Source organism: Chelon labrosus, assembly GCF_963514085.1.
Source record: "Chelon labrosus genome assembly, chromosome: 22".
Taxonomy (NCBI): Eukaryota; Metazoa; Chordata; class Actinopteri; order Mugiliformes; family Mugilidae; genus Chelon; species Chelon labrosus.
Genome location: NC_140355.1, coordinates 133,461 through 277,639, shown reverse-complemented (window position 1 = coordinate 277,639; position 144,179 = coordinate 133,461). Strand labels below are relative to the sequence as shown.

Here is a 144,179-nt window from a genome sequence, read left to right as displayed (position 1 = left end):
TGTAGGCGTGGGTACACTCTCTGTGTTAGCCCTGCGATAGACTGGCGACCTGTCCAGGGTGTACCCCGCCTCTTGCCCGATGACAGCTGGGATAGGTCCAGCAGACGCTGCGACCCTTAACAGGAATAAGCGGTTATAGAAGATGAATGAATGAATGAATATTCAGACTCGCATATGCGTCTCGGTAAGAAAAGCTATGTCAGTTTTTAGAAACTTAAGATGAGAAAGAACCTTGGTACATTAAATAGGATGGTTAAGTCCTACCCGCTCTACTTTTAAGGTCAGACTTAAGACTTTCCTTTTTGATTAAGTTTATAGTTAGGGCTGGCTCAGGTGACACTGAACCATCCCTTAATTTTGCTGCTAGGGAATGATGCACCATACTCCTACCCTCTAATTTCTTCTCTATTACTACTCATGCATTTGTGTGCTATAAAAGATAAATAATGAAATAAAATAGGATACAAAATTGCACAGATGAATTAAACCTTTCTACAACTAACATCCATTGTTAATAATTCATTATTCCTCTCTCATGTAACATGCGCATAACATGCTTCACCTATACCCTTGTTTGTATCCTGTTTAGATGCTGAATGTATGATTTATTCAAATGTATAATCTGAATTGTTATTGAATCAAACATTTTTATCAATTATTATCATATCTCATGATATATTTGTGAGCCAGGCAGCCAGCCTTTTATCTTGACCCAATACAGTCCTTTGCAGTCTTACCACTCTTTCCATCATCTCAGTCCTTCTCCTCATCCTGTGTGAGTTTTGCACATTTTGCAACGTCTGCTGAAGGACCTAAATCTATCTGTCACTTTCTCGGCATTTCACTTGTATTTGTCCATTATAGCATTATCCATTTTAGCGCTGAATTTAGTTGCTGACACACTGCTTAAGGAAGGCACTGAAGGGGGAGGGGTTTAATGGTGTGATCGAACCCAGTTTTTGTGCCTGTCTGGTCTGTACAACAGGGCTGGATACAAGAAAAGGTGGGTCAATCCAAAAAGCATGTGGGCTCAACAGGAAGGGAAAGTGCTTCACAATGAGGAAACAATATGTCACTATCAAGGCTGGTCTGGCCATCTGGCAGACCAAGAAAGGAAAGCGCCCGGCCTGCCAGAAGAGCCTTGATATTGACACATTGCTTCCTCCTTATAACACTAGTATGTATTTAACTTAAATGATGAAAACATGTGGTTATAACTCCCTTTCTTCTCTTTCTAGCCTCTCTGGGTGATGTGTCTCGCTACACTAAAAGCTTCACTAACTTGGCTGAGGTGAACTCTTACTTGTCTCTGAACGTCAGCTCCTCCCTGTGTCTCACTGCCAAGGTGTTGCAGGCTTTTCCACAGCAGCCAGGTGTGCGGCGCACCATTGTTAACATCACCTCCCTGTGTGCCTTGCAGCCTTTTTGCTCTTGGGTGCTGTACTGCACTGGCAAAGCTGCCCGAGAGATGATGTTCAGGGTGCTGGCCAAAGAGGAGCCAGACCTCCGGGTGCTCAACTACTCTCCAGGTGAGGAAGGGATTGTCAGTGCTTCATACATTCAAGCCCATCCATGCAGGCAAAGACGGAATCTGAGTTGGATGAATTTAAAGTCTTATACACAAAGGAGTTGTGATATTGGAGCAGAGCAGTAATGCCACCTTTTTCATTAGCAGCATAACATTAAGAAAGTATGAAGGACCTAAAGATGGATGAAAAAAAATAAATAAATACATACAAAATAATAAAAAGCAACTACTTAATTGGCATGGAACAGAAAATGGAAATATGAATTAAAGATTTCCATATTAAAAAGGGTATCAATGTTGTGATTAAAAATTAATATAATTAATATTTTTAATATGTAACCACATATTGTGTCTGTATCATTTCTTTAACTGAATGTGTGATTCCTTGTTAATTTTGACCTCCATATTTGGAATATTTTAATTTGAAAAAATTGGAAGATGAAATTATTACAAAAATAATCTGTCCTCTCTGTAAAACCCTTTCTTTTATACTAAACCAGGACCTCTGGACACAGCTATGCAGATGGAGGCCAGAACCAGAACTGCTGATTCCAGCATCAGGAAGTCTTTTTCAGACATGTACGCCCAGGGCCAGCTGCTCACCTGTGAGGCATCCTGTGCCAAACTGATGAAGCTGCTGCTGGAAGATAACTACACATCAGGAGCTCATATTGATGTCTATGACGTGTAGAGGCTGCAGGAGAACTTCCAGCCATTTATAGTATATTGTCCCTTGCTTTTAATTGAACCCACCCTCATTTATATATTTTAAGAATTTTAGTAGCTGACTCAAATTGAACTGTTGATTTTGTACAATTTGTGTTTGTATTAAATTGAGAAATACAATTCCTCTTGTTCATTTGTGTCAGTGTTCTCACTACAACATTTTAGAACAATTTGGCTATTTGGACATCATGTCATAAGGAATTACTACAGTCTAGTAACAAATGCTCGGTAGAAGTAATAAAGGCATGGACTCTAGCTTGACTTTAAGGCAGGATGTCCAAGGAATGTGTTTATATGCGAGTTAAAGAATATATTCAATTCAATTCAATTCAATTTTATTTATATAGCGTCAATAACAATACAAATCGTCTCAAGACGCTTTACAAAAACCCGGCCTGAAACCCCCAGAGCAAGCCCAAAGGCAACGGCGGCAAGGAAAAACTCCCTTTTAACAGGAAGAAACCTCGAGCAGAACCCAGCTCACATGGAGGGACCCATCTGCCTAAGGCCAGCCGGGTACAGACAGAAGAAAGAGAGAAGAGAACAGCAAAGAGAGAAGAGAACAGCAAGATAAACATACATCTGTCATAGATACACATATCTGACTAAAGTGTACATGTGGAATCTTATGATACAAACTGATGATGTTACATGACAGTTTGAAAATGTAAGAGGAATCATAGGCAGGTTGGAGAATTGTTCATTCAGGTAGGAGTGGATAACTTCAGGATTCCATGAAGACTGGGCAGGCTGATGAGACCACGACAACAGATGTAGTATGGAGCTCCACAGGAAACACACCACTCCAGGCCAGAGATACTCACAAGAAGAGGGGGGAAAAGGGGGGAAGGGGGTGGGACACACACAGCAGTAAACATTCTACACAGTAATAGCACAGAATTGTATGACTAGTAGTATATAGGAAATTAGAGGGGAAGAGCTCTGTGCCAGAGAAAAGAAAGTGGAGGATGCGAGAGAGGAGAGAGAAGAAAGAAGGAGGACATGTGTTTGGTGCATCGTCCCCCAGCAGCCTAGGCCTATAGCAGCATAACTAAGGGATGGTTTAGTCCAGCCCTAACTATAAGCCTGATCAAAAAGGAAAGTCTTAAGCCTGACCTTAAAAATAGAGAGAGTGTCTGCCTCCCGAACCCAAACTGGGAGCTGGTTCCACAGGAGAGGAGCCTGATAGCTGAAAGCTCTACCTCCCATTCTACTTTTTGAAATTCTAGGAACCACAAGTAGGCCTGCACTTTCAGACCGAAGTGATCTGCTGGGATGATATGGTACAATAAGGTCTTTAAGATACGATGGAGCTAGGCCTTTAAGGGCCTTGTATGTAAGGAGGAGGATTTTAAATTCTATTCTAGACTTTAAAGGGAGCCAGTGAAGAGAAGCTAAAACTGGAGTAATATGATCTCTCTTGCTAATTCCTGTCAATGCTCTTGCTGCGGCATTTTGAATCAACTGGAGGCTTTTTAAAGAGCTATTTGGACAGCCAGACAGTAATGAATTACAATAATCCAGTCTGGACGACACAAATGCATGAACTAGTTTTTCAGCATCACTCTGAGACAGGATGTTCCTAATTTTGACGATATTATGCCGGTGAAAGAAGGCAGTCCTGGTCACTTGCTTTATGTGACATTTAAAGGACATATCCTCATCAAATATAACACCAAGGTTTTTTACAGTAGTACTGGAGGCCAAGGTAATGCCATCCAAAGACACCATGTGATTAGATAATGAATCTCTGAGATGCTTAGGACCGAATATAATAACTTCTGTTTTGTCTGAGTTTAAGAGTAGGAAATTACAGGTCATCCAAGCCTTTATGTCTTTAAGGCATGCTTGGAGTTTAACCAACTGATTAGTTTCATCTGGTTTCATAGATAAATATAGCTGGGTGTCGTCTGCATAGCAATGAAAGTTTATGCCATGTTTTCTAATAATCTTGCCTAATGGCAACATGTATAACGTGAAGAGTATTGGTCCTAGCACAGAACCCTGAGGAACTCCATAACTTACTTTTGTATAAGTAGAGGAATCATTATTGACATGAACAAACTGGAATCTGTCAGATAGATAGGATTCAAACCAGTCTAATGCAGTTCCTTTAATCTTGACCTCACTTTCAAGTCTCTGTAGTAAAATATTATGATCAATAGTGTCAAATGCAGCACTAAGATCTAGCAGAACAAGTATAGAGACAAGTCCACTGTCTGAAGCCATGAGGAGATCATTGGTAACTTTAACCAAAGCTGTTTCTGTACTATGATGAACTCTAAAACCTGACTGAAACTCTTCAAATAGACCATTCTTGTTTAAGTGGTCACACAACTGATTAGCAACAACTTTTTCTAGAATTTTGGAAATAAAAGGAAGGTTGGAGATTGGTCTATAGTTGGCTAAAACATCTGGATCTAGAGTGGCTTTCTTGAGTAAGGGCTTAATTACAGCAATCTTAAAAGACTGAGGCACATATCCTGTTAATAAAGATAAATTTATCTGGTTCAATATGGAGGTGTTAATTAATGGAAAAACTTCTTTGAGCAATTTAGTTGGGATTGGATCTAGAAGACAGGTTGATGGTTTAGATGCTGTAATTGTTGAAGAGAGCTCAAGAAGATCTACTGGGGAGAAGGATTCCAGATATTGATAAGGTCTTACAAAAGTTTCTAATGTCGCTGTACTTGCATCTTTAACAGCTGTTGGAAGGATGCCTTGAATATTTTCTCTAATGCCGACAATTTTATTAGTAAAGAAGCTCATGAAGTCATTAGTACTGAGGGCTAAAGGAATAGATGGCTCAACAGAGCTGTGGCTCTTTGTCAGCCTGGCTACAGTGCTGAAAAGAAATCTGGGGTTGTTCTTGTTTTCTTCTATTAATGATGAATAATATGCTGTTCTAATACTACTGAGAGCTTTTTTATAAGTTGTTAAACTATCTTTCCAGGCTATGCGAGCTTCTTCAGAATTAGTGGAATGCCAAATTCTTTCTAGCTTTCGGACTGCCTGTTTTAAACAGCGCAACTGTGAATTATACCATGGAGCTAGCCTCCTCCTATTTATGACCTTCTTTTTCAGAGGAGCAACTAAGTTTAAAGTTGAACTAAGCGATGCTGCAGTGCCATCGACAAAATAATCTATTAGTGCAGGGGTTAAATTGTGGTTGCTGTCGTCCACAACATTGGTACATGGCACTGAGGTAAATAAAGAAGGAATTAATTCTTTATATCTAGTTACAGCATTGTCAGACAAACATCTACTGTAATGAAATGTCTTTTCAGTTCCTGTGTAATTCATTATTGTAAATTCAAAAGTTATGAGGAAATGATCAGACAAAAGAGGGTTATGAGTAAATACTGTTAAACCTTCAGTTTCTATGCCATATGTTAGGACAAGATCTAAGGTGTGATTAAAACTGTGAGTTGATCCGTTTACATTCTGAGAAAAGCCAATTGAATCTAATAATGATGTAAATGAGGAGCTAAGGCTGTCACTGACAACATCAACATGGATGTTAAAGTCACCTACTATAATGACTTGATCTGTTCTAAGAACTAAATCACATAAAAACTCAGAGAATTCAGCTAAAAACTCAGAATAAGGAGCAGGTGGGCGATACACCACAACAAAAAGAATTGGTTTTTGTATTTTCTGGTCTGGATGGGGAAGACTAAGAGTAAGACTTTCAAATGAATTAAAGCTCTCCTTAGGTCTAGGATTAATAGATAAATCAGAGTGGAAGATTGCTGCCACTCCTCCTCCTCTACCTGTGCTTCTAGGAATATGATAATTACTATGACTGGGTGGAGTAGACTCATTTAAACTAACATATTCATCATCCTGTAGCCATGTTTCAGTCAAACTAAATAGATCAATCTGATGATCAGTTATCAGATCATTCACTAAAAGAGATTTGGATGAGAGAGATCTGACATTGAAAAGACCACATTTAATTTTCTTATTCTTCTGTTCTACCAATGAACTTGTACTGATTTGTATCAGGTTCCTATGAGAAACTCCTCTGTTGTTATTTTTTGGTTTAAATAATCTGGGAGCAGACAGAACATCTATAGAGTTTATAGAGTTTAGGGTGTGAGACAGTCCTTGAGAAGCGGCAGAGAAGTGTGTAAGACTACAACTCCGCCTCCTGGTCTGAACTCTGGGTTGTCATGGTTTCGGGGGGTTAATAAAATCGGCCATATTCCTAGAGATGAGAGCAGCACCCGCTAAAGTTGGGTGGATGCCATCTCGCCTAATCAGACCAGGCTTTCCCCAGAAAGTGTGCCAATTGTCAATGAAGGCCACGTTGTTTGCTGGACACCACCTAGATAACCAGCGATGGAATGACGACGTGCGACTAAACATGTCATCATTGGTCAGGTTGGGCAGGGGACCAGAGAAAACTACGGAGTCCGACATAGTTTTAGCAAACTTACACACCGATTCCACATTAAGTTTTGTGACCTCCGATTGACGTAACCGGGTGTCGTTACTGCCGACGTGAATAACAATTTTACTGTATTTAACCTTTTAATTTAATATTCTGGTCAAAATCCTGGAAGGTGGACTTCCTCAGTAGGTGTTCTCATTATAAGGTCACTGAACGAGCTTCTCTGCCTGACTATGGAGTTGTGTAGAGGGTGGTGGACATTGTTCATAATGGTTCGGATTTTGTTAAGTGTTCTTGCATCTGACACCGATGTCAAGGACTCTGCCCCTACTACAGAGCCCGCATTCTGTATCAGTTTGTCCAACCGCAAGTTGCCTTTCTTCTTAGTCCTGCCTCCCCAGCACATCACACCGTAGAAGAGGGCACTAGCAACAATAGTGTGTGAAACATGTCCAGCATATTCCTGCAGATATTAAGCAACCTTAGCCTCCTGAGGAAATAGAGACGGCGCTGACCTTTTTTGTATGTTGGGTTTATGTTAACCGACCAGTCCAGTTTGTGATCCAGGTGTAGATCCAGGTTCATGTGAACAGTGTTGGGCAAGTTACTTCAAAAACGTAATACATTATGTATTACTTGTTACTGTCATTTCAAAGTAATTTGTTACATTATAATATTACTGTCTCTGAATTGTAAGGCATTACACTACTACTGCATTACTTTTAAGTTACTTTCACCAAAATAACTGGAAATATATATACTTCTTCTAAATGTATCTTATTATGCTCCTAGGCTTAAGGCTAACAACAGAAGAATGTAAAAGGCGCAGTAAGGGGCGATTCGAGGGTCAGAGCTTTAGGGGTGCTGAGCACCCCCCCACCAAAGACTTGAAAGACAACAATAACACATCTTCCTTTAATGTCACACTACTGTGTCACAAAGCTATCACTTGGTTTAAAAAAATAAAGAAAAGAAATTGCATTTAAATGAGAAGATGAGGTAGGAACAATAAGTGCAAAACAATTATTTAAGGTCAATAAACATCAAAAAAGCAACCCCGCCTAACCTCCTGACTACCAGGAAAAAAAATAAATTATCCAATCACAATTTAATTCCCCAATCTTTATAAGGTAATTAGAATGCTGAGACATTTTATTTTTTTTTTAAATAAGTTTTTATTTTTAAGATTTCATATAATTGATGGATGACATTTTCCTTAATGAGAAAGAGAAAGGTATCAAAGCCCCACCCCTTTACATTTGTTATCATTGCAAAAGCTATAACTGTCCTCTGTAGATAGGCAGTATTAGTCTTACACCTTGGCTTTAACATCAACACATATGAACAAACCAAAAACTTAGTATAAACTGTGGACAGTGGTTGATTGATAACCTGCACTATTTGCTTACCAGAGAGAGAAAAAAAACATCAGCTAGTAAACTCCTGCTGAACAATAACAACAACAGTAAAAGCTAGGGCTGTTGCTAATGACTAGGGTTAGGGTTAGGGTTGGTGTATTTCGCTGTGTAATGAAATACGAAATACACCAAACAGTCATACCATTATGACCACTTGCCTAATATTGTGATGGTTCCCTTTTTACCATCAGACACATTGACATTGAGGCAAGGACTGAGCTCAACCTTTGAACCAATGTTCCCTCTAATTTTCCATGCGTCTGGGCATACACAAAAACTGTGAGTACACTGTGGACACTGTGAGCAACATCACACGTGCACGCTGGGTCCACACACCAGTATCACACCTGTCCAAAACCCAAGATCATAGCAAGTTACATGGTTTATTAAAATAATCAAAGTCCAGAAGTAATTTCTGTTAGTTTACTTTTAATATAAGTGATTTGGCCCACTTCCTGTGGACTGGGTGAGGGAGAGTCCTGCTCTGGAAGAATTGAGACATGTACACCTTTCAGAGATAAAATAAAACATTGACATTTTTCACAATGACATGTGTGCTATAGCACAAGCATATGATATTCCTGTAAGTATTTGTCTGTAAAATATATAATTACACAGTTTTTTTATTAGCATTTCTACTACCCATAAATTACCTAGTAGTAGGGTTGCCAACTCCCTGAAAAATAAATAAGAAACACCTCATTGGCAGGGCCAGTCGACCCGGTTGCCTTCCCCCTTCTCCCTTCCTGGTGTGGTAAATTTTTTTAGCCCTTTTTTGTGTGAAACGATTTTTTAACTATTTGACTCAAACCTGAATTGAATTAGATGCATAATTTTGAGTGATATGAACACATGGAAAACAAATTATTATTCAACAATTTATTTTTAATACAAAATATTAAAATTAACAGAATAAAATAAATATCTTTCTTGAACAGAAACATGTCCTGATTAACTTAAAACTATATAAATTAATATAAAACAATAGAAAGCAGAACATTCCTCCTCGTAATAGTTCAGTAAGAAAAGTGCAAACAGAAAGGCTGAGGAAAAGTTGTTGCTTTGCTGTCTCCCATTATCTTTTTCGCAAGCAAGTACCTCGACCAATGAGATGAGCGGGATTCCCGCTTTGTGTACGGCCGGGGAATAAGTTTACCGTATATTTTTATATAAAGCGCCCTGTTATTCATTGATTCTCATGGTAATACGGGTAATACTCCAACCACATGGTCCAGCCTTCTCTCTCCATGTGCATCAGTGAGCTTAGCCATCCATGGCCAAGTTCACTGCGGCATTTTTGACAAGAAGTTAAGAACTTATCACTATGGAGTGGGAATATCACTAAAAGCTGCAGTTCAAGAGATGTTCTGACCTGGTTTTGGTCCTTTTCAAAAGTCACTCAAATCCTTCCACTTGCCCATTTTCCTGCTTCTAAAACATCAACTTTGAGAATAAAAAGTTAATCAGATTCGTGTCTTGGCGCCGTTGTAAGCGGACGCCTGCTGCAGTTTTGTGTTTTCTTCGTCACTTTTTTGTGTTTTTATTTTGGATTTTTTATTTTTTTGCCTGGAAATAGTTCGGCAAGGGTTCTTGTATTTGCCTCGACAATAAAAAAAAAAAAAAAAAAAACTTTTACTTTTCTGCTACTTCGTTATTTTTTTGTAACGGAGGGTTATGCACAGGGGGCATGACCATTGTTTACACTCACGACCAGCTGTTAGCGCTGTGTAAACCTGTATTGCCACCTGGAGCCAGGCCTGAAATCCCTGAGGAGATACAGAGGAGACGCCGGGGTTGCAGGGCTGGAAAGAATGTAAGGAAGAGGAAGAGTCTGCCATTCCTGCGATCATCATGGGGAACGTTCGCTCCCTCGCAAACAAGACGGACGAAATGGCGGCGCTGATCAACACCCAGAGGGAATTCCGTGCAGCTTATTGAGTTTAACGGAGACATGGCTGCACTCGCACATCCCGGACCACAGCAACACTCGGCTTTGTGACTGTGCGGGCGGACAGAGACGTGACTACTAGCGGTAAGAAGAGGGGAGGCGGCCCGGGATTTCGCTGTATGTGAATGAGTGGTGGTGTAATCCCGTGGAACTGCTGGCTGTAGGGTTGCGTCCCTATTAGGCGCGTTCGACTTCATGCAGATCTGTGCAGATCTGACTTGACGTGATGCATGCTGGGTTGTTCATGCTCGTAAACCTCGAATATGATTGGTTAAAATGAACTTGTTCAACCCAGCATGCATAACGTCAAGTCAGATCTGCACAGATCTGCATGAAGTCGAACGAGCCTATTATTTGAGTTCACGTCCGCCATAGTGATCACCACCTACATCCCCCCCATCAGCTGAGGCCGAAGTGGCTGCTGACATCATCACCGCACCATCATCTCCCGTCTGCAGACGCAGCAGCCAAACGCCTTTATGGTGATAAATGGGGACTTCAGTCATGTCACCTTGGACAGAACCCTCACAGACTTCACACAGTATGTGGATTGCCACACCCGTGACAACAAAACCCTGGACCTGCTGTAAGCAAATGCCCTCAATGCATACAGTACCACTCCAGTGGCGGCTGCTGGTCTTTCAAATAGGGGAAGCCCAGTTTTGTAAAATTGGCCAAATATTACATCATTAAATTTAACAGGGTTACTAATTAATTCTCCTTATATTGTATAGGCCTATGTTTATAGTTATTATTAGTTAATTACAGTGCAAGAAAATGCACTCTACTGTTATCAGAAGTGTTCTTCGTATTATTATTATCATTCTTCTAACCAAAATTAATTTAATTAATTCAGCTTGAATCGTTTAACGTAGAAACTTCATTCAACTTTTAAGCTATCAACTTTTAAACTACAGTGGGTGCAGCTAGCTAGCTGGCTGGGTAGTTTACCCCCTACAATTGCAAATAAACGAACTTTTTAAAACTAAAATGAAAACAAGTAGCAAACTCAATAACGCTATATATTCACGATTTTATTTTGACAGATGGAAATAGTGCGATATATCGCAACAGATAATTAGCAGTAGCTTAGTATTAACCCTGTATTACTGTAACTTCTCTCGCCAAATATCCGCATGGGACTGACCTAGAATCCTTCGATGCAGAAGTATTCTGGTATAGGCTTAAAGCGCTGTCAATCACGACGAGTTCCAGCCACGTTAACAGTTCATCCAATCATCATACAGAAGCTCGGCGTCCTGGTACATCCCACTGCCCATTCACTCCCTGAGACGCCCGGCTTCCCTGGAAGTGACGATTTTGGAGCGTTTGTCCAATAAATGTCAAGCTTTTTTGCCCTGAGATCGGCCCATTCTGAAGCCCCATTGAAAGTCCATTGAAGCCGAGCCTCAATGGGTTTTAAACGGACCGTGATATGAGAAAAAAAATCACGATAGACGAACGGCTAAAACTTATTAACGATTGTGTTATTATAAGAAGTAGCCATGAAGTCGATCATGTTCTAGCACATTTTAGTTTGAGTAGTAACGTAAATTCGTAGTATTTGACGAAATTGCCAGTGATATTTTAGGGGAGGCTGAGCTTCCCCTGTAGTCTTAGAGCAATCGCCTCTGACCACTCCCCTTCCCCCCCTTGGCAGGTCAGATCACAACCTTGTCCTGTTAACTCCTAAGTATGTCCCGCTTGTGCAACGGCAGCCTGTGTCCAAAAAGATTGTAAGGAGGTGGACACTAGAGGCTGAGGAGGCCCTGCAGGACTGCTTTGAGTACACTGACTGGGAGGCACTCTGCCAGCCTCATGGGGAAGACATCAGCAACATGGCGGCACCAGCATTGCCTTAAAACACACTTTTCTGAAACCTGGTCCCAGGGTGAAAAAATTCGCAAACGCAGCTCTTGAGTTTTCGTTTGGACGGCGAAAACGCATACGTGCGTTTCGATGATGTCATCGCCATAACCTTCCACCTCCCGCGAGACGTCTCATAACAACATCCAGTATGGTTAAAGCACATTCTAAATTCGTAAAATGAACTATTTCACCAAAGGTCAAAGAGACACTTTAAAATAATCAATAGGGTTTACCCTGTTGCAGAATTTCTTAAACTAAGATTTAAGTTTGAGGTAGACCCTTGCTCCTTTTGTAGTGTTAATGATGAAACATTCATTCATTCATTCATTCATTTTCTATACCCGGTTATGCCTGTTAAGGGTCGCGGGGGTCTGCTGGAGCCTATCCCAGCTGCCATCGGGCGAGAGGCAGGGGTACACCCTAGACAGGTCTGATGAAACATTGGAACATTTTTTTTTTCATGCCCTATAGTGAAAAAATTTTGGTTGGACATTAGAAATTGGATAACACTGAAGGTTGACATTCCGACCTTTGATATGTCCCATATTCTTTTCTATTTGGATGGTCTGAACCCAGCAGTTAGGTAAATATCATATTCATTGTTGTAAATGGAGCGATACAAAGCCCTCCTTTATGTGTTTTATTAATTACTTTAAATTGATTGATTTTACTTAACTGTTATACATGTTAAATGAGGAAGGACCTGACCTTATGTACTCCCCTTTTTTCTATTTTATTTATTTTATTATTATTTTGGTTTGGTTTGGTATCTGACAACATTATTTTTGTTTCTTGTTGTATGAATATTTCCTCTGTGTTTTGTAAAAAAAATAATAATAAAAAAAAATTTAAAATTTTTTTTTTTAAAAAAAGTCTCATAACATCAACAACAATGGCGGACTACATGCTCGTGTTCCTGCTGGAGAAGATATTGAGCCTATTAGGGTTACTAGCCCAATATCATGCTCCCGTGCCCCCACGCTGAGCAAAAAAGGCTGACGGACAGCCACATAAGAAACATTTTGTAAACAGCGCTCAAGCTTTATGCGCATGCTCTGCCTCTTCCTCTCCGTTTTTGGTGAATTTCTGAAACTGAAACAGTGCCACCTATAGGCCTGGAATATGAAGTAGCGTTTTGAGTCGTGTTGAGACGGATCCGTGTGTACGCAAATATTCTTGAAACGATGCCAGGGAAAACGGAGGGGGAAAAGATCGTTTTGGTATGTGTGGACGGGGCCTAAGGCCCCGTTTACACGAAGGGAAAACGCAGATATTTCCCCGCGGTTTGGCCTCTCATTTACACGAAAACCCCGTTTTTGTCACAGAAAACGATTATTTCTAAGGGGCACTTTACACGGAAACGATTGGAGGTGAAAAGCGCATAACATTTTATCGGATGTCCTATATCGTTTAGATGGTGACGGCGTTTTGGGGGGTTGAAAACGCAAAAAAGTGAAACCACCCTCCAGAGTGGAAATCTTAAAAACGCTCCACCCTCGCGTCACCGTGCAAAGGGTGAATAACGCAAAACTGCGTTTTTCGTCGAATAGAAATGACGTGACAAGCATGCGACAGGACCGGAAAAACAAGTAAACAACATGTCGAGCTCCGCGATGGAGGTTCAACAGGCCCTAGCCGCAATAATTTGTATCCAAGTGGTTGTTTTGGTTAATGTATTTCGCGCGCTAAGCGTGGAAAAGTAGAAGAAAAGTAAATACCTCTACGCAGGCACTATTGGGAGTGTTGCCACCTAGCCATCTGGCGGTATACTGCATCTATGTGTATGAAATTTCACACACTTTTGCGTTTCCGTTTGAACACAGATTTGTTTCAGAAACGCTCGTCTAAATGCGGAGTTAAAAGTGAAAACGAAACGCCACTTTTGCGCTTTTGGTTCAGATAGTTTCCGTGTAAAGGTAGCCTAAAAACTCCGGCCAAAGTGGAGATTTCTGATAACGCCGGTTATGTGTTGCCGTGTCAACTGGGAGAAACGGGGTTCGGAGAAAACGATGATGTCATCGCCACACCCCTCGAGCAGCCTTCCACCTCTTATATCCCGCGAGACGTCTCATAACAACATCAACAACAATGGCGGACTACATGCTCGTGTTCCTGCTGGAGAAGATATTGATCCTATTAGGGTTACCAGGGCAAAATATCATTTCTCCTTGAGTTTGTTTTCTTCTAAAGCCGATTTGTAAACAGCGCTCAAGCTTTGTGCGCATGCTCCGCCTCTTCCTCTCCGTTTTTGGTGAATTTCTGAAACCGAAACAGCGCCACCTATAGGCCTGGAATATGAAGTAGCAAGTAAGAAACGGATCTGTGTGGACGCGGATATTTCTTGAAACGATGCCATCGAAAACGGAGAGGGAAAAGATCGTTTTCGTACGTGTAAACGTGGCCTAAGACTCCTGTCTCCTCTCCCCACTGCCTCCAACGCTCCCAAATCTCATGTCCCCTACTCCTCCCCCTGCGGTGAGCCTTCAGGATCAGACCATGGGAACTCACTACACTCCCCCCCCACAGACACTCCCCCCACCCCCACCCCCTGCTTGACTGTGACGACCGGCAAGGGGCCTCATGTACGAAGACTTGCGTGGATTTCCTTCTAAAACGTGGCGCACGCTCAGATTTAGAAGCATTTTTCCTTTGTACATTCCAATCGAGCGTATCCGACCCCTCCTTATACACGCCCCTTTTAACACTAGAAGTCCCAGCATTTTTTGCTCTACCTATAAAACCCAGAGGGCAGCCGATCGGCTGGAAGGCTTTTAGCTAATATCCTAATCACCTGTGAACCCTCCTTTTGCTATGTAAACCAGGCAATCACTGGGGCACCACAGGAGGGGACATGCTGAGCCACTTCAAGGAAACTTGTGGGGAGGGGAGGGGGAGTGGGCCCAGAGAGTTTATGGGGGAGAGGGTGGCTGTTCACTTCTAACCTGGCAACACCTTGAGACAGAAACTGGTTCATCCCAAAGACAAAACACCTTGACATAAAATGGGGGAGGGGAGAATCGGAGAGGAGCAGGATTGCTGGGGGTTTGGAGGCCAGAGTGTGTGGGGGAGGGAGGTACACCTGAGGGCTGTGAACTCATTTGCTCTGTCCAGGCTGCTAACTGACTGTCTGTCTTTCACCAGTTTCACCAGGTGGCAGCCTGGGCAGAACAAATGAGCTGAATCAAAATGTAATATATGTAGAAGGATGTAGAAGTTATCAGGACCCTACAACACTGGGCTTCCAACATCCCCACCAGACACATAGGAAAAGTAAAAGAACAGAACCACATCAAAAAAGCACTCAAAATCTGTGGTTATCCCAACTGGGCCTTCATGATATTTACACATATTAACAAATAATAATAAAAAAAAATGCATTATCAGGATACAGTGTTAGAGAGTGGAAGTGAGTGAGACTTAGAACTTAGACTTAAAACTTTATTGATCCCTTTGGGGTGACTCCCTCAGGGAAATTTGAGTTTTCCGCAGCAGCAAGCACACAGAGCAGTTTGCAGACAAACAACAGCAGTGGTTTGCAAATAGTTATAGAAAAAGTGATTGAATAATAAAATGGTGAACATTAAATAATGAACGGTGAACTTCCTTTGAGTTGGATTAAAATAAGCTGTAGTAAAACTGTAGTAGGGAAAAATAAACAGTAAGTAACAGTGAGTGAGGTGAGTACATTTCAATAATCACGCACAATGCTAGCACTGCCAAGCCATCTCCTTTCTGCATTTGCCACATGTGTATTTGTAGCAGTCAATACATCGCACAGTGGCATGGTTGTTGCCGAAGCAATTGTTCCTTTTGTGCCTGCTTTGCACCCACATGAGAGTGAGCCAACTCTCTAGCAAGCTCCACCAGCGATGTAAAGAAATTGTCCGTGGTAACATTTCTGCCCTTGTCCAGGAATGGTTCCATCAGCCTCATAACTAAGTCTCTAAGTCTAAGTCTCACTCACTTCCACTCTCTAACACTGTATCCTGATAATGCATTTTTTTTATTATTATTTGTAAATATGTGTAAATATCACGAAGGCCCAGTTGGGATAACCACAGATTTTGAGTGCTTTTTTGATGTGGTTCTGTTCTTTTACTTTTCCTATGTGTCTGGTGGGGATGTTGGAAGCCCAGTGTTGTAGGGTCCTGATAACTTCTACATCCTTCTACATATATTACATTTTGATTCAGCTCATTTGTTCTGCCCAGGCTGCCACCTGGTGAAACTGGTGAAAGACAGACAGTTAGGCTGCGTTCAGACTGCCAGCCAAAATCCGATTTTTAGCCCATTCAGATTTGAATCGGATCTCGATTTTGAAGTCTGAACAGTGACAGATCACATGAAATCCGATTTTTGCCAAACGGTTGCAAACCACATCCAGAGGTAGTTTCATATCGCATTCGTATCGGATATGGACAGATGCGTCTCAGTCTGAACAGCTCCCAACACTCAGATGGGTTTTGACTGTCCGTGACGTCACTTACGCAACGCCAGGCCAGAACCAATGTGCCAGACCGCGTGCCTATTTCCGTTGTGGAGGAGCCACGTTACGGCCACGGACAGTGATATTACAGCTATCACAATGGAGGAGGATTTTGAAAACAATTCGCCTTGGACAGAGGAAGAAACTGCATGCCTTATAAATCTTTACACTGACGTGACGTACATCCATCGTGTTGTTTGTTGTTGTTTTGCTTGTCGCTGTCGCAATTATATGACGTCTGACAAATACACGTGCTGAATGACGCTTCCGCTCGTTGCTACAGCAACCTATCAGACCGGTGAAGAATGTGGCCCAGTCTGAACAGAACCATATCCGATTTGGACACTTGCTAAAGGCAGTGTGAACAGTCAGCCCTAAAAATCGGATATGAGAAGGAATCAGATTTGAATCAGATCCGTCTGCAGTCTGAACGCAGCCATAGTTAGCAGCCCGGACAGAGCAAATGAGTTCACAGCCCTCAGGTGTACCTCCCTCCCCCACACACTCTGGCCTCCAAACCCCCAGCAATCCTGCTCCTCTCCGATTCTCCCCTCCCCCATTTTATGTCAAGGTGTTTTGTCTTTGGGATGAACCAGTTTCTGTCTCAAGGTGTTGCCAGGTTAGAAGTGAACACTGCTCTGTGTGCTTACCCCGTCCCCCATAAGCTCTCTGGGCCCACTCCCCCTCCCCTCCCCACAAGTTTCCTTGAAGTGGCTCAGCATGTCCCCTCCTGTGGTGCCCCAGTGATTGCCTCGTTTTCATAACAAAAGGAGGGTTTACAGGTGATTTAGGATATTAGCTAAAAGCCTTCCAGCCGATCGGCTGCCCTCTGGGTTTTATAGGTAGAAAAGCCAAATGGCTGCTCTCTGGGACTTCTAGTGTTAAATATGCAAATTATATTTAAATTAACCCTGCACCTGAGATTCCCCTCTCAGCACGATCAGAAAATGAAAACATAAGAATGAGTAAGACGGGAAAAAAGAAGAATTTCACAGAAAGAGAATAGGAGATGCTACTCACTGGTGTGGAGATGCGCAAAAATGTGCTCTTTGGCACGCTGTCCTCCACGCGTCAATGTTGGTTAACTGCATTTGCGCATCACATATGGTCTGTATACTGATCGAATGAAAATGTTTCCTGTTGACATTTACAAATTCATCATGTGATGGCGCTTTAATATGAATGTGTGTGCAGTCGATAGCTCCGACTGTATTCAGAAAACCGGTTCTTGCTGCAAATTGTGCTTTAATGTTGACCTGTCCAGATGCATTGTATGGGAATTTGATAACTGGCTGACGTGCGGATAATTCCGTCCCACAAGGCTTGCATGGCTCTGCTCAGGGTCAACCGGCACAGTCACGATCGGTCGGACTAATAGTTTTCACATTTATGACAGTTTCCTGGCATCACTTCTAAGTGTCGCCAAAGGATCAATATCTGTAGAAGCCAGCGTACGCCAGCCATGGCGTTGGTGTTGGCACGTACGAGTTCCCGGACATTTCACTCTTGATACATCTGAACTTTTCCGTGAGCGAGTATGTAGCTACGGAACGTTTTTGTACGCACGCAACCTTTGTATATGAGGCCCCTGGAAAGACTGAACCAACGCAAGGCAGCAGGCCCTGATGGCATCAGCCCCAGGATATTGAGGACCTGTGCCAGCCAGATGTCTGCTGTTCTCCAATGTCTCTTCAATCTGAGCCTCAGCCTGGCCAGCCTCTCCTCTGATGAAGGTGCTGGAGAGGTTGTTGTTCTTCTTTAGACCCCCTTCAGTTTGCCTATCAGCCGTGTCTGGGGGTGGATGATGCTGTCATCTGTCTTCTGCAGCGAGCTCACTCACACCTGGATGGTGGTGGAGGCTCAGTGAGAATCACATTCTTTGATTTCTCCAGTGCTTTCTGTCAGGATCTATGTTTCTCTTTTAGATTGCTTCTGTCTGTTTCTCTCTGGAGCTGGGCGGAACTGGAGCCACCTGCAAACACACCTGCAAGCAATGGAGCCTCATCAGCCACCTACTCTCCTTGTCAATAAAATCCTGGTTCAGTCCTCCACTCGTCGCCAGATTGTCTGCTTACCTCAGTGGTACAGTGCCTTGGCTTTTGTGCTAACGATTCCTTCAAGTGTAGCGAACTCATTTTTGTCTCTTTGTCTTTAGCTCCCGGATCGACCCACTCACCAGTTTTTTCGCCTTCTTGAGATCCTCACCAGCTCCACCAGTTCGCCTGCCATCTTCCCTGCACCTCTTCCCCGGTTCTCCCTGGAAACCTCACAACCTGCTTCAGACCTGCCAGCATCTTGTTTCCTACAATAAACTGGTTTTATAACCACAACTACTGCTTCGGGTTTGTGTTTGAGATTTGTGTCCAAATGAAATCGGCAAACGTGACACTTTCAACATCATCCAGACTTTGTTGCTGGGTGAGAAGCTGCGGTCGATGGGTGTTGGTGCGTCCACTGTCTCCTGGATCACTGACAGGCCACAGTTTGTGTGTTTGGGTCATGTCCTGTCTGATGTGGTGTCAACTCAGTCATGTCATATACAGAAATTTTCTGATGACTCTGCAGTTGTAGGGTGGACGGGATGAGGAGGAGTATAAAAGGCTGGTGGATGGATTTGTGGGGTGGGCTGGTACAAGAAGGGCATCTGCAGATTCTATTTTCTAAGGAAACTGCGGTCCTTCAATGTGTGCAGCAAGATGCTGGAAATTTTCTACCAGTCTGTTGTGACCAGCACATTTTTCTCTGCTGTGGTCTGCTGGGGGAACAGCATTACAGCCAGTGACACCAACAGACTGAACAAACTGATCAGGAAGGCTGGCTCTATCATTGGCTGCAGACAGGAAAATCGGTGGTGGAGAAGAGGACTCTGAACAAACTTATCAATCATGGATAACCCTGACCACCCTCTCCACCACACAATAGACAGACAACGGAGCACCTTCTCCAGAAGGCTCAGACAACATCGTTGTCTCAAAGAACGCTACAGGAAATCTTTCCTGCCTCAAGCAATCAGTCTGTACAATTCCTCATCTGTGTGTGACGGATGACTCTCTGGACTTTTGTTTTTCTTGCACATTTGCACATGCTTGTGCAACGGTTACCACAGGTAAGTATATTGATGATAATTTAATATTGAACCAGTATCAGTAGGATCTAGGAACGACTGTAGAGCCTGAAAGCATGTATCAGCAGAGATACCACACACAAACACAACTGGATGGTTTGAATGTAGTTGTACTGTACACAAAATCATAAACATTAAATCACAGACCCTGCCTACCTAAGCCGGCTTTCTAGTGTGCACATCTGCACAATAAATGGGCCCAAAATAAAATAAAATAAATAAACTTTAAATAATAGTGTCCTCTCTGGAGGTTTCTTCCCAAAAAAAAGAGTAAAGTTCAATGTCCAACGTGCACTGCTCCTTTACGGAAAGAAGCAAAGGTCTCTTGTGTATGAGTGTGTGTGTTCTTGTAATGTCTGTGTTCGAACTACCCGGGTAGACTTTTTTGAGTGTCAATCATATCTGTGAGTGAAGAGGAAAATCGACGATGCTTTGTTCTGCAGATGGATCCTGCTGTTGGCCACACCGCGTTGCTGGTTCCTCCACAGTCAAACCTTCACTTTAAACTGGCTCGCCACTGAACACCACGTTCAGGTCCCTATCGACGCGATCTGGGTAAAAAAACAATCGCTAACAGAGGCGTCTCATTCCACTGGAATCTTCACACAATGTTTCACTCGGGAGTTCTCAGTGGGTGAGCTGTGTGCTCTTGGGCAACGTCTTCACCCGAAAAGAGAGTGAACACAGGCTGAGAATTTTCCTCATAGCGCACGCGCCACTCTCTGGTTGGGCATGGGAACTGCACTAGAAACCCATGTGGGTTACACTTGTTTGGTTATTGGTTGTAAATTCATTACATTTCATTGCAATTGAATTTTTTTTTTTTAATATTCACGTATCTTATAATTTTATGTAAATATTAGATTTGTATAGATTTTTGTTTTTTTAGGTCTCTATTTTTTACTGTTGATTTTTAGCTTTTTGTTATATTTCGTGTATGATTTTGAGTGCCTGTACATTGCTGCTGCAACAGTGAAATTTCCCAGTTTGGGATTAATAAAGAAACTATCTATCTATCTATCTATCTATCTATCTATCTATCTATCTAATCTGCTGCGTAATATCCCTCTCACTGCCAGATGCCATGATAAAAAGATAGCAGTGATGTTCACTTCACCTGGCACTGGTCATAACGCTATGTGATTGGTGTCTGATCTTCAGTCAGATAAAAAGTTTTAAGTTTAAAAACTTAAAACTTAAAAATTAAATCGTCCACATGTACATAAAATACCTCTGCTATTTTCTACATCAGGGATAAATAAAGTATTATCTTACAAACTAATTACAATTATCTTATATCAAGTAATTGTACATGATGTTGAGATAATATGTTTAATGTTGCAGTGTGCATTTAAACAATATTATCATGCACTGTAATATATGTTTATATAATACATAATCATTAACTGCATTTATATCCATTCAGTATTTATTTACTTTGCATTATTTGTTATAACAACACTTGACTTCTGCATATTTGCTCATTTATGTTGTTGGTCCCTGGAGATTCTATATATTCACTATTCCTTACCTCCAAGCTTTGCCTTACTCACATTTGTGATGTTCATTCCTGTGTACATTAAAAAACAATCTAACCTATCATTGTTGGATGACAAAACATTGCTCCTGTTTGTATGCCATTGGTCTGGAATACTACAATTACAGAGCACATTCTCCGATCCTCATAAGCGTAATCAGAATTGGATTAACTCAAGGGCTTGACTTAAACAAGTTTAATTATATCTGAAAGTTCCACACATGAAATATATTTGAGATACTTCTGGCCTTGTAGCAATGCTAAAGAAAAGTTTAAAAATTATTAGGATCCCCCCTCTTGGTTCGATTAATATGTGCTTCAAATGAATGCCAGTCTGATCAGCAGGTTGTTTGACCTATCTTGTGCAAAACAACTGATGATCCATCATGATGATATTTGACCAAACTAGTATACGTTAATGGTTTCTGGTGTCATATGAGTCCTCTAATATGAAAAAAAAACAAAAAATGACAGAGCAGTGATGTTGCCACTAGATCTGATTGAGCAGCTCTGTTTCCTGTCATGTGCCTCTGACAGACAGTCACAGCTGCCCTGGACCAAAATACCACAGGTCGAACCAACCCAAACAAGGGGATGACATCTACGTATTACCTCTTCCCCAGCCACATCTCCCACTGCTCACCCTTTTCCTCTATAGGGAGGTGGTACAACCCCTAGAGGGGGAACATTTATTTTTGGCTGTAGGAGGGGACAGGCGGAGAAGAGAGGGGCAAGTACTTGCAAATACTGTTGAGAATTTCATAAGAACTCTCCACTCCCTCTGCCCGTCCCACCTTCAGCCACCTTCTCCTTCCTTTCTGTGTCCTCTGTGTTTTGTTTAGCCACTGCAATGACTCTTGGGAACATGGAAAGTGCTGAGCTATTTGATGCCGGGGAGAAAGGTAGAGGCCTGAGGGCCACCAAAGAGCTTAACACCGGAGAAGTGATCTTTGCCGAACCCAGTTTCTCCGCTGTGGTCTTCGACAGGTGAGGCTCCTGGTTGTTTTAGATTTTAGATAATAGATAGGTAGGAGAATATTGCAGATCTGAGTGACACAGTGCATGTAAGTATTCACTATCAACCTTATCTGGGCTGTGACCTAATTTCTAGATCCCCAAAATCTCACATCAGCATTGAGAATTTGTCATGGTGTCATCTGAACTAGGCACGCCATTTTTTGGATTTAGTTTACAAGAGTAAGACGTGCTGCCAAAAGGAGCTCTGTTATGTTAGTGCAAGCTTTCAAATAAATGTATTATTAATAAAATCCAACTCTTAGAACCTCCTGTGACCTCATATGACATGATAGTATGTTACAGTTGCTTAAAGTTTATGAGTACTGAGTAGAACATTCATATGCACATGAAAAACTTTGTTGCAGTTTGTTTCAGTTAGGAATAAAATCTAAACATTGATTTTCCATGTTTATACTGAGTCTAAGGACAGAAAGCAGTCCTGTCCCAGATGGCTGAATTGTTCATAAGACAGCTAAAGTCAAGTTCTGGCTGCATTGTGGTCTTTAATATTATGAATTTAAAAGGGACATTAATAATCAGTAGTTTTTTCTGATTAAGGGCTTTCTTGTCAGAAGTTAAGTGAGATTATTACATCTGCCATGCCTGGGTGAGTCATCGGGATACTGCTGAGCATACAGATTGCAAGAGAGGAACAGTTAGCCTGGGTTCATAAGTCCAAAATCTGAAAGTACACAAGAGTAAGCATACAAAGAAAAATCTGTGGTTATGGAGAGTTACATGGAAACAGATGTTGCTTCTTTGTTTTCTGTCTTTACAATATACTAAGCTTTGCTTGTAAATCATGAGTAGTATTCAGAATGTTTAACCATCCCTTTAACAGAGAAAAAATGATTACACTTACTCGGTAATTGGGACCTAGTCATCTTGTGATATTGTTATGTAATTGTACATGATGTTGATACTCAGAGATACTTTGTGGGTGTTGGTTTTGAGCTGCATAAGGTGCTGCCGCCTTCCAGCAATCGCTACAAGTATTAACATGTCTGTTCATTGTCCATTTAGACAGGCAGACCACACTGAATAAACAGTTTACTTGAAGATGTTCCCTTACATATGTTTGTTGTCCTCATCCAAGCAGCATGTGGGCAAAAAAAAAGTAGCGCGTGATCCTGTTAGAAAATAAGGATTAACTGTAAGGACGTTATGCTGAATTTTAAAGAATACTAAAGAACTTAAAAATTAAAGGTGACCATGAGGGAAACAAAGAATGGAAATTTCACACACACAATGGCTAATGGATTTTGTGTGTGTAAAAAATGTAAAGAAATATACGAGGAAGATTTTTTTAAACTTTCTAATTTATTGTTACTCACATAAGCAATGAATTAGCTTCAGTAAAGTTAAATGTTACTCAGTATACGTTCAAGTTCACAACACTGAGTTTGTTGTTTTATTGTAAATTCTTCGGCTAGGCTTCGTGTAGTTTTTTCCCATTGCATTTCATATATTTCTGCGAAACCAAGCCACACCAGGCAAAAGAAGAGTAGCTTCCACATCAGACATTATCCCATGAAACCTTCTTCAGTAGTTTTGATGTGACCATGTTTGTCTCTCAGTTTGGCCAACCAGGTGTGCCACAGCTGTTTCCGGCGTCAGGTCAATCTCCACCGCTGTGCTCAGTGTAAGTTTGCCCACTACTGTGACCGCACCTGCCAGACTGCATGCTGGGATGAACACAAGCAAGAGTGTGGAGCCATCAAGAAGATTGGAAAGGCACCAAGTGAGAGTATCCGGTAAGTAAGACTTCATCAGTGGATACTGCAAGAGACTAATGAATGTACTGTATATCGAAAACTAGTATCCATTCTGTAACATTTTGTCATAATTCATGCTCCACAGGATATGAATCTTAATTATACTCCTAAAATGGGGCAAAATGTCAATTTTCCAAACTGAACACATCTTGTAGTCTAAGTTTGGCCACCACTAGTGGTAATTAGCCTTACTAGGGGAAACAGTGGCCTATCCTGACAAGTTGATATACTGGATAACTACATATATGGATATCGCTGAGGACCTACACTGATCGGCCACAATAGCATGACCACTGACAGGAGAAGTAAATAACATTGACCATCTTGTGACAATACAATGTTCTGCTGGGAAACTTTTGGACCTGGGATTTGTGTAGATGTCACTTAGACATGTACCACTTCTTGAATGTGATTTATTATAAGAAAATACACATAAATGCTGATGGGCTACAAACAATGCAGTCTGTGTGTTCAAAGCGTAGGATGATGCAGGACTGAATCAGTGGTAGCCTTGCTTACTGGCTCATATGTCCCCTGCTCAGCCTGGCAGCTCGCGTGTTGTGGCGTATACACAAGGACACAGGATTCGCATCAGATAACCAGCTGGTCTCCGTGGACCAGCTGCAGGACCATGTGGCCGACCTGCCTGAAGAAGACCTCAAGGAGCTCAAGAGTAACGTGCACAGCTTCATGGAATATTGGTCTTACGGAAGGAAGCAGCACTCTACCGACTACATCTTACACATCTTTGGCACTGTTAGTGTGGTTTGTTGGTTTAACTTTGGTTTTTATTCATCAGTGCCTTCTGGCTTAAATTCTACATTACATATCAGCAAGGCAAGATACTAGATGCAAACCTTCACATTGACTTTCCATGTCCACTGCTTCTCTCCCTTCATTCTCGCTTCCCTCTATACCTGTCTCTGCAGATCAAGTGTAATGGATTTACGCTGAGTGACCAGAGAGGTCTGCAGGCTGTTGGTGTGGGACTTTTCCCCAACCTGTGTCTGGTCAACCATGACTGCTGGCCCAACTGCACTGCCATCCTTAACCATGGAAAGTATGTATCTAAGCTACTGCTCGTGTAAGCTGGAAATAACTGTGCTAGTCTATTACGATTTAATCTAACACAATTTTATGCAGGAACATAAACTTTTTGATGCACTATTGTTTCTTTAACTAAATACCATTGTGACATATAAAATGTTGTCACTTTATTCTGCAGCCAGTCAGCTGTGAGCTCTGCTCTTCACTCTCAAAGGAGGTATGTATTACACATATTCACCCCTTGTCCTGTTATGTTTCATGGCAGCTTTAATGAGAAATAGTTGATCTAGACACACACAACACTGCCCATGTTGAAATATGTGTGATACTTCCATTTAAAACAAGACAGTATTACAGCAGACTATGACCTACAGTATAATTTCTGTCATGACCTCTCAAATAAACTACCAGTCAAAACTTTAAGATTCAGATTCAGATTCAGAAAAGTTTATTTGTCCCCGGGGGGCAATTTAAGGCACAAGTGAGCAGCTTAACGTGCAAGTTTTATGGAAAAAAAACAAAAATAGAAATAGAACAGGACACAAAATACAAAGTACAAATTACCATGCCATAAATGTTATGACTATCCAAAATGTCCATGAAGAATGTAAACAGAAAGTTCTGACCTAGTAGAACACCCCAATATTTCATTTTTTTTTATTATTGAAATGTATGCAGTTTAATGCCTCATTTTACTCTGAAATAAAAGCACAGGACAAATAAACAAATGAAAAAAAAAATCATGGAATCAGTTTTTAAACCAAAATACATTCTAAACCTTTGATTAATCAATGTAAACAAATTTGGCAGATGTAATAAGTGACCACACTGTTGCATTTTTTTCTAAAATGGAAATCAAATATTATCAGAACATTCTTCGAAACGCTGTTGCAGAAGTTCCCATAAATGTGTGGCAGTTGTAGAGTGCTTTGCTATCGTTCTTCTGTCCATTTTATCCCAAACCATCTTGATGCGACACACCTGGCTGTGGCCTGATCTTGTTCTTTTTTCCTAAGGTAGTTCTGACATAGCTTGAACTTAAGTTTTGTGTCATTATCTTGCTGACCAGCTAGGCACACCCCAGGGGGTACTGCGATGTAGTGTGTTGGGGAGGCAGGGTAGTAGAGACAGCAGCTTATCACTGAACAAGCTTCTCTGCTTGATTATGGTGTCGTGCAGAGGGTGGTGGACATTGTTTATAACGGCCCGGAGTTTGTTTAAGGTCCTTGCAGCTGCCACCGATGTCAGGGACTCCAGTTCTTCCCCTACCACAGAGTCCGCCCTCTGTATCACTCCAGCAGTTTTCAGAATATGTTAAACGACCTTAGCGTACTGAGGAAATGGAGACGGCTCTGACCTTTTCTGTATACTGAGTCTATGTTAGCCAACCAGTCCAGTTTGTGGTCCAGCTGTAGACCCAGGTGCTTATAGGTCTGAACCACCTCTACCATCTGCTGATGGTTACAGGCTGGAGGTGGGCCTGGACCTCTGGAAATCCACTACCGTTGCCTTGGTTATAGCTGTATTGATCAGAAGGTGGTTCGCTCCGCACCATGAGACAAAGTTGTTCACCAGATTCTTGTACTCCTGCTCTTGTCTATCCCTGACACACCCCTGTGGAGGGGGTGTGGTGGATTAGCTGCAGCAGAGAGGTGTGGAGAGGGCTCAGGGGAGCAGCACCAGGTGAGAGTGACTGGCACATCCTATTGGACTAATCACTCTCCCCTTTTAACACAGTAGCGTGTTGGACCTGGGAGAGACCAGACATGACATGCAGAGACACACACACGGCTGTTGGCGGAGTGGAACAGAGAGTTGCCTGCGAATGACACCAAAGGATGTGTGTGCATGTGTTGTGAACTAAAATAAAACTTAACTAAACTTAAACGTCATCGCTATCTGAGTGATTGTCTGCTGAAGTACCCACGGTGGCATCAGAGAACGCCACAACCCCATAATTGCAGTGTCATCTAAGAACTTCTGCAGGTGACATGACTCTGTGTCGTTCTTGAAGTCCGAGGTGCATAGGGTGAATAGGACAGGGGAGAGCACAGTCCCCTGTGGTGCTCCACTGCTGCTGACATTAGGATGTGCAGTTCCCCAACCTGACATACTGAGGTCTCTAAGTCCACTATCCAGGAAGTGAGGTGCAAGTCCTCTCCCATCTCTATTAGCTTGTTTCCCAGCAGCAGGGAGTAGATGGTGTTGAATGCGCTGGAGAAGTCAAAAAACATTATCCTCGCGGCAGGATTTCCCCTGTCCAAGTGTGAGTGAATCCGATGGAGCAGGTAGAGGGTGGCATCCTCCACCCCCACCTTCTCCTGGTACACAAACTGCAGTGGGTTGAGAGTGTGGCAGACCTGGGGCCTGATGTGATGGATCAGCAGCCGCTCCATGGTCTTCGTGATGCTGGATGTCAGGGCGACCAGGCAGTAGTCATTCATCTACCTCCCCACCTGGTGGTGGTGGTGTGATGGGTGACTACAAGCCACTTGTCTACAGGGGGTGAGTGAGTGACTATGAAAGGTGGGGGTGATGGTAGGGCTGCCACGATTAGTCGACTAGTCCCGATTATGTCGACTATTAAAATCGTCGACAACTAATTTAATAGTCGACGCGTGTTTCTTTTTTTAATCTTTGTTTTTCTCTCAAAACTGCTGCGGCACCTTCCAATGCCGCGTCTGCCTTTCTGTCCTTGACACACAAGCGCAGTAGTGATAATCGAACATACACAGCTGCTGAATGATTGGCTGTTTGCCTGTTACTGGTGATGTCAGGGGATATGATAGGTTGTTTCTGCACGTTGGGTCCGCCCGTCTATTAGCTGATTGGCTGTTCGTGTGTTTCTGCCAGCAAGAACGAACTCCATGAAGACAGTTCTGCTTCGATAGAAATTCGCTTCAAAACAAACAACAAGCTAAAGTTCTGTCTCGCCCAGACGTGCACGCGGCTTACAGTCACAAACACGAGACAACACAATCACCAAGGCAGAAGCACCGGGCCGAGGGGCAAGTCTGCCGCGTCGTCGTCAGTGGCACCACTAATTTTGCTCAACATTATAAGTAGTTAATAAGTATTTATAACTTGTACAAATACACTGCAGTTCATAAAAATAATAATAATAAAAAAAGGCCGCAGTATCGTGATAATACCCGGAACCGTGATACTTTGTCTGGTATAGTATCGTGGTTACGCATTTTGGTATCGTGACAACGATCGTGAGAATGATGAAGAGGGACCGTCGTCTTGGTAAGCTAACTGGGTAGTTAGCTGCTAATATTAGCGTAAACAGAGAGCTAACTTACTACTTTCTCATATAGCCAGTGGCGCTTCTACATTGAATTACGCCCTGGGCGAGACCCCCCCCCCCCCCCCGTGCGCGCGCGCGAAAAGAACATCCATGAATTGCAAATTTAAATAAACATGTCCTTACACGCTAAGTGTCTGTCATACACACTATACTAGGAGGTACAATTAGCTCCTTGGTTACTGTCTCCAATTCTACGCTTGGCACATTTTTAGTTATGACTGATTAGACTATGTTTTGACACAAAATAGAGTTGTAGCAAATGGCAAATGTTCGTCTTTGAAACTACCTACAGATATGAAAATTCCGTTGGCTAATTACAGGACCCAACGTGATGGAAATAAATAATAACTGAACATGTAACAGTTTTGTTGCAAAGCACAATCTTACGGTGAAATTAGATCTGGTGTTTGTTAAGACGAATTACTGTTGTATAAGCATTGCAAGCATCATAGCAAAAAGGCTAACAAACGTATACCACCAATTAACATTAGCCCTTCATTCATGACATGGATACTGTAACCATACAGAGAGAACATAGCATACCTTTATCTTTTCTTTTTTTCCTAAATTGGTCACCTGATGGCTTTGACCTTTTTCTGTCCATCTCTGCGTTTATTTGACACTCGACAATCAACAGATTTCCCATCCCCCAGCGCTGTCACTCACGACCAGAAGTCAAGACTAAACCAATTCACCTTGGTGACCACATAATCGTTTTGTATTACCTATTTTTATTTGGCCATTTCACACAATTCATGAATAAAAAAATGTGCAGAACTTATAGGCCTGTATTTATTATATTAGGAATGAAATGTGCTTTATATGGAAGAAAGTCAAGGTGTGACTGACTTTAGTCCTTTTATACAGTGGATTCCCCCCCGTCCGTTCAATTTGGGAGAGACCTTGAGGTGAACTGTCCCCCGCGCCCCTCCCCCTCCCCTTTCCCCATTCTCTTTCTCACACACACCTGTGATTATGGGGCGTGTTTCAACCGAACCAGGAAAGAAAATGCCTCTGCACTCAATTGGATAGACCTATAACCAATCAGAGCAACGGAGTGTGTGACGTATGTTAATTGTGTCCCATCTTCTTAGCGACCATCGTAGCCAGCTGATAAATTAAACTTTTGCCGAATCCCGTAGGAAGGATGGCAAAAACATCTTTCCGATTAACAAATGCCTTGATCGCATTTATCTGTTCCTCTTTTAAAATTAATGCGCTGTCGATATCTTCTAGAACAGACTCGATGGCAGAATCTACACATCTCAGTTCTCCAGCGGCAGCCATCTTTGTTGTAAACAAATGCAACCCAAGCGCTCTTTGGTGACGTGATTACGTTACTGTTGATCATCTGTCCATCATTGTATAAAGCCTGCTCTAAGAATCTGATTGGTACGAACAGCTCCTGTTCGAGCATAATTGCGCCTCAACGGAGCAACGCCAGACCGAACTTCCAGACCTCAAATGTTGTGGGCGGGACTAAGTTCGGCTGGCACCCAGGCTAGCCTGAAGCTGCAGTGGGCGCCAATTTGCCAATTCCCCACACAGATATGACATAATAGAAAACCATGTAGCGGCGCAGATTTATTTGTTTATTTTTTTCCAAGTGCTCGTGCCGCCCCCCTTGTGTCATGAAAAAATGCCGGCCCGAGCGGCTGCCCGGTTCACCCGTGCCTAAAACCGCTACTGCATATAGCTGTGAACGCTAAAGTTTTAATGAACTATCATCTTAATTGTCTTTATTTTTAGTTAGCATATACCTTAAACACTTCAAGCTGAAAACTAATGATGGTTATATAAGAGCAGCTTCATGCTGGTGCGATAAGCTGTATGTTTTACATTCAATTTACGTATGATCCGATTAGTCAACTAATCGAAATAATAATCGGTGATTAATCGACTATCAAAATAATCGTTTGTGGCAGCCCTAGGTGATGGTGAGGGTGAGGCACTATTAAGTCTGGTGTTGCTGGGGGGAGGCATGGGGAAAGCAGCTAGCTGAACCGAGTTGAACTGGTTGGCCTTCTTCTCATTCCCCTCCACAGTGCTCTTCTTCTTGGAGCAATAGACGGTGATGGTCTTCATGTTATCCCACACCCCCGTAGGGCAGCATCCTTCAACTTCTGCTCCACCTTAGTTCTGTATTTCTTCTTCGCCTCTTTCAGCCAGACCCTGAATTGCAGTTCAGGGTGCCGGTCACTCTGTACAAGTCACCGATCCTAGATCCAGCAGAACATCCCAAGGCCATCACGCTTCCTTCTCCACATTTGACAGTTGATGTCACACATTGTGAAATCATCCTTTCACTTATTCGACAGTGTACAAACTGAAGAGTTCCAATTTTGATTCATCAGTCCATAACGCCTTCTTCCCACCTTGGAATGGCTTTCTTGCTGCAAGTTGACCTGCCAACCCTGCAACTCAAAGTCTTTTCTTCACAGCTGGGCTTGAAGCTGTTGTCCTGTGAGCTGCCTATCAAACCTGTCCTTTGTTGTGGCTTTGGGTCTACCGGGCCGCTTCCTATAAGAGTTTCCCCCAGGTTCTGAGGGTCTTTTGGTGGTGAAGGAAACTGTACTCACTGATACTTTCTTTGCAATTTCTCTGTAGGGAAGATATACATTATTAAGTGTTATGATGGTCTGTCTCTGTTCTTAAATCACCCTTTTCTCCTTTTCACCATTTTTAAAGCAAGACACTACTTTGTACAATGTAATACTGTACAAATAATGGTCATCATGGTATGGTACCTCTGTTCAAACTAGGGATGCAAGCAATTAATCGATTATGTCGATAAGAAATTACTCGATTAAAATTAATTAATTGCAATTAATTGCATTTTGATCCCGTAATTACCCGCCAGTCCTTGTGGGGGTGCGCTTGACGCCAGACGTACTTGATGGACATGCGGGAACACAAGCGAAGCAGGGCTCTGACGACAACAACAGACAAACGAGAAGCGGTACACTGACAGGATGAAGAGGGCAAAATGGAGTGCAGTATGGAGCCACTTTAAGTTGGTCAATGACGACAACGACGAAATGTACAATATGTGGAAGTATTTTAAAGTACAACAACTCCACAACTTCGTTAAATTACCACCTTACCAAATATGTCACATTCAGCCGTGCTACAAACAGCGAGTGGTTCTCAGTCTTCAATCGCCACAGCATTGGGACGCATTTCCCAGTTTAAGGGGGATTATAAATACTGCTAATAGTCCACATGTGACACCTTATTTACTTTTCAGAATTTATTAGGGCCCGAGCAACGAAGTGCAGGGGTCCAACGGGGCCATGCAACGGAGTTGCAAGGATCCTATTGTTTTCGTTCTGTTTCTTTAAGGCCTGAGCAAAGAAACAGTGCAGGGGCCCAACGGGGCCATGCAACGGAATTGCAAGGACCCTATTGTTTTCGTACTGTTTATTATTATTATTATTATTATTATTATTATTATTTGGATCTTTTTAAAATGCTTTCGATGTCTAAACATGCACAGAAAGTCCTGAAAATTTCCAGAAAAATTTGTTCGCCCGAAAACTTTAATGTATCAGGGCCTCGAGCACTGGCGTGGCAAAATGGCTCTGTAGCACAATCTACGGACCAGCCCCTGAAGCCCGTTGCATCTAAAAATCTGGAAATATGTCACATATATGTAACATCCCAGGACGCACAAAAAAAGTCAATTGGAGCCATATTCTAAACCCAACAGGAAGTCTGTTATTTTTATAAAACTGTAAAAATTGGACAAAAGTCTTTTTCGTGGGGTGGGTAAATTGGGCATTAAAACTCATCAGATTGACTTCAAAATTTGGAAATAGGTTGTTGAAAGAAAGGCAAAGGAACATGACAAAAGTTTTTGACTTTTCGTCGAAGTGGCGTGGGTGTTCTGGCCCCTCAAAATTTCAGGACGTGCCATGAAACAGGAAGTTGCATTAAACATGCTTTAATTCAGTCCAAAGTGCATCAAACTTTACAGTATTGTTACTGCTCCCTAACTGAACACATCCATATGTCAATATTCATGCAATTATTGTAGCGCCACCTATTGTGAACAGGAAATGTTTGATTTTGGACAGTGTTTATAATGTGAACTACTCTTACTGTCAGGGTGATTGGATTCTCATCAAATTTTGTCAGGACATACTTATGGCCTTCATGATCACTCACTGTGAAAATTGTGAGTTTTCGTTAAACTTTGGGCCTGTTCTGGATGTGAATGTGAACTGGTTCACTTTCTTACTGATTCCATCATCATTTCAAGTAGTGTGCTACTTTTTACAGCAGATGGAGCCATAGAATACATTCAAAACAGCCAAGACAGCTGTCACAGATGATTTGGTCTGACAAATATTGAATTGCACAGACTGTGCATCGTGCCATGGTGCATTGTTACTCCAGTATATCCCCTGAGAACTGCAGTGACCTCGTCCTTGCCGGTCGCCGACGGGCGTGGGATGCGAGGGCCCGTTCAATGCTGCTTGCAGCTTTAATTTTATTACTATTATTATTCTTTGGTGTCTTTTTAAAATTCTAAGCATGTCTAAACATGCACGAAAAGTCCTGAAAATTTGCAGAAAAATTTGTTCGCCTGAAAACTTTAATGTATAAGGGCCTTGAGCACGGGCGTAGCAAAATGGCTCTGAAGCGGCATCTACAGACCAGCCCCTGAAGCCCGTTGCTAAAAATCTGGAAATATGTCACATATATGTAACATCCCGGGACGCACAAAAAAGTCAATTGGAGCCATATTTTAAACCCAACAGGAAGTCTGTTATTTTGATAAAACAGTGAAAGTTCGAAAAAGAGTTTTTTTGGTAGAGTTTGTAAATCAGGCATTAAACCTTATCAGATTGACTTCAAAATTTGGAATTAGGTAGTCGAAAGATAGATGAATGATAAAAACATGTTTATTGACTTTTCGTCAAAGTGGCATGGGTGTTCTGGCCCCTCAAAGTTTCATGACGCGCCATGAAACAGGAAGTTGCATTAAATGTGCTTTAATTCAGTCCAAAGTGCATCAAACTTTACAGTATTGTTAATGGCCCCTAACTGCACACATCCATATGTCAATATTCATACAATTATTGTAGCGCCACCTATTATGAACAGGAAATATCTGATTTTGGAGCGTATTGCTAATGTGACCTGCTGTTCTTGTCAGGGTGATTGGATTCTCTTCAGATTTTGTCAGGACAGACTTGTGGCATTCATGTTCACTCACTGCGAAAACTGTGAGTTTTCGTTAAACTTTGCGCCTGTTCTGGTTGTAAAACTGAAATGGTTCACTGTTTTACTGATTCCATCATCATTTCAAGTAGTGTGCTACTTCGTCCAGCAGATGGAGCCATAGCATTTCTCTCTGGTGGCTGTCTGTCTGTCTGTGAGTGTGTGTGTGAAGCTGTTTTAACATACTTTGATGCCACAGAGAGAATAACTATACAATTGTTTGTAGATGCCATAGAGAGAATACATTCAAAACAGCCAAGACTTTCACTGTCTTACTGATTCCATCATCATTTCAAGTAGGGTGCTACTTTGTCCAGCAGATGGAGCCATAGCATTTATCTCTGGTGGCTGTCTGTCTGTGAGTGTGTATGTGAAGCTGTTTTAATATACTTTGATGCCACATAGAGAATAATTATACAATTATTGTAGCGTCACCTATTGAGAACAGCAAATCTCTTATTTTGTAGTGTGACCTGCTGTTACTGTCAGTGACTGGATTCACTTCAAATGTTGACAGTCCAGCAGATGGAGACATAGCATTTCTCTCTGGTGGCTGTCTGTGAGTGTGTGTGTGTGTGAGAAATATGTGTGTGTGATTGGTGAAGCTGTTTTAACATACTTTGATGCCACAGAGAGAATACATTCAAAACAGCCAAGACTTACAGCTGTCACAGATGATTTGCTCTGTAAAACATTGATTTGCACAGACTGTGCATCGTGCCACGGTGCATTGTTACTCCAGTGTATCCCCTGAGAACTGCGGTGACCCCGTCCTTGCCGGTCCCCAACGGGCGTGGAGTGCGGGGACCCGTTCAACGCTGCTCGCAGCTTTAATTTTATTTATTTTTATTATTCTGCTAAGAGACAGTGCACTAATTTATTTTCATGTTAAAGTAGCCTACAATGTATTGTATTCTTCTATTCAGGAATGTATTTTTTATGCTGCTGCTGTTAATGTTTCCAGTGTTGCAGATGAGAAGTAGAATTTATTTTCATGTTAAGCCTGTGTAGTAGTTTGATATTTTCTATTTAGAATATGTTTGATATGCTACCAAAATGTTATTCACTGCCCTCAAGTGAGCCCAGAATAAATCTTTGATTAAGGAATATGATTTGCAGTTTTTCTTTATATCATAAGGAAGATAGGATTTTATGTTACGTATACAGTAGATAGAACCTATTCAGAGGGAAATTCAGCTTCTCAGAAAAATTGCCGCTTATCAATTAATCGATCATCGATCGATAAGATGAAACAACTATCGATTAATGAATTACTCGATAATTTGCATCCCTATTTCAAACACTACTTTTATACAGACAGAGGGGATTAAAAGTATTCAAGAAAAGTTGGGACACATGTAGGAACTGGTAGGACCAACTTTTAAGGCTTTTTCAACTGCAAAACAGCTTTTAGCTGTTAACCCATTTCTTGCTACTGTCACGTTTCCTACTCAGGGAAACAGACAAAAATGTGGAGACCACACCAGACAGGTACTTTTTAAAGAAAGAAATTTATTAAGCAACATAAAAACCAAAAATCAGTAGTCAGTTGTGTTTTATGGATGAGTGTAAGTAAGTGAGGTGGCTGAATGTGTATGAGTGTATGGATGCAAAAACCTAAAGTTACTCCAACCTAATTATCACCAAAGAACATCAGGCCCCAAACCGTTCCCACACCATGTGGTGGGCAGACCAAATGCAGAGACAATGCAGAGAGAATGCCGAGCAAATACAGAGAAAGACTGCATGGCCTGAGCAGAGTACTTATGCTCAGGCCTAGTGGCCACACCCACACCTTGCCAGGTGCCAGCTATTCAGCCTGATGAGCAGGCAGCACCAGGACTGGGAGGAATCTCCTCCCTCCGTCACACTACCTGAAAAAAAAAGCCTTTCTGCATAATCCTGAAATGTACATTATTTTATCAGTTTTGGGTAACCTTACCTTTTTTTAACTTCTGCCAGTTCACCACTTACCTTTGTACAATTTCAAGCTATTCATTTGACATGAACTGCTTGAATTTAAATAAAAAAATGGGGGTGTTCTAAAACCTTAAATTAATTAATTAAGCCATATCAGTTAATGTTATTTATCACTGAACAACAAACAAATAACTTAAGTAATTCCATTATAAAAAGGTCATCATGAATTAGCATAATCTTACTCTGACATACTTATATAACACTATCATGTCTGTATAGCAAATATTTCAGCCAGGAGTTGCTTGGTTTGGCTTATTTTAGAATAAAGAACTACAAGAAGAGGGAAACAGCTACAAGATGTAACAGGTTAATTATGCCATTGATTGCCTCAGTTCAATTCACTAGAGTGTTAGTAAGGTGTGCTTTGATAGCTGTAGCTAATACATGCTTGTTAACTCTTCAAATGTGACCAGAAGAAACAAGCACTTTTTACAGAAATGTTGTTGTTGAGCAGTGAGATTGTGAGAGCTCATATTCTGTCTCGAATATTCCCAGAACCCACTTCTGCTCCGTGAGAGACTGTAGGATCATGTTACATGTTACATGCTACTACCATGTAGTTCATTGTGTTCCATTGTGTGCCATTAACTACACACATTAGGAGAAAGTATATCACAGCACCTGTCAGTTGAATATTAAGCAATGAGTAAGCATTCTGTCCTCAGTGTTGATGTGTCGAAGCAGGATAAATGGGCAAGTGGAAGGATATGAGCAACTTTGTCAAGGGCTAAATTGTGATGGCTAGACAACTGGATCAGATCGTCTCAAAAGCTACAGCTCTTGTGGTGTGTTCCTGGTCTATGGTGGTAAGTATCTATCAAAAGTGGTCCAATGGATGGAAAAGAAAGGAACCGGTGACAGGGTTATAGGTAGCCCACATGATCCACCCCAAGAAACAAGCTACTTTAGATCAAATTTCTGAAAAACTCTGTGCTGGTTCTGATAGAAATGTAAGTCTGTATTCTGAGGGTGAACTGTTCTGTTTGGGTGATACAGTACAATGAGGACTTAAAGGTAATATGGCGGTTGGTCATTAAGACTATAGTACAGTATGTATGGAGACAGATTTTAAATTACAGGGAGTTAGTGAAGCTAACACTGGAGAAATACCATAGGATGTCCTCCTAATTCCCATCAGTGCTCTCGCTGCAGCATGGATACTTTTTAGTGTATGTGGCTAAAGCATCATGAAGAAAGTGCGATCATTTGTCTGATGAATAAGACTCAAACGTGTGTAAAGCGGTTCCTACGCGTTCCAGTCTTTGTGAATAAAAAAGGATTTCATAATGATTTATGGTGCAGAACTAGACCCTGTTCTTCCCTCCCTTTTCTCTTAGAATTGAGCTGAGGGCTCTGGGGAAAATCGCTGAAGGTGAGGAGCTAACCATCAGCTATGTGGACTACCTCAATGTGTCTGCTGACCGCAAAAAGAAACTGAAAGAGCAATTCCACTTTGAGTGCTCCTGCAAACACTGCAGCCAGCACATCAATGATGACCTGATGACAGCTGCTGCTAGTAGTGAGGGAAGCAAAGTAAGTGAAGAGACATACAAGACTCGTTTCTTATTGTTACTGTCTTTACCTTGACTTTCTATCTCTGTTTCAGCCCTCTGCTGATAAGGTGAAAGCAGTGACTGACTTCAGTAAAGAGAGTCTGGAGAAGATTGAGATGTCCCGTATTGATGGGAATTTCCATGAGGTATCACACTGTTGATGTACTTTTCTCCTGTTGTCTTTCTGTGTATTTGCTTTACTCCTTCTGGTCAGGGGTTTTAAGAAAAACCTTTATTTGAAATTGCAGTTTAATAAACATACAAAAGGGCAGAATAATATCAAGAGTAGAGCATAAATAAATAATAATAATAAATAAAGAAAAGTGTAGGGTATAAAAGATGTGCAGGGTATAGGGTGTAGAGTATAAAAACTAATAAAATAAAATAGAATAAACGCACATATGATTGTCAGATATTGCACAGATGGACCAGGTATAACTGGGTTATGAAGTTGTACACAGTACATAGCGAATAGTAAAAGTGTTGAACCTTGAGGTGTAATAATATTGCACATATTAAGAATGTTCGTTGTGGAGCCTAACAGCAGCAGGAAGGAAAGACCTTCTGAATCTTTCCTTAACACAGCGAGGGTGAAGCAGTCTGTCACTGAAGCTGCTCCTCAGTGCTGTAGGGTCACCATACAGGGGGGTGTACTCATTGTCCAGCATGGATGACAGTTTAGCCAGGACTCTCCTGTCACCCACCTCCCTCACTGAGTCCAGAGAGCAGCCCAGGACAGAGCTGGACTTCCTGATGACTTCGTCCAGCTTCTTCCTCTCCCTCTCTGTGATGCTACTGTTCCAGCAGACCACTCCGTACAGGATGACACTACAGAGTCTTTGAGGTTTTTTGGGGTGAAAGGGGCACTCCTGAAGACCTTCTGTCTCCTCAGAAGGTAGAGTTTGCTCTTTCCTTTCTTGTACAGTGCATTAGTGTGGTGAGTCCAGTCCAGCTTGTTGTTGAGGTGAACACCCAGGTACTTATAGTGCTCAGTGTCCATTCCCTGGTGAGGGGAGGGCAGAATGGCGTCTGCGAAAATCCACCACCACCTCTTTGGTTTTCCCAGCATTGATCACTACGTGGTTTTGCTGACACCAGTCCACAAAGTTCTCCATCAGTCATCTGTGCTCTGCATCTTCCTCGTCTCTAATGAGGCCTGACAATCGCAGAGTCATCAGAAGAACTTCTGCAGTACACAGCCTTCGGTGTTGTGTCTGAAGTCTGCTGTGTAGAGGATGAAAAGAAAGGGAGCAAGGGCAGCCCCCTGGGGAGCACCCATGCTGCTGGTGAGCAAGTCAGACACACAGTTGTCTGACCTGCAATGCCAGGGTGGCTGGCATTGTCCAGGATACTGTGGTGTTTGTGCAGTGTTCTCCTCTCTGCTACTGTCGCCAGAGGGTCCAACATCGTGCCAACCACCAAGCCGGTTCACCTGATCAGCTTCTCCAACCTGGAGAGGTCTGCCTTTGAAATGTTCCTGCCCCAGCACACCACAGCATAGGACAGAATGCTGATGACCACAGACTGATAAAAAAAATCCCCAGGAGCTTCCTGCAGACGTTAAAAGATCTTAGCCTCCTAAGAAAATACATCCTGCTCTGGGCCTTCTTGTACAGCTGCCCCGTATTGCTCGTCCAGTCTAGCTTGTTGTCTAGCTACAGCCCAAGACCTTTATAGGTCTGCACGACCTCCACCTCCTCCGCTCCTAACAGAACTGGTCTAGGGCTGGGTCTGTAACTCCTAAAGTTAATGACCAGTTCCTTAGTCTTTGAGGTGTTGAGCTGCAGGTTGTCCGTGTGGCACCAGACAACAAAGTTGTAGCAGAAGGGGCAGGCTGCAATGGCAGTTAGTGTAGTGGCTGAACATTCAGGTTGTTGGCTCTCTCCACACTTCCCCCCTCTGTGCTGGTCCTTGCTTTGTGTCCTGTGTTGGTTCTGACCCCTTGCCAAACATCCCTCATGTTGTTCTCCCTCAGCTTCTGCTCCACTTTCCTCCTGGAGCAGTCTTTTACTTCCCTCAGGCAGCATTTCACCTCCCTCTGTGCTGCTTTCATCCTTGTTTTTGGTCCTGAAGGCCTTCTTCTTCTGGTTGAGAACAGCCTTGACTCCCTGTGTTACCTATGGTTTGTTGTTTGGGTAACACCGAACAGTCTTGGTGGGGGCGACCACGTCTGCACAGAAGTTGAGATACTCTGTGATGTCCTCGTCATGTACACCCAGCAGCACATCCCAGTTTGTGGTGTTGTAGCAGTCTCTCAGGGCCTCCTCTGCTTCAGGAGTCAATCTTCTGATGAGACGAGTAGAGACAGCCTGCCTTTGTACCAGGGGGGTGTACTGGGGCTCAGGTTGTGGTCTGACTTGCCCAGTGGTGGCAGGGTGGTGACTCTGTATGCTTCCTTCACATTGGTATACAGTAAGTCTATTGTCCTGTTCTTCCTGGTGGGGCAGTTGACAATCTGGTGAAAAGTAGCCAGGGTGGAGTCCAGGGTGGCATGATTTAAGTCTCCAGAAAATATTATAAAGGCTTCAGAATGTTGCATCTGCAGTCGTGCTGTGACACTGTGTTTTCACAGGCAGTGGCTACTTCCGCCCTCGGAGGGATTTAAACACAGATGATGATCACTCCCGGGGTAGATAATATAGCCGCAGACTAACAGCTAACAGCTCCAGATTAGGGCAACACCACGCTGCCTTGACTGTGACATGGCCAGGGTTACACCAACGGTTGTTGACGTAGATGATGAGTCTCCCACCTTTACTTTTCCCACATGCCTTTGCGTCCCTGTTGGACCTTACTAACATAAATCCCCGCAGATCCACGTTAGCATCCAGTGTGCTATCGGTTAGCCATGTCTCCGTCAGAATGAGCAAGCTGCACTCACAATAAATCCGCTGGTTCTCCAGAGCAGACAGCTCGTCCATCTTATTTGGCAGCGAGTTGACGTTCCCCATAATAACGGAGGAAAGCACTGGTTTAAAACGCTTCCGGTTGTCCGCTAGCCTAGCCTTTAGCTTAGCCCCGGCCTTGCAGCCTCGGTACCTCCTCCGCAGCTTCACTGGGATGTTGTGCCTTTGTCCATGTGTGCTCTTCTTGAGAACCAGCAACTCCTCTCTAGAATAAACAAGAGAGCTGACTCTTGTGTGAGAGTCCACTGTATCCATGGGATACATAATAATAAAACCATAGAGGTGATTTAATATCAGAGTTAATCCATGGCTTATTATTTGAGAAGCACCGTGCCACCCAGTGGAACAGGTCTGAGTCGCCTCTTCTCTTCTCTCTTTTCGTAGCGCTGTTTTCCTGCGCGGCATCCACAACGAGTCTTGAAGTAGGTACGGGGGGATCTTGTGTCTGTCCCCAGGGAACACTACAGCGCTACAATCAGCTGTTCCCTACTGTAAACAAAGCACAAGCAGGCTGCTTCGTGCATTGTTACACCGGCCGGTCTGGAAATGGTTAAAAAGACAGACACTTCGGCAATGGCGAGACATCCAGTAAAAACTACAAAAGTGCAGTGCTGTCTTAAAATAACATAAAAAGTATCTACACAAGAAAGGGAAGCAAAAAGTGAAAGAAATTAGAAAGTAGATAGATTAAGTAAGAGCTGTTGCAAGCAGTTCCCGACCCGACCAGCGCCGGAAGTATTTGTAACAACTTGAAAACTTACAAAACTGGGAATAAAACTGTAATCCAAGAACACAAATCCAAAAAACAAGTAAGAACTAAAGCAAAGACGAAAACTAGGGAACACGTGAAAGCACAAGTCTAAAACAAACGGGATAACAGAACAGAACAGGACAGAACAGAGGTAACATAGCAGACAACTTCACACCACAAACAACTCCACACCACAAACAAAGCAAAAGGCAGGACTATATAGGCAGAGGGGTGACAAGACATAGATGAAACGAATGAGAGCAGAGCACACAAGAAGAAACCAATCCAACAATCAAAGGAGGAAAACACAGGAAGTAAAACAAGACAAGAAACACAAAGGAAAAAGCTTACAAAATAAGCTCAAAACTCAGAACCATAACAGTTCTGTCCAGCAAGTATCTTTTCTGCCATTCCTCAGGTGTTGAAGTTGTGCCGTGAGTGCCTGGAGAAGCAGGAAAGTGTCCTGGCTGACACACACCTGTATAAACTGCGTGTGCTCAGTGTTATCAGTGAGGTCTTGTCATACATGCAGTGCTTCTCTGAGGCTGCGGTCTACGCCCGCAGGATGGTGGAGGCATACACGTGAGTGCTTTGTGTTGAAGGAAGAGATCGGTAACGAAGTATGACAGTTATCCAACAAAGGTTCAAAAAAGGCAACTGGACTTGTAGAGTTTTTTTGAGAAGACGTTTCACCACTCATCCGAGTGGCTTCTTCAGTTCAGAACTGGGTTAGGGGTTAGGGGTTCAGAACTGAAGAAGCCACTCGGATCAGTGTTGAAACGTCTTCTCAGAAAAACTCTACAAGTCCAGTTGCCTTTTTTGAACCTTTGAAGGTTCTCAGTCATCCAGGTCATGGTATATCCAACACAGACAAGTATGACGGTTATCGAGAGTGCATAGGATTTATGTTAAAACTCCCCTGATTGCATATATTTAATGAAAATATTACATTATCAAACAGCTTTTTCATTTGAGGAAACAGAAACAAGTGAATGTCTGGTTAAATACGTCTTGCTAGTTAGCGATCAAAATAATGAATTAGTCATTTATTCAACTAAACCTACCCTCAATAGCCCATAATGACAAAGTCAAAACATGTTTTTAGTTGTTGTTTTTTTAATAACCCCCCCCCCCCCCCCCCCCCCCCCCAAAATTAAGACATTTACAAAAGCATTAAAGATTTGGCTTCAAATTATGGTCAAGTGCATCCTGTTTGCTTTTATTGTTCTTTAGCTGAGTCTGGAATCTGACTGGAGTCCGACTGTGGCAAATTAAATGGGTTTGATATAATACAGAACACTGTTCTTGAAGGCGCCACAGTTCACAATGCATATGACCCTGGGCAGGGAGGTTACAAGAAGAGCCCATTGGCCGTTCTAATGAGCCTCAGACGTTTTCTGTAGATAGAAGAGCTTGTTTGACAACCATGTCAGCATCCCTCCATCCATTAGGCTTTCATGGTAGGTCAGATAGACTGAAGCCACTCTGTGTAAAAGACACATGACCGCCTGCCTGGAATTAGTCAACTACATTCAAAGAACACTGACGATCTGGGGAAAGACATTCTCTGAAACAATCATCTGATCTGATGATACGTCTAATGGTACACAAACAGAACCCAGGGTGTCAGTGTTGGCTCAGCCAGAACATTTGTGGAGAGACTTCCCATCCTTTGAATGGGAATAGGATTTGTAAAGCTTGCATAGACGTACTCATTAAGACTCAGATCCTAAGACTGAATGCTTTTGTGGATGTTATCGGTTTTGATTTTCAATAAATCAGCAAAAAAATGTGAAAAAATGTGCATAGAGTATCACTTTCATCATTTAAAATTAAATCTACAATAAAAGTAAAGGGATACTGTGAGAATAGTTATGCTGTGGTCTCTTTTACCCATCCTCTTGAACAGGAAGTTATACCACCCCAATAATGCCCTGCTAGGAATGGCCATCATGAGGGCAGGCGTCACCCACTGGCATGCAGGGCAAATTGAGGTTGGGCACGGTTTGATCTGCAAAGCTTATGGCATTCTCATGGTCACACATGGACCCAACCACTCCATTACCAGAGACCTGGAGGTATCTTATACAGTATACTATCATGTTTGGGATAATAGCTACATATTGAACTGCATAGTAACAGAGCTTTGTGCCATTTTGTAAATACAGTTACAGCAATAATCTCCCTCAATTATGCTTTCAGTCCATGCGTATGCAGACTGAAATGGAGCTCAAGCTGTTGAAGATGAAAGAGTGTACCACACCATGAGGGACAGTGTTCTGAAGAACATGGCTGGCTCTGCTGATGAAAACACCAAAGGCCTATTCTGCAAGCAATAATAACCTTTACTACTGATGCTCCAATAAGTGTCACACTCTGCTAATGTCCTGATGCTTGTATGCTTTGTGTTTGATGATACACTTTAAAGCCGCACATGCAGGTGGAACACATGTTCATGTTGCACAGCATCTACAATAAAATGGGAGACACAGATTGTGATTTATAATTGCTTACACCCTAACATAATTTGAGTCTTGACATATTGTACATTACTAGTATTTTTGTAGTATAATTAGCTAACAGGGAAAGTAACTATTGCGTTAAAAAAATATGTTTAAATGTCTAAGAATTAGAATGTTTTTCTGAGCGTAACACACTTCACGTGTACGTTCTTGCCTTTTACCTCAATGAGGTTAAAGTAGTGCCTATACTTCCACCTTGAAAACAGCAACTTTAGGACTTCCGGTGACGCCATGGATGCGCTTGCAGCATCATAAATTAGCTCCGCTGGACAATGTTAAAGATAGGAGTGACAACTAGATTATTTGGACGCTGAAACGTAACAAATAGATTTGTAAGACATGAGTTCTTCCGCTGGTCAAAGGAGACAGGATAAACCTGACCCCTCACGGGCAAAAGATGATAATAAGCCGAATCCACCGAGCCCGACTAGCAAAACCAAGGCTAGCAGCAACGCGTGTCAGGAGTTAAAAAAACTCCGGAAAGAAAACCAAGACGGACATAACCACACTAAATTGGCCCTTAGCAGTGTGGAACAAACAGTTTCGGACATAAAAGACAAGCTGGCGGAACACGAAGAGAGAATGGGGGTAATAATAATAATAATAATAAATTTTATTTATAATGCACTTTACATCAAAGATCTCAAAGTGCTACAGGTTAAAAAGAAGGACTGGAGGAGAGAGTCGGTGCGGCCGAGGATGCGGAGATGCGACACCGCAGGGCACTGAGATACCTGCTACATCGAGATATCGACCTGTCGGCAAAATGCGATGACCTCCAAAACAGATTGAGATGAAACAATATCAGGATCTTTCAAATCCCGGAGGGCAGTGAAGGGAAAGGTATGGCTGGATTTGTTAAAGACCTACTCCAGTAGGAACTTAAACTACAACCAGACCTAGACATTAAGATTGAAAGGGCACATCGGTTGCTGGTGGCTAAACCTAAAGATGCAACAGCTCCACCAAGATCAATTATAGTAAGATTTCTAGATGCAGCGGTGAAGGACACAGTCATAAGACAGGCATGGAGCCAGGGCCCAGTCCTCTTTCAGGGCACGCGCATCTATTTTGATCAGGACTACTCCCCCGATCTACAGCAGAAACGGACAAGGGTCCGAGAAGTTATCAAACAGCTTAAAAAGATGGACATACAGGCGAGGTGTCTGTACGCAGCACAACTGAGAGTGAAGCTGAACACCGGGGAGAAGACCTTCACATCACTTACGAGTGCCGCAGTGCTGCTGAAGGAGCTGGAGGTCGACGTGCGCTGTGGGGAGAGGGAGCGCATCGAGGAGGAGCTGAAGGATGGATGGAGGAGCCAAGAGAAGAGAAAGAGGGGAGCGCTTCTGGCACCAGCTGATCTCAGGGTCCTCATGCAGGAGGAGGACTAAAGGGAATCTACCATTACGATGGATAAAAAGTTTATTTCAACTAAAGCAGTGGTAAGGTTATATAAATAACGGACCTATAGGAAGACCATAAGCGTCACTAATGTATACATATAAATAACGTATATTGTTGTCACATCATAAGGTAATGTGTCAGAGAGTCCAGAATTAGGATATGTTGGAGCACATGAGTGGTATACACTCATCCGGACCTCTTCTGCATTTTAATGTAATATTGGTCAAACTTGCACTGTGTGTGCTTTTTCTCACAGAGAGGGTAAGTCACACCTCTCTACCCCAATATCACCGGGGACCTGGCATAGCCACAGTTCACCCGCTGCGTCAGGTTGATGAAGTGGAAGTTCAGTTCTGTGTTATATACAGTGTTCTTTGTTGTTTGTTTTTCCTGACACATGTTACAGGCATTGTTTTGTTAATCATTAGATTCACTTTGACACCCAAATGTAAACAGGTAGGGAGCAATATCGTAAAATTATACGAAGTTTATGGCTGAGCTGAATTTCATAACTTATAATATAAGAGGAATTAATAATCCGATCAAAAGGAAAAAGATTTTGGGACAATTAAAGAGGTTACACTGCTCTGTAGCTCTAATTCAAGAAACACACCTGTCAGAGATTGAGCATTTAAAACTGAGGAGAGAGTGGGTGGATCAGGTTTATAGTGCATCATATGGGAGGAAAAAGAAGAGAGGGGTCTCTATACTATTTAATAAATCGGTGTACTACAACAATGAGAAAACCTTTCAAGACGACGAAGGCCGGTATGTTATGGTGATAGGCACAATTGGGGGAATAAAGATAACCATACTTAATGTGTATGCCCCAAATCAGGGGTGGCCAACCAGTCAGAGGCTAAGAGCCACAATTTTTACTGTGTTACTGCAAAGAGCCAGATTTACTGTAAATGTCAGACATCAACATGATAATGACAAAAATTTACTCCCACAGAGGTAAGACCACTGTCATTTCGCTGTTTGCATTTTTCCCTGCCATTTTGAGGGCAAACTTGGTAGGACTACACCAGGGATGGGCAACCTAAATAATGGAGGGGGGCCACAGTTTCTCATCGACACTACCACAGGGCCACATAAGACAGCGCACTTAACCAGATATGATAAAACTTCCATTTTAAATATGTTTGTATGTGTATAATTAGATTATATATATATATATATGTATGTGTGTGTGTGTGTGTTTATTGAAGCAAACAAAAATAACCACTTACTGTGATTTTTTATTTTTATTTTTTATTATTAATTCGTGCATTTTTACACCAAGAAAGAGTTCAACATTTTCCCTCCCACATAGCAAAACTGTATACCCACTCTACCTCACCACTACCAGCAGTGGGCACTGGTAAAAACCCGCTGTTGTTTGCGTACTTTTGATTTAAGGTCCGCTGCAATAGCAGCCCTTGCAGCTTCAGTATACTTCTCGTATTTAACTTTGTGCAATGTGTTGTAGCGCCGACTTAAATTGAAATCTTTCATGGCAGATAACGTCTCTAAACAGACTAAGCACATAGGTTTGCCTTTACATTCTGTGAACAGATTATCTTCTTTCACTTGAAAGACACGATTTTCTCGATCAAGTTTTCTCTCTCCTCCGCTCTTAGCCATGGCTCAACGTCTTCTTCTCTGGTAGAGAAGAGCCGGTGGAAGCGTGTACGAGGCGGCGTCTGCATTAGAGGCGAACTGTGTAATTACAACTGATTCAGTGCCGCAGAGGATACAGATTTATAATTTTCAAGGGCTGCGTCGAAACACAAAATTCGACATGAACGTAAGAGCCGCATGAAACCGGGCAAAGAGCCGCATGCGGCTCGGGAGCCGCGGGTTGGCCAGGCCTGCCCCAAATGAAGATTGCCCACACTTTATCAAAAAAGTTGCAACTCTACTAGCAGATAAAAGTGAGGGTATTATACTGGTGGGGGGCGATTTTAACTGCACTCTGGATTCAAAGTTGGACAGATTACCTGCAATAAGAAAATCTAAAATGTCTAAAGGGCTATCAGACATGATGAAGGAACTAGGCCTTGTAGACGTTTGGCGACAGCTCCACCCAAATGAGAGCGATTTCACTTTTATGTCTCAAGTACATGGGAGCTATTCGAGGATAGACCTCTTTTGCATATCAAAAACTGAACTATATAGAATTAAAGAAAGTACAGTTGAGCCAATCACTATCTCAGGCCACGGCCCTGTGACCATGAAAATTAATTTAGGAGTAGACAACCACTTTAGACACTGGAGACTTAATGTCTCACTACTAACAGACACAAACATCAGGCAAGAAAATACAAGGAGCACTAACTGAGTATTTCATTATAAACAACGATGGTATTGTCTCCCCATCAGTTGTATGGGATGCCAGTAAGGCCACGATGAGAGGAAAGATTATTTCTATAGGATCTAGAATAAAGAAACAAAGGCTCGCAAAACAACAAGGATTGGAAACTGAAATAAAAAAAACTAACAAAGGAACATAAACGATTTGGAAAGGAAGATACTCTTAAAAAGTTAAAGGTAGTTAGACAACAACTGGATGAGGCTCTGACATATAAGGCAGAGGGAGCTCTCAGATATATTAATAGAAAATATTATGAAATGGGGAATAAAGCTAGTAGGCTACTGGCTTTCCAACTCAGAAAAGCCCAATCTGGTTGTGCAGTTCCCAAGATTAGGAACCCTGAGACCAGTCAGGTTGAGACCGACCCCACTAAGTCTATCAGACTTATTTGCTACGTATTACAAACAACTATATAGGGCTGAAGAATTAGAATTTAAGGAAGAGAAAATTACAGTTTTTAAGACCCCTTAAAATGAATAAATTATCAAGTGAGGAAGCAGAACTCTTAATAAAACCCATCACAGAGAGTGAAATTAGAGAAACCATCACCAAACTAAAAAACAATAAAACACCAGGAACAGATGGTTTTTCTGGAGAATACTATAAAATCTTTGTGAATGAGCTCACTCCCATATTATGTAAATTATATAATTATGTTCTAACATCCGGAGACCCTCCAAAGTCATGGTCAGAAGCCATATTAACTGTCATACATAAGGAGGGGAAGGACCCCATGCAATGCACCAGCTATCGCCCAATAAATTTACTTTGTGTAGATTATAAAATCCTGACTTCTATAATGGCTACTAGAATCCAACATAATATAAAGAAATTAATTCAACCAGATCAGACGAGATTCATACTAGGACGCCAAGGAACAAATAATATAAGGAGAACCCTGAACCTGCAGGCAATAGCGACAGGAGACAAACAAGCATCAATGCTTCTCAGCTTAGACGCAGAGAAGGCATTTGATCGAGTTGACTGGGTATTTCTGAGGCAGACACTGATAGAAATGGGCTTTGGCAAAGAATTTGTGGCTTGGATTAACCTATTATATAAGGAGCCCAGCTCCAAGGTTAGAGTTAATGGTCACTGTTCTAGCTTTTTCAGAATTGAGCGGGGTGTGAGACAAGGGGATTCACTGTCGCCCATCTTATTTGCTCTTAGTGTTGAGCCTCTGGCAGAGACGATACGTCAAAATATACAGATTCAAGGAACAGAGGATGAAGGGGGGTCAATTCATAAGATAGCTCTCTTTGCGGACGATATTTTACTTTTTGTAAAAAATCCACTTCTTTCTATCCCCGCAATTATGAAATGCCTGCATAAATATGAGTCAGTGTCTGGATACAAAATGAATGAAAATAAATCAAGCCATGATGATTTCAGGTACCTGGCCTACACAATTAAATAACACTGTCTCTTTTCACTGGTCCAAACAAGGATTTAGGTAACTGGGAACTGTTATTACACCCACTCAATTGTTCGAGGCAAATTATAACAAATTAATTAAACAAATAAAAAATGATGTGACACGCTGGGAGGTCCTTCCCCTTTCTTTGACTGGCAGAGTAGAAACAGTAAAAATGAACCTAGTACCAAGGCTTCTTTTTTTATTTCAATCCCTTCCTATAAGGGTACCTGCTTCCACTTTAAACACGTTGGACAAACTAATTTCAACATTTATTTGGCAAAAGAAGAGGCAGAGGGTAAGATTAAAATCCCTTCATTTACCCAAAGACAAGGGAGGTCTAGGTTTGCCAAACTTTAAAAGGTATTATTGGGCTGCACAAATAAATGCAATAGTGGCATGGATGGGAAATGACCGGGAAGCAATATGGACTCAGATAGAGCAGGACTCAGTTTGGGACATTTCCTTATCAATACTACCATTTACTGATACAAAGTCAGTCAGTAAAATGACTCAGGGGACCGGAGTCAATCTCAAGGGCCATGTTGATAGTAGGAAATATAGAATTCCCACCTTCCCTGTGGGATAGCGGGTTTAGAAGGTGGGCCGACAAAGGTCTCTATACAATTAATCAACTTTTTAAAGAAACAGAATTTAAATCATTTTCTCAACTTCAAGCACAGTTTGACCTCCCATCAAAGGATTAGTATAGGTACCTCCAGATAAGACACTATATCACAAGCCATAAGGAAAGGGAGCTGGTCAGCAAAAACCCAAATGAAATGGAAGAATACTTTATTAGTGTTCTGAAGAGGCATTTCCCAACGAAAAAACACATATCTATATATGTAGCCAAGTGAACAGGGATTAATGTATTTTTTTGTGTTAACTGTGCCCTAATAGAAGGTGTACTGACACTTTAAGGCCAGTTAGGTTGAGAATCCCGTGAGAACTGGGAGATCACGCGAGAGTTGAAACTATAAGCGCGAACTGCTGTCTCCCTAACACACTTAATGGCGCACAGGTGTATTTTCTGGGTGTATTTCGTGTCTGTGAGAGTGTGGAAATAGTTTTGAACTGTTTGAACCGTGTAACACCGAGGGAATACGTGACCGAAGTGAAAAGTTAGACCGGACTTGTAACTGAGTCGTTTGACGAAGATTTGTGACTGAAGACTGTGTTTATTTCTCGCCGGTCGAGGGTTTGTTTATTGTCTCCGGTGTGTCGGGAGCCACCCTAGACGACCGCGGGTCAGCGTAAGTGGTATATAGAGTAGGCTACTGAAATTTTAGTTAACTACATTTTCAGTGTTAAATGTTGTTTATGAAACTGTGTGTTGTCACCCATGTAGAGGGGAGACAGAGAGCCGTATGTACATGTGCTGCCTCCAGGGGAAGGGTGAGGTTCTCAAGCTACAGGCTAGCGTAAGTGCACATGATTTGTTTTGTATCTGTGACACTGTAGAAATATGTTTTTCCAAAAGGATATAAATATATACATTAGAGTTAATTCATGAAGTGTAAAGCTAATTCATGAAGTTTACAGAGTTAAAACCTGATGCATGTTGTAGAATGTGTCTGTTAAAAATGTGAAGAGTGGCTTAGAAATGTATTAATGTATTGTTATTTCCTGTTTACATAGGAATAAGGCCACTACTGTTGTTTTGTTTGTTGTTACGCTAGTGTTTTGCTTTTGGTTTGCTCTGTACGAAGACAGACAGAAAATATTAAGAAAAGGAAGGAAAGAAATCAATTGAATTTATTTTTTTATTTTGTTTGACTGTAACCAACATATCTCTCAAAATTAGAGAATTAATGCTGTGCTCGCTCGAGTGCAGTCGGGGTATTAAAGATCCTACTAAAATATATTTTCTGTGTCCGGTTCCCTCCTTCATTGACCTGGCCACACTAATTGGTGTCAGAAGTGGGATACCCTGTTTAATTTTGAGATCTTAGTCAGATAGAGAAATTACATGGAGCAAACAAACAACAGTAGTGGTGAAGACTGGACCAGCGTGTGGTGTCCCTGAAGTGGCTGTGCAGGACTGGCTATCCACGGAGAGAAGGGTGTCTGCATCGCTGACGTGGATCGCGGGAGGAGTCGATCGTCTGGTGTCCCCGTCTCTAACACTGTTAGACTGAGAAACATTGAACTTGCTACTGCCTGTGTTATTCCCCTGCAGTAAAGACACGATAAGAGACTTTTCAAAATGTCAGAAGAAGACAAGGGAGACCAGTTCATTGAAGGTGTGCGTGACTCTCCCCTTCGACGCAAACTCCGAAGGCTTGTTAGAGAAAAACCTCAGTCTAGTTTGTTTGATGTCCGTGAGGAAGCGATCATGTGGGCTCTGGAAGACCGTCCTCGGAGCTCAAATGTAGCAAGAAGTCGAATTCTAGTTGGTGCTAGCCCCAATGAGGTTACAGCACAGGCGAACCTGACCACTGACTCACCAACTGACTTGAGACTGACTCTGCAGGAAGTAGTTAAGATAATTACACAGCAGGGTAAAGCTATTGGTGAGCTAACCAATGCAGTCCGCGAGCTCACTACACAGGACCGCAGTGCAGGTGGTGATAGCAAGAGCAGTAGGCCAAAAGTTCAGCCTAAATACACAAGCGATGGTCAGCCAATCTGTTTACGCTGTGAAGGGGTGGGACACATTGCTTGACATTGCACTACACCGCGTAAACCAGAGAGCAAGACTAATGTAACCCCCTCTCCTGCAACACAGGGAAACGGGATCCCTCCATTGCTATGAGCCGGGCAATGCGAGGTAAGTCAGAAGGCTCACCAGACACCTTAACCAAAGAGCGTTTTTTTAAAAATGCTGTAGGTGAGTGCCCGGGGTAGACCTTCAGATAGATGGTATCCCTCTCAGGTGCTTGTTGGACACAGGAAGTAACGTTAGCACTTTGACAGAAAGTTTTTTCAGAGACCATCTCCATGGAGAAGAAGATGACATGCACTGCACTGCTAAATGGCTTAAATTGACAGCTGCAAACAAGTTACCGCTGCCATACTTAGGCTATGTTGAGCTTGACATTCAGGTAGCGGGGCTTACCATCCCAGAGTGTGGTTTCCTCATAATCAAAGACGATGACACAAACGAACAAGACTCTTCTCTACCTGGCATCATTGGAATGAACATTGCTAAACGGTGCAGGCAGTTAATGGTCTCAGAGTTTGACACGACACTACGAGGTGAGCTGGATTCTGTTTGGAGAGAAGCCTTCAACCGGGTGCAAGAGGCGGAGCTTATTGAGAAGATGTCTGTGGCTCATGTAGCTGGCAAACACAAAGTACATGTACCTGCTTCATCCGTTTCCACTGTCCATCTAAGGGGCCGTAAAACCCAGACAGAGGGTGGGGGTGACCTATTGTTTGAGCCAGGGAACGTTCCACTTCCTGGTGGGTTGATAGTTGTTCCTACAGTAATATCATCCAACAGTCACATTTTTCCAGTTCAAGTAGTTAACTTTTCACCAGAAGACGTCTGGCTCTCCCCAAAGACGAGGCTTGGTACTCTTAGCCAGTGTCAGTGTGTTGAGGGTGACCCCTACGAGGTAAAGTTTCAGCGTATCTCTGCTAATCATGAGGAAGTGGTAGTTAACCGGAAAGATGATCCGGGGTCCAGCAGTGATGCACAGACTTTACTTGACCGTTTACACTTAGGAGGTACACCAGAGCAACAGAAAGAGCGAGTGGCAGTTTTGATGAAGTACGCAGATGTGTTTGCAGCTAATGATGAAGATCTGGGATACACTGATCAAGTGAAACATGAGATCCCACTGCTGGATGAAACACCAGTCTCCCAACCGTATCGCCGTATACCACCTAACCAGTACAAAGAAGTTAAAGAGCACATTTCCGACCTGTTGAGGAAGGGAGTGATTCAGGAGAGTTCAAGCTCGTATGCTTCACCGATCGTGCCTGTGCGCAAGCCAGATGGAAGTTTGAGGCTATGCGTAGATTACCGGAAGCTGAACTCAAAAACAAGGCGTGATGCGTTTCCACTTCCACGCATTGACGAGAGTTTGGATGCCCTGAGTGGTGCGGCTTTCTTCTCAACCATTGATCTCGCAAGTGGATATTGTTAGGGAGGAATTTGCGGTGATGCCGATGAAGAAGCAGAAGTACCAGAGTCCTGTATGTCTTATGCCTGAAGGAGTTTATTTAGGCTCGATCGAGGAGAACAGAAGCTTCGTCATCACAACATAAGTGCATGAGTTCCACCTCAGTTCTAAGGGACAAACAGTGAACTCAGATTCTTATACTAGAAAGGTGGGCCGAAGCAGCAAACGGGAGATGTGTTAGAATCCCATTGGCCATTGTACATAAACATGAAGATAAGGATTCACACCAGCTAGGTAATACAAATTGTCAAACAATGATGGAGGGCATTATCATCTAACTCTACAGCTATGCCTGTAATGCAAAGTACCCCCCAGAGAGTGAGATTGAAGACGCCAACAGAGGGACCTTGGTCTTGGTATGTTCCTCAGAGAGAAAATAGGGCAGATAACTGACGCCAGAAGTAATCACACATTAACCACACAAACTATCCATAGGGAAGAGAAATTATTCTCTAACAGATATCACCAGGTTGTGATGCATGAGAAAGATAGAGACAAGACAGCATTCACAACACCATTTGGACTATACGAGTACCTACGGATGCCGTTCGGGCTGTGTAACGCCCCTGCAACGTTTCAACGTTTGATGCAGGCCACGATGAGTGATTTAGCCTTCCAGATTGTGTTGATTTATTTGGAAGACTTGCTTGTGTTTTCTCCAACCTTCCAGGACCACTTGATGAGACTTGAGACCGTTCTGAAGAGATTGAAAGAGACAGGCCTGAAAGTTAGAGTGGAAAAGTGTCATTTTCTCCAACCTGAGGTTAGGTTCCTTGGCCACAAGGTCTCAGCCCAAGGTATAGACACAGATCCAGAAAAGATAAGCGCAGTGAAGTCATGGCCCATCCCTAGCACGGTAAAAGAGCTTAGGTGATTTTTGGGGTTTTGCAGTTACTATAGGAGGTTCATAGAGGGGTTTTCACAGATTGCAGGGCCTCTCCATGACGTTGTAACTGCGTGTGTCAGGGAAAGCAGCCAGGTCAGGGCTAATCAGCTGTTCAGGTCGTCTTGGACACCAGAGTGTCTACAAGCTTTTGAGCATTTGAAAGAAAAGCTAACCAGTGCTCCCACACTAAGCTATGCAGATTTCACTCTTCCTTTTATACTGAAGACAGATGCTAGCAGCCTAGGTTTAGGGGCAGTTCTGTATCAGGAACAAAGGGGAAGGAAGACAGTCATTGCCTATGCCAGTAGGAGGCTCAGAGGGGCAGAAAAGAATGATCAAAACTATAGCAGTATGAAGCTTGAACTCCTAGCCTTAAAATGGGCAGTCACCGAGAAATTTAGGAGTTATCTTTTGGGGTCAAAGTTCACTATCATCACTGATAATAACCCCTTGTGCCACCTCTCCACAGCTAATTTAGGAGCTATTCAGCAGTGGTGGGTCGCTCAGTTGGCCGTGTTTGATTTTGATGTAAAGTATCGCCCCAGCCGGTGCAATACTGCCGCTGATGCCCTTTCTCGGCGACCAGCAAATGGTGAGAAATGGTGTAAAGTGAGGATGCAGAATATGATGGATGTGTAGCCATATGTAACACTCTCAGGCCAGGCACCGCTCTAGACTTAGATCTAGTGACAGCAGGTGTTGAGGCTCAGGCAGTTGAGTGCATCTGGGGTCAGTGAGACAGGGACAAGCAATGCGGCCCAGAATAACACTCCCACATTCCCTGGATATTCCAGAGCAGAGCTTCAGAGCTTCCAAGAGTCTGACCCAGCACTCGGAGTTTTGAGGGGATTCTGGGATAGACAAAGGAAACCAACTTACCAGGAAAAGAAAACTCTGACAAAGCCAGTCCGTTCCTTGCTGAAACAGTGGTCACGACTACAAGAGAAAGATGGACTTTTGTACAGAGTGATTGAAGATGCTCATGCAGGAACCTGCCATCAGTTATTGCTGCCGGACTGTCTTAAGGAACAGGTTCTCAAAAGTGTACACGAGCAAATGGGACATCAAGGAATCGAAAGAACGCTGGGCCTGTTGAGACAAAGATGTTTTTGGGTGGGTATGTATGTGGATGTTGAACAATGGGTGAAGAGATGTCATAGGTGTGTGTTAACAAAAATGCCACAGCCAAAGATTCAAGCACCCCAGACTCCATTCTTGGTCACTCGCCCTCTTGAGGTGGTTGCTATGGTCTATACAACACTGGAACGTGCCACAGATGGTCGTGAAAATGTACTTGTGATGACAGATGTGTTCACTAAGTTCAGTCAGGCCTTTGCCACACGTGATCAGAAAGCAGATACCACTGTTAAAGTCATCCTGAAAGAGTGGTTTCTAAAGTATGGCATACCAGAACGTCTGCACTCTGATCAGGGCAGGAATTTTGAAAGTGCTGTGATTCCTGAGTTATGCAGACTGTATGGAGTGAAGAAAACCTGAACAACACCACATCACCCTCAAGGAAACCCCCAGTGTGAACGGTTCAATCGCACTCTGCACGATCTCTTGCGTACACTTCCTCCTGAGAAGAAGCGCCGTTGGCCTGAACACCTGTCAGAGCTAGTGTATGCGTACAATGTCACACCACACTCGACTACAGGGTATTCACCCTATTATTTGCTGTTTGGAGTTCACCCACATCTTCCTATCGATGCACTGCTAGGCTGTGAACAGGAGAACAGTGATAAACCAGACTGGTTGGCTGTACACCAGGAGCGTCTCCAGGACGCCCATGCCAGAGCGAGAGAATGTGCTGAACGGAAGGCTGAGGAGAGGCTAGCCCAGCAGCAAGAGCACGTGTACTGTCCAGATGTGGAGGTGGGACAGCTGGTTTATCTCCGTCATCGTCCACCTGGAAGGAACAAGATCCAAGATGCTTGGTCAGCCACGGCGTACAAGGTTGTTGAGGTCCAAGGGACCACATACACAGTTGAGCCCTTAGAGGGTGGGCCGGTAAAAAGGGTGCATAGGTCTATCCTGAGGCCATGTGTGGGTCCTCTGCCAGCGCCAAGGCGACGTCGCCATTCAGCCGCTCCTGTGAATGAACCTGTCCCAAGGCACGAGTTAGAGATGGAGTCCATGGAGCCGGAATCTGTTTTGGAAGAGAGAGTGACATATCCAGCAGCTGAGCTGGGTACAGCTCAGGAGTTTGAGAATGTGGATCCAGTGATTGATGAGACAGAAAACCTGGAGGAGACTGACAGTATGGAAAACAGTGAGGATGGACTTGGAAAGGAGATGAGTGACACGCCTGAGAAGATCTTGGAGATGGAACCATTGCCCTGTTCTCATCCACTGACCGGATCACCCTCTGCGCTTGCAGAGAAGCCAGTGGAGAGGCCTGTGCCTGCTCCCCGGAGGAAAAAGGAGGAAACCGTCAGTGGTGACACACTAGTTTCCCCTCCACGAAGGAGCCAGAGAACAACAGCTGGAAAGAACAGAAACCCTTTTAATTTACCCATGTCATCATGCAACGCAGTGTCCTTTAGTCCAGATTTACTGTCTCAGGTGTTAGCGGGTATGGTCTTTTATTCATCCCAACTTAAAGGGGATATCGGTACATAAGTCACAGAGGACGTTGACTTGTAGCAGGGGAGAATGTAGCCAAGTGAACAGGGATTACTGTATTTTTTTGTGTTAACTGTGCCCTAATAGAAGGTGTACTGACACTTTAAGGCCAGTTAGGTTGAGAATCCCGTGAGAACTGGGAGATCACGCGAGAGTTGAAACTATAAGTGCGAACTGCTGTCTCCCTAACACACTTAATGGCGCACAGGTGTATTTTCTGGGTGTATTTCTTGTCTGTGAGAGTGTGGAAATAGTTTTGAACTGTTTGAACCGTGTAACACCGAGGGAATACGTGACCGAAGTGAAAATACACATACACATACACTATATTACCAAAAGTATTCGCTCACCCATTCAAATGATCAGAATCAGGTGTTCTAATCACTTGGCCTGGCCCCAGGTGTATAAATTCAAGCACTCAGGCATGCAGACTGTGAAACAAGACATTTGTGAAAGAATGGGCCGCTCTCAGGAGCTCAGTGAATTCCAGCGTGGAACTGTCATAGGATGCCACTTGTGCAACAAATCCAGTCGTGAAATTTCCTCGCTCCTAAATATTCCACAGTCAACTGTCAGCTCTATTATAACAAAATGGAAGCGTTTGGGAAAAACAGCAACTCAGCCACGAAGTGGTAGGCCACGTAAAGTGACGGAGAGGGGTCAGCGGATGCTGAAGCGCATAGTGCAAAGAGGTCGCCGACTTTCTGCACAGTCAATTGCTACAGAGCTACAAACTTCATGTGACCTTCAGATTAGCCCAAGTACAGTACGCAGAGAGCTTCATGGAATGGGTTTCCATGGCCGAGCAGCTGCAGCCAAGCCACACATCACCAAGTGCAATGCAAGGCGTCGGATGCAATGGTGTAAAGCACGCCGCCACTGGCCTCTAGAGCAGTGGAGACGCGTTCTCTGGAGTGATGAATCACGCTTTTCCATCTGGCAATCTGATGGACGAGTCTGGGTTTGGAGGTTGCCAGGAGAACGGTACATTTCAGATTGCATTGTGCCAACTGTGAAATTTGGTGGAGGAGGAATTATGGTATGGGGTTGTTTTTCAGGAGCTGGGCTTGGCCCCTTAGTTCCAGTGAAAGGAACATTGAATGCTTCAGGATACCAAAACATTTTGGACAATTCCATGCTCCCAACCTTGTGGGAACAGTTTGGAGCGGGCCCCTTCCTCTTCCAACATGACTGTGCACCAGTGCACAAAGCAAGGTCCATAAAGACGTGGATGACAGAGTCTGGTGTGGATGAACTTGACTGGCCTGCACAGAGTCCTGACCTGAACCCGATAGAACACCTTTGGGATGAATTAGAGCGGAGACTGAGAGCCAGGCCTTCTCGACCAACATCAGTGTGTGACCTCACCAATGCGCTTTTGGAAGAATGGTCAAAAATTCCTATAAACACTCTCCTCAACCTTGTGGACAGTCTTCCCAGAAGAGTTGAAGCTGTAATAGCTGCAAAAGGTGGACCGACATCATATTGAATTCTATGAGTTAGGAATGGGATGGCACTTCAGTTCATAGAATGAGTAAAGGCAGGTGAGCGAATACTTTTGGTAATATAGTGTATATAAAAGGTTAACGACTGGCACTTCACAAAACACAGACTATGTTAAGGAAAAATGGGAATTAGAACTGAATGTTATAATTGAAGAGTCCACATGGTTGGACATATGGACAAGTTGTCATAAGGGAATTAGCAGCCAACTATGGAAAGAATTTGACTGGAAGGTAAAGATCAGATTTTTTAATACACCCTTTATCATATCTTCATATGTGAAAAACCCCAATGTGGAAATATTGGAGACACCACACACATTTTCTGGGATTGTCCGGTAATACAAGAATTTTGGGATAATGTTAAAAAAGAAATTGATATTATTTTAGAAGTAGACGTCACTCCGGAACCAATGTTGTTTTTGCTGGGAGCCATACCCAAAGACCTATATAATGCAGATCAATGATATATACTCTTATTAGTAGCAAAGAAAATGATTACAGTGAACTGGAGGGATGTAAAACCACCAATGATAGGTCAATGGGTCCAGAGATTGAAAAATGTATACATGATGGAGCGAATGACGGTAAGTTTGCAGCTGACTATGGACACTTTTGTGCAAAGATGGACTTGTATTTCAAGGTACCTGGGGGTTTGATGGATGGGATGATGTGATGGAGTAATGTTTGGAAGGGATACCTATCTAAATTCCTCTTTGGAAAATTTAGCTTAGCTAATATTTGCAGATATTTACTCCTCTGCCTGTTGTTATGGTTGTAGTTACTATTATTAATATTCTAACTATTCTATTTTATTTTATTTTATTTATCTTTGTATGTTTTTATTGTAACCTATTTTACCTGTCATTTGTTTATTACATTTATATATCTGTCATTAAATGTTCTGCAAAATGATTCAAATGTCTAAATAAAAAGTTCTAAAAAAAAAGGAAAAAAAGAAAACAGCAACTTTACCCCTTAATGCTCCGAACTCGCCATTTGTTGAGGAGTGAGACCTCTGATGCTGATCTATTCTCAATTGACCACTGCAGGGCTTCGGTCAGGAAGCACGCGAGACATCAGTGGAGTTTACAACATTTACTGAAGCACTGTGTGAGTACAGCGATGTGTTCTGGTAACAGAGCAGTTTCTGAAAATAACAAAAATAAAGTATATAAATAACAAATTATTGTTAGCTTAGATGATGCTAAAATCTTGAACAGTGCAAATATACGTACACCAGTAACAAAATAACACAGAAGAGGTAAGTAACATGTACATGTTCATTTAACATCACTATGAACACAACCTACATCGTCAGTGACTGCCGTTTTTTTTTTTTTTTTTTATATTTTTTTGGGCTTTTGTTGCCTTTATTATAGATACAGCTGAAGGTAGACAGGAAAGGGGGGCAGAGAGATGGGGGATGACACGCAGTAAAGGGCCACAGGTCGGACTCGAACCTGTGCCGCTGCAGCAAGGACTCAGCCTCGGCACATGGGTCGCCAGCTCTACCCACTGAGCTATCCCGGCGACCCTTCAGTGACTGCCGTACCACTGTAAACGGATTGGAAACAGTGTTGACAATTCCTCAGTAAGGAAAGTAGCTATTGGCTGTCCTAAAAGTCGCTAGAAGTCGCCAGAGCCATAGAGAGAGAGAGTTGCGACACTCCCATAGACCTCCGTTGTAAACACTTGGCTAGTTATACAATTTGCCCAGCGCTACTTGCTGATGCTTGATGAGATGCTGATAGATTGCTATCCCGTATGTCAACGCATTGTCGTGACTCGTGATTTGAGCGAGGGTTATTTAATTAGGAATGACGGGAATTTTAGGACTGGCGAGTTTGGCGTTGTGGTCCTGGGGGTGGCCACTCATCAGAAGAAGTGAGCTAGCTTCTAGGCGAATTCTGAACGGACCGCCATGGCAGACCTCTTTGCGTTATCACGAAGGTAGGCTAATAGCTGAATCGGAATTTACAAGCAAAATCACGGGAATCAATAGCCTAATACAGCCCAGTTGTGCTCAAATGAATATCATGAGAAGTCTACCATCAGATGAATGATATGGAAAAGTTAAGTTACAGCCTCTAAAGCCAGTGCTACTACCCATGCGAACATGAACACTAAGCTTTTCCCTCCAAAAATGTAGCCTAAAACATATCTAAGTAATATAAGTTTTTCGTTGTCACCCTGCCTCTCCAAATGCAGAACTGACATTAACAAAAATGCAATAATGTAATAACAGCTGAAAAAGTACTTGGGTGTGTGTTTTATTTTATATTTACCATTCAATAATGCAATCGCTGCTGTCTGTCCCATAGAAGAACATGACAGCCAGCGTATGTTTAGGAACTAATTGGGTTTACATGAACCACGTGACAGCCATAGCGGCGACATCAAAGAGTGTCGCAACTCTCTCTCTCTATGGCTCTGGAAGTCGCTAAATGACGTCATTGGCTAATTTGCATAATTTGCTATTTGGATGTAATTGTGATGGACGCTGTATTATTCGCTCCTCCTTTATTCGGGCTTGGCAAAGTGACTCAAAAGAGACACTCTGGCACAGTTACTTAAGTTTTTTTTTTTTTTTTTAAAGTTTTCTTAAGTTTGGTTTAGTTTCTAACCGTATGCTCCACTAACCGTATGCTCCACTAAGGAGCCTACAAGTTTCAGTCACAGTAGAACATGAGCATTTTTTGTCATAACTAGAACATTTTTAACATTTTTTGTATAAACGATTTTAACTTGACAAAATTAACAATCTAAATGGATTATTATTTCATTATTTATTTTAGTGTGACAGTGAAGAAACATTTACTATGGAAGAGCATTGCATTCACTAGATAAAAAAAAAAAATTAGACACCTTATCTCGTAATTACGAGATTAAACGAAGACGTAATTACAGGCATCTTCTTAAGCCCTATTTGCACGGGACTACTTTTACCTGGGGGCATCATGTGATTCAGAAACGACCCCCCTACGTCTGTGTTTCATGTGGCACATTCGCACGGGATAAGCAAACTCTGTGTTTTACTCTAATTTACTATGCATAGTGATGTGTCTGCTACTTTCCGCTTCATTCCACTGCATGTCAGAGGACATTTTACACTTTTTGACAGCTTTAGTTACTTTGCGAATTCTAACTGATAATAAAAAAATATATTTTAAAAAATAAAACATGATGAGAATATTGATCCCGCAAAAGAAATTAAGAACGACCTTTCGCCCGCTGTCCAGACTTTGATTTACAGCACATCCTTCATTCTTAAGTGAGGAGAGGCAGAAAAAAGCTGCGAATCAAACAAAAGTCTTGAAAAAGCAAAAACACACCCCAAAATCACAGAGATGACGATTCGCACTGCATTAGTATCACAGGACCTCTGTGTTACGTGAAATAGGGAAGGTAGTTTGCGGGGTCATTCATTCATTCATTCATCTTCTATACCCGGTTATTCCTGTTAAGGGTCGCGGTGGTCTGCTGGAGCCTATCCCAGCTGTTATCAGGCGAGAGGCAGGGGTACACCCTGGACAGGTTGTTGAGTCTATTGATAACTACGATGAGGGGAGTCACCTTCACCTGTTGTGTGACGTATTTTTCCTTATATGGAAGTCGCACTCCGGTCACAGAGAAGCCTACTAAACCAGATTGGATGCATTTCAAATCAGAATCAGAATCAGAATACTTTATATTAATCCTTCAAGGAAATTGTTAGAATTTGTATCCATGGAGCATCCCGTGTTGGTTCAACTGCTCCTGCAGGAAGAGAGCGACATCCAGCACGTCAGTCTGGGCTTTCCGCCTGAACAGTCCTAAAGACTTGAGATGCCTGCGCAGTGTTGACATAGTGATATCAGGTAAAATGGGCCATAAGGTAAAATGGGCCATTTAAGGTTTGGGGGTCCCAGCCCCTCTGGAATTTAGAGCGAATGACTGCAAAGCACTTCAAACTGTTGTCATAACTGTGCTTGACAAGTAACAGGTGATTTGATTGGTTTATGGTTGCTATGGTGGGCAGGGCAATAATTCAAATCAAGACTGCACCAGAAAGCTGCATGGTAAGTAGCCTGGCATACCAAATCTAACTAAACTATTATAAGGATGATAAATCTATAAAAAACCAAACATGGACATAAAAAAAACTATGTATAATATCTGTCTTGATGGCATAAATCAGAAATAATGCTGTTAGTTTGGTATATAAACATATTTTTAGAAAAAATGATGTTTTTCTTGGTGGCCCAATTTACCTTAACCCACTGAGGTAAAATGGGCCACATGGTTTCAGCTAAAATGGGCCATCATCTGTGTCACTCACAAACACACGTGTGTGTGTGTGTGCGTGTGTGTGTGTGGGTGTGTGTGTGTGTGTGTGTGTGTGTGCATGTGTACGTGCACTCACCATGACCCCCCCCAACAGTAATAATGGTGGTAAATATTTTATTTACAGTAAGTATGGCAAATGAGAAGGAAGCGAGAGGAGAGGAGAGAGGGAGAAGGAAAGAGAGAGGAAGTGAGAGGAGGAGAAAGGATGAGAGAGGAGACAAGCAGAGGAGACAGGAAGTGAGAGAACAGGTGAGGAGAAAGGAATGCAGAGGAAATGAAAGGAGACAGAAAGAGAGAAAAGAGAGGAGGAGCAAGGACCAGAGAGGAAAGGATACAAAGATAAAACAGGGAGAGAAAGGAAGGCCAAACTACAATCTGTGGAAAGAGGAGAGGATGAAGGGGGCCTTAGATGAATACAGGGAGGGAGTGAAGAAAGGAATTAAAGTGAGTGTGCACTTCTTATCACAAGCATGGGGTGTGCCGCGATCCACACTGCAAAGACGCATCAGTGGAAAGGTGACTGGCAGTGAACATGCGTCAGGGCGGAAGGCCTACCTTCCAGAGGAGGCGGAAAGGGAGCTTGGTGCCACCCTCAAGACCTTGGCGCAGAGGGGGTTTCCCTTCACAAAACGTGATGTCCAGCAAGTGACCTTTGATTAAGCACTGACATCAGTTCACTGATCTATGCTGTTCCAAAATGGACTTTTTTAATTGCACATTTGAATATGTGGGTTTGCACCCAAAATGTGTTTGTTTTTAATGCCACACATGTTTGTTTAATGCAGTTTAAATGTTATGTGGCTGTATAAGCAATTGTGTTTTTGAAAATTGATGATAAATTACTATTTCCCTTTGCAGTTTGACTGGTTCATTGTACCTGAAACAGCTGGCCCATTTTACCTGAAACTGCCTATGCAAAGAAAGTTGGCACAGCTGATGTTTCAAGAACTGTAGGGCCTAAGTAATTATATTTTATTACATAATTTCAACACAAAAATATCAAAAACAGTCATTATTAATCATAAAAACACATGGAAAAGGCATATATGGTATTGTATTATTGTCCCAAGCGATTTACCAAAAAGTGGCCCAATTTAGCTGATACTACTACTATTAATACTATCCTCATTTTTAAGAAACTAATAAGAAATTAATATTTCCCAGTGTCTCAAACCGAGGAGGAAGTAATGGCAGATTAGCTGCGATAGCGTCATCATTGCCACTGAGAGAGGATTTACAGACGTTTCCTTTTTCTTTATCTTATCTCGTAATTACAAGAGCTTTTCTCTTTACGAGATAAGGTGTCTAATTTTTTATTTTTTTTTATCCAGTGAATGCAAACCACTGTCGGATGAAGAACGTGAGGAAAGGAAGAGGAACTGCAAAAAAATGCCTTCAAAGTAAAACGTCCACTTCAAAATAAAAGCATGAATCTATAAATGTCCTAACTTGGAAGAATTCTTAACACCATTGCTGCAGGCTATCTCTGATGTGTGATACTGCTATGCGCGCGTTTGTATGTAAAGAACACCTGCCCAACTGAAGACTGCCCTGCCGCTCTTAAGATCCTGGCATGAGCATAACAAAACTATTCAGCCAAATATTCACTTACTGTTGTTTTTGTTTTGTCTTGAACGACAAATTAGGAGTGCTGGGAAATAAATCGATATATTACCTTTATTATTTAGATTTAGATTTAGGGTTACACAGCAATGGTAAATGGCACTCAAAGCGCTTTACAGTCACAGACACATCTACCCATTCGCTCACACAAGCACACACATATTCACACACTGGGAGCAACTGTGGGTTCAGTGTCTTGCTCAAGGACACTTCGGCACGTGGCACATTCCGGGAATGGAACCGCTAACCCTCTGGTTCGTGGACAACCCGCTCTACCTACTGAGCCACAGCCGCTATTTTTAAAGATACTTAGACAGCTATAAAGTGAAAAATCACTCTGCTCGGATATTTCAAACATGAAAAACCACACTTTTATTTGAAGCTCATTCTGTATTGACACACATATTACAAAGGAAAAGGCAGAAGGAAGATTATAGCAGAAAAGCCAATCATTTTCAAGTTGTATTAACAAGCTGAAAATAAAAGCTCTGTGCATTACAGCTACAGTATGTCATCATAGTGAGCCCTGAGAACCCATTTATTCATGGGTATAGCATCAAAGTTAAAGATCACAATGTCTCATTTAAAGAGTGTGTATATTGCCTATAGCGTCGATGGTTTGGTAAAGTATTTCACATTCTGCAGTTGATACAATTCTTGTTGTTGACAGTATTATTTAGTAGAAACACAGCAATCCCTTATTAAATAAAAAAGTGTTATAACATTTAAATAACATCAATACAGAGAACAACAAAACAAGCAAATGACTAAGTGTGACCACTTTACAGAATGTCTATCAAAGACAATACATTGCTGTATGTTAGTGTTTTCCGGGGAATGTCCATTTAAAATCACACATTAAAATGATATTATATAAAATGATACAGACAAATGGTACAGATAATAAAAGTACCACATCTCAGATCCAACGTGACAGCCATGTGCTCTCCTGAGAAGCTCTGCTTCACCTTCTGTCTCACTGGACGACACAGAGCTCAGTGCTAGACTGATTGTGAGCCTCTCCTGGTGTGCTACTGTCTCTGTGAGCCCTGGTCTGCTCTTGTGATGCCTCGCCCTGCGTGTATGATGGAGGCTCCATCCTCTGCCTCAGCTCCATCAGCAGCTCCTTACCATCACTCGAGGGCAGGTTTCCAAGGTAATACTGGGGAACCAGCTCCACAAGCCTAACACAGAGAGACCATAAATCACTGCTAAGGTCAAACTCAAAAGATAAGAAAGAATGCCACAACTCTACAAAGGAGATGAGAGGGAATGATGACACATCAGGAGCAGAAATTAATTAGGATGCACTATTATTTGTGGCCCTTATATGCTATAGTATTCATTAAAGTAATACTATTTTACTCTTCTATATCATTGTCATTTTAATTCACCACTGTTAATAATTACTGTAAATTCCGGACTATAAGCCGCTACTTTTGTCACTTGCTTTGGACCCTGCGGCTTATACAACGGCGGATGGATTTTTGATCATGTCATAGACGATGACACGAGGATTAAGAACTGACTTTTCTGGTATAGCAGGCTGGTTATTTTGATACAGTAAATCGTGTTACTGCACCTTTACTGCTGTGTTGGCTGTTTTCGAAAAAGATGCTGGTTATTTAGTTGAGCAGCCGGGTTACTGCACTTTTGCTGCCGTGTTACAGGCAAGCACTTTTACAAACAAATTAAATTTAGCCATTTAACGTTATTGCCTCGTCAAGCGTTGTAAGCTTTGTTTTTTGTTAAACTGCACTACTATGGTACTATGACTGCAGAAAGTGCGCTAGGAGTGCACCGTTGTATTATTTGTGCACTGCACGAATGCTGTTTGTAATGTCAAAGATGTGAAAGTTTGATCGATTGATTTTTTGTTTGATTGATCGAAAGATTTTGTTTGTCAAATGTAAATAAATGGTCATTTCTGTCCCGACAATCCCCTCCGTGGTAGAAGAAACCCTTACGGTAATTAAACATTAAAACACCAGCGGCTTATAGTCGGGTGCGGCTTATAGTCGGGTGCGGCTTATATATGGCACAATCTGTAGTTTCCCCAAAATTTAGCTGGTGCGGCTTATATTCAGGTACGCCTTATAGTCCGGAAAATACGGTACACAAGTGTGTTTACTACAGTGTGCTTTTACTTGTAAATACTGTAGTATAGATTTTCTTGTGTGTCTCCCCCATAGTTTGTATTTTTATTGCTGCTGAACCAGAGCACACAGAAAGGACCCAGTTGGCCCACGGATTCGAACTGGGACCTTTCCGCTGTGAGGCATCAGTGCTAACCACCTCACCACAATAATTTCTTATTCTTAACTGTTCCACACATTGAAAGTACACTTGTAAAATCAACCTCATGCTGAGACATAAGGCTGAGGTTATATTATCTTATATCTTCTAAATGACACTACAAGTTCCAAACTAAAAGTTCCTTAATTTCACAGCTGTTCACAAAGCTACTGTAAAAATTCTAAAAATGTGAAGGTACTGGTGTGTATGGTACTAGTTGTGTATGGAGATATCTAACATTTGAGTTGGATGATCAGACAGCCAAAAGTCAGTGTCACAGAACATCTGAGACTAATGAAAACATAAGATAAGGTTTGAATAGTGAATAGTGACAGCTACGTATGTTGTAGAAATGTCAAATAGCTGTGGGATATTTTCTTTTTCTTTCTATTTTTATTGACATTTAGTGCAATAAATGTTCTTAAAACACCTCTATACCGTGTTGTGGTAATCAATCCAATGTTTGTTCTGACAGCTTTCTATCATACCCAGCATTAAGGTTTTCAGCAATTTGCCTGAAATACCTTTTTTAGCTTTGTTGTGAGCCAAATATATACTGTAGCTGTCACAATTTATCCCCTGTCAAAGTCGCTCAAAGGCTTACGTTTTTTCCCCAGGCATTACATTATCTTCAAGTTCGCTTGATATATATACACTGCCTGGCCAAAAAAAAGTCGCCACAAAAAAAGGTCACACACACTAATATTTCGGCTTTAGATTACAACACGCATTCGCTATGGCGTGGTTTCGATAAGCTTCTGCAATGTGGAAGGAGGCTTGTACCTATTTACTTAGTTAAATCCAGATGGTGACTTTTTTTTTGGCCAGGCAGTGTGTATGTCTATCTATCTATCTATCTATCTATCTATTTCTCTCTCTCTCTCTCTCTCTCTCTCTCTCTCTCTCTCTCTCTCTCTCTCTATATATATATATATATATATATATATATATATATATATATATATATATATATATATATATATATATATATATGTGTGTGTGTGTGTGTGTGTGTGTGTGTGTGTGTGTGTGTGTATACACTCCCTGGCCAAAAAAAAGTTGTCACCAAAAAAAAGGTACTTGGACCTCCTTTAGCTTTGATTACAGCACACATTCTCTGTGGCATTGTTTCAATAAGCTTCTTCAATGTCACAAGATCTATTTCCATCCAGTGTTGCATTAATTTTCCACCAAGATCTTGTATTGATGATGGGAGAGTCTGACCACTGTGCAAAGCCTTCTCCAGCACATCCCAAAGATTCTCAATGGGGTTAAGGTCTGGACTCTGTGGTGGACAATCCATGTGTGAAAATGATGTCTCATGCTCCCTGAACCACTCTTTCACAATCTGAGCCCCACGAATCCTGGCATTGTCATTTTGCAATATGATCCATTGATGGAATAACCTGGTCATTCAGTATATTCAGGTAGTCAGCTGACCTCATTCTTTGGGCACATAATGTTGCTGAACCTAGACCTGAGCATCTACAGCAACCCCAGATCATTAAACATAGCCCTGAGTTTTACTGTTTTTCTTTGATCTGATTTTACCAAACGCTTAAAGGGGTCCTAGAACACATTTTTTGACCATTAGGAATTGATCTTTGAGCCTAAATAATGGCATATGTAAATTTGTGGGTCTGAAAACGCCCCAGGAGCACTGCTAGAGAGCCTAATACAAGGTCATAAATAAGCCCTGCAATGAAACAGTTTGTTTTTCCCGCCCACTCAGCAAGTTCATGAATAATGAAATGAGCTGCGTGCTGATTGGCCAGTTTACCCAAAGGCTGATTGGCCCACATATCCTGAAAGATGATTGGCCTAATCCACCGGGCTGAAGCTAGAGCTTGATACTTTTTTTTTTTTTAAATATATTTTTTGGGGGCTTTTTGTTGCCTTTATTATAGAGACAGCTGAAGATAGACAGGAAAGGGGGCAGAGAGAGAGGGGATAACACGCAGCAAAAAGCCACAGGTCGGACTCGAACCCTAGACTGCTGCAACAATGACTCATCCTCGGCACATGGGTCGCCAGCTCTACCCACTGAGCTATCCCGGCGACACAGCCGGCTTGATACTGTCCGAGGTTGGAGAAACACTCCGGGGTGAAGTGGGCAGAACAAACTACCAACCTCGGGTTGAAGCTCTGTGGAACGCGGTTGTAAATGAACATCAACCATTCCCGCTGACAGTTGAGTTCTTGGGGAAGTCTGTGTAGAGTCTTGACCTGCCCCAAACATCCTGGAACATTACACGCATAGTCCGACATACCGTATCCCTCTTGACAGAAACTGCGGTTAGCTGTCGCTGGGGCTAGCTAGCTAACGCCTCCGCCCTTACAGTGGGCTGGAACATGCAAATGAGAGAGGGTGTATCCAAAAGGGCTGGGCGCCTATTACGTAATATCGGAGCTCTGTTCAGATTTGCCCATTTCAACACGGCCGTTTCTAGTTTTGAATTTGCATACGAAAGCAGGCTGGAGAAGGCGGTGAAGTTTTTGGTGTGGTCCTTAGACACCACTCGGAGCCTAAATTCAACAGGAACAACGTAAATGTGGTTTTGATTCTAGGACCCCTTTAAGTGATCACAGATCACCATCAATCAGGATTTTTTCCGACCACATTTCTTCCTGGAAGACGATGGTTCCCCACTATCCTTCCAGTTTTCAATAATGCGTTGTACAGTTCTTAACCCAATTTTAGTAGTTTCTACAATCTCCTTAGATCACAGGTGTCAAACTGATCCGTGAAAGGGCCGCTGTGGCTGCAGGTTTTCATTCCAACCATGCAGCAGCACCCCTGACTTGGCTCAATCAATTAACTTAACTGCCTTCACGCAGTCATTTCAGGTGTCCTCTTGCTTGACTGGAACAAAAACTTGCCAGCCACACCCACTGCATGGGTGCTGCATGGTTGGAATGAAAACCTGCAGCCACAGCGGCCCTTTCACGGATCAGTTTGACACCCCTGCCTTAGATGTTTTCTCTGCTTGATGCATGCCAATGATTTCAACCTTTCTCAAACAGACTTACATCTTTTCCACGACCACGGGATGTGTCTTTTTACATGGTTGTTGAGAGAAGCTATTCATTGCATCAGTTGAGGTTAAACAACTTGTTGTCAGCTGAAAGATAATCACCTATGCAGTACTTATCAAATAGGAGGCTTGTAACTCTTTGGTTAGTTAAATCCAGGTGGACTTTTTTTTTGGCCAGGCAGTGTATATACTGTATGTGTGTGTGTATTAGGGGTGGGACTTTAATACGTTAATTGCGATTAATTAATTACAAAAAACTTCGCGTTACAAAAAATAATACATTTAATCGCAGTTTGCATTCCAAACAACGTGGAACATTTGTCAGTGCAAGATTTCCTGGTACACCGATTACAATGATGCACACGTCAGAGCTCGGCTAACCGCTACCAAAATAGAGGAATCGGATGAAAGTATGTTGCTTGGACGGATGGAAGGCAAATTTCATTTAGAAAAACTACCTGATGGAAGCCTTGATAAAAGCGGAATTTTGTGCAAATTGTGCAAAACAGAGTTTGCATACCACCGAAGCACTTCAACATGACAGTACCATTTAAATGCAAAACATGTTGCAGATAGCACAGAAACCGCCAGAGTGAACAAGAGGTGACAGCAGCTGTTCTGAAATGGCGCTTTAACTTTAGGTCTGTTTGGTTTTGGCCAGGGATATTTTCTATTTCTTTTTTCTACTGTTTTGAATTGAAATGTAATTTAATGCATTTTTCCAGACATTAAAAGAGCTTGAGTTTACAATAGTCATGTCTGTGTCTAGTATTTGATTCACTAAAATCCATTTAAATTAAAAAATGTTGCTTTTGGGGGCCAATATTGCTATGCCATTAAGATTAGTCGAGATTAATTAATTACAAAGCCTCTAATTAAAACATTTTTTTAATCAAGTCCCAACATACACCACACGCCCCAACCCCCCCACACACACATCTACATCTAAATTGTCCGTAATCTGCTGGCTTGACTCACATCTGAGGGTGGACTTCAGAAGCAATGCGGATGCAGTTATCGCGGGAGATGGTGAATTCATGGTAAAGGACCCAGCTGGGGGGGGTTGGGGATGGCTGACGGCACAGGTAGGAAGAGAAAGGATGAAGGTGAGCCACATGGCGATGAGTTAGCAGGAGGTAATTACCAGAGCCATCCACATCATGTGCCACCTGAGGAAGAGAACGTGGAAGTAAAATCATGTGGGAGGGGACCATAAGGACTGTGATTCAAGACAGAATCATACACTGAGGCAAAAAGCAATAAAAAAAAAGTGATTCAGAAAGTAGATAACATAAAAATTAAGGGCCTTTTCTCACCACACACATGGTCTGTGTAAAATAGGTTAATTGATAGTTAATTCAAGCAAAGGTCTGCACAGTTGTTACATCAGCTGTTTAGGTAAATAAATATATGCTGCTCAAACACACCACACACAACATAAACAAACTGAGGTGAAAGTTCCGTTTGATTAAACAAGTAAATATTTCACTCAAACTTCAAACTTGATATTTGTATCCACTGATTAGCAGCTATAGTGAAAAAAAGGGTATTTAAAAATACAGTTCAAAATGAGTATTGCTTACTATTATGACTACTAGTCGAGCATTATTGCTCGACTGTTATTTTGATTTCTATTACTTACCTTAATTGTTATTGAGACGGGTGACATTGGCTTACTAGTATTGTTTTATTACTTTCATTTATTTGGCATAACCATAATCATTCCCCACTGTTTATGCTTTAAGCAGATGTTTCAGTTACCTTTGTATTTAAATAAATTCTGTTAAGCTTGCTACATCCAGATTCTACTCCACTGGTTGTCCTGTGTTCGTCCCTAAATTCCCCTAGGGACGTAACACAATCAGTTTGTTGATTTTGTAAGGTATTCCACATACATGTATAACAATACAGAATTATCACGCAATGCTGGGTATAGTTATAAATATAATGAAGGTGAACGAAAACATGGTGTTAAAGAAAACGCAACTGCCTACATTAACACACAGCTTTATGAAAACAGGTTGCTTACTTTGAGGAAGAAGCCTGAGATAAGAGCACGCTTGATATTTGTGCAGTTGTCTTGGCATCCAAAAGCAGAGGGAGAAACAGGAAGCTCTATTCGCTGCATAACATCCAGCAGCTCCGCCCTGATCACCACAGCCAATCGTAAGGCGGAATGAGCGAGGAAGTTTGTTGTGCACCAGGCCTCATCCTGATTATCTGCAATTATCACACATAGAGGGTGTATGATTAGAAGCTATTAAGACTTTGAGAGTCATTAGTATCAGTCACTGTGGTCATGAAGCTGTATTTCATGACATCCACATTCCATGCACAAAATCCAAACACTGTTGTTTTTCACTGCAGCCAATGTTGATGTTCAAACAATAAGAACTAATATTACCTTGTCCAGTATGTAGAAAATGTACACATATCCCATAACTTCACTTGTTGTTTATACTATATAATCTTTGTAGTCTTATTCATATATACAGTAGCCTTGAAGTCAGCCTAAAGTTCCCCTTCCACAAAATTGTAGCAAGGGAATTCTGGCCTGCCGTTCACTATGCCTGGCCAATCAAATCATTTGGGTGGGCTTTTATGAGGCGATGGACAGAAGGGTAACAGCAGCATATCATCAGGCCTGTGAAGTTGATTTTGTTTACAACAAAATGGCTACTGTAACAGAAGCAAGATGTTTAGAGTCCACTATTGTGTTTATTGTAAGACATTGACAGCGAAACATCATTTAAAGGGGAATTACCGTTTTTTACAACCTGGACCCTTTTTCTGGCATAAAATACGTTTACTCAAATAGATCGTTTACTCACCCATATAACTTTAGTGTCTTTTGGAGTCATTCATACGATATTTAGATCCAGCGGAGCGCCGCATATAACCATATAGTGGGAGTGATAGGGGCACCGAAACACAGCCTCTAAATAACGCATTATGGGACATGAAACTTGTTCAATTCACCAATATTTTGTTGTGCTAGTGCTATTCCCCGTTCAGTCCGGAGTTACCCGTTATCATCATCCGGGGTCTGTAGAATGACCTACTAACGCCTGACCTGGATGATGTCATCTCCGAGTGCCCCGCACAGCCACAGCACAGCTCATTTAATCTGCAACGGCCGGCTTGTTTACCTGTAATTTGGTACTGCTATGGTTCGTTTCTGCGTATTTCCAAATTGTCCGAACAAAATGAGCAACTGGATGAAGTTCAGCTTCTACAGGCTTCCTTTACGCAACCTGGACTTACTCAAGCTCTGGCTGGTTGCACTGAAAATGGACACGAATATGAGTTGAAGCATTGAGAGGTACGCGTTTGCAGTGCTCACTTCACTCCAGATGACTTTTTCCCTCCAAAGCCAATAAAAGAAGGCCAGAAAGTGCAGCGTCTGAACCTCAGGAAGAATGCCATCCCGATGGTCCCAGAAGTCTTAACAGACACAACAGAGGTAGTGCATTTCTAATGAAGGTTTGTGTAATGATTTTATTAGGCTATAACCTGTACAGACCCTGGATGATGATAACAGGTAACTCCGGACTCAATGGGGAATAGCACTAGTGTATCATAACAAAATATTGGTGAAATTAATGAGTTTCGCGGCAGATAATGCGTTATTTAGAGGCTGTGTTTTGGTGCCCCAATCACTCCCACTTTATGGATATAAGCGGTGCTCCGCTGGATCTAAATATTGTCCAAATGACACCAAAGTTATATGGGTGAGTAAACAATCGTATTTTATGCCAGAAATAAGGTCCAGGTTGTAAAAAAAATGGTATTTCCCCTATAAGTACTTGTTGCTGAGCAGACATTGCAGAATTTGTTGCTCGAACTGAGGACGATCCAATTACATGCAGAAGAATTTTTTTCTCTGTATCTATTGAAACAGACCCGACAATAAAATATAACTGAGATTGGCTATGCAAGGCCAATATATACAGAATAAAAAGTCTTGCTCATCTGATCTAACTTGGTAGTCAGGGATCTATGTATGTACTATATATATGTAATAGTCCAAACTGTACGTACGCCCTATGAAGGCATTATAAATATTAATGAGAGTCATGTGGTCTCCCTCTGTGTGCATTAGAGGACGCCAATGTGTGACAGCAGCCTCTTCTTTGCTGGGTTCTGCAGTCACGAAGCAGGAAGGGGCTGAAACAGGAGAAAGAGCATTTGAAATGTTAATTATCAATTAACTAAACATATATGAAAATATGCTGTATGAACATGCTGCATTATCGCTCATGTGTCATGGGTATTGTATATTGGCATGTGAGCAGATGTAGTAGTAGTCATTTATAATGAAATGTAAAGCTAAATGATTTTTTTAATTACCTGTGAGCATGGCAGCTATAGTGAGCAGTTCATCAACACAATCATACTCGCAGGAAGCAATGAGGGCTTTAGCCAGTGGTGGCTCCAGTGGCAGCTCTGACATTATTATGCCCACCTCTGACAGGTTGCCATCATCATCCAGTGCTGCCAGGTAGTCCAAGTCCTCCAAAGCCTGCATCAGAGCCTCTGGGGCTGCAAGTAATGGAGAAAGAGAAGAAATATGAGTGAAAGTGAGGTTGTGCACAAATTATTGATTGATGAAGAAAAAGGGACAACAGTAGAGACAGATTCAATAAACTATGATAGACTCTCTCTACAGCTTGGCTGTGCTCCAATAACCTCAGTGTCAATATGACAAAGAGGACAAAGTTCATTGCACACGCTGAATGAACCTGCTGAAGTGATGTTCATGATGTTTTAAGTTGTTTGTATTGCCTAAAAAGTCCAATGAAAAGACAAAAAAAAAACAATGTACTTTCAAACCACCCTGTACAGCTCTCGGCTCAGCACCCACTTCAATGGAAGATTTAAATCTTTAAAAACAAACGTACAGTTTCACCTTTAAAAATGGCAAAGAAGGTACCTGGTCTGTCCAGGAATTTGCACTGTCCCATGTCAGCAATATCAAGCCTCTTGAGCAGCAGCACCAAGTGGCTGAGGTTCTCCTCCACCACGCCTGGACAATGAGTCTCCCCCATACCTTCCTCATACAGTGACCGAGGGTATAGACGAAGACATACCCCTACCAAGAACAATAAATAAAACACAAGTAGTTAACAGCCGTAATACAGTTAATATATTTAATAGGGGTGTAACGATACACACAAGTCACGGTTCGGTACGTACCTTGTTGTGGGGGTCACGGTTCTGTATGGGTTCGGTACAACGGGAAAAAAGCAACAAAAACTCACACATGCATAAAACTAGCTTTTTTCATTTATTTTGAACAGACACCAATAGACTGAAAAAACTGAAAACCAACTCATGTTATAAAAGTAAAAAAAAAAAATAGAATAAAACACAATACAAATGCATTAGGAGGGTGTAACGGCCTTGTGACGGGCTTGTCTTGCAGAGGACCAGGATGCGTCTGAGGTTTGTGGGAGATGGGCAGAGGGGGCAAAGCCAACAATGTCTCTGTGCGTGAGGTCTGACTTTGCCTGCTGGGTAGCTGCAGTTGGGGTCCATTTCCTTTCGGTCACCAAGATAAGAGCTGTTATGGCTATGCATGGGTCACGGGATTCTGTCAGTGTCATTTCCAACCTTACTTCGGAGCATTTGAACTCCTCTGCTAGGCTGGAAACAGGGAGCTCAAGAATGCCTCTTCCATACAGCCCGACGTTGCTAAAGCATCTGGGGAGACCCAGCCACTTTTTGGCAAAAGAGCTGACCAACCTCTCCAGCTTCTCAAGCTTTGAGATTGGTACCTCATATATGGTAAGAGGCCACATCAGCCTGGGTAGCAGCCCAAACTGAAGGCACCAAAGCTTCAGTCTGCCTGGGAACATGGTCTTGTTGATACTTTCGAAGCCACTTATGGTGTCCTGCTTAAGCTGGTCCACTTGTTCTGTGTCCCTGAGTGTGGCATTGTACTAGCGTCCCAGACTTTTGACTGGGTTCTCTGACTCTGTTGGTATGGGTTCCTAGCCTACGTAAAACCGGTATTCCAACAGCTTCCCCTTTACCACTGAAATACTCCTGGACTTGCTCTGCTTTATTTCCATCCGGGTCCACTGGATGTTCTCTTGCAGCTTGTTCAGCAGCCGTCTCGTGCATGCCTTTGTTGTGGTGAGTATGGTCATGTCGTCCATATAAGTTCTGATGGGAGGGAGACGAAGACCAGGTTTGATCTTCTGTCCTCATAGATAGATAGATAGATAGATAGATAGTCGTTGCCATGCTGTGGTATATAAGCATAGCTGAATGTCTTGGAAATAGGATTTGACGAGACCAGCGGTTGCTTCTGGGACGTTGAAAAAGTCAAAAGCCGTCAAGAGGAGATTGTGAGGAAATGAACCGAAGGCATTGGCAAGGTCCAAGAACACGACATGGAGATCTCTTCCATCTTTTTTGGCGGCTTGTATTTGGTGCAATATCATCTTCGTGTGCTCCAAGCATCCAGAGAAGCCTGGAATCCTTGCCTTCTGCACGTGGTATCGATGTAGTGGTACTTATCCAGGTAGACAGCCAGCCTGTGAGCCACTACATTGAAGAAGATTTTGCCTTCAGCGTTCAGGACAGACATATCGAGGTGATAACGTTTTATGTACGTTAGCATGTTTGATATGCTTCCAGCGACGTACCGCACCTCCATGAAACATCGTCGGCAGACAGTCTTTGGCCGGTCCTCCATCTATACTCTACACTCTCAATTACTTTTCTTCTTCGTCTGTTTTTTCTTCTTCTGTAGGCTAATGGCGTTAGCTGGCAGCTTTTTAGGCTCATTACCGCCACCTGGATTGAAGTGAGGACTCGACTTTTTCTTTTTTGTAACTAACCCAATTTACGTTTAAGCCATAAAAAGGGGATAGCCCTGTTACATAATTATTTTGTTATCTTTATTATGTGTTTTCATCCTGACTTTAAGTTTACAATGTCTTATTTCCCGTTTTTAATTATAAGGGCTTTTATTTTGAAAGGGTTCCGCAAAAAACATCATCAGTTCAAGTGTGAGACCATTTTTCGGTGGGATATGCTACATTTTAATTACAGTAGTCCCTCGCTATAATGCGGTTCACCTTTCGCGGCCTCGCAGTTTCGCGGATTTTTTTAGTGCAATTTTGCATTGTTTTCTGCATCCTGATTGGCTAAGGGAGAGTCCACGTGTTGTCTTTTGCGTCCTGATTGGCTAAGGGACTGTAGACCATTGTCAATCAATCTCCTCCTTACGGTGTCTCTTGTACAGTACAGAATGCTTACTGCTTCAGCTTGCCAAATTTACATATACAGTATCTTTGACCGCTGGCAGTGTGACTGAAGTGCGGTATGTTTGCAAGTTATTGAGAAAAGTGTATAAAGTGTATAGTGAGGGGTTTTGCAACCTTAAAACATTTATAATCATTGTAAAAAATAAAGACGAATACAAATACCGTTACACCCCTAATACTAAAACTTAACTAACGAATGTCATGAAATTCACTGTCTTTTACTCCTACTCCTAAGACACACATTTTTAATACTGAATACAGTAGCTTTATTGTTTATTAATTTCTGAATTGGAGTATATCAGTCAGCTGCTAATTTTCTTGGACCTACCTGAAAGGTGACTGTTTACTCTTTGAGTCCGCATATCTGCTTGGTGTTTGCTGATAGCCCTAAGGACCTGCGAGTTTGCCCTTATTTGTGGATTGTAAACCTGTAAGAGATAATGAAAACAAAAGGTCTGAAATCTTTAAATTACATGCCATTTCTTTTCAATATAAATCTAAAAAAATAAAAGGTTGTATTTTGTATTTGCAGTTGGTTGATCTAGCTCACTATGCAATGGGAAATACCATGAATAAATATCATAAAAGCACAAGAGGCAGAGATAAATATGAGTATTTACGTCATGTCATGACTAAATTGCAGATTGTGATTTCATTTATACTGAATATAAACTCACAGTTTTGAGTTGATAACCTGTGTCTATGACATAGCGAATGGCTTGCAGGGAGAAGGAGGCCTCTGCGAGTGTATCAGTGAGAACAACCTTCCTTTTGACATCCATGCCACCAGTTCCAGGCACTGAGCTTTCCACACCCTCAAGGCTGTCATTCTCCCTAACTGTAGAAGGTTTGGGGTCGGACTCATAAACCCGCTGTGTCAGCCCACCCAGTCCAGCATGGAGAGGGAGGATTCTGAGAGGGCCAAGCTGAGGACTCAGAGCTATAGACTCCTTCTCCAGCAGTGTCACACAATCTTCTATTTCCTGAGGGGAGAAGATATAGATGCATCTTTTAAATGATCCACTCTCACACTTTCTACATTAATTGAGTGAAACAAGAAAACCCTGCAAAGTGTTTTTGCATGTTTTTATTTGTTGTGTTGGTACACTGTGTGCATGTATATTTGCGGGTATGTACTTAACAGGGGACTAGACAGATTGGCCTTTATTGTACGAGAACATACAGATTAAGACTGCTACTAAAGAAGACTGGAGTGAAAAAAAGACTTAACTAACACACACGGACAAGAGCAGGAAGTGTGGTGATGTTTACAAAAAGGGCGTTCAAACGTGCATGAAAGAGTTTGATATACTGAAAGTCAATATGTACCAATGACTTTGCCAATGAAAGAGAAAAGATAACAGGAATTGTCTGCATTTTGTATATGGTTTCATTTGCCTTGAATGACAGAGAGAGGGAGGATGTGTGTGTAACAGGACATTAGACACCTGCAATGCCCCAGAGGTCTCTCAGACTGAGGTGTCCTTGATTCACTCCTCTAAACAACAAAGATGGTGAAACCCTACAGCACATCTCAGAATGGAGTTTAGTTTGACCAGTATTCCTTTTATAAAAATACAAAAAGAGTATTCACTCAGTGCCAAAGGAAAAATAACTAGATGATCACAAGCGACCATAAAGGGGTCCATGCTGTGGCAAGAACGTTTCATTATCTTTGTCCATAAATGATACATGGCAAGTTTGGTGAGAATTGGATGAATGGGCTAGGAGGAGTAGATTTTGCTTTGAGGTGCAATTTTTTCAAAACGGCGGAAAAAAATAGCAGATGGAAATGGGCGTGGCTTGGTCAAAGCTATGTAAGGAATCGGAGGGAGAAAGAATTTTGTCTCTAGGGCACACGGGTCTCGAGATATGAGCCAAAACGTAAAAAAGGCTTATTATTGTGCCACCTAGCTGCACGCATGTGTATTGACACCTTGGCAAAGTGAAATGGCAGGACTTCTGCCAAGTTACCAGGTTTGATGCCTTTCACCCTTGCAGTTTGTCCTGGGCAGACTTTTTTAGCTACGCAGAACATTAAGGCGAAATATAAGAAGAATAAAACTCGGAAGAAAAACAATAGGGATCCTGCAACTTCGTTTGCATGGACCCCTAATAAGGTTTCCACCAAGAAACAGCCAGACCTCTTATTATTAAAAGACTTAAGATTGAGTTCTATTGCTTTACATTGTAGCCCTGTGCCACATAGAACAGGGCCCAAAAAACTCTTAATAAACTGTACTTTCGCAAGATTAAATCCCATATTGCTCAACGAAGCTTGGCTTGACTTACAACAGAACCTGTTAATGAATCAGCATCCCAAAATGTTTATTTCATTGATGCTTCCAGAGCTGATGAGAAAGGGGGCAGAGAACTGCAGCTACCACTCCATTCTATTTATTTGCATCATTTGGCTCTCCTTATGTTTAACTCCTGCTATTAACCGCAGTATTCTGTGTTCTTAAATCTTAAATTTTTACTGTACCTACATCTACTGCACTTTATTTCTCGCATCTTAATATTTTATATTTTTATGTTTGATTTTTACTGGTTGTTTGTTATTGTTGTTTGTCCGTTTTGATCACCATGACGTGTGACCTGACGTGGCCAGGTCACCCTTGTGAAAGAGGTCTTGACCTCAATGGGTTTTTTTTAATCTGGTTAAATAAATATATTATATAATAATAAAAAAAATCATATATCTACTAGCAGTTTCTTTGATGAATTTCCTGAATTCACGGACAGTAGTTCCATGAAATATGAATTTTTATATCAGGAGATTTCAACATTCATACCAACAGCCCCAACAGTGACAGTGTCATAAAAGTGAACTTTCTTGACACCTTTGGAATGACACAACGGGTATCCAGACCAACACACAAGTTGGCCTTTATTTATTTATCACAGGCGCCTTAAATCATGATTTGTTATAACTACAGCTATCATTTCACTTCAAGTTATCCCTTAAATGTATATTTCAAAAACTGATAAATGAGAATATCAGTATATTGTGTATAGACATCTCCCGGTTACCCTCTTACATCAGCTTGTTAACAATGTTTTAGTTCATTTCTGTTCTAAATGTTAATGTTATTGCACCAACTAGCAAACCAACAGCCCCACTGAGAGACTTTAGTACTGAAATGCTCAGTGATTTACCAACAGTCTTTCACAGAGTGGTGAACCCCCTCCTCATCTTTACTGCTATAAGACTTGGCCTCTTTATGCTGCTCTTTTTATACCCAATCATGTTGCTTAACCTAGTCAGTTGTGAGTTATTTTTGTTATTTATTTGTGTGTTCATTTTATTACAACTCTTTCCTGCACCAAATTTGTTGAAACCTCTTGCTGGCATCAAATTTATTAGTATATAATAAACCAATCATGCAACTAATCAGCCAATCAATCAAATGCAATTTTCTGTTTGTTTACACTGTTTCTTTAGTAGATATATTACACCTTACAATTATTTTCAGAATTTAGGTTATTTCAGCTCGAACACTAAATACATACAGAACCTTTGAAGCCCATCATATGGGCTATAGATATCAGCTTAGTTTACAAGCGGACATCGAGCCTATCCCAGCTGTCATCGGGCGAGAGGTGGGGTACACCCCGGACAGGTCGCCAGTCTATCACAGAGAGACAGATAACCATACACACTCACATGCACACCTACAGAGAGAACCCACGCAGGCACAGGGAGAACATGCAAACTCCACACAGAATGGATTAGAACCTGGAAACTTCTTGCTGTGGGGCATCAGCCCTGACCACTACGCCACTGTGCCAGCCAGTTTTTGGAAATTACATGTTTAAAATGAAAAGAATTAATTACTTATTTCAAAGAAAATAAAGAAGAATTATAACCAAAACCAGCAGGATACACCCAAACTTTTCTGGGAGAAAGTTGCCAGTGAATTCCCAAGAGTCTTTCCTATGAAATGACATGAGGATCTTATGGACTTTACCTTCCCTTCAGTTAAGTTATCTTGCCAACTCTCCAGGCTTCTTACACTCCTGCCTCCTTGCGCAACACCCTCAAACACCAACATATCTACATTTGCACCCACATACACTGAACTAAACTGTATTGAACTGTAGTGCCTCAAACTGAAATGGACATTCAAACATCTCAAATTCGGGTTGTCCACCAACCAGAGGGTTAGCGGTTCAATCCCTGGGATGTGCCACATGCCAAAGTGTCCCCGAGCAAGGCACCGAACCCCCAGTTGCTCCCAGTGCGTGGCACTGGTGTGTGAATGTGTGAGTGCTTGTGTGAGCGAATGGGTAGATGTGCCTGTGACTGTAAAGCGCTTTGAGTACCAATAGGTAGAAAAGCGCTATATAAAAGCAAGGCCATTTACATTTTGGATTTTGTTTCAAAAGTGAAAGAGTAAAAGTTTGATTTATTTTCTTTTTATTGTAATTGGTTGTTTTTTTTTTATCTTATTTTGAATTTATGGGAATTTCTGTTTGATTTATGATCTTTTGGGAAAATGTGTTTAGTTTTGATGACATGGCATATTAATCTGATCTTATGTATGTTGAGTTATAATATCGTTTAAATACAGCTAATTTAATTTCCTGAACTAAATTGAAACTGGTGGTGTTTTCTTTTGTATGTCTTTTGTAGCAAAGGTATTGAGTTAATCAGGTTAACTTCATTAATTAAGAAGAAGTTTGAAATTGACGGTTGAAAAAATTATTTACTCGCCTGTCTGGCACCCAAATAGCACCTGGCCTATGCTACAAGATAAGGTATAAATAACAAAACTGTACCTGTCCACTAGCAAGAAACACCATCACATCTCCTTCCTCTCCTCTCCGATGAAGATCCAACACCATATGACAGGCAGCAGCCACAGAGTCTTTGGCTGATGTAAGCTCCCTGTATAGTGTCTCTACACTGCTGTTCCCAGCCTTCCTGTCCTTGTCGCCCCTCTCTTCCTTGTCTCTGGTAGGAGGCTGACTGGTCAGGTTGTCTAGTGTGAGGTGTGGGACAGAGGGTCCCAGGAAGCTGGAGAGGCGAGGTGCCAGCGTAGGGTGAGTGAGGAGAACTACCCGGAAGTTATCTGGCCTCTGGTGGCAGACGTCACACAGCAGGCCCAACAGCACGTCAGTGGGTACGGTACGCTCCTGGAGCTCATCCAAGACTACGATGGAATACTGATGCAACAGAGGGTCTGACATCATTTCCTCTAGCAAGAGAGTGTCACTAACAAACCTGGGGACCGGGCAACAAAAACATAAATGAAGAATAAACAGGTAGCATTTAAACAGTTTAAAATTTAGAAGCACCACATGAAAACATGTGCTTAAAATGGTTGAAAACTAAAAGCTTTATGGTTGTACACTATTAAATTCGTCATCATAAAGTGTAAGACATAACATATGGATTAAGTTTTAGTGACTTTACCACTTTTCCAGCTTTACATGCCCCCTATGACATAGAAGCACAGGAAATAGAGAACAAATGCCAAGGAAGATAAAGTCACAATATCCTACAAAACTGGTATGATCTATTGTTCTTTATACAGTTCTCAAATTAAGCAATGAGTGACCAATATCTAAGACTTGGATGTCGTTATCTTCAAAGGAGTGTCCTGGTCCTTCAGGTGGACTGCTGAATCATTTCCTGATGAGCTGGCTCTCCTGTGTTGGCACATGCGTTTGTGGATGAGTTGTTTGGTTTCCCCAGTGTACAAGTCTGCACGTTCCTCTCTGCACTGAACAGCATACACTACATTACTTTGTTTCTGCCTGGGTGTTTTGTCTTTGGGGTGGACCAGTTTTTGCCTAAGTGTATTACTAGGTTTGAAATAAACTGGAATGTGGCATTTCCTGAAAATTCTCCCTTGTTTCTTCGGTACACCAGCCACGTAGGGGATGACGGAAAGAGTTCAGGGCTTTGGTCTCGACCTCCTCCATGTAGAGATTGGGGTGAGGTTGGTTGTGCCAGCCAAGGTGTCATCCTTTCACAGTCTTTCCCGCACTACATTCTATAGTGGGGATACATGTAAAGAGGAAGGTTACATCATAGGATACAATGGATTCTTCTGGACCCGGTGTAATGTTCCTGACTTTGTTGACGAAATCCCTGGAGTTTTAAATGTAGTGAGGAGTGGTACTCACCAACAGAGACAGGATGGTTGCCAGATGCTTAGCGATGTTCCACCTCCTCTTTTTAAAAGAGGTTTCATCCACCTTAGCACCATATTTGCTCAATATAATAAAGGGTAGTTTAGCAAACGGGATTGTACCTGCAAGTTTTAAACATGCTGTAGTGACACCACTGATTAAAAAGCCTGGTTTAGACTCATCAGTACTTTCAAATTTTAACCTCCAAACTCCCTTTCCTCTCTAAGATTCTGGAGAAAATAGTTTACTGCCAGCTGAAGTCTTTCTTAGATGAACACGACCTTCTTGAGATGTTCCAGTCTGGGTTTAAAACCCATCACAGTACTGAGTCAGCACTATTGAGAGTTTTTAATGATGTTCTTTTATCCGCAGACTCTGGTCACTGTGTTGTTTTGGTTCTGTTGGACCTAATAGCTGCCTATGATACAGTGGACCATCAGATCCTCCTGTCTCGCCTGGAAAACTGGGTGGGCATTCGCGGTCATGCCCTAGATTGATTTAGGTCCTACCTAACTGAAAGACGTTTTCGTGTCCATATAGGAGCCGCTGAATACAATGTAGCGCCTCTCAGATTGGGAGTGCCCCAAGGCTCTATACTTGGTCCGTTTCTGTTTTCCCTCTACTTGGATCCTCTTGAATCAATTCTCCAGAAACATGGCATTGCATTCCATTTTCACGCTGACGACAGCCAAAGCACTCAAATCAAATCAAGTGCTAGATTGCTTAGAAGAAGTCAAGGCGTGGCTGGCCATAAATTTCTTACATTTAAACGATAACAAGAGTGATGCTGGTCATGCTGTTTGGGCCTAGTGATGCCTCCAAGGTCCATGCTGATCTGGGGCCTTTAAATCAGCATTTAACACAGACAGCAACTAACCTTGGTGTACAACTTGACAGTGATCTGAAATTGGATGCACAGGTTATATCAGTAGTTAAGTCCAGTTTCTTCCAACTGAGACAACTGGCCAAAGTAAAACCATTTCTTTCTCTGCATCACTTCGAGATTTTAATCCATGCTTTTATCACAACTCGTTTATACTATTGCAATGTACTTTATGTTGGGCTTAGCCACACATCACTGTCTCGACTACAGCTGATTCAAAACGCTGCTGCTCAACTTTTAACTGGTGCCAAAAAACAAGATCACATACCCACTAATAACACAATATAAATTAAAATTATTTTATTTGTATTTGTATTTAAATGTGTTAGCCTCGTTCCACAGTATCTGTCCGAACTGCTCCAGCCTTGCGCTCCCTCGCGCTTGCGCAGGTTGGCAGATCAATCATCTTTGGTTGTCCCAAACACAAAAAGGATAATGAGAGGTGAATGCGCCTTTGCAGTTGCGGCCCCCAAACTGTGGAACAACCTGCCTTTGCACATCAAGCAGGCCGACTGTCTTCTTCATTTTAAATCCTCTCTTAAAACACATTTCTTCTCCTTGGTTTTTAACTCAGCATGAGATGTTGGTTCCTATTGTTTATATTGTTTGATTGGTTTTATGATTTTAATCTTGTTTCAAATTTTTCTACGTGTTTTATATATTCTCATGTCTGTGTACAGCACTTTGGCCAACTGTTGTTTACAAACAAAGACTGATTGATTGACTGATAAGTGACTGAGTTTATGCTGCTGAAAATTGGTCTGAGAGGGTCTCCTTCCGTGTGTATTTTGGGTAATCCATAAATATACAGGGTGGCTTCCCCCGGGTATAACCAGTGGTAAAGGAGTCTGTCGACTGCCTTCTCCTTTTCCAACTGCTGTAGGGAGTTTGATATTTTTGTAGGTGGTTGGGTCTCGTTTCAGTGTCTCGTATGTATCCTTGTCGCTGAGAAGGTTGTTTAGTTTGGTGTGGTAATGCGCTGTGTTCAACACCACTGTGCATCTTCCCTTGTCGGCTGGCAGGATGGAGATGTCATGGTCTATTTGCAGTGACCCTAGAGCCTTCCTTTCCTGGGTGGTGATATTGGAAGGTGGCATTTTTGCACTAGGGAGGGCTGCTGTTACTTTCAGCCTAAGTTGTTCGGTTTCTGTGGCGGTGATGAGGTTTACTACTGGAATTTGCTCTGGTGTTATAGCAAAGTTCTGTCCTCTGGCTAAGACATCTTTCTCTGGCTGAGTGAGCTCTCTGTTCAACTGGCACTGGACTCACTTCTCCTGGGAGTCTAGCTGTGTGGTGCAGTCATCCTTTCTCCTCTATGCTATTTCCTTTCTCCCCTATGTTATTTCCTTCCTTACCTTTTTTGTGTTGTGAGGTTTGGGCCCTTTCCACAAATTTGGAAACTTCCTCCAGAATGTCCTGAGGTGGCTGTGATGTCTGTTTATTGGTTTCAGATTTGAGAGAGTCAATGGTGAAATGAACTTGCGTCACTCACTCGTTGAGCAGCTGGGTTTGAGCTTTCTGGAAAATCTGCTCTGCTTTGTGGCCCTTCACTGTGGAGCCTAAGTGTAGGCTGGTGGAAATAATCTTGTGTTGCCTGCATCTCGGGTTGAAATGTAGGTGGTTTCTGTAGTCTGCAAGTTTCCTCAAGGTCCACTCATATTCACTACACTGCATTACAAATGATTCAAAACAATGTATATTGGACTTAACATCCACACGAATGCCAGGTCCAAAAGTTTCCCAGCAAGATGGTCAGTGTTATTTACTTCTCTTGTCAATGGTCATAATGTTATGCCTGATCAGTGTACAATATAAAATAGCCGTTTTCCATGCATTCTAACCTGAGCAAAGTGTCTGGTGTACAGCTGTCATCGTGAGACACCCTGTAGCCCACCTCCAGACCCAGGCTGAGATCCATCTCATCAGCCACGCGAAGAGCCAAACTCACCGCTGCAACTGAATAAGGTTGAGAACAGCACACAAGTCCCTGGGAAAACTCATAAGACAAAGCATACTCCACGCACCACTGTGGCACCTGCAGGGAATACATCAAGAAAAGAAAAACTGAGGAGGAGGTAGAAATATAATACTGTGGACATGATTAAATTACACACAGACATTTTATGAGTCACAGAACACAGGTCTGCTAATAAGAACCAAATGGAGTAGAAGCATTTCTCCATGGCTCCTCTCCATTCTTGTAATAATTTGGTAATTCATTCAACATTAAGTTTTTTATTTCAAAAGTCTATATACCGAAATGACAAATGCCCAAATGACAAAACTAGCTGAAAGCAGAAACTTTTGGAGCTGGGTGCACAGACTGACGTACAGTCTACAAATATCCTCTTTACAATTCAATATGTGTGCTAGAAAATTGCCCTTCTCCAACGAATTGGAATTGGAGTTGATACGTTGTTAACATAAAAGCAATGACTAGTGTAGCTTGAACTGCTGGATATTCCATTTATTTTCTTCACCAGCTCTTTTCTAACTTGTAAGCCTGCCTTTAGAACCAGTTCTATTATTGAATATTTTGATAAAAAATGTGATTACAGCCCTGTGTGTGAATAACAAATTAAATGAGGCTTTGTCACTACAACGGACCATTACATAACTACGTCTATGTTTATTTGCAGTATTTCTTACTGAGACACACTTTCTGCATCCTAACAAATGCATTCACGAGCTTGCATTCTTTTTAGGTTTCTTGGTGCATTAGTGCCATCAATCAGTGCAAATAGATACGTGTCAGGAAATCGCACTAAGCTACAGACAAATCAGGAACCTTTACACAAAAACATTTTGCATAGTGATAGCTCTACGCTGCCACTGCTTTTCAAAAAAACTCCATGGTGCATTTAATCCCACAGACAAAATCATTACGGCATATATAGTGGCCCATTAAAAGATATTTACTGTAAGAACAGGAACAGTGAGCAATGCAGGCTGAAGCCTCAACCAAAAGAGTAATATAGTGACTGGTAGCAATCTGCTAAGAGCAATCTAAAGAGGAAACAAACAAAAAAAAAAAAAGCTTCAGGAATAAAGTTAAATTATGCAAAATATGAATGCAAATAAATATACTGCCTGGCCAAAAAAAAGTCCCCACCTGGATTTAAGCAAATAGGTACGAGCCTCCTATTGGATAATTACTGCATGGGTGATAGTCTTTTTAGATGGCAACAAGTTATTTAGCCCCAACTGATCAAATGAGCAACCTCTCATTTCTTAAACAACCATGTCAAAAGACACATCTTGTGGTGGTGGAAAAGATGTTAGTCTGTTTGAAAAGACTCAAATCATTGGCATGCATCAAGCAGAAAAAACATCTAAGGAGATTGCAGAAAGTACTAAAATTGGGTTAAGAACTGTCTAACACATTATTAAAAACTGGAAGAATAGTGAACCATCATGTTCGAGGAAGAAATGTGGCCGAAAAAAAAATCCTGATTGATCGTGAGAAAAACAACAGCAGAACTCAGGGCTATGTTTAATGGTGAAAGTAAGAGCATTTCCACACATACAATGCGAAGGGAACTCATGGGATTGGGACAGAACAGCTGTGTAGCCTTAAGAAAACCACTAATCAGTGAAGCTAAGCATAAAGGGAGCATAATGATTGGACTCTGGAGCAATGGAAGAAGGTCATGTGGTCTGATGAGTCCAGATTTACCCTGTTCCAGAGTGATGGGTGCATCAGGGTAAGAAGAGAGGCAGATGAAGTGATGCACCCATCATGCCTAGTGCCTACTGTACAAGCCTGTGGGAGCATTGCTATGATCTGGGGTTGGTCAGGTCTAGGTTCAGCAACATTATGCGCCCAAAGAATGAGGTCAGCTGACTACCTGAAATATACTGAGTGACCAGGTTATTCCATGAATGGAGCTTTTCTTCCCTGATGCCAGGAATGCTGGGATTCATCAGGTTCAAATTGTGAAAGAGTGGTTCTGGGAGCATGAGACATCATTTTTACACATGGATTGGCCACCACAGAGTCCAGACCTTAACCTCATTGAGAATCTTCGGGATGTGCTGGAGAAGGTTTTACTCAGTGGTCAGACTCTCCCATCATCAATACAAGATCTTGGTGAAAAAATAATGCAACACTGGATGAAAATAAATCTTGTCACATTGCAGAAGCTTATCAAAACAATGCCACAGCAAACGCATGCTGTAATCAAAGCTAAAGGCAGTTCAACGAAATATTAGACCTTGTGTGCAACCTTTTTTTTTTTTTTTGGTGGCGCCTTTTTTTGTGCCAGGCAGTATATATTCTCCACAGTTTCTGAATTACATTTTGATCAGTTATTACTCTCATTCAAAGGACAGCAAAAATGGTCAACATTCAATAGCCAGCAGTTACAAGTGTAAAGGGCAAACTGAAAGTGGATTGATAACACCTATAATGGGCATGTGAGTCACCATAACAATAAAGGTGCAAAAGGTTAAAAAACAAAGACGCAGAAAGTTTCTCCCATTTTAAACACACTGGGGAGTAGCTTTAATTATACTGATTAAAAACAAATGAAGGTGCTGGAAAGGGAAACATTTCTTGATGGAAAAACGGGTTCAGGTTACAACCGAGCTGTATACATTTATAGGAGGTTTAATGCTGTCATTCATTAACCTGAGGAGCAGGTATAATGATAACTAGGTCATCCCAGGGAAAAATCTGACACAGAGGGAGACGGGTGCAAAGCTTAGCAACTGTTAATATGAAGGCAGCTTGAACTGTATTAACAATAGTTTACTATTTCATCACAATTTTCCAAATAAACATTTAGAAAGCATAGTTTGGGTGCTCTTGTTTCTTTAGAAGGAAGGGTCCCTGCAAATCTATAGGAAAGGATTTGGATAAGGTTTATGTTATGATGAAACTCTCGACTCAACTCTTGCCAGGAGTCCACAAAATGGATCTTTGCATACAGAACTATGTAAAGATCCTGTTTGTGGGCTTTGCATTCAAGGCCATCCTTATAAAAGCCTTCTCAAACTCATTCTGCTCTCTGTACTATCCCCCACCTGCCAGCAGATCACAAACTTTCTGGCAGACCAGTGGCAGCAGGTGAGGCCCCACAATGATGAGACCCCTCTGTTAAAATTCAGAAGTATACAGACGACACAATGGTATCATCAGAAAGGCCCAGGAGAGGATATACTTCCTACCCCAGCTCAAGAAGCTCAATTTGCCTCAGGAGCTGCTGACCCACTTCCCAGTCCCAAAAGGACAGGAACAAACTGACTGTACTCTTGACTATCGGGACCAAATTACTGGCGCCAGCCTTCCCTCCTTCCTCTTTCTAAAATTAAAAATCAAAAGTTGAAAAAAAAAAAAAGAGCATTTAATTGTGGTTTACATTCCAAATAACGTGGAACTTTTGTAGGGATGCACCGAATATTCGGCCACTGAAAATTTTCCGTCTGAAAATGGCCCAAAAGTGCATTTTTGGTTTTACAGGATGTTGTTATGATGCAAGCAAAAACCACAGCCAGCACGGGCATGTCTGCCGTGTGGACATATTTAAATATATATAATGTGTTATGTAAATATTATATAAAGACCCACTGATAGCGATTTGCAAAACGTGGTATCTGCATCTGGCATCTGCAAAGAATTTCTTCATGTCGGGTTTAATTTATCACCTGAAATCCAAACGTCCAAGCAAGAAAGTTTCCCGGTGATGGTGCCAAGGCAGGGGTGCACAATACGTCAATCGCGATCGACCGGTAGATCACGAAGGCAGTGCGGGTAGATCACGTGCCATTGCAAAAAAAATGTTTTAAATGTTAGTCTGATCATTTACAGTTGAAACCAGAAGTTTACATACACTGTGTTAAAAGACACATAAACCTTTTTTCCTCACTATCTGAAGTTAAATCAGACTAAACCTCTCCTGTTTTAGGTCAGTTAGGATTACCAAAATTATTTCTATTTGCTAAATGCCACAATAATGAGAGAGTGAGTTTGTCAGAGAATTTTTTATTACTTTCTTCAAAGTCAGAAGTTTACATACATTTCCTTAGTATTTGGTAGCATTGCCTTTAAACTGTATGACTTGGGTCAAACGTTTTGGGTGTCCTTCAACAAGCTTCTCGCAATAGTCTGCTGGAATTTTGCTCCATTCCTCCTGACAGAACTAGCTGAGTCAGGGTTGTAGGCCACCTCACTCGCACACGGCTTTTCAGATCTGCCCACAAATTTTCTATGGGATTGAGGTCGGGGCTTTGTGATGGCCACTCCAAAACATTGATTTTGTTGTCCTTAAGACACTTTGTAACTACTTTGGCAGTATGCTTAGGGTCGTTGTCCATTTGGAAGACCCATTTGTGCTCAAGCTTTAACTTCCTGGCTGATGTCTTGAAATGTTGCTTCAATTTCCACATAACGTTCTTTCCTCATGATGCTGTTTATTTTATGAAGTGCACCAGTTCCTCCTGCAGCAAAACAGCCCCACAACATGATGCTACCACCCCCATACTTCACAGTTGGGATGGTGTTCTCAGGCTTACAAGCTTCCCCCTTTTTCCTCCAAATGTAACGATGGTCATTATGGCCAAACAGTTCCACTTTAGTTTCATCAGATCACAGGACATGTCTCCAAAAATTAAGGTCTTTTCCCTGTGTGCATTTGCAAACTGTAATCTGGCTTTTTTATGTTTCTTTTGGAGTAAGGGCTTCTTCCTCGCTGAGTGGCCTTTCAGCCCATGTCGGTACAGGACTCGTTTCACTGTGGATAATAACACACTCTCACCAGCTTCAGCAATCATCTTGACAAGGTCTTTAGCTTTTGTTTTGGGGTTGATTTGCATGTTTTGGACCAAAACACGTTCATCTCTGGGACATAGAACCCGTCTCCTTCCTGAGCAGTATGATGGCTGGATGTTCCCATGGTGTCTATACTTACGTATAATTGTTTGAACAGATGAACGTGGCACCTTCAAGCATCTGGAAATTGTACCCAAGGATTTACCAGTCTTGTGGAGCACCACAGTTCTCTTCCTGATATCTTGGCTGATTTCTTTAGATTTTCCCATGATGTCAAACAAGGAAGCAGTGTGTTTGAGGTGTAGTGTTAAAATACATCCACAGGTGTGCCTCCAATTAACTCAAATGTTGCCTGTTAACCTATCAGAAGCTTCCAAAGCCATGACATCGTAATCAGGGCTTTCCTTCATTGTTTAAAGACATAGTAATCTTAATGTATGTAAACTTTGACTTTGAAGAAATTCTCTACCTCATTATTGCGGCATTTAGCAAACAGAAATTATTTTAGAAGGGATGCACGATAACTTTTTTAAAAAATCGATACAGATAACCAATAACTTTCCGCTTCCAAAGGCCGATACCGATACCGATAACCGATAACATAACTAAAGATTTTTTTTGAAACCCTCACCAATGGGTACAATGTTTCAAATAACTTTTCATGTTCAAGGTATTAAAGCTGGTGCTGATTTTTCCACCTCGTGGCACTTTCTTTAAACATTTATTACAAACAGCCAGAGAAGTGTCATCCTCGGAGACTTTGAAAAAGTCCCACACCACTGCCGCCGCCGCCATGTTGTTTGTTTACAAACGTATGCACGTTGTGCTGCATTCGAGGGGTGACGGAAGTTCCCTGTTCCCGGTTTGAGAGTCGTTTTTCCCATAGACATATTTACGTAGATGCCTCAGTGAGCACTGGACCGTACGTCAGCGTCGCGGCCATATTGGATCTGTCCCACGAACCAATACGAGTTAATGGAATGAACTTTATTAAGCGTCTTCTACAAAGTACTATAAGCATTTACACACAAATGTATATATTCAGGAAACTGATAGGAACCAAAAACAACGTCTGATTACATTCTGAGTAGTTAATGTTACAGACGTTGTTTTTGGTTCCTACGTGTTCCCTGAATATATACGTTTATGTGTGACTATGTAAATGAGAGGCATTAACTTACAGCACTGTAGAAGACGCTTGATAAAGTTCACTCCATTCACTCGTACTGGTTCGCGGGACAGAGCTGCCTCCTCCAATATGGCGGCGATGCTGAGGTATCGCAACAACGGGCCAACCCGCTCAATGAGGCGTCTATGTATATGTCTATGGTTTTTCCGACCTTTTATGATTCTGTGGTTTATGTGTAACATCCTGGGTAATGGCAGATACTACCAAATAATGACCGAGTTGACGAGTTGTTTTCCGACATGATGGGAGTAGTTTAATGATTTTATTTTTCAGCCAGAATGTTGTTTTTCTGTTTATACCGATGCCACTTGAACGCAGCATTCACTTCTGCGTTTTATGTACACATGAGTGGGGTCAAGTTAAACATTTTATTTTGAATTTTATTTTATTTTATATTGTGCATTTAGTGAGGTTAGTACACAGTCATAGCCATAAATGCAATGTTACTAATAATCGTCATAATAATTTCTTTCAGCGTTTCGGCCTCGGGGTATCCATGTACGGTTTTCGGTGTCGGCCAAGAATTTTCATTTCGGTGCATCCCTAAACTTTTGTCAGTGCACAATTTCCTGGTACACCGATTACACTGATGCACACGTCAGAGCTCGGCTAACGGCTACCAAAGTGGAGGAATCGGATGAAAGCACGTTGCTAGGACTGCTGGAAGGCAAATTTTATTTAAAAAAAACAAAAACCTGATGGAAGCCTTGATGTAGAGGGTGACAGGGGAGTCAAATGAATGCCTATTAGGCTTATTAGGCTACTAATCAAGAACAAATGTATTGTGGGTTGTAATTGGTTCTCTTTTCTAAAACGAAATGCCTAAAAATCTTTGTGCACACTCACCGCATTGCAGCATCATTTTCTAATTTAATCTCCTGCTCCGTCCCGCTCCCGTTGATTATTTGCTGTATCCCGTCCCTATCACGTTACCCGCGGGAATACCGTGACCAGCAGGAGTCCCACCGAAGCACTTCAACCTTTCCAGCTAAATGCAAAGCATGTTGCAGTGAGCACAGAAACCGCCAGAGCTGTTAGCGGTAGCAGTCCCAGTCCGAGTACGGACAAGATGTGCCTTTTTTTTCAGTCGAGCGGTTAGTAACGTGGACTACCACACGGGAGGGCAGGGTTCGAATCCCGTTGGGGGCAAAATGCCAGTGAGGGCAAAACAACTGCATCCAGTGAGGATCCTTGGGCAAGATCCTTAATGTATCAGGCCTACCTCAGGAACATGAGAGTACAGACAAATGATAGAGTCACACCGGCTCGGACGTCGCCCGGGTCAACAAGGTCCGCGTCAGGTGCTAGGGAACCAGGGCAACCTGATGAGAAATGGGCTACTGGAACATGACATAGATGGACATGGGCGGAAAACACGGAACTGTTGGAATGCTACTATACGAGCAACCCTAGAGAGAAGGGATACATGCAGCGAATGTGGGACCAATGGTCACTTCAAAACCCACAATCAAGGCTAACAACGAAACAGCTGTTAGCCCAGTGTTCCAACATCCGCAATCGAAAACTCCTTTCACACCTAGAGATTGATGAGATACAACAACAATGCTATGGCAAGGGGGCGCCAGGACGACAGGTCAGCGGGGGGATGCCACCATCACCCCCACAATCAGAGATTGGGTACCAAGCCCCAGCAGATACCAGCCTCAGTGCAAGAGCTGCTGACCTGAGACCTGAGAATGAAGATCATGGCACAATTAGAAGCCTGGAACCCCCGACGAATACCGAAGCTGACTTGTAAAGTACCTTCAGAAGATCTACTAGTGGCTGTGAATGCTGCACTAACAACAATTGCTACGGGAACCATCACTGACACCAATAAGCTGATACACAGTACAGCAACAGTAATCCTAGAAATGCTTGGCTACAAGATGGGCTCAGACCATAACAGGCAGCATCCACCATGGAGAATACAGTTAGAGGCCAAGATAAGGGCAACACGGAGAGAAGTTAGCCAGCTAACAGAACTGCAGAAAGGCAACATGGTGAATAAAGGGGCACCCAGGAAGTACACCAAGCTCTCCATACCTGAAGCACTCGAAACTGCCAAACAGAGACTAACAGTGCTGGCCACCCAGTTGAAGAGATACACCAAGGAGAATAAACAAGCTGTTCTCCACTGAACCAGCCAAGGTGTATTCTCAGTGGCAGGGAGGAAATAACAGCTGGTCAGACCCACCAAGAGCTGAGGTGGAAGAATACTGGAAGGGTATATGGGAAAAAGAGGCATCACACAACCCAGATGCCCAATGGCTAGTGGACCTAAGAGCAGACCACAGCAACCTCCCAGAACGAGAACCAGTAACCATCTCAATGGCAGACATCCAAGAAAGAGTGTCAAAGATGAAGAGCTGGACAGCACCAGGCCCCGATATGATCCATGCCTACTGGCTGAAGAAGCTAACAGCACTCCATGAATGCCTAGCAGCACAGGTGAACCAGCTGCTAAGGGATGGGTCCCACCCAGAGTGGCTAACCCAGGGCAGGACAGTCCTAATCCTGAAGGACCCCCAGAAGGGGCCTATCCCATCCAGGAGCCAAGCACCAGTTACTGGTCGATAGAGCAGTCGCCCGAGAATGTAAGAGCAGACAGACCAACCTGTGCACCGCCTGGATCGACTACAAGAAAGCTTACAACTCAATGCCACACACATGGATACTGGAATGTCTGGAACTGTATAAGATCAACAGGAACCTAAGGGCCTTCATCCAGAACTCGATGGGAATGTGGAAGACAACCCTAGAGGCCAACTCAAAGCCAATTGCCCCAGTCAACATCAAATGCGGCATATACCAAGGAGATGCACTACCACCTCTGCTGTTCTGCGTAGGCCTGAATCCCCTCAGCCAGATCATCACAAAGAGTGGTTACGGGTACCAATTCTGAAGTGGAGCAACAATTAGCCACCTGCTCTACATGGATGACATCAAGCTGTACGCCAGGAATGAGCGAGAAATCAACTTACTGATCCATGCCACCAGGATCTACAGCAATGACATAGGGATGTCATTCGGAATGGACAAGTGTGGCCGCATGGTCTCAAAGAGAGGCAAGATGATCAGAACTGAAGGGGTCGACCTACCAGAGGGCAACATAGGTGATATCCAAGACAGCTACAAGTACCTTGGTATCCCACAGGCTAATGGAAACCATGAGGAGGACGCAAGGAAGTCAACCACAACCAAATACCTCCAGAGAGTGAGGCAGGTCCTGAAAAGTCAGCTAAATGGCAGGAACAAGATCCAAGCCATCAACATGTACGCAATACCAGTCATCAGATACCCCGCTGGGATCATAAGCTGGCCAAAGGAGGAGATAGAAGCCACAGACATCAAGACAAGAAAGCTCCTCACCATGCACGGAGGGTTACACCCCAAATCCAGCACCCTGAGACTATACACTAAGCGGAAAGAGGGAGGCCGAGGACGAGTGAGCATCAAGGCCACTATCCAGGATGAAACATCAAAAATCCAAGAGTACATCAGAAAGATGGCCACAAAGGACGAACTGCTAAGTGAATGTCTCAGGCAACTGAAATCCGATAAGAGTGCAGAGGAAGAGCAGCAGATCACCTGGAGGGACAAGCCCCTACACGGCATGTACCACCGCCAAATTAAAGAAGTGGCTGATATCGAGAAGACCTACCAATGGCTAGAAAAGGCTGGACTCAGAGACAGCACAGAGGCACTGATCATGGCAGCACAAGAACAGGCCTGAGGTACAAGAGCCATAGAGGCCAAGATCTACAAGAGTAGATCAGATCCAAGGTGCAGACTATGCAAAGATGCCCCTGAGACAGTCCAGCACATAGTAGCAGGGTGTAAGATGCTAGCCGGGTCAGCGTTCATGGAGAGACACAACCAAAAGTGTGGCTGGAATAGTGTACAGGAACATCTGTACCCAGTATGGAATAGAAGTACCCAAATCCCAATGGGCCGCACCACAGAAGGTGGCTGAGGACAACAGGGCCAAGGTGCTGTGGGACTTCAGCTTCCAGACTGACAAACAGGTCCTGGCTAACCAACCGGACATAGTGGTGGTAGACAAAGAGCAGAAGAAGGCGGTGGTGATAGATGTGGCGATACCAGCAGATGCCAACATCAGAAAGAAGGAACACGAGAAAGTTGAAAAGTACCAAGGGTTGAAAGAACAGCTGGAGCAGATGTGGAAGGTCAAGGCGAGCGTGATCCCTATGGTAGTAGGAGCACTCGGGCAGTGACCCCCAAACTGGGGGAGTGGCTCCAACAGATCCCAGGAACAACATCAGAAGCCTCAGTCCCGAAGAGCGCAGTCTTAGGAACCGCTAAGATACTGCGCAGAACCCTCACACTCCCAGGCCTCTGGTAGAGGACCTCAGCTTGAGGATGACACAGATACCACCCGAGGAGGGTGAGAGGGACGTTTTTTTTTTTTTTAATATATATATATATATATATAGATATATATATATATTTTTTTTTTTTTTTTTTATCGAGTCCCACCCCTAATGTAAAGGTATAATGTATACTTATTTATCCTCTATGTTGTGTATATATACACTACCAGTCAAAAGTTTGGATACACCCAAAACATCAAAACTAAGAATGAACACATATGGAATTATATAGGCTGATATTATGTAGCAAACAAAAAAGCAAAGTAAAGATAAACGACTTTAAGAACTGAAGATCAGTCAGTCTGGAAAATTGCAAAAACTTTGAATGTGTCCCCAAGTGCAGTTGCAAAAACCATCAAGGGCCACGACAAAACTGGCTCACATGAGGACCGCCCCAGGAAAAAAAGACCAAGAGTCACCACTGCTGCTGAGGATAAGTTCATCCGAGTCACCAGCCTCAGAAATTGCAAGTTAACAGTACCTCAGATTAAAGCCCAGATCAATGCCACATAGAGTTCTATTAGCAGACACATCTCTACATCAACTGTTCAAAGAGACTGCGCCAATCAGGCCTCTATGGTCTAATAGCTGCTAGAAAACCACTACTAAGTGGTTACTACTAGAGCCCTGCGCGGGACTGTTTTCTTCATCTCGCTCCCGCAACATGTGTGTTACACTCCCGCCCGCTCCCGCAATATGTATGTCCACTCCAGCCCGCACCCGCAAAACTCTGAGAATTTATTCCCGCACGATAATAGAGATGCATTGATTTTGTGTCTTCTCCCGTCCCGCAGGAAAAAAAAACGTATTTGTATTGCTATTATTAAAGAGATTCATGGGGTTGTTTGTTTCGTTTCCCTGGCCTGCATGTATTCTGACGCACTGGTCAGGAAGATGAATAGTAGCCTGGGCTATCGGGGACATCTAAAACGCTTAGGCTCCCACAATGTTTTTTTTTAGCCGCCCATTCCCGCCCGCAGCAAAGTAAAAACCGCCCGCTCCCGCGAGATTTGCGTTGGGTCCCAATCCCAATGCAGCCCTCTAGTTACTACTAAATCAACAAGCATAAGAGATTTGTTTGGGCCAGGACACACAAGGAATGGACATTAGACCAGTGGAAATCTCTGCTTTGGTCTGATGAGTCCTCTCTCCCTCCCTCCCTCCCTCTCCCATTTGTTCAGGTGATTCTACAAGTGATTACACCTGGGAAGGTTCGGCCTGCTGATTGGTTGGTTCGGCCCCATGTCATCCAATTACCACCACAAGGCCTACATTAAAAGGATCCATCTATAGGCTCCTTGCTCTCTACTTCCCCTGCACTTGACTCCCTGCTGCTTGCTCTCACACTCCTTGTTGCTCGCTTCTGGAAACCACATGGTCCAGTCTTTGCTCCCTGCTTGTTATCCTGCTCGACTGTTCTTGTTTTCTGTCGCCTAAGGTGTTATCGAGATGTGTGGACCCTTTTTGTATGGTTTATTTCAGTTGTGGTGGAAGGTGCGGACCAGAGTTAAAATACTGCACTAGACTGGCCTGAGGATATGTGGCCCATTATGCTACACTGTAAGCTGATAGGAAAAGCACAGGAGGTTGTTTCCTCTCTTCCTCTACAAGATAGTTTGCAGTATGACATACTTAAGGAGACCATTTTGCGTGCCTATGAGCTCGTGCCAAAGTTTGTTCTCTTTGATAAGTGGTGTTCTGCTTGTGGGGCGGCACAGTGGCGAGGTGGTTAGCACTGATGCCTCGCAGCAAGAAGGTCACCAGTTTGAATCCATGGGCCGGCTGGCCTTTCTGTGTGGAGTTTGCATGTTCTCCCTGTGTCTGTGTGGGTTCTCGCCGGGTACTCCGGCTTCCTCGGACCATCCAAAGACAGGCTCATCATGTCCAGGGTGTACCCCTGCCTCTCACCCGATGACAGCTGGGATAGGCTCCAGCAGACCCCCGCGACCCTTAACAGGAATAAGCGGGTATAGAAAATGAATGAATGAATGAATGTTCTGCTTGTGAGGTTAAGGGTTGATTTTGTTCGAAGATTTTAAGAGTGCATTACCGGAGAAGATGGTAGTGTTTCTAAATTAACAAAAGGTAGCGTCACTGTCTAAAGCAGCCATGTTGGCCGATGAGTTTGTGTTGACTCACAAGGATGTATTTGTATCTTCTTCTTCCCCATACCCAAAAGGAGTCAGTTTGATTAAGGTTATGCCGCAAATTGTCACTGAAGTGTCACAGGAGGTAGACAATGGCCCTGATCCTTGTTTCAAACCATTTATTTCAGATGGCTTTGTTTCGCTTACAGGAAGTCAAGAAAATCAGCAGCCAGTAAAGATACTGAGAGATACTGGAGTATCTCAGTCCATAATTCGGGAAGGTATTTTACCACTATCATATCAGTCAAGTGCAGTCGTTCAGGGGGTTGGGATGAGATTTGTATCTGCCCCTTTGCACAATGTTTACGTACAGTCTTCGCTTGTCAGTGGATTCTTTAAAGTAGCTGTTCTTCCTGCCCTACCAATTAAAGGTATTGACTTCATTCTGAGTAATGACCTAGCTGGGGGCAAAGTAATACCTCTACCTGAGGTATTAGACAGACCCACTTCCAATTCCGAGTCAGAGACGTTTGTAGCACTGGTAACTTAAATCACTCTGCCATAGTTGATTGTTGGCCAACATGAATCCCAACCTGAAGCACAACATGGATCACAGGAAACAGCCAATCAAACACCTCAAAGCATTGGACCTCCTCACTGTCACCTGAGCCAGTCACCTGCAGTCTTGCCAATCGCTAGACTCACTAAAACTTGATTTAAGAATGGAGGCCAACTTACTAGGACAAAATGTAAGAATTAAGGGCACACAGAGAATGCCTTGCAAACTCTCCTGTGCACATAAACCTGCATCCTGATTAGGGATGTAACGATTACCGGTATGACGATAAACCGCGGTAAAATTCCCGACAGTTAGTACTATTTCAAATTTTAATTATCGTTAAAACTGTGATTACCGCAACTGATTACCGAAAAACTCAGTGATACTGCTCATTTCCTGAAGCAAAAAATTCCGCTTAGAAAATTGCCACGTTTTGTTTTGTGTCACCATACTTACTGTGTAACTACTCATAACTGTCTCTAAATGAGGAAAACATGGAAGTGTTTGGTCGCTTCTAAATTCATCCCTGTTTGGATCCCAATGAATGAATGGTGCTAAGCTAAGTGCTACTATAGTGCTACAGAGTGTTACAGAGCAATCAAGTGCACGCACTGAGGCACATATCACCACGTCAAAGTTGAGGGAAGAACATAGTCGAATATAGGAAAACAGTGATATATTGCTTTTAACTGGACATGTAGAGATTAAAGTCGACTTGATGCGTTATGCTGACATTAATATCAACATGTCGACTATTCTTGGCATCACCCCCTACTCTACTCACCAGTTTCAGCTACGAAATTCAGCCAAGCAATGTCTTTAACACCTCTTTGTTTAGCTATTTGAGTTATGTATGCTACATGATTCACCCTATGTCATGTATGTATGACCTACTTTACCTAGTTAGTCAGATTGATTTATGAATTGCAATGACACTTGTGTTTTTTTTTCAAATCCAATAGAAATAATAATAATAATAATAATAATAATAATAATATATTCAACAGAATCATGAATTTCTTTGAGAAGTGAGATGATGTGGCTGTCAGCATTTTAACAGGTAAGAGTGATGACCCTTGTTGATGACTCTCATTGGACTCTTAGTGACCACACTATTAAAGACAGTCAAGTACCTTGTTATTAGGGTTACTAGGGTATTCATTCACTCATTCATTCATTCATCTTCTGTACCCGCTTATTCCTGTAAAGGGTCGCGGGGTGTGCTGGAGCCTATCCCAGCTGTCATCAGGCGAGAGGCGGGGTACACCCTGGACAGGTCGCCAGTCTATTGCAGGGCTACTAGGGTATTGTACTTTGCTTTACTTCTGGGCAAATCTCTTCACTCCGCTGTCATATACAGTGGCTTGCAAAAGTATTCATACCCCTTGAACTTTTCCACATTTTGTCACATTACGACCACAAACATGAATATATTTTATTGGAATTTTATGAGAAAGACTGACACAGAGTGGCACACAATTGTGAAGTACAAAGAAATTTTTACATGATTTTAATTTTTTTTTTTACAAATAAAAAACTGAAAAGTGCGGTGTGCAAAAGTATTCAGCCCCCTTTTCTCTGAGTGCAACCAATTGCCTTCAGAAGTCACCTGATGATTGCTGAATGATTGAGTGTTGACCTAATGACTAAATAGAGTTCACCTGCGTGTAATCTAATCTTAGTACAAACACAGCTGTTCTGTGACGGCCTCAGAGGTTTGTTAAGAGAACATTGGGGAGTAAACAGCATCATGAAGTCCAAGGAACACACCAGACAGGTCAGAGATAAAGTTGCAGAAAAGTTTAAAGCAGGGTTAGGCTATAAAAAAGGTTTCCCAAGCTTTGAACATCTCACGGAGCACTGTTCAATCCATCATTCGGAAATGGAAAGAGTATGGCACAACTGCAAACCTACCAAGACACAGCTGTCCACCTAAACTTACAGGCTGAACAAGGAGAGCATTGATCAGAGATGCAGCCAAGAGGCCCATGGGGACTCTGGACGAACTGCAGAGGTCTACCAGCTCAGGTGGGGGAATCTGTCCACAGGACAACTATTGGTCGTGCACTGCACAAATCTGGCCCTTACGGAAGAGTGGCAAGAAGAAAGCCATTGTTAAAAGAAAACCATAAGAAGTGCCGTTTGATGTTTGCTGGACACTATGTGGGGGACACAGCAAACACCTGGAAGAAGGTGCTCTGGTCAGATGAGCCCAAAATTGTACTTTTTGGCCTAAATGCAAAACGTTATGTGTGCCGGAAAACTAACACTGCACATCACTCTGAACACACCATCCCCCCTGTCAAACATGGTGGTGGCAGCATCATGTTCTTGGGGTGCTTCTCTTCGGCAGGGACAGGAAAGATAGTCAGAGTTGATGGGAAGATGGATGGAGCCAAATACAGAGCAATCTTGGAAGAAAACCTGTTGGAGTCTGCAAAAGACTCGAGAGTGGTGACTTGAGAGGTTCACCTTTCAGGATGACAACGACCCTAAACATAAAGCCAGGGCAACAATGGAATGGTTTAAAACAAAACATATTCATGTGTCGGAATGGCCCAGTCAAAGTCCAGACCTAAGTCCAATCGAGAATCTGTAGCAAAATCTGAAAACAGCCGTTCACAAATGCTCTCCATCTAATCTGACTGAGCTGACTGAGGTGTTTTGCAAAGAAGAATGGGCAAAATTTGCAGTCTGGATGTGCAAGGCTGGTAGAGGTATACCTCAAAAGACTTGCAGCTGTAATTGCAGCAAAAGGCGGTTCCACAAAGTATTGACTCAGGGGGGCTGAATACTTTTGCACACTGCACTTTTCAGTTTTTTATTTGTAAAAAAAATAAAAAAATAAAATCATGTATAATTTTCTTTGTACTTCACAATTGTGTGCCGCATTGTGTCACAAAATGTGGAAAAGTTCAAGGGGTATGAATACTTTTGCAAGCCACTGTAGATTAGTTAGTGCAATTTAGTGTTAGTGTTACTTATTCACTGACATTTTGTGTTTATGTTTAGCCCACAGAGGACCCGGACACATACCTGACCAGAAAACCACTGTCCACACCCCTCATTTTGGTTTCCCGACAAGAAACTGAATGCTTTCTGTGTGTGGGTACACACCAGTGTTGTTTTCGTCAACGATGACGATGACGAAATTATTTCGTTGACGCCCCTTTTTTTCATGACGATAACGAGACAGTGACGAGCTAAACATGGCTCTTTGATGACGAAAACATGACTAGACGTTTGTAAGCTTTCGTCGACGAGACGAGACGAGACTGGACGAAAATGTTAGTGTGTTTTCGTCAACGATGACGAAATTATTTCGTTGATGCCCCTTTTTTCATGACAATATGTTAGTGGGTGGTCTGTCAGACATTCAAAATGCATGACATTTCTGCTTATTGTCTGTCAAAAGCTAAAAAGTATCAGCAATGGTGTTGCATCCTATCCTTGTTTGGTTACGCCCACCACATGGCATCACGCCAGCATCTGTGCACATTCTGCACAACACGCCTGTTGTCACAGTCACACTAAATGATGGACCTTAGTGGCAGCGGCAAGTGCCTTGGTGATCAGAAATGACAAGATGATCTATGGCAGGGGTGCTCATTATGTCGATCGCAATCGGCCGGTAGATCGCGAAGGTAGTGCGGGTAGATCGCGTGCCACTGAAAACTTTTTTTAGATGTTAGTCTAAAACATTTATCTGTTGCAACTCCAAAACAAACAGCAAGACAAACGTTCATCTTTATTTATTTTTACTTTACCATTTTATCTGTGTGTAATGCATAATCCTTATAGTAGATCAGAAAGTATTTGCTGTTGGGTGGAATACTTGTCTGTCTAAAACCATTCCTTTGTTATTGTAATTATTGGTGAAAATACTTTCTTTTTTTTCTTTTAACTAAAATTGACTAAAACTAGACTAAAACCTTTTTGAGTTTTCGTCTACTAAAACTAGACTAAAACCATCACATATAGAAAGCATAAGCATTTTCGTCCAGAAGACGAAGACTAAATCTAAAATGGCTGCCAAAATCAACACTGGTACACACAGTTCCAAAGAAGTTCCCTAGGCGAAGCTATGCTGTACATGATGGCTTACTACTATGTAAAGATTGTAATTGCTGTTTTATCAGAATAAAGTTCAGTTTTGCATTCTAATCCTGTGCATTTGACTAATTTTAGATTTAATGGATGCTAGGGACAGGATAATTTCTCTAAACAAGTCTTTCTTATATAAGAATTATCTACTTATTATGAGGTTTTCAATGTACTTAAAACAAGAATCTTCATCTTGTTTTAATCCTCTCTCTGACTTAATTTGAGCAATTTTACCTCACCTTTTACCTAACCTATACTGAAAACAATAATATATTATAATTAGTCCAAAAATCTTAACAAGAATGCTCAAAACAAGTAGTCCAGGCTTATATTGAGATTTTGAGTCTTATTTTCTGGATTCCTTTTTCTTGTTTCAAGAAATCTTAACAAGTGTGATTTCTTGCTGCACTGGCAAATAATTGTGCTTGTAAAAGGAACATTTTGCTTATTATTGGCTATTTTTTCTTATTTTTAAGTCCTTTTTTGCAGTGCACTAGATGCCCAACAGGCTTTTGACCAGGTAGAGTGGAGATACATGTTCCCTGTTCTTGATAAATTTGGTTTTGGGTCAAAATTTATGAATATATTAAAAATGCTTTATACTCGTCCCCGATCTTCTGTTCTAACCAACCACGAAAGATCCCCCCACGTTCCCGTTGCACCATGGCACCAGGCAGGGCTGCTGCCTCTCTCCAATGCTTTTTGCATTGGCTCTTGAGCCGCTGGCCATAGCCAATATCTCTTACACCCTTTCTTAACCTGATGGATGGCATTGGGCGACTCTCTGGGTTTACTATAAATGGGGAGAAATCTGTTTTTATGCCTCTGTCTAACGGTCTTGACTCCAGTTTTCTCCTCAATTTGCTCTTCAGAGTTACCCATGACTACTTTTCTTATCTGGGGATTACCATCCCCAGAAATCCAAAACTTCTCTTTAAACTTAATTATATGGATCTGTTCAAGTGCATGATAGATAAATGGAAACTTCTCCCCCTTTCACTGATTGGCCGTGTCATTGTTAAAATTAGCCTGGGTGCCAGCCGAACTTAGTCCCGCCCACAACATTTTTTGGTCTGGAAGTTCGGTCTGGTGTCGCTCCGTTAAGGCGCAATTATGCTCGAACAGAAGCTGTTCGTACCAATCAGATTCTCAGGGCGGGCTTTATACGATGATGGACAGATGATCAACAGTAACGTAACCACGTCACCAAAGAGCGCTTGGGTTGAATTTGTTTACAACAAAGATGGCTGCCGCTGGAGAACTGAGATGTGTAGATTCTGCCATCGACTCTGTTCTAGAAGATATCGACAGCGCATTAATTTTAAAAGAGGAACAGATAAATGCGATCAAGGCATTTGTTAATTGGAAAGATGTTTTTGCCGTCCTTCCTACGGGATTCGGTCAAACTTTATTTAACGGACAGTCAAACAAGCTGGCTCCGATGGTCGCTAAGAAGATGGGACACAACATGCGTCGCACACTCCGTTGCTCTGATTGGTTATAGGTCTATCCAATTGAGTGCAGAGGCATTTTTTTTCCTGGTTCGGTTGAAACGCCCCATAATCACAGCCCTATGGAGCGGTACCAGACTCACATTCTGACTAGAATTGAGTATGGCTACGTCAGGCTATGTTAAAATGGTCGTGCTCCCTAAATTTACTTATCTATTTCAGAATGTGCCCATCTTCCTCACTTCTTCCTTTTTTAAGACGTTGGACTCTGTTATCATGCCCTTCGTCTGGGCCTCCAAGCCCCCCCGTATTTCAAAAGGCCCACTTACAGAAACCCACTGAGGAGGGTGGTTTAGGCCTGCCTGTCTTTCGGAATTTCTACTGGGCCTGTAACGCTAGGGCATGGGTTTTCTGGAATCAGTATACGGCGGGGGGTGCAGAGGAGGACGGGCCCGGCCCTAGATGACCTGAGATTGAACGTAGTAGTGCTCTATCACTTATTGGAGCCTCCTTGTCAGCCATTCTTTTCTCAAAACCTGATATTAAGATTAAATCGCAACACAATCATTTTTTCGTTATCTACAAATTAGGAATTTTGTCAGGCAATCTTTTTCTCGCCTAGATGCGACCCCCATACAACATGACTTTTATGATATTATGACCAAACGTCCCACCTCCAAACATTTGATATCTCGGTTTGTTAACCTCTTCGTTATGGCAACCCCCTCTCTCCTTATTAAAGAGCCGTGGATCAAGGACATCGGCGAAGCGACCTCTGACGAGCTATGGGCGAAAGGGTTGAATAGGATAAAAGCATGCTCTATTAATGCTCGACTTCAGTTCATTCAGTTTAAGGTAGTTCATAGGTTGCACTATTCCAAGACGAGACTGAACAGAATTTTTTCTGCTGTCTCCCCCACTTGTGATAAATGCAAATCAGCTGATAGAACTCTTGGGCATCTTTTCTGGGTTGACATTTTCAGTTTGTACAGTGCTGTTTATAATAGACCACTGGTTCCTGACTGTCTCTTAGTGATACTGGGCTGCTCCAACGGTTCTTTGGCTCTTCCATCCGCTTTACAACAAGCCCTCATGTTTGGTATGACCATTGCAAAATGGGTCATCCTAAAGGAGTGGAATTCAGCTTCCCCTCCTTTCTTCAAGAGGTGGCTAAATGATATGGTTTACTGTTTATACCTTGAAGAAGTTGGGTTTTCTATGTCTAACTCCCAAGATAAGTTTTAGAAGATCTGGGGCCCTTTCATATAATACAGGAAGGATAGACCACAAATTGGGACCTAAATGCGTGGCACTATCTTTTTTTTATTCTATTGTTCCTAGACAACACCGGTAGCACTGTGAGAGTCATGTTCTTCGACTTCTCCAGTGCATTCAACACAATCCAACCATCACTTCTCAGGGGGAAGCTGGAAGGAGCTGGAGTTAACAGTAGCCTGGCTGCATGGACCACCGACTACCTCTCCAACAGGCCGCAGTATGTGAGGCTTCGCGACTGTGTGTCTGATGTGGTCTGCAGCACAGGGGCGCCGCAGGGTACTATGGTACCTGGGTGTTCATCTCAACAATAAACTGGACTGGGCACACAACACAAATGCCCTGTACAGGAAGGGCCAAAGTCGTCTCCACCTGCTTAGACGACTGAGGTCCTGTGGAGTGTGCAAGTCACTGCTCAGGACTTTTTATGACTCTGTGGTAGCTTCTGCCATCCTGTATGCAGTGGTCTGCTGGAGTAGTGGGAGCTCAGAGAGGGACAGGAAGAGACTGAGGCCACGTCCACATGTACGAAAACGGTCTTTTCCCTCTCCGTTTTCGAGGGCATCGTTTCAAGAAATATCCGCGTCCACACAGGTCCGTTTCAGCACGACCGAAAACGCTACTTCATATTCCAGGCCTATAGGTGGCGCTGTTTCAGTTTCAGAAATTCACCAAAAACGGAGAGGAAGAGGCGGAGCATGCGCACAAATCTTGAGCGCTGTTTACAAATTGCCTTTTCTGCTCAGCGTGGTGGCACAGGAGCATGATATTTTGCCCTAGTAACCCTAATAGGCTCAATATCTTCTCCAGCAGGAGAACTAGCATGTAGTCTGCCATTGTTGTTGATGTTGTTATGAGACGTCTTTAGGGAGGTGGAAGGCTGCTCGGGGGTGTGGCGATGACATCATCGTTTTCGCCGTTTTCGCCGTCTACACAGAAAAGCAAGAGTTGCGTTTGCGAATTTCTCCACCCTGGGACCCGTTTTCAGAAAAGTGAGTTTTCGGGCTATGCGTTTACAGGATACATGTGGACGATCGGCCAAAACGATGAAAAATTTCTGCGTTTTTGCGTTTCCGTGTGGACGGCCCCTGAACAAACTGGTCAGATGGGCCGGCTCTGTCCTGGACTGCTCTTTGGACTCCATCAAGGAGCTGGGTGAGAGGAGGATGTTAGCCAAGCTAATCAATCATGGACAACCCCTCTCACCCACTCCATCAGATTGTAGAAGACCTAAGCAGCTCCTTCAGCAGCAGACTGCTGTAACCACGCTGCAAGAAGGAACGCTACCGCAGGTCTTTCATTCCAGCTGCCATCAGGCTGTACAACACCAGCCAATAGTCAATAATAACTGTCATTTTGCACAAATAAATCTGCTTTTTTGCACTGCCTTTTTGCACGAACCATTACCTCACCATCTCATAGTTTTTCAAAGTTTAAGCAATTATTTATTTGTAAAGTTTATTCCACCACCACACTGTATATTCGGAATGTCTTTAAATTTCTAGTTTTTCTCTATGTATTATTGAGTATTGAGTATTGTTATTTTTTTTTTATATATTGTTCAAATTTGTATTGTGTTTTTTTGGTAACTCTTTTCCCTCGAAGTCGTTTTCTGTATATGTATTTTGCCAAATTTCGTGCTACTGTGACAAGGAAATTTCCCATACGTGGGATTAATAAACGTGTCTTATCTTATCTATTAAAATATTTTATTTTTTTGTTAGTTATCCATACTGAGACTTTGCCATTCCCCTCCGGCTCAGGCCTTCTTGACCCTATCTGTGTGAGTGGTCTTTCTGGGACATCTGTTCAGTGAATCGTCATGTACAAATACACACTTTCTTTTCTAAATAATGTGCTGGCTGTATGTCTTTTTGTTATTTGTTCTGTTTTGTTTTAAATGTCTGGTTAACTGACTTTTTTGTTTGTATCATGTGTGCCTGTATGTATAAAATCTGTACAAATAAAATTTTACCAAAAAAAAATAAAAAATAAAACAGCTTCAGATTCCTTGTATGTATGGTCACACATGGCCAAATAAAGCTGATTCTGATTGTTATTCTTTTTCTGGTGGGAGTTGTTCATTAAAACATCAAATAAAGGAATATGTCTCATGTGCAGATCATGTTGCATGATAGTAATTACTGAGATGTTATTACTGAAAGAAAGGGAAACAAAATAAGAGTTGAGCTATTCCGGCTCGTACATAAGAAAGGGAGGGATGAGGGCGTCAATTGGCTTTTCAGGGGAGTCACTTTTTTTTTGCTGTGGCGAGATGTCACAGAGAAATATTCCCAACAGAAACACTGCACCGTAGCTGTCCTGTTAGCTCCACAGTTTACAAAGACATGCTGTTGTAGGCCTTTCCTTTAGTTTATCATCGGTCAGCATATCATTGGCTGTCAAGATATGACAGTTTTTTAGCGATTTCCTGCCTAATATTATATGAAATAGAATGTAATATTTCATCAGTGCTTCTACTTTAACTTGAGTAAATGATTTACTAGTAGAATGAAGAACCAAGAAAAGTGACTGTTACGAATTATCACATTTTTTTGTGTAAACTTAAATATATTTGTTATTGTATATTTTCCATTTGCTTGCATTATCTCGAGCAACAGTGCACAGTGTCCGCTCTTGGCCACAGTAGAATGATATTTGTCTGCAGCACAAAATCAAAAATCTTTACTGATCTGTAATTATAACGCAAAATTAAAAAAGATTATTATTTAAAACTCACCAATGTATGACTGATATAACAATAAAGATCTTCCTCTATATGTGTAGCTTTGTATAAAAACATATCCTTAAACACATATACATTGCAGTGTTTGGCTTATAGTTTTAACTCTCTGTACTCTGTTGAATGCCTGGCAGAGAAAACTACTCAATTAATTTTATCTGACATAGGCAAAGGCTTACGTTCAGACCTTGACATATGACCTTGAAAATCTAATTACACTACCAATTATTTTACCTGTAGCCCTATTGGTTCTTGGTTACCTGAGTGCTTTTTCCGGCTCCACTGGGTGCACTGACCAGCACCATGTTGTGGTTCTCCAGCTGTTCCAGCAGACTCTGCCTGAGTCCCCATACAGGTAACTGTCGCCTCTCTTCCAGAAGGGCGTAATACCGTGAAGAAAAGGGCAAACCATCATATGGGTTCACTTCTAGGTCTCCCAGTAGTTCATCATTCATTTCTCCTCCTCTTTCAACATCTCCCTCATCGTCTAGATCCCCAGACAACAGGGAAGACACAGACAGAGAGTCCACGGCTGCAGACGGTCGCATCTGGGATCTAGAGGAGGGGGAGGAAATGGATGGCTTTGATGTTGACGATGACATCATTGATTGGGGCCAGTGTTGAAGAAGTAGTGAGGGGCTCACAGAAAAGAGACCTGTACAGAGGAAAAACAATACTGATTGAAGGTCAAAACAGTGGTTCCCATAGGATTTTGTGAGACCCTGGCGACTCTTTATTTTTAGCACCTAATATCTACTATTAAATAATAACTGCACATATAATAAGATAATGCGTTTGCATCACTCTGTCTTTAAATTACCGTAATAAAGTTTCAAGTATGGAGTCGTTTCCTACTGGTTTTGATCAACTCTCTTAAAATAATTTCAAACTTCGGATTTTAAACAGTGGTGGTGGTGGTTCATCTGACCACCTTCAGCAGCAGACCATACTGCATCCCTGCTTTTCCCCATGTAGTTAACGATGCAATGTAATTCACTCCACAGACACTATTATACCCTATACAAATATAATTACTCACTGAAAAATAACCATCATACAGTCAGTGTTAAGTCACTTGTAAAAGCAGTGATCACATTTTGCCTGAAGACTGAATCCTTTTACATGTTCCCATTAATATGCATTTATCCTCAGCCATTTCAATTTCAGCATTTGCATTTGCATTCTGCATTCCCTTTCAAGCAGGCAAGTTTTTAACAGGCACTACACAAGTTCATCTAATAATAAAGTGTTTGCTTTTGTTTGTTGTTACAAAGGAAAGAGGAAGCATGGAAAGAATAATGTTCAGGCAGGTGCATCAAGTGAATCCAGTGTAGAAAGAGAAAGCAAAGACCAAAATAATAAAACACACACCCTCCTAGGCCTGTCACGATAATAAATTTTGCTGAATTTATTGCCGATAAACAATATTATTGTCAACATTATTTTGAGACCATTTTTTTCACTAATGTAATGATAATATGGCACAATAATGCAAGTGCACCCTTTCAAAAGCAATAAACGTTTATTTCTCAAGAGTATTTAACATTGTAATTGGAATGTCAAGAAATTTTAAATATCCTAAATAAATAAAACAAACATAAAAAACAACTGTTCGTCAAATGTTTGTATCATTAGCATTTTGCACCGTTTCATTTATATTTACGTTGACGACCAAACGCATCAGTGTGTGTTGACTGCCGGGGCGAAGGCTCCTCTGCATCTCGAGCTGCAGTTTTTTTTCCCAGTTGAGAAAACTGGACTGGACAGTTGTGTTTCAGGTGCGTGTACAAGTTGGTTGTATTGGCTTTTTTCGTTGCCACCGCTTTCAAACAAATACGATGTACTGGCTTGTCCGTGTTAATGGACTCACCTTATTCATTCACTTTAAATCCGAAATGTTCCCACACTGGGGCTGTGGCATTTTTCTTTGAAATCATCCCTTTTATTCCTACAAATTTCTACTCGCGTTATCTTGCTCTCTACTCCTCACGAGGCTTGCCTGGTGCACTCTGTGTATGCGGTCCCGCCTCCCCCCACTGAGACAAAGCTATTGTCGCCACACAACTCAAAGCCCACCTCTGCTCAAATGACCTGTTCGAACCATTTCAATCCGGTTTCCGTTCCCAACACAGCACCGAAACAGCCCTCCTGAAAGTCACCAATGACATCCTCCTCTCCGCAGACTCCGGCCAGCTCACCATCCTCATCCTCCTGGACCTCACTGCAGCTTTCGACACCATAAATCACACCATTCTCCTCTCCCGCCTTGAGTCCTCCCTCGGCATCACTGGCACTGCACTCTCCTGGCTCAAATCATACCTCTCAGACCGACAACAATTCATCCACATCAACAACTGCACCTCCTCCACTGTTCCTCTGTCCCAAGGTGTCCCCCAGGGATCGGTGCTTGGTCCTCTCCTCTTCATACTTTACCTGCTCCCCCTTGGCAACATCATTCGCCACCACGGTCTCCATTTCCACTGTTATGCTGATGACGTCCAGCTTTATATCTCCACCAACTCCATCACTCCCGCCACTCTTTCCACTCTCTCCAATTGCCTCGCTGACATCAAATCCTGGATGCAGATCAACTTCCTCAAACTAAATTGTGACAAATCAGACCTAATCATTATCGGCCCCAAATCCCTCAACAACACCACAGACAGTTTCCGCCTCACCATCGACAACTCCACCTTGTCTCCATCCCCCAACAGCCGCAACCTCGGAGTCATCTTTGACAGTAACCTCTCCTTTGATCATCACATCAATCAAATCACCAGAACTGCCTTCTTCCACCTCAAGAACATTGCCCGACTCCGTCCATCACTCTCCTTCTCTGCTGCTGAAACCCTCATTCACGCCTTCATCACTTCCAGAATTGACTACTGCAACAGCATCCTCTATGGCACACCATCCAAAACTTTAAATAAACTTCAGTACATCCAAAATTCTGCTGCACGTCTGCTCACCCACACCCGCTCCCGTGATCACATCACTCCTGTCCTCCAGAAACTCCACTGGCTCCCAGTTCCACAGCGTATTCAGTTCAAAATCCTCCTCCTCACACACAAAGCCCTCCATAACCAGGCCCCTTCCTATCTCACTGACCTGCTCCATCGCCACAATCCATCCCGCAGCCTCCGTTCATGTGACGCAAACATCCTTACTCCACCACTCAAGACCAAGCATCGAACCTGGGGCGACAGAGCCTTCTCTGCAGCTGCCCCCTCCCTCTGGAACTCTCTCCCCAAACACATCCGCGACTGTACCGACCTTCCTACCTTCAAATCTCTGACAAAAACACACCTTTTTAAAATTGCTTTTAATGTTTAGCTCAGTTTATTGTGTTTTTGATGTTATATTTCACATTGTTTTGCTAATTTGATGTCCTTTTTATGTAAAGTGTCTTTGAGTATCTTGAAAAGCGCTTTTAAATAAAATGTATTATTATTATTATTATTAAAGCCTGGATGACTCACTCCATTCATTATCCTATGGAACCAACGCACCCAGGTGCTGAGACTGATGCACAGAGAGAACCCTCTTGTCATCCAGCCTGTTTGATAGAGAGAGACGAGTAAGACAAACACGCATGCACATGGCAATATATCTAGGCCTACAAAATTATCAGCAGAGGCATATGTCACCAGTAGCGCCCCCTATAGACCATATTGCACGAAAGTTGGTGGGCTTGTAAGGAGTCATCCACAGATTATCATTTTAAAATTTCAAGTAGTTTACTGTGGTGGTTTGTGAGATATAAACATGTAGTTGTTGTAACGCCCCCTACAGCCCGAATTTCACGAAACATGATTGTACGCAAGCATATTATAATGACGGTCGCTAAGTTTCATAAGGATTGGGTGAATACTTCAAAAGTTATAGGCCTTAAAGTCATATGAAATGTGTCTGCGTCACTTGTAGCGTCACCTGTAGCGTCACCTGTAGCGCCCCCGTAGACGTAATGTCACGCAAATTGATGGGCGTCTACACAGTATGTTACAGTAGAGTGTATGCCACATTTCATGAAGTTAGCTATTGCAGTTTTTGAGATATTGAAATGTTGCTTGTATAGCGCCCCCTAGAGACCAATGGTCACAAAATTTGGGGTGCTTCTACAGAATCATATTATTATCAGTGATCTGAAGTTTGATAAAGTCTATATACTTTACAAAATATTAGCTTCGGAGTTACACTGTACCACACCATAAAAATTAATTCTTTTAACCCATTTAGGCCTTAATACTCTTCTGTAAACCCCCTCTCAAAACCTGAGGTTTTTCAAAATATGTCAACGCTTACTAAAACCTTAATTTCTCAGGCTCTGTAGCAGATAAAAACATGAGATAAAAAGCATTTGACAGCTTACTTCTTTGGCTTTCAACTTGACTGACTTGCTAGGGCATTATCTTCAAATGCATTTTTTTTAAAAATCAATAAACACCAAACATTTTTAAAATTTAGAAAATCAGTAAAGATCTATTTTTTCAATTACTTCGTCAATATCACTTCCTTCATTTGAGTCAGCCGTGACGGATCGCTAGCACGGTGTTTAAAATTTTTGACCAAAACATACTCCACGTGTAGGCTTATTTCGACCAATCACAAAGTGTTTTATTAGTCACATGAGTTTAAAAAAAATCCCTAAGCATCTCTGTCACTCACCCCAAGAATATTTCAGCCAATCACAGTGCATATAATTGGCCATGTACCTCGAAAAAGACAACGCTCAAAATGACACAGACGCGTTTGCCGGCCTTAATGGTAACTACGCATAGATGCGTGATCCGGTCTTAAAGGTAAACACGCACAGATGCGTGATCCGGTCTGAATGGGTTAATAGTATGAATGAAGTCGTGTAGCATTCACTGTGGGAGCGGAGCTGGATCAGTCTGTTGAAGAATATGCTCCGCTGCCCCTCTATTGTCTGGTGTAGTGGATGTGACGGATTGTCGATGATGGAGAGCAGTTTGTCCAGTGTCCTCCTGTCCCTCACTGAGACAAATGTCTCCAACTCACTGCCAACGACATGACCAGCCTTTCGGATCAATTTGTCAATCCTGCTTATGCCCTTTTTGCTGGTGCTGCTCCCCAAACAAACCACAGCAAAGTACAGGGCACTCGCAACAACAGTCTGGTTCAAAATCGTGAGCAACTAGCTGCATACGATAAGAGTTGAGCTGTTCCTAAGACCTAAGCTTCCTCAGGAAGTCTACTCAGTCCCTTTTTGTATACAGCATCACTGTTGTCACTCCGGTCCAGTCTGCTGTTCATGTGGACTCCCAGGTACTCTTATTGGTCCACTACTTCCACCTCCAGGCCAAGGATGGTCATGGCCTCCGCGGGTGTCCTCTTCCTCCTGAAGTCAATGACCAGATCTTTGGTCTTGTCCACATTCAGGAGTAGGTGATTTGCCTGGGACCACGCTACAAAGTCTCCGATCAGTGTCCTGTACTCCACCTCCTGTCCATCTCTAATACACCCAACCACTGCAGAGTCATCAGAGAACTTCTGCAGGTGGCAAGACCTAGAGCTACACTGGAAATCAGAGGTGTAAAGGGTGAACAGAAATGGACACAGGACAGTCCCCTGTGGTGCCCCCACATTATTGACAACAGTATCGGAGAGGGAGCCCCCCCAGCCGCACAAACTGGGGCCCGGTATCCTTTCCAGCTTCAGACTCAGGTTGAAGATGAAGTGCAGGATGCCAGACAGCTGTGAAGGGCAAGTCCTCAGGACCCAGGGGTTGACACGATCCGGGTCTGCTGTCTTGCCTTGCTTGACTCTCTCTAGCTGTCTTCTCACCTGGCCAGGCGTCACAGTCATAGGGCTGACCTTCTCAGTGAGGATGGGAGTTGGGGGAAGAGCAGAGGTGATAGGCAGGAAGGGGTCGGTGGTGAGTTGTTGACTGGCTGTCTGGGGGGGTGTAAAGACTGGAGTGTGGGGGTGGAGGGCCAGCAGGGGGTCCAGTGCTGAATCTATTGACAAAGGCATTAAGCTCGTTGGCTCTGTCTGGGCCGCCGTCCTGTTGCTTGGCTTTGATGTTGAAGCCAGTGATCAGCTTCATGCTTCTCCACACGTCCCGGGTGTTGTTCTGCTGGAGCTTGGCCTCCAGTTTCCTTCTGTCGTCGTCCTTACATTCCCTCAACTGGACCTCGAGTTGCCACTGTATGCTTTTCAACTTGTCCTTATCTCCAGATCTGAAGGACTGCTTCTTCTTGTTCAGCAGATCCTTCAGCTGGGTGGTGATCCAAGGCTTGTTGTTAGGATAACAGCAGACAGTCCTTGTCGGGATTACTGTATCCTCACTAGGGCTGCCACAAATGATTATTTTGATAGTTGATTAATCACCGATTATTTTTTCGATTAGTTGACTAATCAGATCATACGTAAATTGAATGTAAAACATACAGATAGATAGATAGATAGATAGATAGATAGATAGATAGGTTTTATTTGTCACATGCACAGTTATACATAGTACAATGCACAGTGAAATGTACTGTTGTACCTGCAGCCAGTAGTAAGAAAATATATAAGTACTACAGTAAACAGTAGTTACTACAGTAAACAGTAGTTGCACACAAGGTAAGCAATATAAGTGTAATGTACACCGATAGAGAAATAGAATATAAAAAAATAAAATAAAATAAAATAAAAAAAAAATGAGAATAAAAATAAAAATATCGACTGAATAAAAATATAGACTGGTAAACTTGGGAGGTGGGGGGGTAGTTGTATATGTACATAATTTACAGTATTAAATATTAAATATTAAGCAGCTACATGAATAAAGTGCAGTGGTATTTAAGTCCAGTTAAGGCTCAGAGTTGAGCAGGCGGATGGCATGGGGATAAAAACTCTTCTTCAGCCTCTCAGTCTTTGTCCTCAGGCAACGGAAACGCCGGCCTGATGGCAGTAGAGAGAAGAGAGAGTGTCCGGGGTGACTGGGCTGTTTCAGGATCTTTGTGGCCCTTAACCTGCAACGTTTGGTGTAAATGTCCTGCAGGTTGGGGAGGGGGGTTCTGATGGTCCGCTCCGCTGAACGGACCACCCTCTTGAGGGCCAGGAAGTCCTGCCTGGTACAATTTCCCATCCAGGTGGTGATGCTCCCACACAAGATGCTCTCGATGGTGCAGGTGTAAAAGTTTCTGAGCACCTTGAGAGGGAGCTTAAAGTCTCTGAGACGTCTGAGGAGGTAGAGACGCTGTCTGGCCTTCTTCACGATGGTGTTCAGATGGTGAGTCCATGACAGGTCCTGTGAGATGGTCACTCCCAGGTATCTGAAAGTGTCCACTCTTTCCACCTCAGAGCCACAGATAATGAGTGGATGGAAGTCCCTCTGCTGTTTCCTGCTGAAGTCCACAATCAGTTCCTTTGTTTTGCTGACGTTCAGCAGGAGGTGGTTCTCCCGGCACCAGTCCTCCAGGTGGGACACCTCCCTCCTGTAGGCTGTCTCGTCGTCGTGGGAGATTAGTCCTACAACAGCGGTGTCGTCAGCAAACTTGATGATGATGTTGGAGTCTGAAGTGGCCTCGCAGTCGTGTGTGTACAGCGAGTACAGCAGAGGGCTGAGCACACAGCCCTGGGGGGATCCAGTGTTGAGAGTCAGGGGGGCTGAAGTGTGGTGACCCACTCGGACCACCTGTGGTCTGCCGGTCAGGAAGCTGTAGATCCACCTGCACAAGGAGGAGTCCAGTCCCAGGTCATGCAGCTTAGCAGCCAGTCTGGAGGGGACTATGGTATTGAATGCTGAGCTGTAGTCAACAAACAGCACTCTCACATAGTTTCCCTTACCAGTGTCCACGTGGGAGAGGGTCTTGTGGAGGAGGAGGTTTATGGCGTCATCTGTAGATCTGTCCGGCCGGTATGCAAACTGTAGTGGATCCAGGGTGGCAGGCAGTGTGGAGGTGATGAATGTCTTGATCAGTTTCTCAAAACATTTCATCACCACAGATGTGAGGGCTATGGGCCTGAAGTCATTGGAGCTGCTGGGGTGTGGTTTCTTTGGGACAGGGACTATTATGGACTTCTTGAAGCAGGTTGGGATCACACACTGTCTGAGTGAGAGGTTAAATATCACTGTAAACAGAGGTGCCAGCTGATCAGCGCAGGTTTTGAGGACACGCCCACTAATCCCGTCTGGTCCAGCTTATCGCACCAGCATGAAGCTGCATATAACCATCATTAGTTTTCAGCTTGAAGTGTTTAAGGTATATGCTAACTAAAAATAAAGACAATTAAGATGATAGTTCATTAAAACTTTAACGTTTACAGCTATATGAGTAAGTAGTAAGTTAGCTCTCTGTTTATGCTAATATTAGCAGCTAACTAGCCAGTTAGCTTACCGAGACGACGGTCCTTCTTCATCATTCTCACAAGTAGAGTCGTCACGATACCAAAATGAGTAAGCACGATACTATACCAGACAAAGTATCACGGACGGTTCTGGGTATTATCGCGATACTGCTGCCTTTTTTATTATTATTTTTATGAACTGCAATGTATTTGTACAAGTTATAAATACTACTTATATTACTTATAATGTTGAGCAAAATTAGTGGTGCCACTGACGACGACGCGGCAGACTCACCGCTCGGCCCGGTGCTTCTGCCGGGGTGAGTGTGTTGTCTCGTGTTTGTGACTGTAAGCCGCGCGCGTGTCTGGGCGAGACAGAACTTTAGCTTGTTGTTTGTTTTGAAGCGAATTTCTAACAAAGCGGAGCTGCCTTCATGGAGTTCGTTCTTGCCGGCAGAAACACACGAACAGCCAATCAGCTAACCGACGGGCGGACCCAACGTGCGGAAACAGCCTATCATATCCCCAGACGTCACCAGTAACAGGCAAACAGCCAATCATTCAGCAGCTGTTCGGTTGCAGTAGTTGCCATGTGGGTTTGTTTACAAGGGAGACGTGGCAGTGGAAGGTGCCGCAGCAGTTTTGAGAGAAAAAAAAAGATTATAAAAAAAAAAAAAAAAAAGACGCGTCGACTATTAAATTAGTTGTCGACGATTTTAATAGTCGACATAATCGTGACTAGTCGACTAATCGTGGCAGCCCTAATTTTCACAGAAGTTTATATTGTCCGTGATGCAGTCCATCATGCTGTCCATGTCATTCCCGTGGGGCTGGCAGAGCACGTCACAGTTGGTGGTTTCAAAGCAGCCCTGCAGAGCGACGCTAGCCTCCTCACTCCACCTCCTAACTGTACTCAGGCTGTCTCTTCGCTGCAGGAACATACTCAGGTGTTAAAAACACCAAATTGTGATCAGACTGTCCCAGTGGGGGCAGGGCAGTGACATTGTATGTGTCCTTTGAATTAGTATACAGTAGGTCCAGGGTTCTATTTTCCCGGGTCGCACAATTAATAAACTGGTGGAAAGTGGGTAAAACAGTGTCCAAGGTGATATGATTAAAATCCAATGACAACAAGGGCCTCCGGGTGTTTGGACTGTTGCCTGGCAGCAGTGGCGTGGATAGTGTCACACGCTGCTGCCTTGTCCGCTGAGGGAGGGATGTAAACTCCCACAAAGATGACAGACGTGAATTCCCTCTGTAAATAAGATGGACGCATTCCTACTGCTGAAAGTTCAATGTCCAGTGCACAGACACGCTCCTTCACAGTTATATGAGCGGGGTTGCACCATCTCTCATTCACACAAACAGCAATCCCGCCGCTGTTCTTCTTACCGCTCAGCACCGTGTCTCTATCTGCCCGTAGAGTCTTGAAGCCGGATATATACGCACTGTGGTCCGGGAAGTCCACGTGCAGCCAGGTCTCCGTAAAACACAAAATACTGCTCACGGAGTACTCCTTCTGGGTTCTAACAAGCGCACACAGTTCGTCCATCTTATTTACCAGAGAACTCACGTTCCCCATAAGGACAGATGGCACCGCCAGTTTGAATTTCCGTCTCTGCTCTTTCACTTTCGCTCCTAAGTTCCACGGGAATCAGAGGCCTCGCTCCGGACAGCACAGGGGGCATGGACAACGCTAGCAGTTGCTCTCGTGTATACACGAACGGACGGCCACTCTGTTGAGCGCAACAGCTCAACACTGAAAGTCCAGGAAAAAAAACACGAAAAAAAGCAGCTTAAAGAGACAAAAACGGCAAGAAACATGGCGATTGATTTTTTGCATAGAATTCAAGGATAAGTTAGAAAAAAGATTGAAGGAACACACAAGAACAACTTAAAAAGTTAAGAATCACAGAGCTACTGATGACCTGCTGCCACTCTTTCAGGCACCCTCACACAAGATTGCTAAACTGGTGTAAAGCAAAGCCTATGGATTCTGAGATTTCTGCTAATGCACTTTTCACTATCACATAGGCTACAATGTAATGTTGCATTAACCCTTCAGAGATCCTTTAAAATCCTGACACATTTGTCCCTAATGACACAAAATATCCTCTTCCTAAAAACTGCTGTAAAAGTATTATATATTATATATTTTTTCCACTTTAAAAGAATCTTTTAAAACTACTTTAAAAAACTACTTCAGCCTGAACTATACATAACATAAAATATTTTTTATATAGTATATGTATTTATTTTCTATAATTTTTTTTAACCCTTTAAAGGCCAATATGTTAGCAAAACTCATATTTTTTAGCGAAAAAAAAATATATAAAAAATTCATTGAAACATATTTCATTGAATATTTGCCTGTCAATATTTTTGATGCATCTTTATTTTTTCTACAGTGGCAGATTAAAAAAAACCAAAAAAACTCACACTCGAGGTCCTAAGGAGACAAGTATTATATATTAATATTTTTTTCCATTTTAAAATGGTCACTCTTTTAAGAGTACTTCAGCCGGAACTATACATATAAACAAATTATTATTTTTTGTATGTTTTTAACCTTTGAAGGCCAATATGTTTACAAAACTCCCCAGATTTTTAGCGAAAAACTCAAATAATTTCCATAAAACATATTTGATTGAATAACAAATATATTATATCATTATTTTAAGGGCATGAGATGGGTCAGTGATTGGCAGCAACACTAATTTTGATGCATCTTTACTTTTTCCACAGTGGCAGACTAAAGTTAATCTTAGCCTATAATGATATATGATGAGTTTCACTAAGCCTTCTCCTACTACAAGTAAGTATTTTCTCCCACGCTTATAATGTTGTGTTTAAGATGAACATTGTATGATGAACACTGAAAGATGAACATTGAAAAAGAAACTTGGAACATTTGGGTATGTTGTTGGGAATGGGGAGAGGGCAAAAGAGAGAGAGGGCAGCAAATGAGAGAGAGACAGAGACAGAGAGAGAAATAGAGTTAGAGAGAGCGTATGTATCTGGGTGTGAGAGTCCAGCTCAAGTGGAGCAGAGGCTGCAAATGGACAGACTGTGGTTCTTGCATGTGAGGGGTCATCAGCATCTCTCCCACCTCTTCAATGTTGAGCTTCATCCAGTCTGGTTTCCGCTGCTGCTAGGATGGCTTGATTGATGTCCCCACAATGAAAGGATTGTAAAGTGAAATTTCAACCAAGTTGTGGAAGAGGGACAGTGGGCAAATGAGAGGGAGGGTCAGGCTTGTTTTCATGAATTGTGCCAACCAGGGCCAGTTTCCTCCTGAGCAGCTCCTCTATGAGTGTGAAGGAGGTGAAAATTGTCACAGGTAATGTCATCTCCAGGACCACCAACATCCCCTGGTTCACTTGAGCAGCTGCTTTACCTATGTACACCTGCAGTCTCCAGAAACAGGTCAGTTTGAGATTACAGGTTGCCTAAATATTTATTACATATTTGGACGGCTTTTTTGGCATGTACTGCCTAAAGCATCACCTGCCTCTGAATGGGACGAACTGTTCATCTACGCAGATGTCCCCATCTGGGCTTAACGCCATCGTCAGGGGGTGCATCCACATATCCCAGACTTTGCAGCAGGCAGGCAGCTTGTCATTACAGTGTCAGGGTCAGGAATGCTTGTCGTGGAACCGCAGTGAAGCCTCTTGTGGAACATCAAATCATCCCGGAAAATGCTCCGTCCTGATTTCTCACTCCAGAGCATGAGGGTTGATTCACTTTTTGACCTGTAAACACCCCCCAAAACGAGTAGCCCCATGCAAGCCTGCAGTTCCTTTGCGTTCACATCTTGCCAGTCTGGGATTGAGCATCTCCCATGCAGGTTTGTCATGGCCACAATATGCTTCATCCATCAGCAGCAGTGCAAAACTGGATGTCTGGTCAATGAGTCGGGCATAATGTGTAGGTCCCAGGATCAAACCTCTGGCTGCTTCTGTCTCTGAGGCCTGTTCATGTCAACCTCAGAGTCCTCGGAGGAGGATGAGGAGCATATAAATAACCTGAGCGCAAATCAAAACAAAGCGCAAATTTTGTTTTGGTTCTGGCTCCACCTCGTTTTTATTATTGAATTAGTTTATAATGCAGAGTGTGGCCTTCTAAGAGAAAAGACTTTGAACACCCCCTCCAACATACACATCATTATCCAGCATCAATAGCAACACACACTCATGGTTTCAGTAGCAAGGCACCTTTGCAGAAAAACGTAAAAAGTGTGAAATTTTGCTGTATGCATTTAAAGGGGAAATAATAGCACAATCTGGTAGACAACTATAAAAATGTTTAATTGAAGGCTGGTAGTCCACAATGAAATATTAACCTAAAGACATGCATTAATTTATGTTAAGATAAATGTGGGCTCAAAAAGTGCATTTTCAATGGGAATTCAATTTGACCCTAGGAACAAATGTGTTGGTTTTTGCGTAGCCATGGTTTTTAGCCAAAACTGACACAATTCTAAAGATTTCAGCTATATTCGACACAGCCAAAATGGCTTGAAAATAAAAAAAAATGGAATGACACAAAATGTCCCCAGGATCTCTTAAGGGTTAATGTATCGTTTTAATTTTGCAACTGTTTATTTTCTTTCTTTTAATTTTAAGCAATGAGAGGGAGAATAAAAACAAGTGGACAGCCCATGCTCAATGCTGCAACATAAGTAACTTGTAATAAATACATAGTCAAAAACTCTATATTTGCAATGACATAGCCAATGTTCCATTTTAACTCACTCACTGTACAATGTTTTGTGCTGCTTGAAACAATGCAGACCAGGCAGTGAACATTATTATCTAAAACCGTGTTTGTACGATAATAAATATTATGTGAACGGGATTATCTAATAGGGTTCACCAATGGGCTGAGCCACATTTACGGAGGTATCTGTAGAACAAAAGACAAAATAAATACTCGTGTGGATGCCATTTTCTGGCTGTTTATTTTACATTACAAATTAAACACCTTTCCTAATTATTGTTTAGATACAGTTAATATCCAAATTAATTATTAAATACTATGTGAAGCATCACCTGTACGGACTAATGTGGCGTTTTAAGCTAGGCCAGTGGCGTCCACTTCTGTTTTCACAGCAATTAGTGTCTCTCATATGAGTGTCATTTCAATTTAGTGTCAACGTAACAGCTGACAGTCACACAGGTATTTTGATAAAACAATGACAAAATACCAGGAAACGACTAAACGCAGAAATATCCAGTCACAGGTATCTTACGTGTGAGACATACCTGGAGGCAGGTGAAGAAACCTCGAAGACACACTCAGCCTTAAGCCTACTGTTGTCGGTGTACACAGGTCTAGCGTCCTCCGTGACTCACAAACCGCCCTAACATACCGGACAGCAGCTGAATAAAACCCCGGAAAGTAGAGGAAAGGCCGATATACATTCACCGATCCTATCCGTGAGTCCTTACTGGTCCAGAGTATTTCCTGACTGCTGACAAAGATAATAAAATAAGACGGCGCTGTGTGGTTAAACTAGCTTGAAGCCGCCATGTTTGGCTGCCTCTCCAATATCGGCTGTCAAACATAGTGCTACGTTCAAGGCTCCTCGGAGAGTTTGATTTCTTCTGGCTGGAGGCACTACCGTGAAGATGCAATACCGCCACCTACAATGTTGGAGTTTGGCTGCCACCGTCACCGCTTAGACTCTACGCTCAGAGGGACACACGGAATATGACAGTAAAAGCCCACCGAGACATGTCTGTTTGTTTCCAGGTTTCAAGGGGCCTCATGTACGTGGGTTGCGTGCGTACAAAAACGTTCCGTACGTACTCGCTCACGGAAAAGTTCTGATGTATCAAGAGGGAAAAGTCCGGGAACTTTGTACGTGCCTACGCCAACGCCATGGCTGGCGTACGCTGGCTTCTACAGATGTCGATCCTTTGGCAACACTTAAAGGGTGATGCCGGGAAACTGTCATAAATGTGAAAACTATTACTCCGACCGATCGGGACTGTGCCGGTCGACCCTGAGCAGAACATATCAGATTCCCATACAATGCATCTGAACAGGTCAACATTAAAGAGCAATTTGCTCGTACTTATTATCGTACTCTATATTATTTTATTCCCCTTATTATATACGATTTTAATTATTTTATTGCATTTCATTGTCTTCGTTTCTATTCTTTTCTAGTTTCTGAGAGCAGTGACAGGGATGAGTTGATGTAGGGGATTTTCTTCATTGAAAAGAAGGTTTTAAGCTCCAACAAATAGCTTTAAGTTATGTAAATGAACACCTACATGGCATTAATGCAAGAATATGTACTACTATAAAACTGAATTAGTGCATTTATGGATTGACAGCTTTCTGTTTCCCTCCTGTCACCTAATTACGTGACAACTTGAGTGGAAAAATAAGTCAATCTTATGCTGCCTTTTCCTTTTTGTCATTCCTAACACAAAGAATAATGATAATGTTAAATAATATCAAAATCAGTGGATGGCTCTAGAAAACTGTCAGTTACCATCGGCTTGCATTAACTCTGTTTGCCACCTGGCTTGCTTAATATTAGCTGACATGCCACAAAGCAAGACATAGTTTAGTTATTTACAGAGAAAATACTACATTATTAACTTGTTAAATTATCGTTTCATTCTTCTGCTCTGTTCGATGTCTGCGGCAGCGACTGACGTCTAGAGGAGGGCGGATCGATCCAAATATCGATAATATCGATACCAACGTTGGTATCGAGATTGATCGATACCAATGTAATGAGCTCGACACTTACGTTTCAGTTTCTCTCGTTTCATTAAAGGGAAACTCCGGCGCAAAATGAACCTGGGGTTAATAACACATGTGTACCGAGTTTGACCGTTCTCTGGTATTTGTTTTCATGCATTTGTTTTGTTAGTCAAATGTGACCAGTTTTCTTGCAAACCGCTATTTAGCGTATAACGCTAGCCTTCGGGGCACACCGACACATAAAAAGAAATCGCTATTTCTATACCACTAACAAGGCTCACAATATCACCACACTTACACGGTAGCATAACTAGGGTCTCTACATGTAAACCGAACCATTGAGAACTTTGCAAGTATACAGGCAGTTTATTAAAAAAGGAATACAGTACCGCTGGCGTCTGTCTCGCATATCCAGGCGGGCGCCATCTTGGGGAAACTGAACTCTCTTCGTTCAGTGCTCTCAGTGCTTTCTTCCGGCAACAGACAGTTCAGTTTCCCCAAGATGGCGCCCGCCTGGATAGTCGAGCCAGACGCGAACGGTACTGTGTTCCTTTTTAAATAAACTGCCTGTATACTTGCAAAGTTCTCAGTGCTTCGGTTTACATGTAGAGACCCTAGTTATGCTACCGTGTAAGTGTGGTGATATTGTTAGCCTTGTTAGTGGTATAGAAATAGCGATTTCTTTTTATGTGTCGGTGTGCCCCGAAGGCTAGCGTTATACGCTAAATAGCGGTTTGCAAGAAAACTGGTCACATTTGACTAACAAAACAAATGCATGAAAACAAATACCAGAGAACGGTCGAACTCGGTACACATGTGTTATTAACCCCAGGTTCATTTTGCGCCGGAGTTCCCCTTTAAAGAAGCGACCTGACTCTGTCTAGATGCCGCTGCTGTGACAGAGCAGATCAGGCTCGTTTTGCTCCTCCTCCCCCTCGCGTGAGTTTGTTGTAGGCCTACCGTCATGTGACTCCGCAGCGGCAGGTGACCGAACACCGCCCACCGCTACCAGCCAGGCTCGGCCAGCAGCAACGAGAGAAAGAATAGGGCTGTTTGGTTATATTTTCGGGCCGAAAATGAAACGATAGCAAGTTGTGCTATTTGTAAAAAGGTGGTAAGATACAGTGGTAACACAACAAACTTGTAAAAGCATATAGAAATTTTTAAAATCCCCGCCTACTTGGCCCCTACAGATGCTGATAAGAAGAAAAAAAGTGCACTAAAGGTTAGAAATGTTCTTATTTTTGTATTGTATTGTATTGTACTTCCTAAACACGTCCTTACATTGTTTATAATATTTGTTGTGGAGTGATAATTTAAGAAAAAAAAATCCAGAAAGAAGTTCAATGAAGGGAGAGATTAGGTTTTTATTGTAGTTTCTGAACATGCCTGAAAAAAATTTTGTTTTTATTTGTCCTCAAGTGATCATTTTGTGTTGTTTCTGAACAAAAACTTTTATTGTGATAAATTATTTTCTATTTACTTATAAACCAAATTCTGTACTGAACTTTAATTGATTAATAATCCAAAAGGCAAATCACGAAAACACTTACAATGTCATGAGAATTAATTCAGATTTAGATTGATTCAGATTGATGGTGCATCCCCCACGGGTGTGACGCCCATGCACATTGCTATAAAAGCGTAGCGTCTCCAATTCGCTTTCTGTGAAGTTCTTCTTTTTTCCCGTCTTATATTCATTCTTATGTTTTCTTTTTCTGATCGCGCAGAGGTGCAGGGCGTATTTAAATATAATTTTTATATTTAAAAGGAGCGTGGTTATGGAGTTGCATATTTAAAAGGGGCGTGGACAGGGAGGGGTCGGGTACGCACGATTGAAATGTACAAATGTAAAAATGCTTCTAAATCTGAGCGTGCACCACGTTTTTGAAGGAAATCCACGCAAGTCTTCGTACATGAGGCCCCAGGTCATTTAACAGAAAGCTACTGGACTTGAATAAGTTTCTTGAAGATGTTTCACCTCTCATCTCAACAGGAACCCTTTTGGATGAGAGGTGAAACATCTTCAACAAACTCAAACAGATTTAGCTAAACAAAAATAAAATGTATGCCAGCTTTTAATATGTATTTTCATCATATCTAATTTAAATAATTAATTTGCGTATTTGTTTGCGTCAGACTCTTGGTCATACGGGTGGCAAATATATAAATGGGTTAAACCTATAACAGTTATGTATATCTTGGACATGATGTGACGGTGGCATCAAGTTCAGCCGGTTAGTACAACCTATACCTTGAAATGTTATTACTCTTATGTAATCACTGACCCTTATGTGAGCTGCGGCGCCACCCAAAGGCCGAAATATATCACCCAGGTTGTACAGGTTAACTTTGTCATAAAAAATACATAAATAACACCAAATAAAACACTGTCAGATTATACTCTAAACACTGCAGTATCTGACTGACAGATAATGGCATATGACTGTAGTTAATAAATGAAAATGTATGTGCATATCTGTACAATGCAAAGATACAAAGGAAATTACCATTTTTATTTGTATCTGTACTTAACATCAGTATTTTAAATTTATTCTATTAGCTATATCTATATGACAAAAAAACATAGGTCTCACCTGTCGGAAAATCATTGCTTGTAGCAAATAGAAGGTTAGCCAGCTTATTTGACGTATATTTATATTTTAATCTTTTCTCTGATTTCCCCCCAGTCCCCACTAATATGTGGACAGGACACAGCAAATTCACCCCAAAAATGAATTACATTTTTTTTACAAATACATAATTATAATTAAATACATAATTATATTTTTTTATTACCAAAATGTATTATCTATTTATGTATCAACCTTTGGAAAAGTATACCTTTTTTTGCTAAAATCACATGCTTACATTTACTTTCACTTTTGTTCTAATTGCAATATTCAGATGTACATTCACACTGTACTGTAGTAGACTTTATCACTAGACATTTTATACTGTCATTAGGATAAGCTAATGATATAACAGCGGTGGGTGCAAAGTAGCTATGTACAGTAGCTATGTACAATTTTAAGCTACTTGTTCTTGGGTTGAGTATTTCCTTTAATTGTTGTTACTTTACTTTGTGCCAAACTACATGTACAGTATCTGACACTTCGACACCTACTACTTTTTGCCTTAAAAACATACAGTACAGTCAGCTTGTATATGGGTTGATACAGATTTAACTCCTCAAAGGTAAAGTAGTTCAACATAATACAAGGACACATTAGACCAAAGCCTTTTGAGAATTTGCATGGATCAACAACAGGTTGATCACCTGATCTTGCCCATTTATGGATGTATATTCAAACAGTGTATCTGAAATTTTATGAATAATAAGTCCCTCTGGTCTTCCTGGCTGCACCCACAGACTGAATGCACTCTATCAGTCTGTCCTCCCAGTCTTTGCGCCAGTTCAAGCTCCGTTCCAGGTTCTGGCAACGGGTGGGCAGCTTTTCCAAGGCCAGCACCTTGTCAGGTAGATGAAAGGTCAGGCCCGCCTTCTCAACTGTTGTCTGAAACTTAGCTGGAGATGCTGTTGCAATGTAACACCTGCAATCAGAATAATTACTTACATGCATGTCACATCTCTCTCCGCTAACACAAATTTGGAACTGATACATTTTAACGGGCAGTCACATATGCTAAATACTAAACACTAAACGGCCATCTATTCCTTTAGCCCTCAGTAGTAATGACTTCATGAGCTTCTTTACTAATAAAATTGTTGGCATTAGAGAAAACATTCAAGGCATCCTTCCAACAGCTGTCAAAGATGTAAGTACAGTGACATTAGAAACTTTTGTAAGACCTTATCAGTATCTGGAATCCTTCTCCCCAGTAGATCTTCTTGAGCTCTCTTCAACAATTACAGCATCTAAACCATCAACCTGTCTTCTAGATCCAATCCCAACTAAATTGCTCAAAGAAGTTTTTCCATTAATTAACACCTCTATATTGAACCAGATAAATTTATCTTTATTAATAGGATATGTGCCTCAGTCTTTTAAGATTGCTGTAATTAAGCCCTTACTCAAGAAAGCCACTCTAGATCCAGATGTTTTAGCCAACTATAGACCAATCTCCAACCTTCCTTTTATTTCCAGAATTCTAGAAAAAGTTGTTGCTAATCAGTTGTGTGACCATTTAAACAAGAATGGTCTGTTTGAAGAGTTTCAGTCAGGTTTTAGAGTTCATCATAGTACAGAAACAGCTCTGGTTAAAGGTACCAATGATCTCCTCATGGCTTCAGACAGTGGACTTGTCTCTATACTTGTTCTGCTAGATCTTAGTGCTGCATTTGATACTATTGATCATAATATTTTACTACAGAGACTTGAAAGTGAGATCAATATTAAAAGAACTGCATTAGACTGGTTTGAATCCTATCTGTCTGACAGATTCCAGTTTGTCCATGTCAACAATGGCCTTGGCCTTGCTTTTTATATAGCGCTTTTCTACCTATTGGTACTCAAAGCGCTTTACAGTCATAGACACATCTACCCATTCGCTCACACAAGCACACACACATTCACACACCAGTGCCACGCACTGGGAGCAACTGGGGGTTCAGTGTCTTGCTCAAGGACACTTCGGCATGTGGCACATTCCGGGGATCGAACCGCTAACCCTCTGGTTCGTGGACAACCCGCTCTACCTACTGAGCCACAGCTGCCCCAACAATGATTCTTCAACTTATACAAAAGTAAGTTACGGAGTTCCTCAGGGTTCTGTGCTAGGACCAATACTCTTCACGTTATACATGTTGCCATTAGGCAAGATTATTAGAAAACATGGCATAAACTTTCATTGCTATGCAGATGATACCCAGCTATATTTATCTATGAAACCATATGAAACTAATCAGCTGGTTAAACTCAAAGCATGCCTTAAAGACATAAAGGCTTGGATGACCTGTAATTTCCTACTCTTAAACTCAGACAAAACAGAAGTTATTGTATTCGGTCCTAAGCATCTCAGAGATTCATTATCTAATCACATGGTGTCTTTGGATGGCATTACCTTGGCCTCCAGTACTACTGTGAAAAACCTTGGTGTTATATTTGATGAGGATATGTCCTTTAAATGTCACATAAAGCAAGTAACCAGGACTGCCTTCTTTCACCTGCGTAATATCGTCAAAATTAGGAACATCCTGTCTCAGAGTGATGCTGAAAAACTAGTTCATGCATTTGTGTCGTCCAGACTGGATTATTGTAATTCATTACTGTCTGGCTGTCCATATAGCTCTTTAAAAAGCCTCCAATTGATTCAAAATGCCGCAGCAAGAGCATTGACAGGAATTAGCAAGAGAGATCATATTACTCCAGTTTTAGCTTCTCCTCACTGGCTCCCTTTAAAGTCTAGAATAGAATTTAAAATCCTCCTCCTTAAATACAAGGCCCTTAAAGGCCTAGCTCCATTGTATCTCAAAGACCTTATTACACCATATCATCCCAACAGATCACTTCGGTCTGAAAGTGCAGGCCTACTTGTGGTTCCTAGAATTTCAAAAAGTAGAATGGGAGGTAGAGCTTTTAGCTATCAGGCTCCTCTCCTGTGGAACCAGCTCCCAGTTTGGGTTCGGGAGGCAGACACTCTCTCTATTTTTAAGGTCAGGCTTAAGACTTTCCTTTTTGATCAGGCTTATAGTTAGGGCTGGACTAAACCATCCCTTAGTTATGCTGCTATAGGCCTAGGCTGCTGGGGGACGATGCACCAAACACATGTCCTCCTTCTTTCTTCTCTCTCCTTTCTCGCATCCTCCATTTTCTTTTCTCTGGCACAGAGCTCTTGCCCTCTAATTTCCTATCTACTACTAGTCATGCTATTCTGTGCTATTACTATGTAGAATGTTTACTGCTGTGTGTCCCTCCCCCCCTCCCCTGCCCTCCCCTCCTCCCTCTTCTTGTGAGTATCTCTGGCCTGGAGTTGTGCGTTTCCTGTAGAGCTCCATACTACATCTGTTGTTGTGGTCTCATCAGCCTGCCTAGTCTTCATGGAATCCTGCAGTTATCCACTCCTACCTGAATGAACAATTCTCCAACCTGCCTATGATTCCTCTTACATTTTCAAACTGTCATGTAACATCATCAGTTTGTATCATAAGATTCCACATGTATGCTTTAGTCAGATATGTGTATCTATGACAGATGTATGTTTATCTTGCTGTTCTCTTCTCCTCTCTCTTTGCTATTCTCTTCTCTCTTTCTTCTGTCTGTACCCGGCTGGCCTTAGGCAGATGGGTCCCTCCATATGAGCTGGGTTCTGCTCAAGGTTTCTTCCTGTTAAAAGGGAGTTTTTCCTTGCCACCGTTGCCTTCAGGCTTGCTCTGGGGGTTTCAGGCCGGGTTTTTGTAAAGCGTCTTGAGACGATTTGTATTGTTATTGACGCTATATAAATAAAATTGAATTTAATTGTTCATAAAATTCAATGGATAATTAAATACTTAGTTTCTCTTGTCTTACCTTGTTCTATTTTTTGTATTTTCCTCTGTTGTTCCCTGTCACTGTAACACCTTAAATCCCCACAGGCATAAATCAAGTCCTATCCTATCTTATCTTATAGTTGAAAGCTACAAGACAAAAGATAAAGACTAACCAAAGAGTGGGCTGCCAAGGGAAAGAAACAGAGAAAGGTCAAAAACTGTAGTCAGTAACCAGACCTTGTTCAGACCTTGCATTAAGATCCAATCTGGGCTATCCGATTTGTGCTCTTTATGCAAGTAAACCCCAACATCATCTGGGGTACAGTAGAATATTGCAACAGCAGCTGTCTCTAATGGATCTCTTTGTAAATTTTTTCATAGAATTTTTTATTTTTAGATAGACTATTTCAAAAGGCTCTCAGTACTAACGAACAAACATCACTTTTGGTGCTTTTTCCTTTTCTTCTCCTTTTATAATAGGAGCCATGTGTTTTTGTCTGAATGAATGAGGCAAAACTCCGCTGACACAGGAGCACCCCTGTTGAGTATAGGCAGTCTTTTATGCCACTCAGTACATTGCGTTCACACTACCAAAGGAATGCAGCCACATGCAACCCAGACCACTTCCAAATGTGGTCAGAGATTGGATCTCTCAAATGCGATCTCAGTGTGTCTTGGGGGTGTTCACACTTGTCTTTTATGTGATCGGATCGCCCAAATAGGATCTTAATGCACGGTCTGAACAGGCCCCAAGAAAACAAGAACATCTATAATGTATAACTTTTTTGTATACCATCACAACCCCTAGAAGACCCCAGGGGTCATAAGAAATTCATCTTCTTTAGACAAGGTCCAAACAGGATCAAGCCTAAATCTACTTTATTGCATTGGAAGTAATGAACATGTATATGTCCACTAGTGCACCAATGATTACGTACCCCACTGGAGCACAAAAGACTGCATCCACAAATTACATTATCCTTCCTTAAGATATGTTAAATCGTAAGCCCAAGAGGAATAGAGCTAGCCTAGAATCTAGACGCGCCCCTAGCGGCAGCAAATTACATTTGCTTCCAGGGGCAGTCTAGTTACTCTCCGTTGACTTGAGATTTCGAAAAATCCAAGATGTACCGGGCCAATCACGAGTCGGTGGGCGGGCTTAACATGATGACGACTGACCTGCGACCATAGAGAGCCGAAGTCCCGCCCTTCTACTTCCGGTCCATGGGACCTATCTTTCGAAAAAATATGAACGGGAGTTAATGGAGAGATCATAATTATTTTTTGGTCCCGTTCGAATTGTGGCATGAATTTCACATATGATGTGTGTGAATTTAAAATATAATTTTTCACGTCAAGAGATAAATTATTTGACGTAAATAAGCTGAACAACATTAGGTTTTGTATGAGATCGCTTAGTGAACTACATCTCTCGTCTCGAACAATACGTCACTAGAGAACTATGGCTGTCTCCTTGTTGAGCTTTACCATCTTCTTCCAGGACGAAGGCAGAAGCATCAAACGAGGTGAAAATCATTATAAATCGGGTCATGTCGAGAGCTGTAGTTACACGAAGGGAGTTTTGGTCGGTTCTGTACGCGCCAGCATGCGGGTAAGCGGTAAGCGACTTGGACTTGTAGTTCGTTTAAACGAACTACAAGTCCAAGTCGCTACCTTATGGAAAATATTCCATAGCGTTTTACTTAACTATCTTGCGACAAACTGTGACATTCTTGACATGGAAAATCATTTTTTATTCTGAAAAACAATATATGTATAATCCAAGGCACAAGTCGATCGGGACCAGAAAATAATTTATCTTTCGCCATAGACTGCCGTTCATATTTTTTCGAAAGATAGGTCCCATCGAGGCAATCGGAAGGGGCGGGACTTCGGCTCTCTATAAGTTCCGTGAATTACGCGTGAATTCCCCATCCTGCTAGAACTACCAGAGCGATGGCTGTTGCTAGCGAACAACTTTCTTTCAAATCGGCTTTGGCCGCCACTCTGAAAGACTTGAAGTTAAGCTTTTCTCTGAGAAAGGAACTCTCTTTTCCGTCGCTCTGACTACGTCACCTTCTTCGTTGCTCTGATTGGTTGTGGCGCTATCCTATTGCGTGGAGAGGGAGTTTGAAAGACAACCGTTTATCCCACCCCTCCGGTTGAGCCCTGTCTATGGAGAGTGCCCGGACCCTACATTTAATGTGGGTCTGGCTCGTCAGGCTAGAATAGAGCCGCTTCCAGTTAGAATGGCTGGTCCAGGCTCAGCGCAACAAGAACCCAACAGGGTCTTCACATTCTCTAACACCTCCTGACCCTGGGAAGACAACACTAAATTGTACTTATTTCAGCCAGTGAAATAAGTCAGTGGCTCTACCACTGTTGAGACATTTTTGCATTCCTTGACATATTTGCACCTGCCTGATCACAAGGTAAAACTTTCAACGTGGTAAACTCAAAATGCCAAAATGTACCTAGTATGCACTGCCAAAAGAGATAGTCAGTACCCCTTTAAACTTTTTAATCTGTACATGCTTCCACTTGGCCAGATTATTCAAAAGTACCAGATTTCATACCATAGTTATGCAGATGACACACAAATCTATCTGTCTCTGTCACGCAATGACTCAAGCCCACTTCAAGCCCTATATCAGTGTCTTACTGATATCAACGTATGGATGTGTCAGAATTTCCTCCAACTAAACAAGGAGAAAACTGAAGTGATTGTCTTTGGTAGCAAAAAGGATAGGCTTGAACTAACAACATCACTCTCTAACAAGGGATTCCAGGTTAAGACCACTGTTAAAAACCTTGGAGTCCAAATTGACAGTGACCTCACATTTAACAACTACATCAAGTCAGTTTCTAAATCGGCTTTCTATAATTTAAAAAATATCTCAAAATTAAGAAGTCTCATGACAAAATCGGATCTGGAGAAACTCATTCATGCCTTTATATCCAACAAGCTTGACTACTGTAATGGTCTTCTTACAGGCCTACCCAAGAAAAACATCAGGCAGCTCCAGCTGATCCAGAACGCAGCTGCAAGAGTCCTTATAGGAGCAAAGAGGTCAGACCACGTCACACCTCTACTTAAAACTCTACACTGGCTACCAGTCAGTCAAAGAATAGATTTTAAAGTACTGCTCCTTGTTTTTAAATCATTAAATGGAAGGGGGCCCACTTATCTTGTAGACCTCCTTCAATATTACACCCCCTCTAGACCCCTTAGATCCCAAGACAGACTGCTTTTATCAAAACCAACTGTCAGAACCAAAAGTGGTGAAGCCGCCTTTAGTTTTTATGCTACTCAGCTGTGGAACCAGCTTCCCATTTTAATTAGAACTGCACCCTCAATTGATTGCTTTAAAACCAGAATCAAGACCCATCTTTTTTCTGTTGCTTTTTCTTAAATCATCTTTGTGTTTCATCTGTTTTTTTTTTTCATTTCTTTTTAATGTTAATTTTCACCTAGTGACTGGTACTTGTGTCTGTGAATCAATGTGCATTCTTCATTTTATTTGTGTAAAAGCACTTTGGGTTGCCTTTGGTATGAAATGTGCTATATAAATAAAATTGCCTTGCCTTGCCTTGCCTTTAAAGAATTAAATTTGCGGACAAACTTTGATAGAAACAGTCCTCCATCTATGACAACAGATAGGAATGCACTTTGGTGACATAGATCGCTCTCAAAATTTGTGACAGAATAAATTTGCTTCTAAAACACCTCAGATTCCCAAAACTGCTAGTCATAATTTCAGATGAATGTTCTTGGTCACAGGAATCTATACAGCTTGTGACATGACCAGCTCTATTTCCTACACAAGGCTAGGTAATCTGAGTGACCCAGTTGGTTCACATATTCACATCAGTGAAGTCGAAATATCTTGTGTATCTGTGGCTACATGTACAACGATTCAGTATTCTTTACCTGTTGAGCCTGGGGCTGGGGGGACAATGATAATGATGCCATACAGCCACAGCTGTGTGAGGACACAGCACATACTGGTTTTCCTTCCAGCATCTCCTCATTGTCTCCAGGATACCTTCATCAGTCACTGTACCAGTTGAAAGAACTTGTGACAGCTGGAGGTAAAACAGTGAGAAGGTTATGTGGTTATCATGTGGTAGATGGGTGTTCTCACTAGTCACAGTGGATCAGCAGGCCGGGATGTATTCAGTGGGTGCAGTAAATGGTGCAGACTAGTACCAGTTGGCGGTGGTTTTCGGGCATGAAATATCTATGGATGTTCTGAAACTCTTCCATCATGGTCTTCACTAAAACTCCGTCTCTGCCAAGTAACATCCAGAACACTCGCTCCATGTTGTATGGGTCCTAAAGGCCAGAAATTAAGCAGTGTGACATTTCAATAAGAAACACCATTAGAGTTTGACATTTTACTGCAAGTTTAACATTTTACTGCAATCAGTAACCATTAAAAGTCTACATAACATTTAATAATAATAGAATAAGTTACCTTTTCAATAACCTTCAGGTTCATTCATTCATTCATTCACATTCTATACCCGTTTAGTCCTGTTAAGGGTCACGTGGGTCTGCTGGAGCCTATCCCAGCTGTCATCGGGCGAGAGGCAGGGGTACACCCTGGACAGGTCGCCAGTCCATCGCAGGGCTAACACAGAGACAGACAACCATTCACACTCACAGTCACACCTACGGCCAATTTAGAGTCACCAATGAACCTAATGAGCATGTCTTTGGATGGTGGGAGGAAGCCGGAGTACCCGGAGAGAACCCACGCAGACACAGGGAGAACATGGATTCGAACCGGTGACCTTCTTGCTGTGAGGCATCAGTGCTAACCACCTCGCCACTTCAGGTTATGAAGACATTTTAGTCCCACTACTGAAGACTAGAACTAGTTGTTGTAAACTAGTTATGTTACTCTGTAGCTTAACTCTGTATTTTCTGCATCTAGAGCACATGTACGAAGTAGCATACTGTGTTTTCTATCGTTGGCAGTAGTAGGACTCCTGTCAGTGGTTTTTAGTCATGATTTCGGATTGTACTTACAAATTTAAACTCTTATTCAGTTCCTGTAACTAAGCAGTGGTAGTATGCCTATTTAAGCTTTTAACTAAATTAAAACCCCTAAGAAAAAAGTAAACACACACTATACAATATAATCATCCAAATTTAAAAACTAAAGTAAATATGAATTTGAAAGTCCTATATTTTAAGGACGAACTGCAAAGTGTTACACCATTCAGCTGCATCAGGATTAAAGGAAAGTTTCACTGTACATGGTGGAAACCGTAAAATCAGACAGCTCATGAGGTCACAGCCCATAGTTAATCTATTTGACTCAAGTAATACTGAAATGAGCAGTTGTAACTCTTGTGTAACCGCAGTACCTGAATGTCTATAGCAGGGGCCAAAGTTTGTTTGACATTATCTGCCATAGAAAAGTCCCCAGTAGTTACTGTCCTGTGCACTATGTCGTTAGAATTCACCATGGCAACCAGTTTCAGGGGCAATCCCATGTGCTTTACAATGTAGCCGGCTGAGACACAGAGAGACAGAACAATAAAAGTACAAGAAACGCTGCAATTTTTCTTCTGTTTCGCTGAATTGTATCTTCTGAGAAAGACTAAACATAACAAAATAATAAATGAATGAATGATGTATTTAAACTCTAAACTCTCAAACTCCTACTCCTTTTATAATTGATGATTATGTATATATTCTTATGTGAATATAGTTACCAAATATGAATGAATTACATGATGGAGCAGCAGTAACAAGAGCAAAGCAGTGACTTGGAGAAATCAAGCATTATGTTTTGATTGACAGGTTACAATGACTGCGTTCTATAGGCCTGTACTGCCAAAATACGTTGAAAACCTTGGATGTATAGGGATTCCTCTTACATTTATTCTGTTCAACAAACATTTACAACTTTATCTGGTATCCTTAAGGGAATGCTTTTCTCAACATAAAATTACATATTAAAATAAAGACTGTATTGTGAAATTTAAAGAAAGTTGTTGACTCATAATATGACCAAGTTTCCAGAATTAAAGAAAAATACAATCTGTCTCATTTGGATTCCAACCAAAAAAAACTGTTAGTCTTCATATGCTAGATTGTGTGCACTTGCTGTTTTACTTTTTCAAGCAAAGATAAAAGCTCTGAGTGACAAGTGGCAACCTCCAGAGTTAAACTAGGCAGTTCCTCCTTGAGGTTAGCTCCAAAAGCATGTCACTAGGGCCTAGGGTCTCCTATTTGAATCTTTGCCCATTTTTGAACATGACTTCGGCAGAAAGTTTGTGCATCTTAATACATAGTCAGTTTGGTAAATGCCAAATGGTTTATATATAGCACCTTTATACCTATTGGTACTAAAAGCGCTTTACAGTCACAGCCAGTTTAACTTCCCTTTTCTTCTACTGATAGTGTACAGTCTACATGACAATAATTGTACACTAAAAGCGCTACTATTTGCCACCCTACATCCACCTTCCAGAGAAAAAATCTTTTGCTATCTTTCAAACCTGATTACTAAATGCTCAACGAGAACTTGAGAGAAACTTTTGGGTGAGTGACAATTGATTCCCATTCCCTGCTACAGAAATCCACTCACCAGCAATGTTTCCTGCCCCTCCAGTGGGAACTACCACTTCCAGTTCGGGCAGAGCTGCATCAGCCTCAGTGTGCTCCATTCCGCTTAGCTCTAGGTAAGCATAGATGAAGTGGGCCAGCTGGATCATGACTCTAGACCAGTTGACTGAGTTGAGGCTCATGAGGTTGTGAGACTTGACCAGCTCCCGGTTAGCAAAGAGGCTGCGCAGAGGCTGGTCAATGTCATCTGAACTGCCGTCTGCTGCAGAGGTGGGTGCCGTACAAACACATATTGTAACATTTTAAGAAAATGTTTCAACTATGAATAAATGGCTATCCTTTCATCCATTTTAAATGTACCTGCAAACACATGGACATTATCCTCCAGACAGGAGATCATGTGTTTCTCTTGAACTGGAGTAATGCGGCATCTGGGATAAATAACCACCACATCCAACCCAGGGAGACCTTTTGCACTCTGTATGGCTGAGCCACCAGTGTCTCCCGACGTACCTGGAGAGGATAACCACAAGTGAAGTGATTCTCATTTATGACATTTATATTCTATGGTATTACAGGTGGTTGGATTTAGAGCTAAAACTGACCATAACATTTTTTTTTTTTACTTTTCAAGATATAGTTATTGACCTAGGTATAACCATCTTTCCATCCAGCTTCTTGGCCAGAGCTGTGAAAGCAATCACCCCTCTGTAGCAAAACACCACATCCCATCCCCCTACAGAACCCTCACACATGCACCCTCCCCTCTCCAGCCACACACACACTCACCTTCTCATACACACTCACCTTCTAATATGACAATCAAACAGACCACCAGTCCCCAGCAGTAGGACAATCACACACTCACAACATCTCATAGACTGGACTTGCACTAAGCTGTACTTTATTTACATTCTTCTTCTTTAAGGGTGTTTTTTTTTAAATTTTGTAAGTGTTTTATTTAAATGTTGTGTTATTTATATATGTGCCTCTTAAGCCGGGAGTCTCTGCAAAATTTCGTTATGTTTCCATAATGACAATAAAGACTCTTGATTCTTGATTCATAAGCTAGAAGAAATTTGGCAAGCCTTTGAAGCCTACTATAAGGACTTATATACCCAACCTGACAGAGCTGACGACTCTGTAATTGATGAGTTCTTAAAACTTCTGGATCTTCCCTCAATAGGAGAACATCAGAATAATGAACTGAATGCTGAGATAACAACTGCTGAACTGGGTAGTGCTGTTTCTCAACTAAAAACCAACAAAACACCCGGGTCTGATGAATTTGTTAGTGAATGGCATAAAACATTCAAGACTGAGTTGACACCACTTCTTGTCAGATGCTCTAACCACACTCTTAAGGAAGGCCAGATGGCCCAATCTTGGAGCGAGGCAGTAATATCAATAATTCCTAAGGAAGGCAAGGACAAGGGAGAATGTAGTTCATACAGGCCAAACTAAACTATTTGCCTCAATTATGGGCAAAAGGATAGAACACATTGTCTCTGAAATGACAGACCTAGACCAAACAGGGTTTGTCCGAGAAAGACAAACACAGGACAATATAAGACTAACACTTCATGTGGTAGACTATGTGATCAGAGAAGTTTAGATGCAGAGAAAATGTTTGATTCGGTTGGATGGGGCTATCTTTATAAAGTACTGAAACATTTTGGCTTTAATGAAAAATCTGTTCGATGTATTAGATCACTTTATTCAAACCCCGCTGCCAAAATTTAGATTAAATGGCTACCTAGCTCTTAGCTAGCCCTTAGCTCAGGCAATAAGGGAGGACCCAGAGATTAAAGGTGCAGTAAGCAAGTTTTATAAAACTAACTTTCTGTCATATTTGCTGAAACTGACCCTATGTTCAAGTATAATTGCATGAAGTAGGTCATTTAAAAAAACAAATTCGGCTCCTCTGGCCCCTCCTAGAGCCTGTAGCGCGATTTGCAAGACATCCACCGCTCCACATTCAGATGCACCAATCACGTCCAGGGGTGTATCTAACAGAGTGTCAATCACTGCTCATGGACACGCATAGAGAGGCGAAGTCCCGCCCCCTGTACTTCCGGGTTATGGGACCTATCTTTCGAAAAAATATGAACGGCAGTCTATGGCGAAAAATAATTTATTTTCTGGTCCCGATCGACTTGTGCCTTGGATTATACACATGTTGTTTTTCAGAATAAAAAATGATTTTATATGTCAAGAATGTCACAGTTTGTCGCAAGATAGTTAAGTAAAACGCTATGGAAAATACGTAATTAAACGAACTACAAGTCCCGCATGCTGGCGCGTACAGAACCGACCAAAACTCCCTTGGTGTAACTACAGCTCTCGACGTGACCCGATTTATAATGATTTTCACCTCGTTTGATACTTCTGCCTTCGTCCTGGAAGAAGACGGTAAAGCTCAACAAGGAGACAGCCATAGTTCTCTAGGGATCTCTAGAGAGATGTAGTTCACTAAGCGATCTCATACAAAACCTAATGTTGTTCAGCTTATTTACGTCAAATAATTTATCTCTTGACGTGAAAAATTATCTTTTAAATTCACACACATCATATGTGAAATTCATGCCACAATTCGATCGGGACCAAAAAATAATTATGATCTCTCCATAGACTGCCGTTCATATTTTTTCGAAAGATAGGTCCCATAACCCGGAAGTAGGGGGGCGGGACTTCGCCTCTCTATTTCATAGCGCCCTCCCCTCCCTCCACCACCTCGCACCACTTGTCCGTGGGCATGTAGAAGGAGCCAGGACGTAATCCTCGTCTGAGGCCTGTGCCTCAGCTTCACTCTCAAACGTCTAACCACATCAACAGGTAGCGGTCATATATCTACCACATAGCAAACTGATAAATCTAAACTGTGGAATAAAACGCCACAATGAATGCTTCTAACTGTTACTGATAGCAAACATCACCGATGTAGGCTACTTTCACAAACATCCTAACCTTGGTTTTGTCCTAAAGTTGACTATTGCTAAATATTTTGACCTAAAATTATTTAGCAATAACGAAGGGTATTATAAAAACTACGTCGGTGTGTTCCATGCTAGTTTGTTTACTCGCTCTCTCTCGGTTCTCTGCTCGTGCACAGTATTCCAGGGCCGATATGCACGCGCCTTATCGTGCACAGCTCTCCCTTGTGGGGGGAGGGGCTTGGGACACCGTTTTGGGCTTTAGCGGAAAGTGGGGAGGGACTGAGAAGTTGTCGATGTTCAAATTTTTTGGCTAAGTCCTGGATCTTCCCAATCCTGCCTACTGCACCTTTAAGGGAATTTCAATTGGAGATAATGAATACAAGATAAGTCTGTTTGTGAATGCTCACTTTAACTGACTTACAGAGAACTGCACCAAAATTGATGTCCCTTCTGAGACAGTATGGCTCATATTCTGGGTATAAGACCCAGATACTTTCAACTTCACACCAAATGCTGACTTGAAAGACAGATTTGATTTTAAATGGGACACCCCTGCTATTAAATATCTGGGAGTTTGGATCTCAGACCCTAACCCTAACCCTTTTATCACATTGTAATAGCTTTTTCTTTCTCACCTACAAGAACAGTAGCTCTACGGTTCTCCTTTTGCAAGAAGTAGTTGAGGAAACGCACAGTGCAGGTCATAGCTAAGTCCTTAAAGGCCAAAGTTTCTCCATGGAAGAGCTCCAGGACTGACAGTCCATCCTTTAGCCGGACTATTCTGACCACCTCAGGCACAGAGAAACCAGACAAGGCTTCACCCACCAGGTCTAAGAAAGGGAAACACGCAAACAGAACAGAACTTGTTTGAGTTTTCTTGAAGATGTTTCATGTTTCATCATTCAAGTGGCTTCTTCAGTTGTAAATCGCTGGAGGGGAGTTTAGTATTTTATTAGGAACATCTGTGGGTGGTGCACTCATGGCTAGGGTCGCTTAATGATCCAAAACTCACCTGTAATTACAGGAATTTTTCCCCCCACAAACAGCCACCACCTTACGGCTAGGCTCATAGAGATGAGGAAATGATCAGGAGAGCCCCAAATCAGTTGCTCAATGAGAGAATGAGAGAATTCACCTTTAATGCTCTTATATCATAAACTGAACATGTGCTCAACAGACTGGCATCATATCTATCTGGAATGAGAAGAACTGATATGGAGGAAACATGACAACAACATCCAGCAGGACAATCTGGAGAAGTGAGCTAAGAACCTGTCTGTCGGGGAGATCATTTAACTGATGTCTTAGCCAAGGGACTGAACTTCTCCATAACACAAGAACAAATGCCAATAGTAGACCTCATCACAGCCAGAGTCTGCCTTTAGGAACAACAATCTGACCAACACAACAGCAGAACAATGTAGGTTGGAAGGTGGTCCTTTAGCACTGGCAAGGGCAGCTTTTGCTTTCAACCAACATTGTTCTGCTATTGTGTTGGTCAGATTGTTGTTCGTAAAGGCAGACTCTGGCTGTGATGAGAGTAAAACAGATACTCTCATCTGTATCTGTTAGACAGATGACTTGAAAGAAGAGTAAAATAAGCCCTTTATGTTAAATTAGAAAACTGCTCTCTGGCCAGGACTGGTGGACTGAGACACCTATAACACAGTCTTAGCATCTCTCCCCAAAGGAAAGGCATTCAGTATGTAACAGTCTCAATTGTGGAAAAACAGGACAGCACTAGGTTAATCTGAAAATAATAATAATTACAGGTGATGAATTTGTTTTTATACCATCCACAGATGTTCTTAACTATACCATAAACTTCATACCAGTCATTTAGAACTAAAGAAGGAAATTGGATGAGTAGTGAAACATCTTCAAGAAATCTGAAACAAGTTTGTTTTAGGATGTCATTTCCTGGATGACTGACAATCTTCACAGGCAGTTGTTGATTAATTCTCCATTCTCCAGTTCATCTAGTAAAGCATTAAATTTATTGTTGCAACTTCACTTACTGGCTTTTGTTCATAAACTCAGATATTTCTGAAAAATTTAATAACTACATGAATGAAAAGGAATTAAAAGTACATATCTAGTGTGATGTGTGTTTAAAAATGTGCCTTGAATTGTCTTTGAAGGTTCTCAGTCATCCAGATCATGGTATATCCAACAAAGGTCAAAAAAGGCAACTGGACTTGTAGAGTTTTTTGAGAAGACATTTCACCACTCATCCGAGTAGCTTCTTCAGTTCTAGGGGACTGGTGGGAAATCTGAGGTTTAAATAGGAACTCCTCCTGAAAAAACTTGCTTGTTATGCTAATAACCAGAAACTGGTGAAAATCAAAATACATATTTTGATAATAGTAAATATTAAGCCAGCTCACTCTCCATGTCATATCTGGGGATCAGCTGTGTGGGAACAAAAAGTGAGGCGACCTCCACCACCAGTTTGGTGTAGGATAAGCCCTTCCAAGACATCAGGATTTCTGGGCTCAGCACAGGGACACTCTCTGGCATGAACATTCCTCCATCTGGAGCGTAACCTGAAAACAGCACATTCTTGAAGTCCCATCCATGGACCCCACCACGAGTGCTGCAGTACAGCATCTTCTAAATCTGTGAATAAGAAGTAAAACACATACTTCATACTCTGCAACATCTGTCAAATCAGCCTGTCTTAGATCATATTTTTCAATTTTGAGAATGCACTTTAACTGGAATGTGCTGGTTCAAAAAAACAAAACAAAAAAAGAACCACGTCTTTAAAGAGTTAATGTTAATAAATCAACAAGGCTGGATTAGCAACTGAGTAAAGGCAAATTTAGCAAGGAGACGCAAAAAGTCTAATTATCACAACCTGGACAATAATCTGTGGTGAGTCTCGTGTATTATTATTAATATTACAACTATTCTTGCTATCTTAATTGTGTATGTCCAGTAAGTTACCAGTCCGCGAGAGGAAAAGAGTTCATCGGTGTACGGACGTAGGCTACTTTATCAGCACGTGTGTTGTTGATGTGACAGCTGAGAAGAGTTGCGGTGAGGAATGCAGTGTTTGCCGCATAGACCTATGGTTTGCCGTAAACTGTTTCCTTCTTCTCCATTCAGAGTTCAGTCCAGTCAGAGAATGTCCAGTCGCTGTTTTACTCGCCCTTGTGTGAAGTACAGAGTGAACCTCAACACAGCGGGTCAGTCGCCGCCTATTGCTTCGGTGGCGTAATTACATAACAATACGGCATCGGTGCACAGGTATTAAATCATTGCCTGTACTGTATACTAATTGCTTTCGACGGCGGGCCTTACCCTACTCACGTTGAGCACCGCGGTACTTTAAATGACGCTTTAAATCAGTCGTGTGATCAGCGAGCCGTCAGAGGTGTTAGAGGGTGTTACAGATAAGAACTTAAAGCATAGACAATGGCTGAGCTGATGTTTCAGAGCGCGTTGGGGACTTGTCACATGACTGTCAAAGTAAAGGCTGACAGTAACCTTAAAGGTTCAGTTTAAAACATAGACTGTAAATAAAGCTGAAAAGGAACAGCTCCTCCAAAGTGAAGTACAAATAAGTAGAGCTCCCCCTGGTGGCTGACTGCCTTAGCTTAGGAGATGGGACTTAAACTAAAACACTAAAGTACATGTCAATTTTTTTTTTGTTCAAAGATGGTTTCTGTCGTTTTAGGTAGTTAATATAATGCTGATGCTTGTTCAAGTGTCCGTTTTTCTTTTACGTTTTGTTTTAGTTGTTTTAGTTTGAAAACTATAGAAACAGGATGTGACATTATGATGACTACCAGCTGCCATGTCAACCAATCTGTGAAGCGGTCTCATAGGACCGTGATAACAGGAAAAATAAATAAATAAATAAATAAATAAGTACAGTAATGATAACGCAGGTTAGTCTGGCAGAACTGTGGGCGGGTCATCAATAACGCGGCTCCGCTTGGCTCCACTTGGCTCCACTCTTGGACCATATTACGCAGACTCTGGCTGCCCCGATGGTACTGCCCATATCCCTGGAATTCTAGCATCAGTTTGACCAATGCAAGGAAGTGCCGCTGCACTGTTCATATTTAGGCAGTCTATGGTTTAATACCACAAATAAACCAATCGTTCTGTGGAGTTGCCATGGTCAGAAACTTTGACTTGGCAGTAGTGAAATACAATCGTGCTCTTAAGTTAATGTTCACATAAAACACACAGTGAGGAACAACATAATCCCAGTGACTATGACTATGACTATGACTTTTGAGTACTTCTGAAATGGCCGATGGCCTGGATTTTCACAAATGTCTGGATTTTGTTCTACTGGAAAACAGAGAGAAGAAACAGCAACAACACTTCTGCCAACAACGAAAAAATAGGTCATAGGACAATGGCCAGATTGATAGAAACAGACAGGCTCAGATAAGCACTAGCTTCAACTATGCTGATTAAAGTGGAGAACACCGGAGCAGTCCACCTTAAGGTAGTTAATTTGATAGTTAAAGGCCCTGTCCAATCCGAAAGACTGGAAAAAATATCCTCACATTTATCCTGAGGCAGCGTGAGCACATATTGTATACATCCAACTACCTATTATAGTAGCACAAATAGACAGCATAATACTTACCGCTTATTAAATGATTCTTCAATTTGTTTCAAAGAAAGACATTCATAGCAAGTTACAAATGGTCTTATGTTATGGCTAATGCCCTCTGTGTGAAGAGGCATAGATCAATTGCAAAGTTGCTGACAGTGAAAAAGAGGATAAAAGCTGAGCTTGAACTTTGGAACCACCTACTTACTTAGGACCTACTTACTAACCAAGCTGTTTTACTTTTGTTTTACTTATCCATAATTTACATTTCCCACATTTTTACATTTATATTATTTTCAAATTGTAGTGAACATTCTTTTGTATGTATGTATGTATACATATACATATGTATACATATACATATACATATATATATATATATATATATATATATATATATATATATAGGCACACACACACACACACATATATATATATGTATATATATATATATACACAAACACACACACACACACATATACACACACACCCATGATTTTAGTCTACTGTATGATTCTAGACTCCTGTCAGCTGTTTAGGAGGCTGATGGCAGTGGGGGAAAAAGGACTTCTTCAGTCTCGAGGTCCTACAATTCACACTCCTTTACCTCTGGCCCGAGGGTAGGACCCAATTCAATTCAGGTTCGAGGCAAAAATCGTTTCACACACACAAAAAAAATCTAAAAAAAATTGCCGGTGATTGCCTTCACCGGGAAAGGTGAAGGCAATCGGGTCGGCTGGCCCTGCCAATGAGGTGTCCCTTATTTATTTTTCAGGGAGTTGGCAACCCTTTGTGCATATGTTGTTCTGCATTTACAAAATAGAATACATTGACTCCTTCAGTATGTTGTTGTAATTTCTTTATTTGTTTCCGTTATTACTTTTATTCTCTGGCCCCTTAGTTTGCCTAAGTTTTATGAGCTGGCCCCAATTCCCAATTAATTGAATAGCCCTGGTGTAGAGGATAGGGCTGAGGACACAACCCTGTGGGGTGGCAGTGTTAATGGATATGCTGGCTGAAGTCCTGTTACC

The 144,179-nt window shown here is 42.1% G+C and overlaps 4 protein-coding genes across 6 annotated transcripts in view; 2 read left to right on the top strand and 2 right to left on the bottom strand.

Moving 5' to 3' along the window:
* Nucleotides 1–3,050, top strand: part of spra (sepiapterin reductase a) — a 10,550-nt gene extending 7,500 nt beyond the window's left edge. The window contains exons 2-4 of one of the 3 annotated variants that reach the window (XM_084572798.1): nucleotides 1,239–1,291; nucleotides 1,421–1,529; nucleotides 2,029–3,050. In XM_084572798.1, coding sequence (XP_084428924.1) covers nucleotides 1,239–1,291; nucleotides 1,421–1,529; nucleotides 2,029–2,219 — 353 coding nt within the window. In that variant the 3' untranslated portion in view covers nucleotides 2,220–3,050. Of the gene's footprint in view, nucleotides 1–1,238; nucleotides 1,530–2,028 lie in introns of all 3 variants that reach the window. The other 2 variants (XM_084572797.1, XM_084572796.1) reach the window with 2 other exon arrangements.
* Nucleotides 3,051–21,867: 18,817 nt separating this feature from the next.
* Nucleotides 21,868–43,075, top strand: smyd1a (SET and MYND domain containing 1a). The gene is given in 11 exon segments (XM_084572905.1): nucleotides 21,868–22,019; nucleotides 23,627–23,803; nucleotides 24,367–24,580; nucleotides 24,754–24,884; nucleotides 25,050–25,088; nucleotides 36,725–36,920; nucleotides 36,994–37,086; nucleotides 41,016–41,179; nucleotides 42,507–42,675; nucleotides 42,800–42,833; nucleotides 42,836–43,075. Coding segments are annotated over 11 exon segments (1,455 nt in total). The 5' UTR covers nucleotides 21,868–21,882; the 3' UTR covers nucleotides 42,937–43,075.
* A 20,667-nt stretch (nucleotides 43,076–63,742) lies between these two features.
* On the bottom strand, nucleotides 63,743–121,656 carry dqx1 (DEAQ box RNA-dependent ATPase 1). Its single transcript, XM_084572466.1, has 12 exons — nucleotides 121,162–121,656; nucleotides 107,857–108,251; nucleotides 84,867–85,060; nucleotides 80,784–81,228; nucleotides 76,679–76,984; nucleotides 76,330–76,429; nucleotides 73,658–73,816; nucleotides 73,075–73,266; nucleotides 72,766–72,891; nucleotides 70,754–70,944; nucleotides 69,703–69,893; nucleotides 63,743–64,578 (listed from the first exon to the last, which is right to left on the bottom strand). The coding sequence occupies exons 2-12, from the start codon at nucleotides 108,199–108,201 to the stop codon at nucleotides 64,371–64,373; spliced, it is 2,457 nt and encodes an 818-aa protein (XP_084428592.1). The 5' UTR covers nucleotides 108,202–108,251; nucleotides 121,162–121,656; the 3' UTR covers nucleotides 63,743–64,370.
* A 3,800-nt stretch (nucleotides 121,657–125,456) lies between these two features.
* On the bottom strand, nucleotides 125,457–141,179 carry thnsl2 (threonine synthase-like 2; the record flags this gene model as incomplete). Its single annotated transcript, XM_084572468.1, has 8 exons — nucleotides 125,457–126,175; nucleotides 132,982–133,136; nucleotides 133,261–133,386; nucleotides 134,427–134,575; nucleotides 135,656–135,895; nucleotides 135,994–136,146; nucleotides 139,205–139,399; nucleotides 140,957–141,179. 8 exons carry the CDS (start codon nucleotides 141,177–141,179, stop codon nucleotides 125,950–125,952), a joined length of 1,467 nt encoding a protein of 488 aa, XP_084428594.1. The 3' UTR covers nucleotides 125,457–125,949.
* Between the last annotated feature and the right edge of the window lie 3,000 nt (nucleotides 141,180–144,179).

Bases quoted from the DNA above. Each gene is read 5' to 3' on its own strand.
- dqx1 (XM_084572466.1), bottom strand. From the start codon at position 108,201: ATGATGTCATCGTCAACATCAAAGCCATCCATTTCCTCCCCCTCCTCT. The intron at 85,061-107,856 runs GTAACCAAGAAC...TATTCCCTGCAG, and splicing joins GAGCCGGAAAAAGCACTCAG to GTGCCACAGTGGTGCGTGGA. The intron at 64,579-69,702 runs GTGAGTCAAGCC...TCTCTGTGTTAG, and splicing joins TCTGAAGTCCACCCTCAGAT to GCTTGTGGAGCTGGTTCCCC.